General features: G+C 45.8%; 1 protein-coding gene across 2 annotated transcripts; it reads right to left on the bottom strand.

The window, feature by feature from the left end:
* Nucleotides 1-14,572: 14,572 nt before the first annotated feature.
* Nucleotides 14,573-121,153, bottom strand: GAS7 (growth arrest specific 7). 2 transcript variants are annotated; one of them, XM_075719790.1, is made up of 14 exons: nt 120,971-121,153; nt 76,345-76,465; nt 55,091-55,142; nt 53,598-53,718; nt 50,320-50,373; nt 41,486-41,575; nt 39,191-39,306; nt 33,468-33,542; nt 30,161-30,239; nt 22,769-22,897; nt 20,621-20,744; nt 18,464-18,543; nt 15,418-15,516; nt 14,573-14,686 (listed from the first exon to the last, which is right to left on the bottom strand). In XM_075719790.1, exons 1-14 carry the CDS (start codon nt 121,151-121,153, stop codon nt 14,573-14,575), a joined length of 1,437 nt encoding a protein of 478 aa, XP_075575905.1. The 2 variants fall into 2 exon arrangements, with proteins under 2 accessions (XP_075575905.1, XP_075575906.1); XM_075719791.1 differs by lacking the exon at nt 120,971-121,153 and adding an exon at nt 86,176-86,192 and having other exon boundaries at nt 76,345-76,439.
* Between the last annotated feature and the right edge of the window lie 23,026 nt (nt 121,154-144,179).

Genomic DNA, 144,179 nt, shown 5'->3' on the forward strand with positions numbered 1-144,179 from the left:
TTGTCTCTTCTTGTGTTTGTACAGTGGCCAACACAGATGCAGACAGGTCCAACAGATCACTGTCTGTCAGGCCCCTAAGTGCACCAATAGGACTTAACTGCCCTAACCTGGGGCTTCCACCCATACCCTCTGCCCATGGTTCCAGGAGCACCATTTAAGTTCAGGCCTGACCTATGTTGTAGGTGCCTAAGCTATGTTGTAGGTGCAACTATCTCCAGCTTTGCCTCTTGGATGGACCTCAGACCTTTGTTGTAGCCTTGTCTCCTAGTCCTGTGTCTGCCTCATCTCCTATTGCTCCTGACAAAATTCCATGGATGAACCTGGTTCATCACCTCAGCTTGCCTTAGGATGTTGATGCACCTCATTTCCAGCACCCTGCTTTTTCCACACTTTTCAGACCTGTGCCCCTGGTCAGTGAGGGCTCTGCCTGTGCTGTGGTCACTTAGCTCGTGGTTTGTTGTGCCCTCATGGAGTAACCCTGCCTCTTGCTGCTTCCTGACACCATTGCTCAGCACATTTTTCATCAGGAAACATGAATATTTGTGATGGTTATATGTGAAACATTAGAAGATATAAGAAGCAACTCCACTAAGGTGGTATCAGGGAAAAGAACTGTCTAGTAGAGGATTATGTGGTCCCTTTCCAAACCTGGCACCCTGTCATCCACCTGGCAGGTGGAGATGCTGGGTGCTTTGGTGCTTCCAAGATTGTAGCTCCCTGTGGTATAAAGGTTCAGCATCACTTCTTTCTAGCTGCAAGTTATGCCCTACTCCTTGAGCAAGGCATCTTGTGCTGCACCACCACTGCTCTGCCCTGGAAGAATGCTTTAAGTGCAAGGCTTTTCCCTGAAATCCCATCAAAGGTTTCAGATTAGGGTTAAGCAGTAATGCTTGAAGTAAGGTATGTAATGTGGCTATGGGTGTATTGTTGTCCTCTGCTGACCATACGTCAACATCATATACAAAGAAAATGATACAGTTAGAAATATGTCACGTGGCACATCACAGGACATGGCCTGTCATCTCCTCTTCCCTTGTATTGTTCCAAATTGGGATACATTGAGGCACTGTAGACTGACAATGAGCAAGAATGAGTCAATTATGGCAATAAAGCCAGATTTTAAAAAGCAGGTGGCTTTCACATTTGTGGCCACGGTGATGGATTTCTCTGCTGTTTGGTCTATGTCTGCACATGGTGCACCACCAGTCCTGGTAACACACCTTGCAGTTTTCAACTGACACAGCTGCACTTCTTTAAGGGCAGCCTAGTCTGAAGCCCTATAAGGCAGAAAGGGAGGTACACTGACATCTGGTGTAAAAGATTGAAACATGCACTCAAAAAAAATGCATTGTAAGATGCAGAAATGGCTTTGAACGGCAGGAGGGCAAAAGGCCACTGGCAAATAATCCTAGGGTTTCTCCTCAGGTGGCAAGTTGCTTAAAGAGAAAAAGATATAGAAAAGCTATGCCGGACATAACATCATCTGCTATATGTTAAAAATAAACACCTAGAAGCAGTTTACCTTGTGTTCAGGAGAACTTGTAGATTCTTTTTCAGTGCTATTTTTAGCAGATATTTTTATTGTGATAAATAGGTTTAATTATGCTACTGATTAGATTGCTTGTTTCTCTGTTTGTCTCAATGACTGGTCTTTTAACTATGCTTTTGTCAAGCACCTGGTGTGTTTCTTGTCTGTAACCAGAATAGAGCTGGACTCAATCTGAACTCTTCGGATCTCCAGTGTAAACCACATCAGCATGGATCAGGGATAAATGCATGTACTCATAACAAGACTGCCGAGTTCACCCATGGGGCAGAATAGTGCAGAGGCTTGCTGGGGCATGTCATGTTTTAACCACAAAATCCGAGCAAATCTGAGCCTATGAGGACCTTTGACACATTCTTGAAACTCACATTTTTTGCTGCTTTGTGTTGTCTCCAGTGGTGGAAAACCCCATACAGACAGAGAAGAGCACACAGACAAGCACACACCTGGTGCTCCTTCCCTCGAACTCCTGCCATAGTCCATACAGCTGCCAGGCCTTCTGCCACCAGAGGCTGAATCTCTGGCTCCAGCAGTGCTTGGAGTAAAATCTTTCTCCCAGCAGCCTAAACCTGGTTTAGAGTTATGCAAACTTCTGACATCCTCAGCATAAGAATTTGCAGCTTGACTGTACAGCCTGAGAGGAATTACCATCTTTTGCTCATTTTTGTGGTGAATTTAAATGCTTCTAGCAGGAGGGATTTGTGAAGAAAAGAGCTTTCCTGGCTTGTTTCAACTTCAGGTGAGGGAGGGGGACCCACAACTGCAGGGCACAAAAAGAAAAGGAGAAATACAGGCAGGTACACTTGAAAACTATTACAGGCTGGGAAAAGATGTAGAAGGCTGTTGAGAGGAAGGCTTCACACCCCTGGACTTCAGATGAGTTAGAAGCAGCAATTTAAAATGAACTTTTCGCTTGGACACAAGCCCCCATGCAAAACCCCAAACTGTGAACATGGAGAGTGGTGTTCATTTGCCAGACACAAGACTAATACAAGGTTTTCTCTTACAAATAGAAAGCAGTTAATGAAATGTTCCTTAGACCCTGTTAAGTTTTACTAACCTACTGACTACTGGGTTTTTATCAGACATGAGTTAAGAAAGAGGTACACCTCAGGAAGGCCTAGAGCGCACTTCCTTCCGTGATGGAAGTTACTGGGCACTGCAATGAGAGACAGTCTCCAGAATCCAGACGTATATAAGCACCATAGGGTGATGCTTTCTGTCTGTTAGGTAGAGCAGGCTACTGTTGATAAAAGACTAACTTCACTTTTATCACAGCAGGAGCAGTGTTGGTGCTCTAGCCACTTCCAAGACTTTCTTGTTTGGGAACTGTGGGACAGTATGAATGAGCATATGAGAAAAACTTGCAGAGATGCCATTTTGTAAGGTAGATCTACACAAACATTTCATCTTAGGTGACAATGTATTGGTTTTGTGTCAAAAAGGTCCATTCTAAACAGTTCTAACAGGTTGCAAAGGCTTTCCAGGCTCACAAGTTACATTAAATATCCACCTACAATCTATGCTGGTTGCAGGAAGTCCCTGTCTGAAATAAAAAATAAATAAAAAATTACAACATTTTCTTCAAATCAATTGATGGGGCTTTTATTGCATAGGAGGTCACTGCAGCATATGCAGTCTTACCCCTGAAACAGGGATGCCTGAAATGCTACATTTTTCCGCAAATTGCATGATAGTCCAAAGTCAATAATCAAAATACAGTATCAAAAGTTAACACTTAGCTTCAACAGCATAAGACAAATACAGGGTAGTATCTGCAGCCAACAAAGCTGATGCCTAGTCCTGGAATACTGTGTATAAAACCCTCATTCAGCCATCACTGACTGATTATGTGCCTATATAATTTGGCTGGTGAAGTGGGATGCCCCTGTGGCAGCAGTCCCCTTGCACAACAGACAGAATAAGAGAGGATCTGGCCAAGTGTGGGCGAGTGCCATTTGACACAGCACAATCTCCATTTGCTGCAGTTTTCAGGACTGTCACAAACAAAACCTATGCTGGTTAAAGCATTTTTCTTTGAGTTGCAGGGGCCAGCTCGTGTTTTCTCCAGGTTTCTGTTGAGTCTTCTTCCTGTTGACAGGGCCATCAGTTCAGAATCTGCCCGTTATGGGACTTGGGAAGGGGCTATACGCATCCTACCAGTGGCACATGCCCAGGAACAGCAGCAGCACAGGCAAGATGGTGTTTTGGCATGCCTGAACCACCCTTCACAGCTGCACCTCATCCAAAGCATTTCCAGAGCTGCACCTCTCCCAGGTTTAAACAGTCTGAAAGACTATTTCTAAGTGGCGTTACCAGTCACAAGTGCCCTTCTCAGAAAAGTCCAGCTTTTCAAAACCAGCCAAGGAATCCACACCACCTCCCACCCACCCTGCCAGGGCTTCCCAATAGGTTCAGCACTGAAAAGCAAAGCAGTAATTCATCACAGCAATCCAGCTCTTACTTTTGCAAACACTGCTCAGAACTGCACTCAAACAATTCATGCAAATCCACCCCAACATGTCCCACCCCCTCCTCAAGTGGGGGTAATTTTAACAGTTTGTTCTGCTTCTTGGGGATTTAGTATTTCTTTGCACTATTCCTCAGCAGTCCACTGCACTTCCCTGAAGCTAGAGCTGCATCAGCATCAGTGCACACACGGGCAAGGGAAAAGCATGTGGGGACCAAGGCTTGTCAGGGCAGGGCTCCAGCACTATTTTGCAGTGTGTAATCAAGAGCCTGCCTCCCACATCGGTTCTCCAATCGCTTTAACCACAGAATTGCTCCCAAATTCTTTCTTCAACAAGACTGAGTTATTCCACCCCTGAAGGCAGGGGGGACCCAGAACAAATGCAGTGCAGGTGCTGTGAGGAAAAGCATGCAGAGCAAAATGGGATCTGATCCAATCTGGTGGTGTGCACACAGCCTCTGACTTCAACTTATACTTAGTATTTGCAATAAAGTAGAAGTTAAGATACTCCTCACATACTGTCCAGTTCACCATATAGAAAACTTGTACTTATCTGGAGATTTCAAGATCATATTGCTGATCAGGGAAACAGCAGAAGATGCAGACTATTGACATAATTTTATTTATAATTAACAGGAACTTCTGAAGTATTAGTTAACATCTTGAGGCACAAAGCATGTCTACTTCCTATTCCCCAAAGCGGTCTGAAATAAAATGTCCTCACTGATGCCCTTGCAGCTTTCTTTCCACTTCTGAGGAACGTAAGAGGGTCAAAGGCTTAATTGCACGGTGGAATCCAAGTTGATTTTTTAACTATTTTGGTTGCAAAAGTCTAGCAGAGGTAATCTTATGCTGACTGGCGAAAAACCTCCTGCCCTTTTACATCTAAATGTCACAGACTGTGAGGCTGCCACCCTGCTACTTCCACGGTCCACTCTGGTCCTTTCACTGTTACATTTTTCTGATTGCTGGCACTATACCAGCATAGCATGTAAGTGTCATGGCTTGTAAGAGTAATTCCCCACCTTTCAAAGGTGTATCGAAGTCCTCTACAACTGAAAATACTTTTTGCTGGTGAGTTGCAGTTAAACGTACCACAGTACGTGGAGAATTGTTATGTATTCACCAAGCTGGTGTATAACATGCGCCAACATGTGAAACAGTGTTCTGAGATTTTTTCACAGATTTAGGCTACTTTGGGCAAGGTGCAAAGACTGCTATGAAAATCAAGCTTCCACATTTTCAGTGTCTTACCTTTCTTCTTTTCTGACAAGAGTGTGTACACCTCTGCAACTACTTATCACATCAGTGTACAAACACACCGCAGAGCTGTGGGATGCTATTCTGCAGGTGACTGCAGAAACTAAATTTTTACATTAGTTGAAAACCGGACAAATTCCTAGAAGAAAGCTCCACTGAGGCTTATGAGATGTGTGGATAATGCCATTACCTCCAAGGTCCCCAACTCACACATTGCTGGGAAGGTGGGCTCATGTTCTGCAGAGCTGCAACGCTTGCTCTGAGCTCTGCTTCTGTAGCAGTATCCTATGGTGGTCACTTTTGAAGACAGTTGTTGGATTAGATAGGATTTTGGCAAGGCTGATTTTGACTTTGTCAGAAAACCTGCCAGCATGCATATTAACTCAAATATTCAAAGTAGAACAATTTATTAACAACAACATTTTACAACAGTGTTTTCTCTTCAACTACGCTTTAAGATGCACATGGAACTTGCAGGTTCTTGCAGGAACTTGCAGACTGACTGGGTGTAGAAGACTTACAGATCATTTAAAGCATGCCCATTTTACAGCACCTGCTTTCAGACTGATCATGGTCAGCTTGCTTGCTTGTTTAAGAAACAAACCCACCTAACTACAGGTGTTTCTTAAATTGATTTCCTAATAAAAAATGAATTTTTAGGGACTGTAGTCATCTAAATATCATGCAAAGATCTGAAAAGGATAGGTACAAGTAGACTACACCCAAGTGATGTGATGCAAATTCAAGCTGCATTAAGCTGGTATCAACAAAGCAGTATATGTGCATATGGCACCCCAAGTGTTCTTTGATGATAACTGCATTCAAAAGGTGCGTGGCTTTGGTAGAAGAAAAAGCAACTGGGTAAAGACAAGTCCATGCTTAATGTGTCTCTGTACAGTTTATTTTACAGGAGATGAGATGAGCACTGTGGTGCATATAAACTTGCAGAACAATATAGGAAAATACAGTTTAACCATATGAAATTGTTTTACAGTAAGACACAAAAATTAGGTATAGGAAATGCCTTCAACACTGAAGGACAAGATCCACAGCTGACATAAAGTAGCTTCCACCGAACTCTGCCAGTTTATCCGAGCTGAAGATCTGCCCCTTAAATCTTTTCCGCATTCAACTTCTTAAGTTCAGTAAGCAATTCCTTCATGTATCCTTATGGAACAAAAGCCATCTTATAATTTGCACAATGATCCAAGATTTACTAGTTACCCAGACAGAGGCTGCATGATACATAAACTATTTAAGGGGTCTATTCAGCCAAAATTTATGGAAAGTTATAAAATTTTGGTTAAACATCTTTAAAAATAAGTCATTAGTACTGGCAAAAGACAACTTTCCTAGAAATTTAGTATTTAGTGAAAGTTACACAAAAAGGACCAAATAAGCAACTTTGTTTTAGTAGAAAACTCTGTTTTACTGTATGACTGCTGATCTCTGTCCCGCCTTTGAAACCCTGCTGTTAGAATGCCTGCAAAACTGTTTGGTGGATTTTTCACAGTCTTGGGCTGCAGAAAGAAAGGACACCATCTAAGGAGGAGAAGAAAATATTTGTCCAATACTAGTACCTGCTTTTTTCATAATGGATAGAGGTTGCTGTCCCTAACGAGTGTTTTTGACCTGCTGGAGTAGAAGAGTGGTAAATTAACATCCAAATTCCTTAGGCTATTCTGAAAATCTCAGCCATCACATCAAAAAACTCCAAAGGAACAGGAGATTTCAGGTCAAGCATTCCCAAATTCAAATGACTAAGATTGTCATGTCATGCAGATGTGAGATCCTCAAAATCACTATTCAGCTTTAGACCTCCAGTACCAGAAAATTTCTTCTCAGCAACTGCTTTAAAAAAAAGCAAAGTTTTTTTATTTTACACAATGAAGGCCTACTTAGGCCCCAAATGCCACTTACTCAACTATTTTTATGCAAAATTCCCTGCTTATTCCACTGAGAGCCCTATACTGAAGGATGCGTCAGAAGATTAGGTTAACAACGCTCCTTCAACGCAGTTACTTTTAAGTCTAACATTTCCTACTCCATTTTCAGCATTGAGAATTTAGGATGATTGTGCTGGATAGTAAATGATCAGTGAGACAAAGGCAGGTCTACTGGATGTGCGGATTTCCTAAAAGAGCACACAGTGCAGAGCAAGGAAGGAGGTTTGAGAATCCTGCACAGATCTGTGCATACTGGCTGCTCCTGAGTTTCGGAAATTCGTAGGGTGAATCTGTGCATTTTACATGCTTATAGCAGATACAATTTAAAGAGGCACTTCAAGGGGAACTAGTAGCAGAATTTTAGTTGGGTTGCGGTACAAGCCATTACTCAGTTACCTGTTAAATTAGTAGCCCTGAAAGACTGCATATATTCAAAATTTTAGTCTTCTCCACTCACGGAACTTGAATACAGCAGCTAAAAAGCTTTTGTTCTGAGTATCCACTGAGTTTGTCTCTTATGATGCACCTGAAATTATTCAACTTAATGTAAGTTGAGGGAATTAAATTTGAATGTTTCAAATTAATATTTTTTCTGTAATTATTATGTGGTTAACCTAAGACTTGTTTTTTATTGGTCTATGAAAGATTTTATCTACATACAATTCTTAAAATCAGATGCATCATTAGGCACAAAAGGTTTCTGCCTTGAGGAATGCATGGGATTAGAAATTTAAGTCAAATTGTGCTATGTATTGGTCCCTTCATAAAAAATGTCCAGGAATAAAAAACAAACTGTTACTAGGACAAAAAGGAGTCATTGCACTTCCAAACCCGGTGGCTGGTAAGAAAAATCCAAAACAAAAACCAAAATAACCCCTCCAAAACACTCTCAGAAAACACCTGAAAGCATCAAATTTGGTCAGCACATTAAAGCAACAGACACGTTCTATGAAAAGTCAAAATTAAAGAAAAGATTCTGAGAACTGGTGTATCTCAGTGATGGAGGGTTGGCTACAGTAACAGCGAAGAGGAGAAAGTAAGAATTGAAAGAGGCACATTTATATGAATAAGATCTACTATAAGACAGTCATGAATATTATTTATACAATAGTGCTTCTCAGGAAAAGACAAGGATTTGCTGACAGGAAAGACTTCATCACCATTATGCAACAGAAACACTGTGTGCTCCAAGCTCCTAGAGAATACCTGCATACCAGGCTTGACACGCCTCTGCCTGACTTATGGCCAGTTCAGTGCAAGGGTGCTGGACACCACAGTGCTGCCAAATGCCAAAAACCAGTCAGTAACCAGTGTGGCATTGCCACATACCAGTCTCCGGCTGGCACAACCAGGTGCTAGTTGGAGAGCCCTGTATCAAGTAACAGATACAAGGGAATGTTTCATCACTGATTTCCTTGTACTAAGCAGAATTTGGAGAGTGATGAGCCTGTTACTGGACCTGTCAGGGTCTGAGGGAGATGAATGCCTCATGTCGAGAAGCTCAAATGCCACTGGGGCAGCTAAATATTTTCCTGCACTATATGTCTGTTTTTAATTTGAATCTGTCTGTGACTATTGCCCACCTGGTTAAGTTAAATCCGACCAGCAGGCTCCTCTGGTAAAATGTCAGATACCTCTACTGTGCAAAGAAGGATGCCCGTCAGCCGTTCCCTACCACTGTATGAGTATGGGAGAAATACCCACACAGCAAGAACCATTCACAGCAATGCTTTGGCAACCTTTGGGACCTCATTCTCCTATTTCAACACATGCTGGGTAGCAAAAAGCCTACACTTTCCAGAAAGGTCTGTGATCAGGAAAGCTCATTATTTTGAAAACTGCCTTTTTGACACTGCCTTTTGAAGATGTAGTTCTCGTGGAAACGTAAGGGTGACCAGGACTGCCTCCAGGACACCGGACTCTGACTGCCATCTCTGGGAACAGACGCAGCAGGCTGCGCTAGTGCAAAAGAGAATACTAGCTACTATAAAATAGCAAATATGTTTTCAGTTCAGAAGGAAACAATCAACTGATCACACCAGGAAGTCACATCTACTTAATTCCTGGGGGACCTTTAAGGTGCTGGTCTGGATTTCTTAAGGTGCTTGACAGTGAAGGACCCACCTGGGTAAGCAGTGCTCTTTTTCTCCCTGTGTGTGACTGAAGAAATAGGTGAGCAGAGCTACTTTTTCACTTAATTTTGGATTTGGGTTTTTACAGCTGCATCAGAAAGTGAGCTGTAGGCCTATACTCTAGAGCTGCACTGCGACCACAGCCTGACACAGGGTCATTCGTGGAGCTGCTGGGAACTGCACATATAGCAGGTAGGTATTATATATTAAGTATCTGAGGTTCTCATTTCTTAATGTTTAGCTTTATACATGTACTCAACAACTAAGGAAAAAAGAGGCTTGTGCATTTCTATTTGTTAGCCTGATTTTCAAAGTCTCTTATCACCTACATGCTCCCTGTTGTGTTTCAAGAAACCTGAGTGCCAAGCACTTCCAAAGAGCAGGTGAAAAGAAGAGTGCACATTTCTACATAAAGAGTGTAACTTGCAGCAAGTATTTAAATAATGACATTAAAACCAGGGACAAATTTAACAAGTTTCTAGAGAAATTATGACTGCTACTGAGCACATAAAGGTTTCTTGTGAATGCATAACAGAAAATTCCTGTTAGAAAAGAATAAAAAAAAAAAACCCCAAAAAAGAGGTGATGTGAGTGCAGTTCACTGTCATAAGACAGCTACACACACTGACAGCATGGGGCTGTCAGTTAAACAAAAAGCAGCTAATTCTGCAACACAAAATTGTGCAGATGCATAAACAGTAAAGAGAACCAGGGCACAAGTTTGCATGCTGCCTGTTATGCATGAAAGGAAGAACGATTTCAGTGTTTACTGTAACTGTGCAGCACAAGGGGGAGCACAGCTACCCCACAGCAGCCCAGGTAGGGCTGCAGAAGGGGAAAAGTGTTCCAGAGATGTAACAGAGATCTCCATATGACTTTCACTGCTGTTATGGTATTTTAACATTTTAAAAAAAATTAAAGCTATCTCTAAAGATCCCAGTGTCAAATAATGAAATAACGTTCCTGTAAGCGAACAACTGAAGTCTTTCAAAAGATGTTCAACACATAAAAGTGATGAACAAATGTGAGTTACAGACGTGAGTGAATCTGGAGCAGACTGGAAATCTGAGAATTAGGTCTTTTTGGATGTTGCTCTATGACAGCAACTGGAGTCTTGCCAGTGATGGGAGAAGAGTGCACTTGGCCCACACGGTAAAGGACTCATTGCTTTCAGCTCAAACTCCAATGGGAATCAGCCAACGGCACTGAATCCAGAATGAGTTCTGTTAGGAAACAAGCTGAAAGAATACCTTGGAGAAAGACTTCCAGCAAGGACTCTCTATTGAGTAAACTGTGCCAGAAGATGGCTTTGAAGACATAGGTGGGCTGGTATGGATGATAAATAAAATGTTCCCATGCTGTAGCTGAGGTTACAGCTGGTAAGCACCTCACCAGCTCTGGCACCGGAGTCAGGACACCCAGTGGATTCAAAGCCATAGGAATTCATGAAGCCCTTGAGCTCAGACAAGGGCTAAAAGGCTCTGGCTGAAGCACAGATCGCCAGGGAGCCAGAGGCTTGACAGCACAAGACAAGTATGTGACAGCATTGCTTAGACAAAGAGGGAGCTCTGCAGGAGCAGCCGGACTCCTGACACACAGGCGGCTTCAAAAACAACCTCAGCAAACAGAGCTACCAGATAAGAAACAGAGGCAAATTCCCACTAATTGTACCTCTTCAGGTGAATGCAAACAGTACTAATCGAAAGCTCACCTTCTGCTCTGTGTCCACAGAGCCGTATGAAGATGTAAGACAGCCTTGTCACTCAACAAAAAGACTGATACCTATAGTGACTAAAATAGGAAAAACTTGCATCAAGTGTGTGAGCCCACCTGCCGGATGAAACAAGATGACCCTTAAGCTCAGTACCTATGGAGGCAAGAGACTTACTTTGCTATTCCTATTAACCAGTTACATTGCAACATCATCATGCTTTTCACATACTAGCTATTGTAACATAACACGAAGTTTGATCTTGGTCCAGAGAAGCAGCTGCTTAGGATGAGCTATTGCATGAGGAAAGACTGGGCTCAGCTGCATTTTTGCAACTCAACAGAAGATGAATAGAGCAATGCTGAAACTCCTGAAGTTACCTTGCTAGGAATGAACATGAGGGCAGGTGTCCATGCTTCCCTTCAAACATGCCACTACCTTCTTTGAAGATGCTGTCCATTCAGAAGCACAGGGGCTCCTGCACTTCCTGACTTGTAAGGAACCACACTGGATCTATCAGCCAGAGAAATGAACGAGCCAGGTAACACTGATCCCACTGTCTGCAGCATCATATCACAAGGGAATATCATCTTTTGCAGGAAGTAAGCTGGAAACTGTCTACAAGCAACTGCAAAACTTCCCTAACACTTCCACCCATTACAGATGAAAGTCATCTTGTAGAGGAAGCATCTCACCCACTGCTGAGCAGCACCACATGAGAGTTTGCTGGGCCTGGTAAAGATTAACAGTGAGGTACATGTGCTCTCCTCAGATTATTGAAGTGAAAAAGAGATACAGACTCCATCAACAGAATTACCGTTCTGTGCAGCTTACACATTCCTGCAACATTTCAAATGCACCAAAAACTAGAAGTAGTAAAACTGTCTGGAAATAAAACAAAAGGGAAAAAAAATTACCAGAAAATACAACTGCGAATTATGAGCAGCTTAAATGCACCTTAGTAAAGGAACCAAAATACATTACAGTCCTCAGAGAAACCTGTGCTAATGGACAGTATTTCCAGTCCGAAATAGATAAAATAATGAACATCTTTAAAGAAAGAGGAAAAATAAAGTGTAATTGGTAACAGATTATTTCAGATATTTATTAAGGAGAATACTGTATAAAATGCACAACTAGCTTGGTTTTGCAATCAAAACAAGAATGTTGGTGAGGTGTCATCAAGATTGTTCATTTTAATTTACAATACAGCTTAGAATACAGGTGTCAACCTGAGATGCAGCTCAGTACTCCAGTTACTTTTGGCCATTGAAGTTTTGAAAGCTCACCCTGCACCTGTGGTTTAAAAAAAAAAAAAAAAAAGTGCCTGTCCTCCAAAGTGCATGGAAAGTATACATTGGTGTGCCAAAAAAATGAATAGGACAGAGAGTGAATCAATAGGAAGACTGCAAAAGAGAGAGATCATCATGAAACTTCCCTGCTTGAGCAGCAGAAGAGGAGTCTAGGGAAGTGTATGTACTCTAACTGAGCTCAAGGACTATGCCATGCTTAGGCAAACCATGTTTCATTTGTATTGCAATGATCTTTGCAGTAACTTAGGAGAGACTCATGTAACAGTGTGCTAGATGTTTCCAACACTGAGAATAAAATAGTAGTCGCAAATTCAGCAGTGTGTAATGGAAGTGCAGTATGGGAGGTGTCAGACCAGGAACAGTGATCCGGAACATGCAGTGATCATGGCATTGCACCTGCCAATGTGCAAAGGTTTATAAAGGTTAATGATGTGGCAGAGAAGTGGGTTGTGAAGGCATTTGCAAGACAGGAACAAATCCATACTGGTGAAGAGATGGTTAAGAAGAAGGGAACAATAGGAAAATGCAACAGAATTCAATTTGAAATAACAAACCAGAAAAATAATCATTGCAGCAATATTAAAAATGTGTTTCAGATAAGACTTCTCTCTGTCTCAGTTTGTATTTGTAAAGGGGAATATTAATTCTCAATGATCTAATCACAGCACTTTGAGGCTGGTGAACAAAAACCTTGAAGAGTAGTAGAACAAAAGAAGGATGCAATTTTGGTGCTGGGGAAAAAGGATGATAACAATGAGATAAAGTGGAGCATAACTATGGATCAAATGAAATAGTACGGTTTGGGAAATTGTAGATAACAACACAGTAAACACTGAGTAAAGGCCACAATGGTGAGAATCAAGGTTTCTGCTGCATCTAAAGCAAGAATCTTAAGAATCTGGGCATTGTATGATATGCTGAAAAATACAGTAACAACAACACTGAATAATCAATCACAAATAACAGCAGGAGAAGAAAATTAATACCTTTTCAAAACCAGTCTCCAAACTATGTAACACTATAAGCCAAGAGCAGTGTTGAATTCTTGGTAGTTTGTGGTAAGGGTAACAAAGGAAAAACCTAAGGTTAAGAATCGGATGGTGCAGAAGTGCTGGGCACCTACATCTACATTTAATGCAATCTAGCATCACAGATTCATGGCACCTTTGAAAATCAGGCTCCAAAAAGATAAAACCCACAATTTAGGTGGACAAACTTGGCAATAAAGATACCTAAAGGCTGTGATCTTCACCTGAAGGAACCAACAAAGGGCAATTTAAACCTGGATCCTAAATAAAATGTTAAGAGGACTGGCTTTAAGGAGATTCTGTGAGAAAACATTTTGCATAAGCAGGAAAGGTTTTGAACATCTCATTTATTCCTTGGTGTATAACCTCTTTCTGTCATTGAGGGCACTCAGACAGCTAATGAGGTAGGTATAGCACAACCAAGTCTTTCCTGATAAATAACGGTGATGGTAACACTTTCAACCTTACTGATTGGCCTAGAACAGAAATCATGATGATAATAGGTTTATGTATCCCTGAGAGGGAGTATGAAACAGGAAGAACAGGAATCTTCTCCATAGATTTTTGGGAGAAGGGCCATCCATCACTTCACTGCCACGGTGGGAAACTGTGTTGCATGAAATAAATGTATTCGTACAACATTGCTGCGAGATATGCGAGTTTTATAGATGGGGGAGCCAGAAAAGTTAATTGACTTGCCTATGGCCATGAAAGCAGTCACTGACACACCTGGCATTCATGATTCATGATTCCTTGCCTCCTGCATCATGTTCAAACAGTTATCTACTTGCAGGCCAGAGGCTCACTGCATGGCTGTTCTAACATACTGTATAAAGATACTCATGCAAGGGATGTAGCGCAAAGTCACTGAAGAACAGAGCTCTCTCTGTACCAGAAAGCATATTTCTTCTGGAAGCTGCGTGCAACTGGGAACCTCTGCTGGGAAGCACACATCTGGTTTCTTCACCCTGGAATATCTGGTGCTTAAGGCTTAGCACAATGAGGACCATTTTAATGATTAAATGTAACAGAGATAGCCCATACAGGCATAAATTACAAGGTGTCTGGTAGTGGAACAACCTTTTCACTGTGCTCTTCTGACTGTTAAAAAACAAACATTAGTCTGGTTAATTCAGTGGACTCATCACATACAACTATAGGTCAGTCTATATTTCCATGTCCACAGGTCGGATATCTCCAGTTTTGTGTTCTTTTACCCACAGTTCCCTGTCTTTGGCAGGATCCACTTTCCGAAGCAACTGATCCACGAGCTCTACTGTCTAAACGAACAAAACAAGAATCAAAATGTCAAGGGTGCATTTCAAACAGACAGTCATTGCTCTGAAGCATAGAGCAGCTATGGGCACACCTACGTTGCATTTACAGACAAGTGAGAACTGCATGTATGCGAGACTTGGTAGACAACAGCCAGATCTGAATGTGACGCCTCTTATTGGGAAGCAGAAGAGAGGCAGACTTTTAATGTCAAGCAGAGACAGGCTTCCTATGCCAGGCATTGGCCAGTTGGTCTGATTCCTGTCCTGCAATCTGTACCTTACACCAAATACAACCATGTACTAAGGTCGGCATACATCCCCTGTATTTTAATATTTGAAAACTGAAAAGTTTTTTAATAAGAAAAAAATATCTACTCCCTCCCCCAACAGTGAAACTATTTACCATCTTCCCTGCAAGAACAGATGACCTCAAAGAGTAGCGCATCATGCTGGGAGAGCTAATAATGGCTCATGCTGGCCAAATGTAATTCAATTCATTGTGTGTCCCCCAGCAAAAAGCTGTGATCCAGCAGTATGAAATGTAACCAGGATCAGAGAGTCTTGGAGAAGCAGGACTGTAGGGTGGCAGTACAGTACTGCTGCAAACTAACAAACTGACAGCATACACTTTTCATATTTCCTTTTGATACAGGTCAGTTGGATCAGGATGGGGACCATTCTGCTCAGCTGAAGTGCAGTAAAGACTAAAGGGACCAAACAAAAAGCAGACTTACACTTTGGTTGAACATGTCTGTCTCATGCCGCAGCTGTGTATACTGGCAAAGATGCTGCCGAATCATCTCCACCCTTTCAACTTCTAGTCTCTCAAGCTCCTGGACATGAAGAAAAACAAGTCTATATTTTTCTTGGAAGCTGAGCTTGAAGGCCCGGAGAAAGGATGACACACAAAAGGTTGCCAGTCAGTGCAATACTACCCCGCGGTCATGCTTTGGAGCTCAACTCTGTGGTTGCACATCTCTTTGACTTGCAGAGAATCAGAGGCAGCAAGCAACAGAGTCACTTCAGCCTGAGCCTAACGACAGAAAAGAAGGTCAAAACCTTTCCAAAACTGAGACAACCAAGGCAGAGAGAGGAGCTACTGTCTTCAGGGACACTGCAAGCAAGAGGGAATCTGTTTCCTGCAAGAAGCTTTTCATGCTTTATTGCTAGCTCCAGAAGTTACAGTGATTCCTTGGAAAAGCAGGAGACTGCATTGGGGTATATGGCTCAGAGGGCCTGACTGCCCTCAGTCTAACCAGACACCTGTAAGAGCAGTTTCATCTGTTCACCAGATGATAAGCTGGGACAAGCCTCCACCGAACTCAGCTGGCAATAAGCAGACCCCAGCAACACTTTAGTTGAAAAGGCAAGTAATTTCTAACTTTCCTCCTGATTTTTCATGCCTCCCTCTTCTCCTGGATTCTGATATTATACCCCAAAATCTGCATTTAGTCCCTCCTTGTCCATCTAAGTTGCAGTAGTGGAAGCAGCACGCTATGAAAGTCTGCCTTTAAAGACATATACTGTAATGGACTTTGCTGTTTCTCTAGAAAGCTCTGTATTCACAGGGACATCAATGGGGCCAAATCTTAAAAAAACTGCCTTCAGAGGGGATTTCTGGTGTCCACTTACTGGGCATCATGGTGGAATGCAAACTGAGCATATACAAGCAGGCAGGCTGCTGCATTGCCTTCCCTGTGTGTCCTGGTTTCGGATGGGATAGGGTTAATTTTCTTCCTAGTAGCTGGCATAGTGCTGTGTTTTGGATTTAGTAGGAGAAGAATGTTGACAACACACTGATGGTTTAGTTGTTAAGTACTGCTTATGTTAGTCAAGGACTTTTCAGCTTCCCATGCTCTGCCAGGTGCACAAGAAACTGGGAGGGGGCACAGCTGCCCCCTCAACAGAATAGTTGATCCAAACTGACCAAAGGGCTATTCCATACCATATGACATCATGCTTAGTATATAAACTGGGTGGGGTTGGCCGGGGAGCCACAATTGCTGCTCGGGAACTGTCTGGGTATCGGTCAGCGGGTGGTGAGCAATTGCATTGTGCATCACTTGCTTTGTATATTATTATTACTACTACTACTATTATATTGTTATTATTATCATTACTATTTTACTTTATTTCAATTATTAAACTGTTCTTATCTCAACCCAGGTTTTTCTCACTCTTACTCCTCCGATTCTCTCACTCATCCCATTGGGGTAGGGGGAGTGAGCGAGCGGCTGCATGGTGCTTAGTTGCTGGCTGGGGCTAAACCACGACACTGTGCTATCTTCAACTTGTTAAATGTCTTTTAGGAAACAGATCCTTCATTACAGCACAAAAGTCTCAGGTGGCAGACTATCTGCCTGGAGAGGAAGAAGAGTAAAGGAGCTTATGGTATGGACAGGAAATAGACTAAGGTGCTATTGCTGTTGCCAGTTGATGTGCTGCCCTTATGGAAAAAAATGGCCCACTTTGAACTCAGACTCCCTTACTTAGGGCACAGATGCACAGGACTGGAATGCAGAACCCAGTGTGCTAGTGCTGGTAAGCATGTCATACACAGAACATGCATTGTATCTGCACCAGGAACTTCAGGGAGGAAGGTATGCAAGGAAACACAAATCTTCAGACTTTGACTCTCTCAACTTTGTATTGCATATGAACTAATCCATATCTGAGCTGATCAGATGCAGACTGTTTTTCAATTTAGATTTTATATTCATGTATACCAAGAATTACCTTCAAATGCTTCTCAACCTGAGTTTCACAACTGACAAACCTGCTGTGCAGCCTGCAGGCTATGACTTCCCCCTTGAGCCATCTACTAGAGCACTTCTGAGTCGTACTTCCCTAGAAGCAAAGATGCAGCTAACATATATGTGGCCGTATGTGGACATAGTGGCACTGATGGTCAGTGTCATTTGCATCAGTGAGAAACCACCAGTGAAGGTGAGAGAAAAATCAGATCCCTTATGTATAAGAACAGCCAACTTTTTCTCTTTTGTTCTGCTTTTGGAAAGATATCTGCCTCCTGGTTTTCCACTCACCCATCTGCCTTTATTTATTTACTGCCGTTTAAATATTGCACTGACACACTTCCAAATGCTGAGCAATTTATTACCCTGCTTCTTATTAGGAGTTTACAGTTTTGTGCTTGTCCAATGAGAAAAATACAGGCAAAAGACATTTTTATTTCCCACTTTTGAAAACAATTGGCTGTTGTCCCAAAGGGCTCTAAGGAATGACATGAGGGAGGAGCCCTACAGCCAAAGTACAGGTATTTCAAGGAATACAGTACATTCTGTATCTTGGCATCTTGGTGACTGACTCCAAAGGTATATGCTCTTAGGGTGAACACTGTTAGCTGTGTTAACAGAACAATAGGTAATTAAAGCATGCCTCTTCTGAGCCAGCAATACTCATGAAGAAACTGTAAAATCATGCAATACAAAAATTCATTAATGTATAAATGGATTCAGTGATTTATCACGTTTTTCCATGTCTTTCTTGTGCATTACTTGATCCTTCCTGAGGACAATTCCAGCATTCTGGTCCCTATGCAGCCCTGAACTGGTTTAATGCCTTCAGCAAAGAAACAATTATTTCTTCCTTCCCCTAATGATATGAGTTTTTCTTAGAACTGAGAACAGGAAATACAACAGGAGATTTATCACCCAGTTCTTCCCACTGCTTTGCACAGTGGCTAACTATGAGTGATGAATGTTGTACACTATTACAATTTTGCAATGTTATACATGTAAGATGCTACACAGAGTTACATACCAGAGTGGTGGTCACCATTTCCTCAAACCACTTGGACTGGGCTTGATTGTAAAGATCCACACAGCGCATCAGGTCATCTCCTGAAAAGTTCAAGATAGTAACACATTAGGCTTCTCTAGACAGTGTTACAGAGCTTAGAAGGAAATTGCAGTTCAGATTTTGTAGGCAGACACAGAGGGTTTGAAGGTCAATCCTGGTGGAGCTGAAGGCAGTTCTGTTACATGGTATTTGTTAGGGGTAACAAAACTTCAACAAAATGCATGCACTTGATGTGTGGTAAAAGGTCAGGTGATTGGGGTGAGAAAGAATGAGGGGGAAAGACAAGATTTTAAAAGGAAAATGTGAACATTAAGTAGTGTTTTACAAAATGCCCAGAACTATGAAAGCAAGTTACTTCACTTAAAAAAATCTGGAAAATAAAATAATTAAAAAGGGAAATCAATAATAATGAATTATTGAGCTGCAGGGTAGCACTCTGGAGGTGAGGCTGCATTCTAAGATCAATCTGTTTAAAACAGGAGTGAAGCATCAGGCTCAAGCTGTCTGAGATCAAGGGACACTTATTTGCAACCTCAACCTAGTTGCACACTCATGCATTCTCCAGCCTCTGAAGATGCACAGTTCCAGTGGAACTCTGGCTTCCTCCCATATTCAGGGCAGTAACACAATAAGCTGTGATTATTCCAATTTTTCCTTTGTTGCAGGACTCTGCTCTGACAGAGAGGGAAAGGTGGGTTGAAAATCTGGAAGGCATGTCTCAGACTTCATTGTTTTCCAGCTAGTAAATTCTCTTTCTTCTTTAAATGAGGCTCAGTTATACTTTCCCTAATGGTTTGATGCCTAGGTCCAGGGCTCAAATTCATCCTGTTGTTTTAGGTGCAAAAAAGTCTTTACACATAAACCAGGGGCGAATCAAGCTTTAAGAACAGAACTCCATAGACCAAACAAGTGTCAAAGAAGCAAATGCTTCTGGAAGTCTCTCATGGACTTAGAACTTGGGGTGGCAACCAAAGTCTACAAAGAAACCAGGATTCAGGGCTTAAAGCTTGGCAATAAGCTTATCCACCGAGACGGAGGATGCCTAGCCTGACATAACAAGTCTGAACTAATGGCTCTGGTCTAGAGCTCTCTAGTCCTATCGTCCACTTGCAGCAGGCCTCATTTCAAAGCTAGATCACTACATGCTGCTGTTGTGTGCATTGCAAGCACCCCAGCTGGGCTGCTGGGTAGTACCACCTGCGGGGATGGGGCAAGTCCTCCCCCGCCTCCCCATGGAGCCTCCTGTCGCTAACACTTAACTTTTGTTTCTCCTCAAATGGTTGTCTATACACATGGTCACACTGTGAAAGACTTCTCAGTCTCCTCAAAACCCAGACAGGCTATCCGGAAGTTTTAAAAGCCTCAGAACTATGAAGGACCACTCTGCCAAGGAATGGACCTATGAGGGGATGAAACATAGAAGCCCTAGTTAAAACATATTTTCAGCAAAGGTACTAACAGAGCTGCACATATCAGCTTTGCAGGTCTCAAGAAACACAGTTCCTGATGGATCCTGTAGAAGTGGTTTGAGCCTCTGTAAAACATGCATAGGTCACATCAAGTAGCTGTGTCTTCAGTACAGTATAAAACACACTACTACATCCTCAGTATCCCTTGAACAGAAATAATTTAAATTGCTGAGTAGCAGTGGAAAAAACCCAAAAGTTCACTTTCAAGGAAAAAGACAGTAAGAGGAAGCACAATACGCATCCACATAGTTGTGGGTGACTATGGTTTAGGAAAGAACCAAGGAAGGAATTATGATTTAAGGAAGAAACATCCACAGCTGAGCTTCTTTGAATCTGACTTTAAAAGTTTCACAAACATTCAGTTATCTCAGCACACTTTCACAAAACAAAAGGACAATTCACCCCCCTTTTACTGTTCTCACCCCAATTATCAAAATCATCATTTTGTGATGTCTGACTTGGAAAAACCGGGCTTGTTTCTTCAGAGGATTTAATACCAAACAGATCTGTAGCACAGTTCACTTTGACTTTGTAGCTACAATATTAAAAAACAAGAAACACGTGGGTGGATGGCAGTTGCATCCCATCTTGTTCCTGCCATCCATGGGGCTGCGCTTGTCTCTGGCCACTGACAGACACAGGTACTCACCTGCCTGAGTGGACTTCCGTCTCGCCTTCTTAATTTCCTCTTCTGTTTTGTTGCTGAGCTTCACCTCTAGCTGCTGCGTTTTCATTTCCAGATCCTTCTGTCTCTCTGTCAAGGCTTTCCGGGCCTTGAAGTAATTAGAGTCACATGTTTTACAGGAAAAGAGCTGCCAGCTGCTTTCAGCCAGCTATGACTCCTTCACACAAGTATTTGTCAGTAACAAGTCAGGGACTCTGCATAAAACTGGGTCCTAACTGGGATTCAAGTTCTTAGAACACCATGTGGTGTTCAAAGAAGTGTCCTACCACCATATAGAAGTTGTCACCAACAAATCACAAAAGCATCTGAACTTTTCATAGGTTCTTAGAAAGGCACAGTACAAAAGGCATCATCAGACTTGCATGTTTCTTAGCAACTTTCTCACTATTTCTGGAAGAAAGGGGAGCTGGAGCTTTTTCTAAACATCTTAACCAGAATCACCAAGACACCTCTTCCATTTGCTTTTCTTAGGATCTAAATTGTTGAAAGAATTTCAAGTATATTAAAAATAAATTTTGTAAGTACCTTCTGGATTCAATATACACTTATCAGAAACTCTAACAATAGGAACTTTCAGACTTACTTCGGAAAAACTAGTTCAGGTTCATGGCAACAGCAGTTCGTACTGTAGAGCCCAAGACCTGGTTACAACTGATTACTTAAATTACTTTAAAGTTCTCCAGGCTTTTAAAACCTGATTTATCAGTATCATTACTGATCATTACTACATACGTATACAGGCAAATTAGTAAAGTGTCTTAACAAATAAACATCATTACCACATATACCTGTTGTCACCTCATTTGCTGAGGTTGCCTAAATACATAAAATAAAAATAACTTGTCTTGCACGGACTTGCTATAAAATAGGTCCCATTTGTTCTTTAACCTGAACTTGGATTATTATATTTGGATTATTATAATTTGTTAGCACCTTGCAGTTTTCTACAGTCACACCAGCCTGCAAGTTACAACGCTCTTGATGCATTACTTGAATTTTTTCCATTTGCAGTTTTAAAGACCCTGTGCTTGGTTCAGCAGGTCGCAAGAGGGAGCTGTAGGAAAGCAATCTGGTGAGAAGCTGTGTGCTTCATCAGGCACACTGCAGACACAGCTTTTCCCTTTTTTTATTCCTTCTTCTCAAGGCTATTCTAATTCATTCTTTTTCAATATCCCTACTGCGGACTGTGTTTCTTTGCAGATGTGACTGTGAAGAACTTACTGTTTTGCAGAAAAATGCCTTCCCTGCATACATACAGTCTAATAAACTTGTGTATCCTGCAACAATTCTGTCCCTGGGCAAACTTTCCCATGTGCACTCTGATCTTTAATGAAGGTCCAAACAACCTTCTGAGTTGACTGAGCATGGTATTTTCCTTTCCAACTTACCCAAGAGGAAACTGCATGTGGATACCATTTGGCAAAAGTGTCTTGGCAGCCAAGGCATGGGTATCCCGTTTCCTGCCAGATGCTGGCAAGAGAGCACTTTTTGTGGGTATAACTCTCCCTAAATCACAACCTCAGCTACTACTGGATGTTCATGTTAAAACAGCCCCTGAAACACCCTAGGGTGCTTCTGATGTTTGGGTTTTTCAGGTGAGGATGTTCGCTGTGAGGCACAGAAAATGGGAACTGGGAGAGGGTTTGACTTGCCGTGCCAGGTTCGAGCTGCCTTCCTTGACCATCTGCTTTTGGCCACTGCACAAGAGGATAACTGAACCAGGCAGGCCTTTGGCCTGATGCTGCTGCTATTGTAAGGCAAAGTTCTTTAAATTTTGAGGGCAACAGACATGACTTCCAGATGCACACGAGCAAGGAGCATTTTCATCAAACGTATCAGAAATATATTGTCCCAAATTGGGAAGGGGAGGATGAAATAAAAAGCCAGTTCAGCAGTAACACATTAGCCCTGCCTGTAGCCCCCAGTTTCCCAAATCTCAGCTAAGCAGCAAACCACACCAGGGGCTCAGCAAAGCATAACTAACAGCAGAAAGCACTCAGCAGAAACCTTCGTAGTTCTTTGAGCCAGAACAGAAACTTTTCATAGGGCAGCTGCTTTTCTGTCCAAACCAGCAGTATCTCATAAAGCCTCCAGTTTGTTCTCTGCTCCCACCTTTTCAACTGCTGCATAGCGGCTGGCCAGATGCTTCCGTAAGTCTGCAATATGGTGGTCACATTTCTTCATGTCTTTCTTAAAGTTCTCTCTGAAGTTGAGCAGGGGTCTCTCTACCTCGCTCTGAAGCTGGTAATGAAAACAGAGGAAGAAATGGCAATAATGAGGAGCCGGCAGTAATTCCTGGCTCTTCTGCTGAGCAGAGCTCAGGACAGAGAGGAAACAATACACACACTGCAGCCAAAGGCAATCTCATGCAGCAACACTTCCCCAAGAGAGCTCTGAGTGAAGCTACTGTAAAACTCAGTTCTTTGCAGGTCAGCTCTGTTAAGGGAATATTTACTGAAGGGAGTGAAAGGACAGAAATCTTGTCTTCCTCTCTCCCTGCTAAATCATATCTCTCTTCTTACACATAAGATACAACTGCAGGCAATATCCAGAGCACTATTTGAGGTGCTCTGAGTCTGGCCTAACTGATGCAACTTGCTTAAAAAAAAAAAAAGGTACAAACTGAAGTCACTAACCCTGACTGCAATAAGGTGAGTCAGTGTACATGTCAGGGTGACAGGTCTGCATTTCTTGTATAGTGAAAAGAGATCCAGTAAGGACACATTTTATTTATTTCTGTTAAGTATAAGGAAGCATAAAGAGAAGCCCAAGTATTTAGTTGAAACTCTTTAAGTAGTGGCAAGAAACCACTGAAATAAACTCAGGATAGATCCATCAAGACTGCATGTGAGTGATCTCTTACAAGCAGGACTTGATAGTTGGTAATACTCAACTCTGACAGAGTTTGTATCATATTGGTCTTTGGCCTTCTGATACAGTTTTGACATCTAGAAAACGTGCTATGAAGGGATACAGATATTTCACCTCCGCAGAAGCAACCAAATACTTCTCTATTGTCCCTCTTGCAGGGATGCTAGACTCCATCAACACAGGCAAGTTGGGTCTGTAATCACTTAACATGACGCACAGTGGAGCAGTATCAAATAGTCCCTGAAAGTAAGCATTTTCAGCCTTTCTCCAGTGCTATTTTAATGGAGAAGGAAACTTCATTCAAGCTCAGTACAGCTGTTTGATGGAGAGAGGCTACAAAGACAGCCAGGACCATACAGCACATATCCTAGAGAGGTTAAACAAGCCTATAGCAGAGCTTGTTTATGTAGATGAAGACTGGCACCACGGTGATCTAGTATAGCCTACAGCTATCTGAAGGTCAGCTGCAAGGGTAACAGCCAAATTCTTCTTAGTAGGGCAAGACAATGTCACAACAGACAATCGAGCTAAGGGAGGTTCAGGTTGAATGTAATTAAAAAAAAAAAAAAAAATCAATCACCAGAATGGTAGCTGGGCACTGGAACAGGTTGACCAGAGAGGGCATGAAAACTCTGTCCTTAGAGATATTCAAGACTCTGCTAGACAAAGATGTAGCTGCCTTGATCCACTGTGGGTGACAGTCCTGTTCTGGGGGGGGCCAGACTAGAAAATTCTGGACAATATTTTTATGACAGTCTCATCAGGATGGCCCCAGTCAAGCTAATAAAGACCTGTTCACAACTCTGTGGTCCAGCACAGTTACACAAGCTCCCTCAAGAACAGAGGTACAAACCGATAGCTGTGCCAGGAGCACTGTCAATGCTCAACGAAACAAGAACTGGAACACAGAGAAGTTCAGGATGGCTTCAGTGAACACCAGAGGCAATATATTACAACTGATAGAGATTTTTGTGTCCAACTGAGTTTGAAGTAGCTAAACAGTCTGCATGTTCTTCAGACTGCTCCATTAATAAATGGATTAATCTGGGTAAACAACCCAACATGAGTCAATCATCCTCAGTGGAAGAGGTGGCAACCTGACTCATCTGATGTAAGAGGCATTACTGTGAAAACCCTTACAAAAATCCTCAGGGTCAGGGACACACCAAACAGGAGGGTATTTCACTGGTAGTTCTACTTGCCTAATAGAAAGTAAAGGTATTTGTTTATTTCACATGCTTTATAATGGCACAGGAAATTCTGAGATCCTCAAAGATGGGAAATGCATCACCAGGAGGCTCAAAATGCAAACAACGCAACTGCTTTCTCCAGTTTTGTGCTCTGGGACTCAAAGAGGTAGACTTCTCAGTGAAGGTGGTCATCTTTCTTCTAGCATCATGATCCTGCTTGAACTTCTATCTTGCAAGATGTATCATAAGCTATCAAAATAGACTCACACATGAATGACCCAGGCTTTTAAGTGTTGCATTATAGCTGGCCATATTTATACTTTTTAATTTTTTTTTTTTCCCCTGGAAGATCTACTAAAAGACTTTCAAATGCATGCAACAGATAAAAAAACCCCATGAACTACTTTCCTAAGATGAACAGATTTAAAGCACCAGCGTATACAGACAACTCTGACACTCACCTATCACTGAATGGGTGAGATGTGACAAAGGACTTGAAATCTCAATATGTTTGCTAAAAGAAGTTATCAGATATAGGACAGAAAACCTGTATCTCTGTACCAGTATGGTAGAGACTTAGGCAGACAGACAGAGGCATAGCGTATTATATGCTGGAGAAACTACACAGCTGAGCTACCAGAAACCACATGTCAAAAAGTCCTCTGATTTCACAAGTACCTACCTTTTCCTTTGCTCCATCAGCACCATTTCCAAAATCAGAGAATCATTTAGGTTGGAAAAGACCTTTAAGATCATCCAGTCCAACCATTAACCTGACATTACCAAGTCCATCACTAAACCAATTAAGGGAAGAATAATAATGTTTCCTTGCTTGGTAGCTGGAATACTTTTTAATGAAAGTAAAAACTAGGAATCATTAAGATTGGAAAGGATCTCTAAGATCATCAGTCCAATCATCAACCCAACACCACCACGCCCACTAAACCACGTCCCAAAGTGCCACATCTACCTGTTTTTTGAACACCTCCAGGGATGGTGACTCCACCACCTCTCTGGGCAGCCTGTGCCAATGCTTGACTACCTCTTCCGTGAAGAATTTTTTCCTAATATCCAATCTAAATCTCCCGTGGCGCAGCTTGAGCCCATTTCCTCTCATCCTATCACTTGTTACTTGGGAGAAGAGGCCAGCACCCACCTCACTACAACCTCCTTTCAGGTAGTTGTAGAGAGCGATAAGGTCTCCCCTCAGCCTCCTCTTCTCCAGGCTAAACAATCCCAGTTCCCTCAGCTGCTCCTCATAAGGCCTGTGCTCCAGACCCTTCACCAGCTTTGCTGCCCTTCTCTGGACACGCTCCAGCACCTCAATGTACAGGGCCCAGTACTTGGCCTTGTTAAACCTCATACAGTTGGCCTCGGCCCATCGGTCCAGCCTGTCCAGGTCCCTCTGCAGGGCCATCTTACCCTCCAGCAGATCGACACTCCCACCAAACTTGGTGTCATCTGCAAATTTACTAAGGGAACACTCAATCCCCTCATCCAGATAGTTGATAAAGATATTAAACAAGCCTGGCCCCAAAATGGAGCTCTGGGGAACACCACTCATGACCGGCCACCAACTGGACTTAACTCCATTCACCACTACTCTCTGGGCTCAGCCACCCAACCAGTTTTTTACCCAGCAAAGAGTACGCCCGTCCAAGCCATGGGCTGCCAGCTTCCCAAGGAGAATGCTATGGGAGACGGTGTCAAAGGCTTTGCTGAACTCCAGGTAGATGACATCCACAGCCTTTCCATCGTCTACCAGGTGGGTCACCACGTCATAAAAGGAGATCAGGTTGGTCAAGCAGGACCTGCCTTTCATGAACCCATGCTGGCTGGGCCCGATCCCCTGGTTGACCTGCACATGCCTGTTGAGCTCACTCAATATGAACGGCTCCATAACCTTTCCTGGCACTGAGGTCAGGCTGACAGGCCTGTAGTTCCCCGGGTCCGCCTTCCGGCCCTTCTTGTAGATGGGAGTCATATTGGCAAGCCTCCAGTCATCAGGGACCTCCCCTGTTAACCAGGTCTGCTGATAAATGATGGAAAGTCGCTCGGCAAGCTCCCCTGCCAGCTCCCTCAGTACTCCTGGGTGGATCCCATCCGGCCCCATAGACTTGTGAGCATCCAGGGGGCATAGCAGGTCATTAACTGCTTCATCCTGGATTATGAGGACTCCATTCCACTCCCTGTCCCTGTCTTCCAGCTCAGGGGGCTGAGTACCCTGGGGATGACTGGTCTGGCTATTAAAGACAGAGGCAAAGAAGGCATTAAGTACCTCAGCCTTTTCCTCATCCTTGGTGACAATGTTCCCCCCCACATCCAGCAAAGGGTGGAGATTCTCCTTGGCTCTCCTTTTATTGTTGATGTACTTATAAAAACATTTTTATTATGTTTTACAACAGTGGCCCGATTGAGTTCTAGCTGGCCTTTTGCTTTTCTAATTTCCTTCCTGCATGACCTAACAAGACCCTGTACTCTTCCTGAGCTGCCCGCCCCTTCTTCCAAAGGTGGTAAACTCTCCCTTTTTTCCCTGAGTCCCAGCAAAAGCTCCCTGTTCAGCCAGGCTGGTCGTCTTCCCCGCTGGTTTGTCTTGCAGCACATGGGGACGGCCTGCTCCTGCACCCTTAAGACTTCCTTCTTGAAAAAGGCCCAGCCTTCCTGGACCCCTTTGCCCTTCAGGACTGCCTCCCAAGGGACTTTCCCAACCAGTGTCCTGAACAGGCCAAAGTCTGCCCTCCAGAAGTCCATGGTAACAGTTTTGCTGCCCCTCCTTTTTACATCACCAAGAATTGAGAACTCTGTCATATCATGGTTGCTAAGCCCAAGACAGCCTCCAACCACGACATCTCCCACTAGTCCTTCTCTGTATGTGAACAGCAGGTCAAGTGAGGCACCTCCCCTGGTAGGCTCCCTTATCAGCTGTGTCAGGAAGTTATCCTCCACACACTCCAGGAACCTCCAAGACTGTTTCCTCTCTGCTATGTTTTATTTCCAGCAGATGACAAGGGCTAGTGATTGTGAGACTTCTGCCAGCTGCTTGTAGAACACTTCATCTATCTCTACATCCTGGTTGGGTGGTCTATAGCAGACTCCCAACAGGACATCTGCCTTGTTAGCCTTTCCCCTCATCCTTACCCATAAGCACTCAACCTTATCATCACCACTGTCGAGCTCTATACAGTCAAAACACTCCCTAACATACAGAGCCACCCCACCGCCTCTCCTTCCCTGCCTATCCCTTCTGAAGAGCTTATAGCCATCCAGTGCAGCACTCCAGTCATGACAGTCATCCCACCATGTTTCTGTGATGGTGACTAAGTCATACCTATCCTGCTACACAAGGGCTTCCAGCTCCTCCTCTTTGTTGCCCATGCTGCGTGCATTGGTGTAGATGCACTTGAGATGGGCTATCAATTTCACTCCCAGCGTTGCCATGCTGCCCCTGGGTTCCTCACTAGCAAGCCTGGTTATATCCCCTTCCACATTCGAACCTAGTTTAAAGCCCTCTCGATGAGCCCCACCAACTCATGAGCGAGAATCCTTTTCCCCTTTGGAGACAGCTGATCTCCATCAGCCGCCAGCAGGCCCAGTGCCATGTAAACCTCCCCATGATCGAAAAAAACAAAATTCCACCAATGGCACCAGCCTCTGAGCCACCTGTTAATCAGCTGGGCTTTCCTGTTCCTTCCAGCATTCTTCCCTGCCGCTGATGGGATAAAGGAAAACACTACCTGTGCTTCTGATCCTGCAACCAATCACCCCAGTGCCCTGAAGTCCCTTTTGATCGCTTTTGGACTTCTCTCCGCAACCTCATCACTGGCAACCTGCATAACCAACAGTGGGTAATAATCAGAGGGCTGTACCAGATTGGGGAGTTTCTTAGTAACATCCCTAACCCGGGCCCCAGGGAGGCAGACTTCCCTGTGGGATGGGTCTGGATGGCATATTGGGCCCTCTGTTCCCCACAGGAGGGAATCGCCTACGACAATTACCCTCCTTTTTTTCTTAACAGGGGCAGTCGTAATGCGTGGGGCTGACTGACTCGCCCTCAGGAACCCCCTGGATGAACCTCCTCACTTGCCTGGCCCTCAACTTCCAGAGCCCCATATCTGTTGTGCAAGGGCAACTGGGAAGGTAAGGGAGGCCGGGAGGGGATTCGCCTACCACCCCAGGCAGGGACCTGTTTCCATTCCCCCTGTCTCTTAGGTCCCCTCCTTCTGCCTGCTGGCAAGAGGGTAGGGGATCCTCTGCTCCTTGTGGGGCCTCCATCTGCTGCCTTGGCCCCAGGGAGGGTAGGGACTTGCTCCACCAATTTATCTCCCTCTTGCACTCCCTGATACTCCTTAGCCTTTCCACTTCCCTTTCACTGACTGGTTTTGTTGGACTGTCAATGAGAAATATAAATACTTCTAAGAATAACTTATCTGAAAGTAATAGCAATAATCAGTATGTTTAAAAACATATTATGTTAATAAAAGAAAAGCCAGAACTAGGAACTCCCAAAGCAGGCACAGGAACAGTGGAGAGAGTTCAGAGGATGCTACAGGAGTTTCCATGCAGGGCTTAAGGAAGAGTAAAATAACGAAAGAGCCCCTATACATTGCCTGCCTACATGCACACACCACTCCAGGGTACACTTTTTCCTCTTGGAAAACAATATGGGAGAACAACGGGGAGCAAAAAGTATTTAACTAATTACAGCCCTGAAGTAGAAGTTGAAAGCAGAGCAGCAGGTTACCAAGGCAGCGGTGGGTTGCCTGAGTAACCTCTGCATAATCTCTTACAAACAGTGCAGAGCTACAATTTTCCACCAGAACATGGCTGTTGTGCTGAGACATCTGCCACTGTATTGAACCTGGTCACTCACAGAGGTTAACATAATGTAACAGGATGCAAGAGTATGTCAAAAAAACAGATACATGCCATAATTTGTACAAGAACTCTCCTTGGGCATCACTTGAGAGCAGATCCAAAAATAACATAAAGTAAGTTCCCAGTGCACTTTTCAGAAAGACTAATGATATGAAGAAGTCAGAGTCCTGGTTTTCTTCCTTCCAGACAGATACACTAGATTCTTGTTGAGAAGCCAAATATTATTTTTTATTTCTTCCTCTACAGAAGTAATATGTATAAACTCTAGGCAAATTCACTTGAACAGGCTGGAACTTAGAGCTCTAGGTGAATAACATCCAGAATCAGTTTTCCTTCTTTTTTATGAAAAATTAAGGCTAGATGTGTTTTAACTTACTCATCAGGTAGATTACATAAACTATGATTTTGGCAGGAAGAATGGACAGAGTTTCAATAAGTTTGTTCACCAACTTACTAATTCTTCTAACTTTGTCCCATATGCATGTGTATTTTCCCCACTAACAAGCACTGAAGGGAGAGCCACATCAATTACAGGGCAAAAATCTTTGCAACAGGAAGAACTATTTACCTTAGAAGAAAATTTGAGATGAACCTCTGCTTCATCAGCTAGACTCTTCTTTAGCTGAGCCCAAGCCTCTCCTAGTGTGCTGAAAGAATACAGATCAACAATGATCAATGCTCTGTCTTCTGCACATCCTCCCAGCGAGATTTGTCAGATAGTGTCAGACAGATAAGGCTTTGTACCGCATCATGCTCAGCAAAATCATGGAAAAGTGATAGTAGGAATTTGAGAAGATAACTGATCTTTGTGACCAAGGCAGAATTGTATTTGCATTGTGCGCAGCAGATCTTTGAAAACACTGTTCATAACAACCTCCAGTTACAGAGATGCCACAGTCTCCGTAAGCAAGATACTTCAGTTTCTTATCCTTACTATAACAATGTTTTTCTTTTCTAATCCTTAAGATAACCTTCACTAATGCGGTTTTCCCATTGCCTCTTTTACTTTACACCCTACCTTTGATGAACAGATTATTCTACTTCTCCTCAGAGAAGCCTTTCAGTATTTGAAAATTACCAGGTCTTTTCTCCACCTTCTTTTTCCTTCAGACAAACTATTTTCTATATGACAGCAGTTTAGGTATGCTCCTCTAGACCCTCTCCAACAGCCTAGGTTCCTCTTAATGCGTCAGAACAGAACCTACACTGTCTTCCTGCAGAGGTCTTCCAGTTGCTAAACTAGTAACAGATTATTTCATATCAGACACTTTCTTCTATGTATCTCTCAGTACGATTGCTTTTTTAGACAACAGCGTTACGTTGTTGATGAATAAGCTTGTGATTCATTATAGCCAGATCCTTCTCCCACAAACTGTTATGTAACTGTATCTTTCACATCCTGTGAAAGTATAAACTTGGTACTTTGTTCTCACTGAAATGCATCTTAATTTTTTTCAGTTCACTTCTCTAGTCTAGCAAAATAATTCTGAATTGCAATCTTTTCTTCGAATTGTACACTCCTAGCTTTGTGTCATCTCTGATTACAGGAAATCCATTATTTATTCTATCATAAGTCATTAACAAAAACATTGAAAAAAATCTGGATGTGGGACGAACCTTATGGGATTCACTCCACAGCTACTTTCTGCACTTTACTTTTTAGAAGTAGCAGGTATGATTTCTTACCTAGTTTTGCCCCTTAGGCTTTATTTAGGCCACATTTCTCTTGCCTACCTACAAGAATCTCCCATTGCAAAAAGCTATACTAAATTCAGAGCTATGATGCTGACTTCTTCTGTTATTCCATCACCAGAGGAATTTAGGTTGGTTTGACGTTGTTTGTTTTGTATGCATCCACAATAATTGCTCATCATTAGTTTTCTGCTGAGTGTTTCTGGAAAGCTTGACGGTTTATTCTTATCACTTTGCACAGGTTATATAAAGCTGAACTTCCCAACTCTTTCTCTCTCTCCCCCACCCCCTTTTCAAAGATAGTCATATTTTTCCCTTCCTGGTAGCCTGAAAAATTGCCTGTCATCTGCAGTTTCAAAACAATGATCTGTAATCTCTGATGTTACTCCAATGAGTCAAGTCCTCAAGTATGGTGTCCATCACAGCTAAACAACCTGAGATTGTTTCATCTATGTAAGTGCTCCCAACTCTTCTCCTTCCCTAGTCCCACCCTGAGGTGCCCTCCCACTGTCCAGTTCTCACTGGTACTAACTATTTTATCTGATCTATTTAAGTAAAGAAGGCATTTCAGCCTGCTAAGCATCTTCTGAATTTTTTATCCAACCACAATGACTTAAATGACCATGGATTGTATCACCTCTGTGCACACGCAGCAGCACTGTACTCACAAAAACCTGGACAGAACCACCCTGATACCACAAATTGGTCCCATCTCGTCACCCTTGTGTCCCACTCACATACACGATGGTGGGTCATCTTACCACCAGAGAAGGGCAGAGGACCCTGGAGGGACAGCCCATACTTTGCGTCAATTCCATAGACCACTGGACAGCAAAACTGGAAAGTGCTCTGCAGAGTATGAAACCAGCAGTGGTAACCGGTGTGTTCACAGAGGAGTTCATGGGGTCCCTCAGATCACACCTTAGAAATGAGAGGAAGACCCCGGTGAATGTTTACTTTCAGTGTGCTAGGCTGCACTCCCACTTTTGGTTCCTTCAAATCCTCCTGTTGGCTGCTCTTCCTCCCTCACTTTTTTAAATGTAATTTTTCCCTTTCCTGGGCCTCACTGATAACCAGGATCTTCTCACTAGCCTCTTCTTGGTCCTAGCCAATTTGGCCACTGCAGCACCTTCCATTCCCTCATCTTGCCACCTCTCTAGGCAGAGCACCACCAGGCAGTGTTCCTAGCTCCCTGCACTCTGCTCTGTGTCCCCTTCAGTTTCCTACTTCAACATTTTTTTATGCTTCAGTCCTCATTCCCTCTCTTTTCATCTACTTTTCCCTAGTTTCCTTCCCCTTCACTTTTTCAGGAATTCCCCCTTCTCCTATTGGGGGTAGGAGAAAGTGGGAGGAGGATGTGGAAGAAAGAGGTTTTTGCTTTGCTAGGAGCAGGTTAACACCAGCCCCTAAAGGGGAAAGAACAGAAATCATCATCAATATAGGTGCTTAGAAAAGTAACAGCCTAGTTAGTCTCTTGCAATTTCTGTCTTTGCCTATCGGAAGCTGAGCAAACACCTCATGGAGCTTCACCGCCAGTAGAAACACACTGTGTCAGAACTAGGGCGAGGACAGTCATTTCCCACCTTGGCTTTCAGTGCTTAGAGGGTTTGTGTTGGAACAGATAGAGCTAACAACTTCTAATCCTTCAGGAGTGGTGTCTTTTCATTATTACTGAAGAATTACAATCTACTCTGAACTGCATTGCCTAAAACCTTCTTAAGAACACTTAAGAAAGTTTGAACATGCTTTTCGTGGAGGGCCAGACCCAAGATGAGAAGAGACTTCTTCCTCCCTCCTGTCTGTGCTGCTTCAATTCTACTGGCCTGACCTTATGGATCTACTATCAGCAGTATATATAGTCCATATATTCTTCCATATTGAAAGTAATTTAGTACTTAGACATGCTAATCCCTAAAGGAACTAGTGCTGGCTAGAACAAGGATAGCATAAACATATTATTGGAAATGCAAGGTTTTATGCAGATATTACTAAAAATTTACCATAAACATCTTCAAAAGAAAAATATTGCAAAGCAATTCTACTTTCCTCAACACACCCAGGATGCCAAGCTAAATAAATCTATACTCAGTGGGAGAGCTCAGGAAAAATACATGTATCTGTGTGGGAGGAATGCCTTTTATGTTAAAATTCTTATCTTCTGCAAAAGTCAGAGACACACTTACCCTTCTTCCTGAGCAGCCAAGGAATTCTGAGACAGTTTGGAGAGGTTCTTAGCATATTCCTCCTCAATCTTTATCCTACAGTCACATGCACACACAGAGAGAGAAAATAAAAAGACAGCAGTAAGTAAGCTTTAAGGCAGAAACCCACACACATAATTTAAAGACATTCTCTGCATTTTAACAGATCTTGCCACAGGAATTTTCCTTTCCATTTCCAGGGCTTGGCAGCACCAGTTTCAGGATCCATCTCTCCCCTCCATATGCTAAAACTGCAGTGGCAAGAGCAGGGATATATGCAGGACAGCAGGTGCAACAAAATTAGAAGAAAAAGCTACAGTTCTGGAGAGCAAATAACAAGGACAAAGTGTTTCTACTGTGCAACATGGACTGTCTGCAAAACTGGGCTCACTTGAGAAGCATGTGGTTCAGTCTGCTCCTGAATGTGAGGTCACACATGCTTGAAGTGAAGATGAAGAAATGCAGCGATACAGGAGAAATCCAAATAAGGTTTGGGGTTCTGTATTGCACCTTTCCTAGGGACACCAAATGCTTCCTGCTCCCCGTTACTGACAACAAAGCTGGTAAGATGTGGCAGGGGCTTCTGCCACCAACATGTGGTGGGGCAGTCCCTGCCCTTCACCCATCCCACCCACTGCCTTGTCCTCTCCATTCACTCAGCAGCACCACACCAGGAACAGCATCTGAGCTTGCCAGTGGTGGAGGTACAGAAGAAGGAAGCTGTTGGCACACAACCGCTATGGGAATGGCTGCAGGGAGAAGAACAAGCGTAGTTGTTGAGCAAGGGGACTATGCTGATTGCAGAGCAAGGAGGGAAGGAGCAGCTGCTGGTTCAGAGGTGACATGCATCATGCCTGAAACCCATCTCTGGCTCCCCTGAGTTCTCCTAGTGAAACATTTGCAAGGTATACATGATCCCAACTAGGGCAAACAACTGGCTATTCACTGGTTTTCAAACCAGTTTGCTCAATAGAGCACCTGCAAGAGAGAGCTGAGTGGCACCCAGGTGGAGCAAGTCCTGATTTTGTGCTAACTATATACAAGCAGGGGAAAAACCTGGTTTGAAATCTATCTCCTTCCAGTGAGAAGACAGAAGGTGGGATATTTTTGGCATGCCCATTTGCAGTAGCTAGTTGAGTGAGCACTGTTATGCGTGGCACATTCGAGACAAAAGGGGTCCCTTGAGCCAGCTAAGAGGGGTCTGATATTCTGGGCTGCTGAAAATATGATCTGGATGTCATTCTGTGGGATACAGCTGGCTGAGGCCCAAGGTGGTACCCAGCTCAGTATGGCACAGTACAACTACAGACCTTACCCAGCATGTGGGTGTCCTCTTCTTCCCCCTCCCGTGAGAACAAAACCGGCCAGCTCCCCACACCTGCTGTAGCAAGACCAACAAATACAGTTGTCCAGCACCAAAGGCTACACTGTGAGTAGAACCTCACTATGAAAAGGGCTTTATCCAGGCACATTTCACCTGACTTACTTTAAATACCTACTTTAGGATGAGACTAATCTTTTCTCAGAAGTAACAATTTCTATGGACTGGAAAGGGAGCATAGGTCAACTATAATGAAGATGCAAATGTCTAAACGTAGCTGAGATAAATACCTAAGTATATAGCCCAAAGCCAGTGCTCACTGCTTTTGTCTCAGTTACCAGGAGTTCCCAGCCAAAGCTCTAGTCTACATACTTCACCATGCAACTTTATTCCTGCTGGATTTTGGCTTAAGGATGCCTTTAGGCGATTTACTTGTGGGTGGTAGGTGTGCAAAGGTGCTAGCTGGTCTGCTGACTGTTCTGAACTGCCCATACAGACAGACCCACACAGAATGCATTGGTCCTTCGCCTCATGAACAGAGGAATAACTGTCTTCCATCATAAAGATTTGCCGTGAAAATAATGAATTGAAAACCCTGTGAAGTTCTTTGTTGATACTGCTATAGCTGGGGAAGTATTGAACACAACAAGACAAAAGGAAGCCTCATGATTTTCACAATCACACATAAGACATGCTATGTGTGCTGCCATTAGTGCCTGTCCTAAGCATGGCACCCTAAATGCAAAGTCACTGGCTTCAATCGAAGCGGTCCTCACTGGTCCCAGCTTTGGCCCAGGCTCTGGGATTTCAAGTGTTACCTGTACTGCAGGTGGATGGCACTACTAATAGGGCAGACTGCCTTGGCAAGGAGGAATAACAATAAAAAATAACAATAAAAAGGTGAACTGCTTATTGCTTAAGAGCCCCAATTACAAGACAGAAATCGTTCCACCCCAGCCTGGCATCCTGTCATCATCTGTAGCCAAAATACCTTGAATACCTCAAAAGAGGCTAAAAAGCAAGATGAAGATATACCTCAAAAAGGGGAAAAAAATATGCCTCCTGGCCCTGGTCAATATAAACGCCCTGCAAACTCTGGATTGTGCTGACTGTGAGACACCAACACACCAATACACAAGGACTCCTGAGCCTTGTGAGCCTACCTCCAGAGATCCCCATGGCTGTTCTGCAGTTACTCCAGTTTCACACCAAAAAACCCCTAAGTTTCTTGTTTCCACTAACTTGTTTGAAAACTTTCAGAATTTCACTCCCTGTGTATTCAGAAGCATTACAGATTATAAGTACATTTTGACCCATACTGTCTTGACTTTATTAGTTCTAGTTGCTCTTTAGACGTTTATTCCCTTCTCTCTTACACTTTTTTTTTTTTAAAAACAAAGTACATTGTGTGCCCACACTCAAATAGGTTCAGTAGTGCCATGTCCTAATGGATGAAGAAAATTTAGAGAGCTACAAATGGGGGCAAAGATGATCTGACGTGACTACTACGCAAGAAGAAACTAAATAGATTAAGACAACACAGGGAACACAGAAAAAAGTGATAGAGGGTATCTGACAGACATCTACACAACTGTCACTGCCAACTGTCACTGCATGAAGACAGTGACTATGAGTCTTTTTACACTATTTCTCCAGATTAGGAAGCAACAATGAAATTATGAGACAACATAAGCATAATTACTTTTCCTGTAGAGCATAAACTGCAGAAGTCTGCTACAAATTGTTGCAGTGGTTGAAAATATAAAAAGACTCAAAAGTATTAGACAAATAGTGGAAAATGTTTACAAGTATCTGCTGGACATGGCAGACCTAAGGCAAACTCTGGCTCTGGAAATCCCCAAAGTTCTGATTATTGGAAGCTGGAAGGACAGAGACTCTCCTACTCTTTTACACACTCAGTACTGCCATGTCAGATTACAGCCAGTGGGTTTAACAGACCTTCATCAGACTCACTACAGCCATTCTCCCGCTTGTGTTTCTTTTCATGTAGTTAAAGAATCTGCTATTTATTTTAAATTTTCTAAGCGTAGCCCAGCTCAATTAAAAAGTGAGTGGCCAAAAGCCTAAGACAGTGTTCCTTTGCTAATAAAAACACTACTTCTTATACTAGGAGAGACTGATACTATTTTGGAGTGCTTACTCAAATGCAAATGCTGGACCATATTTTCACTTTTGACTTAAAGTAATTCTTTCCTTCTTTCACACCCACATCCTTGATTTTTCATTCAGTCAATTTACCAATTATTTTCCTCTCTTTCTTGAGGTCTCTCTTATTAAAATTCAAAGTCTGTATTACAACCCTACCTTTGTCAACAAGAACTTAATGAACACATAATTGCTCACTCTTAAGATTGCTATTTACAAGTAGCTCCTCTAAAAGCATCTACTTGATAAACTAAATTTCAGTTAGTTGTTGGTTATTTGATGAAGAAATCTGGTCATCGTGTCTCATCCCAGTTTCCTATTATAAGCTATTTTTATTAGCTGCCTGAACCTCAGCCTCCAGAAGGCTGGTTGTACAGATGGAGAGAATTTTTCTGGACATGAAAACCCCTAGTTAAACATGGCCTTGTATTCCCTGAGCCACCTGATGGCTGTCAAGAAAATCTTGTCAGTACTTCTTCCCTCTCAGCTGGGAATGTAAAGATTCCCCTGATGGCCTGAGCTCTCATTTCTATGAATAATCTCTCAAGCTCAACACCATCCTCCTTTTCCACACAGAGCAATCCTGAATCATTTGTTCCAAACAGAAGAAAAATATATTAATCTTTTTATGACTCCCATCGACATCCTCTTCACACTCAATTCCAAACCTTTTTTGTTTCCAGCACACAGTCAATCCTCTCTGCCTTTTCTTCTGTAACATACCTACTTCTTCCTCTGCTGAGGACACAAACACGTCTCTTTCCAGTGTCACAGCTCCTCCCTCCTTGCTCTCTCTCATTTCATGCCAATTTTCCCTCCCTCTTGAATGCGGCTTTCTTTTGTTTCTGTCAAATTTCATTATATACTACTTCAGAGCCTCCTCTTTTCCCTGGCCACAGCTATCACAATTCTGCGTGCCTTCTACTGATCTAGCTTAGCAAGACTACTTCTCAATTGTATTCTTCCTTTGCCAGCTGGTCCTTTCTTCTACCTGCATCCTCTGGTCACACTTTTTCAAGAATCATAGAGGAGACTGTCTCTCAGACTGTCTTCATCAAAGGCATTAGGAACCACACGGTCCTGTATCAGACTGTCTTTATTGCCTGTGCTATACTTTGCATTTCTCCACTGCTGCCATATCCCCAATACTAAAAAAAAAAAAAAAAAAAAAGGCAAGAGGGAGAAAGAAAACAAACCACAAATGAAAGCAACTATCTGCAAGTTTTGCCCTATCAAACTGCCCCCCAAACGCCAACACAGGTGCCTGTTGCGCCACACTATTGTGCTGCTTCCAGCACTATTGATTTATATCAGCACAGCCACACTGTGTCCGCAGCAGTGGAGCAGGAAGGCAATACCAACTCAGCGGCAAGCACCAACATAGAGGCAATTAACAGAGGACAGCAGCTCCTTCAACTGCTGCAATTGCCCCCAGAAGAGAACATCTATCAGTGTGCTCTGCCTTCCTCCTGGGAGTAAACACTGCTTGTTCCCTATGGGCTGTTCTCAAGTTTTAAGAGTCATCCTCAAGATGTTTTACACTGGCTTGGACACATGACAAGTGATTTCAAATAATAGTGACACTACTTATGAGTAATGATGTCACATCATCTCCTGTACATGGCTGAACTGATCATCTATCAACTGCTTGTTTGGTGCTGAGTGCACTTCCTATGTCAGCAGAACAACAGACCATTAATACCATTCTGGCATTTTCTGGTAGCAACATCTGCCTTTATGACCTGGGGTTCACTCTAAATATCTGTATGTGTAATTTAGCCCCATAACTAGCTTAAGTCCCAAGTGATGTCTTTTTACATCTTCCCCTAGAAAACTGTGCCTATACTTCATGTCAACAAATTGCTTCTATATTTTTCAGACAAAATATTTCCTTTCTAAATATCGTCTCTACTTTGTTTTTTCCACCTCCATGTTTCTTCCTTGAATCTGCAGCTTAAAACCTTCTTGGTTCCCTCTATCTAAATGGACAGCCTGTGTGCAATATGACTGAGACAGGGACAGCAGGAGAGACGAGTGAGAGCTGGGGAAGACTGGAGGGTGTGAATGGACATTAAAGAAATATTAAACGTTCCTTAAGAATTGGTAGCATATCTTTTACGCAGTTTATGCTACATCATTAATGTACCAAAGGAGTATCTAAATCAGGAAAAAAAAATATTGCCATAAATAGTTAATTTGATAGCAAAGTGCTAATTACCTTTCTCGAACGAACTCTGCCATTTCTTTCTGCATTTGTTTCCCTTTAAGTTGCTTTTGAAGAAGAATTTCAAATCCCGACACTGTATTGTTCCCTTGCGAATCCTTCTTATCAGCCTGGAAGGAAAAAGGAAAGAAAAAAGAAAAAGATACGGGCATCAAAACCACAGACACACAGTTCCCAGCAGCAATTGCCCAAGCAGTCCCAGCAACAGGCAGCGATGGTGTCTGAAGAGCCCTCCTCTGATAACAGCTGATGGTTGCAGCACCTCAGCCCCTCTCAGAGGAATAGTCCAACACTTTCTCTTTTCCCCTCCTCTTATTCCTTCTTTTTTTTATTAAAAATTTTTACAGTTATCTTTAGCTAGTATAAGACTACATTGGGGCCAAAGCAGCAGTCTTGCCTTCCCTTCTGCCCATGGCCTTTCATACCCAATAATGCCCCTGGGCTGGCGCCAGCAAGCATGAGCCCTGACAGCTCAGCCCTGCAGAGAAGGGATCCTAGAGCCAGCACAAGAGAACTGCTGGGGGAGAGGGGAGGACACTGATGCTCTTTCCAGGGGTAAAGCAGCCCTAAACAACCTTTAATAGACTGTAAAGTTCGACCCTGATTTGCACTCGGAAAAATACAGCCAGTCTGCACAGATCTGCTGTAAAGCAGGGTAAACCAGCAATTTGTTCAATAGATTACTGCCATACATCCCACCTTTCCCTGTTTGTTTCCTACAGAGCCCTTTTCACCCCTTGCTCCGCTGACTTCAGGGTTGCTACAACACAGTCTTCTCTCTGATGTCTCTTTTCTCTCTCTCCTCTCTCTGCTTTCTCTTAATTCAGAATTTCATTTCCCACCCTCTTCCAACAAACAGGCCCGGAGAACACTTCCCTAAGGATTACAGGGTTTGCTCCAATACCCTGGGTCCTGCACATTTGCACAGAGAATAGTGCCACATTAATCAAAGCAGGAGACTTGTAGGACACCGTGCCAGGTACCGGGCAGCTGGGCACTACCAGCTTGAGTCAACAGGAGGAGTGGAATTCACCAAAGAAGGAGGTGAGTCATAGGCAGACCATGGATTACAAGGCTGAACAAGAGGAAAGTCCTGGGAGCAGAGCTATGGGAGGATAAAAGTTTGCAGAAGAAAGGCAGCTTTAAGTGGAGTTTCACAGAGAGCGAGATGTGACCAAACCCAAGGAGACAAGCAGTGGCCAAGCCTAAATGTAAAGAACCAAGCAGAGCAGCGACTTCTGTAAGACACATGCAAAAAATAAGACTATACACCATTTCGGATTTATTGCTCGTTGGGATCAGAAGACTGGAAGAAACTTTGATGGTTTGGTTATGTGACCCATTTGCAAGTATGTCAGTGTATTTTAGCAAGTTACTGCCATTAGTCCTCACACCAACGCTGAGCACGCATGAGGGGAAGTGCTGCTGTGCCTCCAACAGCTACATTTTTTTGGAAGTGAAACGTGCTTTTTTAAAAAAAAAAAAAAATTGAAATGCTTCAATAACTGATAACTGAAAACACATGTGAAATTCATAAAATCTTCATTGTTGAGGTAGTATTCCTCCCACCTCCCAAAAAACAGTTTTCCAGCGGAAGATTTTTTTCTGTCAACTGAAGGACTACTACATCATCTTAATGTGATTCAGGATCCTGAAAGCAGAGCTAAGCATGAGAGGGCACACACAGAAACAGCAACTGGAGATTTCTTGTGCTGAAGGCTGCATTAAAACTACTCAATTTAATAGCTACTAATAGGCCTGTCCTTCACAAACCTCATCCTTTAAAAAAATTCATTTATCATCTGTCCTCCAGAATATCCCATGGGAGTGAGTTTTGCAATTTAACACAAAGTTTGTAATATCTGCTTGTTTTAAATGTGATACCCCCAGCTTCCTTGTGCATCCCTCGCTCTCATGCTCTGGGAAACACTGAAATAATATCCCCTGTCAGCCACCTTGCTATCCCTCCTCCTGCTGCACAGCCCTTTTGGCTGAGGTATTTTGAGATGTGTAGTTTACCCTACCCCTTCCCCATTTCCTGACCAAAACCATCTCCTGACAGCTGACTGTGCCTTTCTGGACACTCTTCTGATAATCACCAACATCTGAGACCGGTTAGATGGTTTCCACCTGATCTTCACTGACATCCTCAGTCTCCCTGGTGCTGCCCTAATGCACTGCATTTCAGCCCAAATTCTCCTTTACCTTGTACCACAAATCAAGCTGTTTCTTCCACTTTTTCAGAAGCTCAGGAGCTGCAATACAGCATGTGGCTGGCTGCCTACTTACCCAGAAATAATCACAGTAGCTCCACTCCGAAGGTTTCAGCAACTGCTGCTCTGGCATTATGTCAGGGTGGGGGAAAGTCACACAGTTTATCTGTAAAAAAAAAAAAAAGGTAAAAGAGAGCTAGAAGGTAATGAAATTTAGTTGTTGATGAGAAATATGCAAATGAAAGGTTATATACACACACTTCCAATCAGAAAATCTACAGAGAATGCATGTCAATGAAGAAAAAATGGTTGTTGCATGGAAACAGCAGCTAAGTATTCCCAGAAAGCTCCTCTGAGCAAGCAGGAGTGTTGGCTCAGAGGAAAATAAACCACCCATTTCACATGAGGAACACCTGCTTGATTTGGAAAGCACCATACAGGGAGTTCTCCTAGATCCCTAACAAACTGTGGTAAAAATCCTGACATGAAGCACCCTGAGCATGCCCTGAACACAAGAAATACTGTGAGCAGCAGAGAGCACTGAAGGCACTACTGGCATATCTCATCAGAAAATCTTGGCTATGTTAGTCTCTTACAGTATTACAGAAAGAGGTGTTATTTTTTCAGTGCACAGCCCTTCCGTCTATCCCAGAGACCTTTTCAGATGAAAGTGATACTCCTTACAAAAAGGAACAGGGGTCTCTAAAGTCAGCTAGCCTTCAGTGCACAAAAACCACAGCAATTTGTGAGATGGGGCTCATCACACAGTCATTAAACAAAGGCATAAAAAAGTACAAGCGCTCGTTAAGTTATCACAGTAGAAAATGTGGCCTGATAAAATCACAGTGGAAGTGAAAAGCATGACAGCTACTGCAGAACATGCTGCAGAATAACTCTGGACACAGTTAAGTCCTTCAGATGAAGCATCATCAAGAGTCAGAGCTCACTGCCAGTATAAAAAGCCCCCCTAAAATTTCTGCTGGTCAGGTACGCTAAAAGTAGTCCCTCTTATTGCACCCACAGGTTCACTGGACACTAAGAGTACTTGTGTATTAATCAAGGAACCAACAGAAGTTGGGGATGGAAGACTCATAAATGTAACTGTATGGGTTTGGGGTTGGTTTTTTTTTTTTTTTCTGATGAGTTAGCATTCACAGGAAATCCAAACCCAAAGCTGTAGGAAGGGTTAGCACAGCTGCACAGGCAGACCAAAAGGCAGTGCTTACTCGCAGTGAATCTGCCTTTGGGCTATTCAGAGAGGATCAAAAAGGACGTGGCAACATGCTGCAAAGTGCTGACAGTGTAAACCCACTACATGCTAGAGCAATGCAGACAAAGCCTTTAGCTGATACGACGCTGTTCCTACAAATCCACATTGGCTCTGCTGCTGTCTGCCCATGCTGAAGTTTCAGTGGCTGTCCTGTATGTAATGCAGGAGCTTTCTCCACCCACCTTCTCTGTCCAGAGCTTGCCAAATCCATTTCAAACCAGGCTGAGGACCCTGTACCTACAGTGTCTTTGGCTATCATCTCAGCTAGATCCTAGACCATGCGTCTCCCCTTCCAGCTTCCTTCCAGCTCCCATTGGGCTCCAATCTGACCTGCAGGAGGCTGGAGACCAGGGTTTCACTTCACCATCAGTTTGCAGGCAACAGCTGTGCACTGGTGAGCCTGCATCTCCAGCCAGAGCCAGCCTCCACTGGCCACATGGTCCCAACAACAGACATCAGGAGCTGCTGAAAACACCTCCCCATTCTTTCATACTCCCCCATCAGAAGTGCCACGCATCAGGAGTTATAAAACATCAGCTCAGTTCAGTGCGGGACGGCTGCACAACAGAGGTGCTGGTGCTCACCCTTGCCTGGGCACCCCACACCCCTGTGGTGCCAGGGGACATGCCAGTGTAGTCACACTCAGCTTGCCAATGTAGTCACACTCAGCTGGGCTTGTCTGTGCAGCGATGGGCCGCTGTGTTATCCCAGGCTGACCTCTGTCACCACCACAGCTTCCAGCACAAAGCCCCTCCATGAGGGACGTTTCACTGAGGACACCTTCTGTCTCTCAAAGTTTTCCTGCCTCTTCCTAACTCCCTAACTCCATCAGCTCAGTTATCTCAGGACAGCGCTGCGAGCCCATCTTGCCCTGTTTTTATGGTTAGGTAGGTTGGGTTACCTTCCTTTCTCCATTCAGGGATCACCAGATCTAAAAGCCTGCGAGCAGATCCCATCAACTGCTGGAAGCAGCCCAGCCACAAAAGAGGAGCTGGCACCTCTCCTCTGGGTGCAGCCAGCGCAAGCAGGGGTGTGCAGAACTGCTCAAAGGCACTGCAAAGCTCCAGCATGAGGGGCTGCCAGTGTGCACTGCCTCGACACGCTGTTAGCAGACTCCTCTCACCCCCACCAGGAAGCTTCACAAGTGATCAGCCCAAATGTCTTAAAAATACCGGCTAGAAACCTTAAGCCAAATTGCTACTTTCAGATAGTGTCTGATAAGCTCCAACCTGGACCAATGCTGGACCGACGCACGAAGGCAGACAGAGAGAAAAGGCTCCACTTCGCTTCACAGATCACCAAATTCCATGCCATTGCTAATCACAGGCTGCACTGGTACCTGGGCATGCCTCTACGCTGTCACAGCCACACACTATTTCTCAAATAACACAATATATTGTAGTTTCACCTTAAAAAAATGAGATGGCCTCAGAACCCACATACATTTGCTCTGCCACATATCATAGGGGGCCAACTGCTTCCCATGAGTGAGCAACGCTGCAGCTCATCCTCCCGGAGCAGGGAAAATACAGGAGCAGGGGAAATACAGGAAACAAAGTATTGTTATAGGTAACCATGTGAAGGTATGCGGTGTCAAAACAGGTTTAAACAGCTTCTGGCTTTGAGGATTTCTGGCTTTGATGCTGAATTTCATACCCACTGAATAAAAATTTGGGTGACAGCCACAGGTCACTTGGATGCCAGCCCTTCCAGCCTCTACAGCATCTCCAACCTGCCAGCAATTCCAACCCCTCCAGCCTCTCCACCCCCCGAAATCCCTCCAGCCTGAACGAAACACTGTCCTGTGCACAGCTACCGTGTGTGCTTACACAACACACCTCATGGGTGTCCAGGACAAGGTGCTACCTCTTGAGAGCAGACTGCCAAGCTACAGGAACTCGGGATTTAGCTCAAGTTAAAAATAGTTAGCAGCAGAAGGCAAAAGAGGTAAAGAGACTTCATGGAAGTTTTAGGGACGTTGGAAATGATTCACATCTCCACATTTGCAGCCCCTACCAGAAGACAGGGCATTATCGCACTGCACACCAGGGCAACAGAGGTGACGTGCAGCAGGGAGCATGTACAGTGGCGCACAAATTGTTCCCTGCAACTTAAAAATCTGCAAAGGGAACTGCAAGGGAAATTCATATTCCCTGCTAAAAACAGCACCTGCTTCACAAAAACTAAATCTGTGTCAGTTGGAAGCTGCTTATTAACTTTAAGACTCTCTGTTACATCACTAATGTCCTAAAGAAATAAACACAGATCCACTGGAAATGCCCATGCTCAGACTGGTGAGGGTGTCCCACTGTGATGGACCAAACACACCGCACCATGTCCACATACGCAGCAGGAAGAGGAACAGTGAGTACACATGTCAACAGGTGATGAGAGTAGGGTTAATTCATGTGTTTCTCAAAGAGTAACATCAGACTCAAAGTTTTATGAATAAATCAAACATTCTTCACTTCTAAGAAGCTTATACTTAATTGTCTAGAAACAATGCTGAATTGTCTGGAAAAAGTCATGAGGCCAGAGGCCATTTGGGTCTAGTATCACATTTAAAAGGAAACTGGTGTCAGAATTAAAAACATAAAATGCAGAGACTTTTGCAATCTTTAAAAAAAAAAAAAAAAAAGGATTATTTGTGTAGTAAACAGAACTTAACAGAACCTAAAGTTTTCTACACAAAGTCCCAGAGAGGACATTATATACAACTGTGTAGGAAATTTTGTGACTCTTTCTTTCCTTTCATCACCACAGATTTCTTATATTTAAAAAAGATCTCTTGGATCTGTATTTCCAAATATTTCTAAAACCTCTCAGGGCTTCCCAGCAGGGAGGGGAACACTGGGCTGGCACTGAGCAGGACATGGCCACACACCAGTAGTGGAATGCCCGCATCTCGCTCCCCCCACAATCCTCCCTCTGAAATGCTCCTTTTCTTGTTTCAAAAATCAAAGATAGCTGAAAAAAAGCACTCTGGTTCACCAGCTTAGTCCCACTGATGCTAAAGAGAGCCAAAGCATCTCACGATGACATCCTGGTGTTTAACAGCATTAAATAGCACTACCAGTCCCACAGACGGTGATGCTCCCTGCCTGCGTGAGGGACCACTGCTCTCACTAATTGCATCCCTCACAGCCAGTCAGACTATGTGCAAAGTCCAAATTCAAACAACAGGATAGACCATCACAGTGCTAATCTCTTTCAACAACGCTGACTAGCCAACAAGGCCTGAACAAAAGCATGCAGAAGCTGACTATTACAGCTGTAATTGCCAGTAAGAAACAAAACAAATTAAAACACAGATCTCAGCTAATGATGGACTCACAGAACTTTAAGAGAAAACAAGGCGTTATGACCTGCATTACATTTGCACAGGCTCCACTGGGACAGCCAAAGTGATAATCAGCCTCACCATGATACAAGTCCTCATCCAGCCTCTTCACTAATAAACCTAATGGCTGTTGTCAGCTTGCAACAAAGCAACATTAATGACAAGACGCCAGCAAGGCATACTCCAAGCATAAGCTAAGCAAACATGCCAGAGGACAGCAGCCTGTCCTTCCAGCTGCCACTGCACCATAAAACCTGTGTGAGAGAGCCACTGGATCACTGAGGCTAGAAGAAGGCACAGTCAGAGAAGACATGCTGTGAAAAACATGGTGACAACAAAGCTGGGGGAGGAGGGAGGAGAGAAAACCAGACAAGCAACAAATACCGATGCATTTCTCTTGACAAGCCTGCTGTGTACCAAACTCAATAAATAGATTAAAATACTTTTGCCTGTACACTGATCATGAGCAAAGGCAATTATACTCTTAGCAGCTAAATATTCCAGCTCATATTTCACATGAGTACATTGTCAGTGATGGCAAAATGAGCTGTTTATGTTGTAGGTGACTCTTGATTCGGTCTACAATGCAAAAGGGAAGAAGAAGAAAAGTCACAGGGAAGCAGGTGAGCGCACAGGATTTGCACAGTAACAGTGTGCACCGGAGCAAGAAACTTTGTTGTGTTGGACATGAAAATGAATGTCATTTCATGGATTTCAAAGTCCTCTGGAGGCTTTTAAGTTGGTATCAGCACTCACCAGTAAATGAGACATTGCCAAGCAACATAAATAAAACAAGAATAATTTGATCAAGGCTTAGATAATCAACTAGATGTTTATTACATAAGACACTGTATAAATAAATGAGCAGACAGTGGGTGAGCTTACTGTGCTGTGCTAAAGTGACTAAAGTGGGGCAACATTCTTGCTCATTTCTTCAACTTAAAAATGCAGATTATTTTTCCTGATTTCTGCACATTCACAGCACGTTAAACACAGCACAGCTGTGCCAGATTGCCTAACTTCAGTATCTGCTTTACAATTTCAGCTGAAACCCAAAAAGTACAATGGCCAACTCCACTGGATGTAATGAGTTCACCTGCCAAATGGGACAAACAGCCAAATGCAAAGGCTGGAGGAGATCTCAGAAGAGCTTAGGCGCAGATGAAGGCTTGAGCAGTTTTAACTCTACCCAGACAGGGAAACTCAGGAATGCCTAGACTGTGTCTAGATAGCTTCAACACAATGAGTTTGCATGTGGTTTTAGTGCTGGCAGGGTGATGCTGCAGCTACAGTACAACAGAAGGGGAGAACTGACAACTAAGTCCTGAACATTAACAAAGTCAATTGATATGCTTCCTATGTCAAAGGGAAGATTCTGCCAAAAGTGTTTAGGAGCCTTCTTGATTTGGTCTATCTGTAGAAAAGTCCAGAGATTATCTGGTCAGTGCCTGCCAAAGCAGCGGATTTCTGACAGTTTCTGCCAAGCAGTCAGCCCCAGGGCAGATGGGAGAACGGTGCTGAACGTGCAGCCTCATACTGTATTCATCACATTGTGTCAGACACAGAGCACAGCAGCAGAAAATACCAAGTTACTGCATGTAGGCTGCCCCTCCTCCCATTTGCAGTGCATGTTCATTTATGTGTCCAACATACGCAATACTAATGCCAGCATTTTCCAAGTCATGCAGTATCTTGACAAGGTGCTAGAGCATTCTTCAGAAAAAAAAAAAAAACCATTCAGAAATACCGTATCATCAGATAGGTTTCTTGCTCTTCAAGTGAGACATAGCTCTGTTCTTGAGTCAATATGCCCCTGTACCTTCTCCATTTAACTCTGCCTCACCTGTGGTAAAGGAACTTCAGCTTCCACAGGAACTCACAGCCAGAGACACAGCTCTTCAGGAATCAGACAGCAAACCATCCAGCCTAAAACTAATGAGTGCACCTTGAAACTCACTGCAAAATCAAAGCAGACCATAGACCTGCACTTCTGCTTCCTAAGTGAGCATCAATAATTTGTGCAAGCAGTGGTTTCGTAACAGCCTCTGATATAACCCAGCAGGGGTTTCCCTTCCAAAGAAAACAGAACACAGTGTTGGTAACATTCATTTACCAAAGAGAAAACACCATAGTCGTCTTCTTGTTGGGTGCATATAGATGAGAAATACTCCATCTCCCACCTGCCTTCAGGATTTCCAGAAGCTGTGCTCCTATATGGCTATTTGGATGTAGGGGAGGCAGATGCATTCCTAGGAAGATGGGAACGAATTCCCACCCCTCTGCTGAAAGTGGTGAAAGAGAGACAGCTAGGCTGCAGCCACTGGTCAGGTTGGACATCACATGATGTCCGCAGTTTGCGTATCACAGGATTTCAGTTTGGGGGGAGGTTTGCTGGACTGAGAGCCCCAAAGTTAATCACAAAATTCTCCACTGCAAGAAGAGGTTCTGACTGAGCACTGCTACAGACCAAGAAAAAACATCTGACAGCAAGCTAAGGATGTGCCCTGCACCTCTGTTACCCAGAACATCCCAACGTCAGCTTGAGTGGCACTGAACAAATATAACCTCCTACGAGACAGGGAGAAAATTTACATTTACAGTTTACACTCCATATGAGAATATTCTTTTTCACAATGCTTCCTTGATGCAGGCAATGGCTTGGAGCAAACAGCTGTTACAATCAGCTTGGTTTTGTCTGTCTGATACATCGTACTTGAAAACTTTGGACTTCTGCTGGAGAAATGCACACCCAGTGGCCCTGACATAACACATAACACCTTCTTGCTTTGCAGATGCTACCAGATAGCACATGGGCCAGCAAATATGACAATGAAAACCACCCTCAGTGAACAGCCTGAGTCCTCACCCCTGTAAGCAGCAAGTATTTCAGAACACAAGCGCTGTCATCCTTGTGCTGTGCCCTGCAACCCAGTGCAACCCACCCCGGGACCATGTCTAGTCCCTCTGGACACGACATTCAGCCTATGGTTTGCTCCTGCCCCTCCGGCCCAGGTGGGCAGGGGGCTGCATTAGGTGGCTCAGACACGTTTCCAGCCCCAGCCACTGCCCTGGACATTTGCAAATCTGCCCAAACCAACAGATTTATAGGTACTTCATGACATACCACTCTCTCAATACACTAGTTAACAGTAACAACACATTTTTTCATTTGTAACCATTGCTTTTGATAACCAAGTAAACTGCTGAAGATTGTTTTTCCCCCCTGAGAAAAATGTACCTATGTGGCAATGACTGACCTACACTGCAGAAACACCTGTACATGGTGCTCCTTTTGAACCCTCGTCCCTGTCACCAGAAACTCAGGGAATTGTGCCCACCAACAGATAAATCAATAGACTGCATGTGATAATGTAGACAACAACCTCCTCCTTGTAGTAACAGTTAACAATGATGTATAACATCAAATTATTCCTTTTGTTCTTGTGGATTTTATAACCTGCCAATGCTTGCAGCTGTAAGCATGTTGATAGCCTCTCCTTTATCATTGCAATTTATTTATCTGCTCATTTATCCCTTTTATTATTTCTTTTTAAATAAACCTTTCTATTCCCAGCCACTTTCATTACTCTTTTTATTTCCTTCCTGTTTCTAAGCATCTGTCCTGCACTGAGGAGTCCAGAAGTGCAAACTGTGTTCCAGATGAGGTCACCAGGCATACAAAAGATATTAATGTCTGTAAACATGATACCAAGATCGTAATTGAGTCAGCTATATTTAATTACCAATATTAAAAGCAAATGTAAGATTAACTTCATACTGAAACCTAAAATCTTTGCCTATACTTCCCATCAGAAATCTTCACTTGGGCACTCTGGCACATAAAAATACCTTCTGACACCTCTTTGAGAAAAAAAGAAAGATTCTGCCCTGGCAGAATCTCTTCAGTTTGTGTTTCTCCAACCTTTCAGTGCTTCTCCAAAAAGAGGCTGTTAGAGGGGGATGGTTGCCAGATGAAGAAGTTTTTTCACGGCACCTGGTTCACAGCCAGCATATCTGGAGCACGCGTGTTCCCCTTCCTCGGTCTGTCCTTACCTCCTGCTCATCCCAAAACCACCAGAATCAAAGAGAAAATGATACTGGAATTCTGCCCAGCCCGGAGATCCCAAAGCCTCCCCGGGCCCCTGACTTATCAGTGTTTAAACACCAAAACTACTCGAGATGGAGGCTCTGCCCGGCCGCCTCCCCAGCCCCACTGGCCGGGCGCCCGAAAGTGCCCAGCACGGAGCCCCCGCCGCCTCCCGGCGGGCACCCCCGCCCTGCCCGGCCCCGCCGGACTCACCGTCAGGCTGCTCTCCTTGCTCTGCCGCCGTGGCGCCGCCGGGGACCCCGGGGTCTGTGGAGACAAGCGGGGAGCATCGTCACGGCCGCTCTCGGAGCCCAGCATGGCGGCCGCGGGGGGCGGGCGCTAGGCGGACCCCATGGCCAGGCGGCGCGGCGCGGCGCGGCGCGGCGCGGCTCGGCTCGGCTCGGCTCGGCACGTCTTTCTTGGTTCGGCTCGGCACGTCTTGGTTCGGCGCGACTCGGGGAGGAGCTGCAGGCGGCGCCGCTGTGCGGCAGGGCCGCCCCTCCTCGCCGCCGCCAGCACGCGCGGCCAATGGCGGGCCGGGGCGGGCAGCGGAGCCCACTCCCAGCCGGGCGAGCCCTCGGGGCGGCACTGGCCCGGCGCTCCGCCTCTCGCCTCCGCCGCGCCGGGCTGTGAGGGGTGGGCGGGGCCGAGCCGTGTTGCCGGGGAGGTGCGGGGCGCCGCGGCCCTGGTCCGGCCCGGCCCCGGCCCCGGCCCCGGCCCCGGCCCCGGCCCCGTTCCGGTCCTGCCCCAGCCGCCCACGGCCTGCCGCTCGTAGGCAGCGGGAGCTGACACGCAGCGTGCGAGTCCGCTCCTGGCAGCAGTCGCTGGGTTGTGCCGTGGACTCCAGTCTCGTGTCCCCCTACCCTGTCACCGCGTCCACAGCAGCCGCCGCGGAGACGAGCAGGGCGGACGCGTGGGGTGGTGGGAGCACACCCTGGCTGGGCAGTGTTCGTGCAGCGCCCCAGAACAGAGCGCCCCGTTTGGGCTACAACCTGAAATTCGACGTCCAGCTGAAGTCACATCAGCAGCAATGTGCCCAGGGCTGAACGGGTCTGATTTCACACGGGCCTGCTGCTGGTCTGCAGGACACTGGTCGGCCGGGCTGTGCTGCTGCTCCCTTTGTGGAAGTTGTGACAACCTGAACAGGCAGCATTTAGCTGCTTTCTAGGAAGCTGTAAACAAGGCCTGGCCCTGCACCCAGCACAGTACAGCTCCGTGTTGTTCTCAGTTGTGGCTTTTTCCCCCTTGACCTGTTTCCAAGAAACGTGGCTGAGCTTGCCTGAGGGATCTTGCCAGCATTTGTTTGCATGATGGCTGCTACCCAGGTCTAAGAAAGAGAATGCCTGGAAGCTGCTCTGCAGCAGGGGACAGCCTGTGCCAAGAACAGACAAGGAGGCAGTCAAGGCAAACCAGCTTAGGATAGCCCAAGATGGGCAAGTAGGAGAGGGACTGGCCAAAGTATATGAGAGTTTGAGGGTGTAGAGAACAGCTGCTTGCAACCAACAGCTTATGGTCAGATGTTTCCCTTACTAAGGACTCTTCTGCAAAAGCAGCCACAGCTCCCTCCCAGGAAAAGCAGGCTCCCAAGCAGGCGTGGACACAAGCTGGTCTTAGAATTTATCGCACCAGCAGCTAGTTACAGATTCAAAACTAGTTAAAGATTCAAAGCAGGACTGAAGCCAGGACTTCAATTTGGAAAAAAACATGTAATAAAGGAACAATGGAAAGAAAGTATCATGGAGGTTGTTGAAGTGAATGAGAAAAGTCATGAAAGGGATTTTTGTCAGTCTGATGGTTGAGTCAGCTGAGCAAACCAGTGCATAGCAATGGACTCCCTGTGCATCTCAGATATGAATTTGACCAAAAAGGTGGCTATAAATTCGAGTCAGACCCAGCACTGTAAAAATAGAAAATGGCAAATGTTGTTACAAAGGAAGTTCTGGGGGAGTCAGTTAATCTGACTTGTGTACCAAGCCAACTGCAAAAACATTATGAATCAGATACCTTGAGAAATGAGATTTGTTGCACAAGGATTAGCATAGCTTTTTTTAAAGCAAGTCACAGCCTGCAAGTTTATTTGGGTTCTCTGGGGGCAGGGTGACACAGGGGCTTGGTGTCCATGGCACAGCCCAGTGACTGCTGCCAGGAGCGGACTCACAGACTGCAGATCAGCTCCTGGGACTCACAGCAGACGTGTGGATGGGGGTGTCTGGTAATGCACTACATCAGTTTCTAAAATGCTTTTGAACTAGTTTAGATGCCCACATGCTCTGCCTCCAGCCTGTGCAAACAGCTCAGAGAAGCAGCAGCACGGGACAGTTAAGTGCAAGATGCTTGATGTGGATGTGGAAGGTACAGGGAGTCCAAAGCGCTGGACTGTATCATGGGAGATGCCATGAATCCACTGATGGACAAGCAAAACCAGAAATGCTGACTTTGCTGAAACAGCAGACGTGAGGGCAAGGCTGAAGGCCATTACCTAGGAGGCAGTGGGCAAGAAAGGGGTTGAGGCAAAGAGGGACAGTCGGCAGACAACACAAAATTTAGACCAAGAAATAGGGAACATCAGAGGGATGCTGAGAGCAACAGTTAACCCAGGTCAGCATGGTAGCAGCACACAAATCAAACATGCATTTCACTGGGGGTATTTAAGTAGTTGCACTGCAGAAAAACCTAGCAGTTAATACAGAAATGAAACAGAGAACAGAAAAAATGCCAGCGGGCAGGGAAGCACAACCCAATGGGAGTGCAGCACACCTGCTATTCAACTGTTGCTGTTTTGGCAGGGAGTGAAGAGTTTCATGGGAGGAGCTGGAAGAGGGCCCTGTGCTCCATCTGCAGACCTGCAGGGAAGACTCTCCCAGGGACATAAAGTGGTGCAAGAAAAAGTGCAGGGATATTTATTGAAAATTTGGACAAACAGGCAGGGCAGAACGGCTGTCCACGAGTCAGTGTCTTGAACACTACCCCAGGGTGATGAGATGGGTGAGGCATGGGCTGTATAAAGCACAGAGGAGGGCCTGTAAAAAGACATGCAGGAATGGATGAAGTAACTGAGAAAAAAGCTTTGGACAAATTCTTTGTGAATACTGTATTTGGGAGGGAAGGCTGGAGCTGCAAGAAAATACAATGAGATACAGACATGGGCAGATGTGCAAGTCTAGAGAGAGGACTGTGCTGGAGACAGGCCCAGACTTCAAGCTGGAGTGGCAGGAAAATTTGTAGGGTTGTTAATAGTGACTGAAGGGGCCTTGTGGATTTTTCAGAAAGCAGTGATAGGACAAAAAAATCCAAAGTATCTTGGCATTTTGTAATGTTTTACCAGTTGGACACAAAACCTAACTATTCTAGATGCAACAAATCTGTCTGATCTGACAGTTTCTAAAAGAAAGTGCCTCTTGATCTCCTGCTCTGGGCAAATTCCTAAACTACTTAAGTGGAGACCCATTTATTCTTAGATACCACTGTTTGGCTTTTTCCCCAGAACTTACCTGGGGGTCCCCACTGGCTTTTCGGAGACTCATATGACCAGAGTCAAGCTGGTGTACTGGGGTCCCAGAGATGTGGTAGCCATTCACTGTAAAAACAGATGGAGAGTTAGCAGGCTTGCTGCTGATAGCAAACGAATAATTGCACATTTTAAAAACTAATCACGTAATTGAATATACAGGTGTAAATCATGGTGCCTTCTTTGAGTCAAAAAAGAAAGAAACTTTTAAGAAACTATGGATACTTTTCCCCATCCCAACAGGCTGGCAATGTGATGTGTTAGTTCCAACCCAGAAAGACCCCAGAACTGGACTCTACAGAAGCTCAGCCCATGGGCCCACTCCACCCTTAAGATCCTGCAGCAGGCTCTTACCAGGAGTTATGACAGGAGTTACTGAGCTGGAAAGAGCCAAGAAAAAGAGACCCCCAAACTCAAAACAGTTCCCATAGTGCTGTTTGGTAAAATTATGTGTTTGAAGAAGTAGGGTATGTAAAAAGCACTTGCTTAATGGAGATGGGCTTTTCATGTCAGGAAAGCCTTGTAAGATATTTATGGTTCATGTATACAGCTGTAGGGTGCTTTATTTTTGGAATATACTGAGCAAAGAATAATGCTTAAAGTAGGGTTAAAACAAGATACACTACTACATCACAAATCCTTTGGAAATTTTTGGAATATACTGAGCAAAGCATAATGCTTAAAGTAAGGTTAAAACAAGATACACAACTACATCACAAATCCTTTGGTCATAGCAAAATGCGCAATCTTCAAGCATACTTCCCACTCAGCTCTGCCAATAAAGGGGCATCAGTTTGAAAAAATTCTGCAAAAAATATCCTCCATACTGCATTATTTACAGTCACCTGGCAGCAATGGCCTTTACATTTAACACTTTTTATTCTAGAATAATTTTTGCTTTGCTTTGTCTTTCTGCAGTACCCAAAGCTTTTCAGTACACTTATGCAGCTGATTCTCTGTTACTTGATTCCCTGCAACTTCAAGTCAGGACAGAGGTGAAGTGGTCAACCCTGTAGCTACCACTTGCTAAACGCTTCATTGTGCACATGTGCTCTGCATGGAAGAGCTTTAGCCAGCCCAAGTTCTTCTGCAACTTTTTGCTTCCCCTGCCCTTGCAGAAAGTGGGACTGGGAAAGGTAGCCTGTCCTTCCCTCACAGAGCTGGCAGCCCTGCTGACTCACTGGGCCACCATCTGCCTCCATGCTTCAAGGAAGAAGCCATCTCAGCTCTGAGCAGACACTTGAGACAACCAGCCAGAAGATGCATCAGTAAAGAAACAGCAGGTGAGATGTATGTATCAGAAGGGAAAGCCCCACCACGTTTACTCTGCTACACTCACATGACTGTGTACTTTAAATATACATCCCATGTAATTGCAGAGTTTTCCTATGCTCTGTTGAGTGGTAGAGAAGCAGATTCACCCAATGCAGTGGCCAGGCACAGCATCAAACAGTACCTGCAGAATTCTTCTGTGACACAGGGCTCTTTGGAGTCCCAGGCACACTGCTTGGCCGCTCCCAGGTTGTTTCTGTTGAAGGGAAACGTCAATGTAAGGGTGATGGAGGCCTTGCACACACATCAGAGTTACGTCTATTACACACGTACAAATGGATCTGACCCTCAGTGTTCTCTGAACCAGGTTCTCACCCTGTGAGGAAGGTGCCTGCACCTCCCTGCACTCCCCATCTCCCATCTCTTTCTGCTGTTGCTTCCCAGCCCCCCGCTCTCTTGGCAGCCAGCTGGGATGGGTAGAAATAGAGCAGACTGGGAGCTGCATCACCGGTTCTTCCACTGCAGGTCTGCCCCAGGGCCGTGCTCAAGAAAGCAGGGATACAGCTGTACACATGGGTGACTGCCTGTAAGCTGCTGCATGATCTGCGCAGACAGCATTTCCAGGTGCAGTTAAATCAAGCCCAGCATGGGGTCCCACCTGCTGCCGCTATGGACATGGAGCAGCAGCACAGCCAGTCATGGCCCTTACCCTGGGAACAAGGACCAAGTGGTGGCAGTGCCTTTGCCCCTGCTCTCTGCATGAGAGGCAGCTGTGAATGACTCAAAGATGTGGTTTTAGTGACATATACACAGACCATAGCATTTTTTCCCTCAAAAATACTATTTCACTGGCAAATTTCCTTTTTTACACTTGGATCCCTTAGCAGCTGGGATATGCACATGTATGTCACACCAGTTTTGATACTCAGAAGACTGCTGCTGCTTTTCCCCGCTCAGTTTCCTCTGTAGTTTAACCATTCTGCTCATTTTCTCAGCAAATGGAAAGTTATTTTTGACCACATGCCAAATACAGAAGATTTAATTGCAAAACTTTGTAAAAGTTGCAAACAGCAGGCAGGGGAGTTAGAACAGCAATTTCTGGGAAGTCTAGCTAGAAAGCTCAAGCCACCATTCCTCTTGAATAAACATGCTGGTACCAAACCAAATAAATAATACTGCCTGCCTGCCAATATCAAATAAGAAAATAAGCAAGTTAGTGTAATCAAGTCAAAGGACTACTTCGGCCACTTCCTTTGAAACTGTCATTCCTAAAATATCAACCAACAGCCATCTAAGCCTGCCAAAACCTGAAGTCCTGCATCTCTCTCTATTCTGGATGAACATGGTCAAGCAATAATGGGGCAGGAGAGGCTGAGAAAGCCCTTGGGCGTAACAGTTTAGGGGCTGACAGTCAGCACTTCCATTGAGGCACATAAGGCCTCCTATCCTGGGTGAGTGCTTATTTGAGCAACAAACAGGATGCTTCAAGAACAAAAAAAAAAGGCCTACTGGGTAAAGAAGGGAGTACTGTTTTTTCTGTCTTTATATATACATTCACGCACATATATATACATACAGATGTCCTCAAGGGTTGTGTTAGGTTCCTTATTTCAGGAAAGGACTCAGGATTACAGGATCCCAAATGGGGGCTGTCCCCCACACCTGTGATGCCCAAATCCTTGAGACACGTGCCCTGCTTCCTGCTTCCCCTCTCTCCCCTTCTCAGGCCACAGCACACGTTTGTTTGCAAAGAAAAATACTTTGAGCTTTTTCTTCCTTGCAAGTGCAAAATCTTGTGGACTAGAAGCTTTGATGAATCATGGGGAAATATTTAAATTTTACTCAGCTTTTTGTGCATTCAGTAGTAAGTTAATAAATTCCATGCTAGGTCAATGAGGAAGAATTGGAATGTGTTTTAACTAAACTGAAGGAAAATCAAATGCTAAGAGTTGTCTTTTATGAGTCAGTTTGTCTTAGCTTAAAATACACAAGTGCCTGGTTAAATAAAGACAAATTCTTATTTACATTTCTTGTAATGCAAAGGGAAACAATAGAATATGCTACCCACATTTCTGGTACATTTTTTTCTAATGTAATTTGTTGATTAATGAATAATATAAGTGAGTTGACTTGAAGACAAGTGTTTTAAAGAATGGCTTTTGGAGATCTGTGTGGAGGGGTTGTGCTGTCCATTCTTGCTACGCCCAAGCACAATCAGTGGGGTAACATGTTTTTGTCAGAACTGACTTTGACATTAGCAGTAAAGACAGTTACCTTCATATTTGCCTTGGGTTTTTTATTCAAGCATCTCTGTCTACAATATTTTTGCATTTTTGAGATCGTACAGAGGAATGTACCTAAAAACCTAACAAATATATTTGAAATACAATTAATTGGTTAAAATTACCAGCTGCTTCTTGTAACTGGTCTCTGCTTTGCCTGCTAGCTACTGTGGAGCTGGTGTGAAGTACCTAATTCTTCCCCTGTGCCATACAGAAAGCCCAGATGCATTAATTTGAGGGCAGAAATTTTATACATGGAAGAGCTGTGGCCAGTGGTGAGCATATTTGTGATTACAATCCAAAACTGTCAGTGTCTTGACAGATTTTCTAAAATAAAGTGATTGTGGAGTTAATGCACACTGGAAAATAAAGAAAAAAACACTATAAAATGTATAAAATAGAAATAACATCTTTTATTGGATAGGAATTGAAAAGAACAAGAATGTTTTTAACCCCATTTATTTTGAGTGCTAGGAGAAAAAAAAAGAAAACCACTTCTGTGTACAGAGTAACAGATTATTCTGGCAGCCCAAGCAGTGATAGGAACTAACCTCGATCAGGACTGCACTGCTGTAATGCCATCTATTGGAAGCAACTAAACTTACCAAGATAGTACTGTAACGTTACAATTTCTGTGCAGCTTAGTCCTGATTAGAAATGAAAAATTAATTGGGGTGTGTGTGTGTGTGTGTGTGTGTGTGTGTGTGTGAAGGGGGCCTGATTTTTTCCACAACTATAAAAAACTAGAAAAGAGAGATAATGCCCTGTTTGACATAGCCAAGACAGAGTCTTGTCTTGTAGTACCAAATGCAGCCTTTGATCCTGGTGCTCGGAAAATCTGAAGACTACTTGTAACCCTGTGGTAAAACAATGATCACTGCTGCTAGGGAACAGATTCAATATCGGGCAAGACTTTATATCCCACCCAATTTTCCAGAGAGGATGTTGGAGACAAGCTAAAACCTCTCACTCTGTGAGACTTTAATTTAGCAACACTGACAAGTTCTGCCCTCCCTTATCAGCCACATGTTAATTATTCTATTTAGCCAGTGAGGGGAAGGAATAATCAGTAGTTTCCCTGTCACACCCTGGACTGTGAAGGAGGTCTGTGAATAGAAAGAAGTCCTGCAGCCCTGGGAGATACCTGGAAGTTAGTTACTAAACAGCAAGGCAGTAGAAAGCCATTTGTTCAAACTGATATGATGTAGTGAGAGGCAAAATAGTTACAAGACCCAAGCGATATGTGCCAACAGAACCGAAGAGGGTTTTCACAGATGTGGTCACACATTTCCTCTCAAAGGAAAGCGGAAACCTGTGGTATTTGGGGGAAGGAAGTTCACTTTACATCTGTTTGGCAAAATGAGAAATTACATGATGTGTCAGGCCTTCAAAGAGCCACACACTCTGGGACCTCATGTTAGTCAAGAAACACAGCTTCTGAGCAGGTCCTGATGCAGACAATTTTTGTGATCAAAGTGTAGCAGCTGAAGAGAGAATTTTGTGTCCCTTCTCTGTGAATCCAAGAATGCTCTGAGGTCAATGCAGCTGCTTTCCAGTCTGAACATACAACATCAGTCAAACATCAAGGCTTTAAGGTCTAGCATAATCCCTCCTGAGTGTGCTTATTGCTTTCAGGAATGGATTTAGTACCTCTGCATAGTGTCCTTTGTAGTGCTGTTTTAGGAGCTAAATGCTCCATAGATTCATTGGCCAAATTACGAGAACAGGGCAGAGCAAGTCAGAGGACCTCTGGGTCTGCTTACTGTGCAGAAACTTTCCCTGGTCTTAAGGATCTGTAGCAGCTACAATGTGTCACCCAACTGCTGGTGCTATCTCACACCTTTATAAATAGGTGTGGAGCGTTTTTTGGTTTTAACAGCAATAAATCTGTAATGCTGAGCAGCTCGAAACCCAGTTTCTGCCCTGAATAACATGAAGCTGTGCAGACTGCACAGGTCACTGACATGGATGAAGAACAGCAACAGAACAGATCCCTCCTCAATGACACAAGAAGAAACCCTGCAAGCTTCTCTTAAATTTTTCCTGAAAACATGCAGAATTAGAAATTATATTCACAGTAGGGTAGAACAGGCCCCACAGTCTTACCTCATCTTTTTGGGATTCACTTTGCTCTTGCCAGTGGCATGTAGGAATCACCTGTATGTGCAGACAGTTTGCAAACCTGCTAGCAAACTTTCTTTGCTGCTCCACTGCATCTTCATAGACTTTCAGCAAGGTTTGCTGCCTGTCTGTGGCTCCTCAAAGTGCAAAGATTGGTTGGACCTGTGAGTCAAAGGGAGTGCAAACAGCCCTGCTTTGGAAACAGGTTTCCTTTAGCAGTGCAGTACTGCACTCCCTAGTCCAAACCTCCAGGCTGCTTGAAGCCACCACACTCCAACTGGCTTTGCTGGAAGCAAACCTCACCTCGTCAGCTGAAAACAAAGTGCTGTCAGTGCTCTCACACCTTATCTCCTGTTTCTTACTAAGATCTTCCCCACATTTGTGATGAATCACAAAGGGTTTCATGGCACGTCATTTCTTGATATTGTGTGTGGGAGAAAACAGCCCAAACGAAAGGCAAGGGGAGTGTGTGGGTTTGTGCACGTAAGGAGGGGAAACCACTTGCAATGCCCTGAGACTGGAGTAAACCATTCAAAACTTCAGAAGCAGAAGGAGTGGGTGAATGAGAATACAATTAAAATGTTTTCCTCCTGTTCCGTAGAGGATGTGTAGCACAAGGAGATTTTGTTTCACTGGAATGAGGAGGTCTCACCTCTGCGTCAGTTCACAAAACTGACTCCAGGCCAGGAAGAACTGTCCTGGCTTTCCCCTCCTGACCTCCTGCAGACCAGAGTCTGGGGACTCTCCTGATTCAGCACAGCAGTTCTTTTGTCTTTGTGCTCCAATGTTTTGGTCCAGTGAGCCCTGCAGTACTGAACCTAATATGGGTCACCTATAGCAACATCAGCTCAAAAGGTCCAAACAAGCAGCCCATGCACGAGCCTCTGAACTGCAACATGGTCCTGTACACAGTGTCTTCTTGCATTGTGAGGTCACACTCCTCCATGGGCCTCCCAGGGCCCTGACCTAAATTCACTTCCATCCTCATACCTAATGAAAAGAGACATGAAAAGCAGGCAGAAGTGACAGATGCAAATCCCTCTGCACCTGCATGAAACATGAGATTCAATCTCGCAAGTGCTGAAAGCAGAGCACCATGTAGTGCATGAACAAGTTCAGCAGGAGTTGCAGTGTCAGAACTGAACTCCAGCTCCATCCCACAGGCAGTTCAATAAAATAGAGACTGAGGCTGCCACACAACTTTTATCCTCAGTCCTGAAAAAGCGCCATGGAGACAGGCACCATCCAAGAGTTCTTAGAATCATAGAATCGTTTAGGTTGGAAAAGACCTTTAAGATCATCCAGTCCAACCATTAACCTAACGTTACCAAGTCCACACTAAACCAATTAAGGGCAGACTAGACAAAACCATGTCCCAAAATGCCACGTCTACTCGTTTTTTGAACACCTCCAGGGATGGTGACTCCACCACCTCTCTGGGCAGCCTGTTCCAATGCTTGACTACTCTTTCCGTGAAGAAATTTTTCCTAATATCCTATCTAAACCTCCCCTGATGCAGCTTTAGCCCATTTCCTCTTGTCCTATCGCTAGCTTGAAAACTTGAAAACTTCTGTCCATGTGTTGAGGGTAGAGGTGCTTGTTGCTACCTTAACAGCATGGGAAAAGCTGCTGACAATAGTCCTTACCTGATCTTTCAAAATGAGCACTGGGACCTGTACCGTGCCCCTCCTTTTGCAAACACCTTGCTACAAAAGCAAGCCCTTCATTGCAGGCTTAGTAGTGATAATAATGGTATTTCCAGCACTTTTCTGAGACACACTTTGTTCTTCTAGGTTTTAGGCCACTTTACCAGGGCACGTTTCTATACCACCCTTTAGCTAGGGCATCCAGTATCAGAGGGAAACTGTCACTAAATAGTTTTATCTGTATGAGAAAAAACATGTCATAAAAATGCTTGACATCTCTTTGGTGTCTCCACAGATGACTTACTATTTCAGCTGCAGTTCATAAGTTTAGCTGGAGTAGGTGTTGACTGTAGCTGGTGAGATAAGGAAGAAAAACCTCAACCCACAGATTAAATCCTTCTAAGCTCCCTAACTAACAGAGAGATGGAAAAATATTAGGCAGAGGAAGTACTAGAGTAGGTCGTGGTTATATTCCTTCCATCCACTGATCTCTCACTTCGGGTCTAGCCAGTACTTTGGAAGAGGCAAGAATTGTCTGCACGTGGTGAACTTCCTTATTGCTTTCCAGCATCACAGTACTGGTTGTCTTCAAGAAGAGACCCTCTTTAATGCATCTGGCTTTGCTGAGCCCCAGGCTGACACGCGCACCCTGGCTCTCAGGGATGTGACAAGGTGTGCTGGGCAGGAGCTCCAGGAACATGCCGGTCTAGCTGAACTACTGGGTCATCTCTCTCAAAGAAATGGCATGCTTTCAGCTCACTTTGAGGTTGCTTTGTAACAAATAAAAGATAAAATAAGTCTTGTTTATTCTCTGCAAAAAAAGAATTCAAGATTTGGTAAAGGTTGGAGGTAAAGTTACAAAATGACCAATTGTTATTAAAAGCCTTAGTGCCACCCTTAACCAGATTCATTCCAGGCTGTGCTTGGGCTGCCAAGATAGATCTCGTATGCATTTCCTCTGGGGAACTGGCCACTCTGTATTCACCCAGTTCTCTTCCCCACTGTCGTGGTTTAGCCCCAGCCAGCAACTAAGCACCATGCAGCGGCTTACTCACTCCCCCTGCCCCGATGGGATGGGGGAGAGAATTGGAGGAGTAAGAGTGAGAAACACTCCTGGGTTGAGATAAGAACAGTTTAATAATTGAAGTAAAGTAAAATAGTAATGCTAATAATAACAATATAATAATGATAATAATAACAATATACAAAGCAAGTGATGCACAATGCAATTGCTCACCACCTGCTGACCGATACCCAGACAGTTCCTGAGCAGCTATCACTGCTCCCTGGCCAGCTCCCCCCAGTTTATATACTGAGCATCATGCCATATGGTATGGAATAGCCCTGTGGTCAGTTTGGATCAACTATTCTGGCTGTGCCCCCTCCCCGTTTCTTGTGCACCTGGCAGAGCATGGGAAGCTGAAAAGTCCTTGACTAGCATAAGCAGTACTTAGCAACAACTAAAAACATCAGTGTGTTGTCAACATTCTTCTCCTACTAAATCCAAAACACAGCACTATGCCAGCTACTAGGAAGAAAATTAACTCTATCCCAGCCAAAACCAGAACACCCACTCACAACAGCATCAGTGAAAATGCAAATAGCACTGTGTGATCGCAGGGTAGAAAATTCTCCTACTTAGTTTGTTGTCACCCTCCAATTACTCAGTGAAATGCAGCATTATTAAAATTGCTTTCATATTCTTGATTAAGGTCTAGCTTACGATGGTGCAGTAGGGTGGTTTCCTTTGCATCTGATGCTTCTTAATTTAATCTTTTCTATGAGCTTACAACACTTTAAAATTATATGTCTTAGGAAAGAATAGTCGAGCCGCAACATACTAATGTTACAGTGCTCTCAACTCTGGAATTGCATAGAAGCTACAAGACATAAATGTAGTGAATGATATATTTTAGGATGCAGAACCTCAAAACACGCAGAAGTCCCTTTAAGCTTCTGTGGGTATTCTCTGACCCAGTGAGTGTCCTAATGACAAAGGTGTCGCATACAAGGTGACCACAACCACTGTTACCATCTCTTATCTGCCCATGTGGTGCCAGGCACTGTTCATGCCAACAGCCTATGGACAAGGCACAAGGATTGGTGGAGTTTCCAGCTGTGGATTCCAATAGGGCTTAGATATGTCAGTGCTTAACCACTCAGACCGGGATGTTTTAGTAGATGCTGGTTTGGTGCCCTGGGAAATTTACTTGCAAGACAAAGACAGGACCATGCTGGATGGAAAGAACCCAGCTGCTCACTAGCCATAGGATGTTTAAGGTCCCTAAGCACTATGTTTGCAAGGGAAATGCAATGTGTTTATGGCACTGAGTTTTCAGCTATTGTTTGGGCGTTGGCTAGAAAAGCACTATCTGTTGTTTCTGCTCTTTCTGGGGTCAGTAGGCAGGCTGCAGGTTGCAGCGGTTGCACAGCTGGATCAGAGATTTGCTTGGAGGTAGGAGCTTCAGAGGAAGAAAGGTGAACGGTAAATAAAGAAAAACAGGAAAGGGTATGCAGGAGGACAGAAACAGAAAAGCTGGCTGGTGGTACCGGGAGGATACTAAGTAATACATATTTTTTCACGCAGATCAAGAAAATTTTCCCAAAACTCTGAAGTGCTGGACTTGAGGTTCCTTTCAAGGAAACAACCACTTGCAGCTGCACATTTCAGGACTGCCTGAAAGTCCATGCTCCAAAACTTGCTGTTGCAGGTGGCATTTTCCTAATGATGTTTGTGACACTGAGAAGATAATGGACCTTAGTTAGGATCAAGATAACGTGAAAGTGGAATTCCTGCCTTCCAAGAGACAGAAAGATGTTTAGTAAATGGGAAGTACATAACACCACAGAGAAGAAAAGCCTGGAAATAAGGACACACCATGTAAGGATGACCTCAGCTGAGCATGCAAGATGGCAGAAAGCCACTTGTGTAATAAGTATATAAGACATTAATGTGATGGACAAGGTAGCTAGAGTGCTATTGTTTGACTAATGCAAGAGGTATTACAGCTGCAGCACATCAGAGAATTTCTTCAACATAGTCAAATATTTTCCTGCTGAATCTACCACCCACACACAGTTGTAAACCACTCCCAAAGACACTGAGCAACTGTATGGTTAACCACATAGTAGCTGTGCATTTTGGGCACATGGTACTTTTGAACTCGGCATGGCAGTGTGATCCTAGGGCTCCTCTTTCAGAAAACACACCAAGACCACCCCTGCTGAACAGCCTGGAAACTTTTCCATGTTCTCTTACAGTCCAGGTTATGTGCAGTATCATCTGCTCTGCCAGTACCATTCAGGCTTACAACAGTCTCACATCTGAAAAGAGGATTAATGGGATGTCAAAGCAGAGGAGGTTGCTTACCCCAGTTTTCTTAAAGATGGATAAGTATTGTCCATGCACAGAAGATGGTTTTAAGAGACTATGTGAAGCACACAATTCTTTACACCTTTCAGAGACTGGATAGCATCTCCACCCTACCACCCTGACTGCTTCTCACCTTCTCTGCCCCTTTCATTGACTCATCCTACCCTATGTCTTTACATCCTTCCCCACCACTTGTGCCTGGACTCATATCTCCTCTCATTTGCAATCACAACACAGAACTACAATTATTATTTATAACAAAATGTTATACTAGGGAGTTGCTTCAGAAATATACATTTGATGCCAGTGTAGCCCTGGGAAAGGGGTGAGGCTCAGCCCTAGTAAGCTGCATGAAGTTGCCAGCAGTCCTGACACTGCCTGAGCCGAATACGAAGCATTGTAAAGAAATGCAAGCAGGGGAGAGCAGTGCTATTTTCTTGTTTTGTGCTCTGAAAATGCCAGCTAGAAGCCTGCTGCCAACCCCCCCAGAACAGCAGCAAATAAATAAACATAGTTATTTCACAGGGACTGTCAGGTAGGAGATATCCAGGGCAGAAATGATTTCACCTTACCTGTACCTGCCTGCAAATGACCCACAGGTTGTCCAGATGTGCTCAGGGTTGAATGTAAATGTGAGCACTCTGTCTGTTTACCCTCTCTCCCAGACAGGGTTTCTTCCTATTTACAGTCTTTTTACAGTCTTATTACAGCTCATATATGTGAAAGCTTTTGAAAGCTTTGCAAACAGTGATTTTGGAACCCAGACCAGCCTGGGGACATTTATTTCTTGAAATTCCAGCAGAACAACAGAGCTTCTTGCTGACTGGCTGCAATGGTACCTGTCTTGGGAAGGGAACGGACAGGGACACCCCTGTACACAGCCAGGTCCAGGCAATCTCAGCTGAATGGTGAAATGGACATGGGCCCTGAGGGACCAACAAGAGGTCTACAGCACTTCACATAAACAGTTACTGGCTTTCCTTCAGTAAGACCACACACAACAACCCCCGACCTGAGTCACAGACAGAGATGGAGGAGTGTGCATAAAGTACTGGGATATTTATCAAGCTGGGACTTGAGCCAGCTCACTTGAAATATGAAGGCCAGAAGATAACTGGTGGTTACTGGAGACCTCATTTCATGTTTCTCCAAACAGGTCACCACTGGAGCTGACCTGTGAGCCCAAGGAGAGTGCAGATGGACAGCTAGCCTCGAGCGATGGAGCCCACCACTGTTTGCTGAGGTAAAACCAACAAAAAGGCGAGCGCAGTTCTGGTGAGGAAGAAATAACAAAAAACTTGTGTTCTTATTTTTTCTGAAGCAAATAAGGGAAGTCAATGGGCAGCCAGGTTGGTTCAGAAGAAGCATGGAAGCTGTGCACGAGGGTGTTTTATACTCTCTCCAGTCCTATCCTTTTTTCTCCCCTTGCCTGCAAACAGGACCCCTAAACGCATCCATCTTGGGATGTACAGACACCCTTCTCCCTCAGTCCATCAGCTGTCATCACCCCCAGCTGCCAACACCCTTCCCCATCCCTGGGAAGCAGAAGCAGCCATCCCTACAAAACCCTCTTGGTCACTGGTAAGAATCAGGACAGAGAGGGGTGGGTTGCACACCATGCTCTCCCCATCCAGAGTCACAAACACCATTGCTACAGCCCAGACGTCCTCGGCAGGGCAGCAGCATCTTCAGGAGATGGGGACAGGAGGTTTGGGCTACTTACACACTTCAAACAGCCAGTTCCTCTTCCCTTGGCACACACAGTGGGCTGGGACAACATGGACTGAGCACACATCCTAGAGGGCTTGTGGTAGTGCGAGGGCTGTGTGCCTGTGGGTAGCAATGCTGAGGCTGGAGAAACTGGGGAAGCATGGGCTATCCAAAGTTTGGCTATCCAAACACTAGCTAGGAGGTTAACATCTAAAGCTTGATGGGTAAAAAAATCCAAGGCAGAGTAGTATTGATCAAGGGCACAGGGACAGACTGCTGAGGAACAGCCAATACTGCAGGTCTGGGAAGGACCTTCTCACCCTTAATGAGTTACTTCTCAGAGTAACTACTGGTCTCCCATGCAATGCTCCAACAGCAGAAAAGTATTTCCCCTCCATCTGCTGAATCAAACTTATGAGTACTGCAGACATAAATGCAGGTTTTTTCATCTCAGACCTAGTAATTTCTAGCATGTAGAAAAGATTTCTGTGGGGCTTACAGCTGTAATACTGGGTGCTGCTCTAAGCCATATGCTGTGGCTACCTTGAATGAGGCGAAGTGTACTATGGGGAAGGTGTTCTCCATCCCTGAAGCTGTACTTGCAGAGCCTGCCTTTCCTTTCCACTGCCTTCCAGCCAGCCCCCATGTGGTCTCCTAGGTTCTTCTTAGTATTTGTGCAATGAAGGTATCTAAAGACATATTTCTTTCCTCAACCATTGCTATGCCAACAGGTCATATTTCTGATATTTCCTAAACCTGCCAAGGCTTCCTGCCCCTGAATAAATATTTTTGCCCTGGTCTGATTTGCAGAGCTGTTGGCCTGGCCTTCCAGCTCCTGTTATTCAAATAACCCCCAGGAATACTGCAGCTTTTCAGACACTGAATCTCCCCCAAAGTGCTGTCCCTCTGAAGTGTGAGTACACATGCAGGTGTGTGTTTATGTGCATGTGTGAACACGCCTGGGTATTTGCAACAGCTGTAGGAACTAAGTGTAGAAATGGGGTGCGGCATTTTATAGATGTCCTATGCATCCTACGCACTGTTGTGGAAGAAAGCCAGGGTGGATATTTTGGGTGTGAAGGGAGGTGTGCTCACCATATGACCTGACAGGAAGAGACTGTTTCACTGTGCAGCCCTCTCTGTGCCTGCTGATGGCTGCATTCTGCTATGGGAGTAGTAAGGGGCAGTAATCCCATGCAAGGAAACTGAGGACTTTTTTTAAGTTCCCTGGTGAGATTCACTACAGCCAGCTTTATCTGTCTGTGGAGTTGGTATTGTCACCAAAGCTCTCCTTAGAGTCAATGAAGAGAGACTGGCACTACAGGGTGTAGCTCACATTAGCTATTTTAAACACCTACATCAGGAAGACAATTGAGAGGTAAAGGTAATTATTTCTTTGCATGGATAAGTGGTGACACTGGAAGATCCCATTAAAATGGAGTGGTCTACCCTGCAGATCGTACCTTGTCAGGTGAATCAGACTCTGCTCTGCTCAGATGGCGATAGGGATGGCAAAATCTAAGGGCACAGGATTGAGCATCCTTAGAGGCCAGTCAGTGCTGCGGACTCTGATGGGCAGCAGCCTGACAGCCATGAGCTCTTTTGTGCACACTTCTTTCCAGTTTATCATCCCTACTCACTGGTGTCCTGATTCTAAACAGAGAGTGCAAGCATGCACTTAACCCTCCAAATCCCAGGAAAGGTATCCTGACTGTCCTTCCAGACAGCACAGGACTCTTTGCATAGTTAATGATGCAAAATAAGGACCATGACTGCTACAGAGAAGGGTCTTCCAGGCATTTTAGAGTGGCTTGCCATCTTTCTTATGTTTTGACATCACAGGCTTGTATGTCTCCAGATGTTGCGCAAGATAGATGCCAGGCATCCTGACTGTAATGTAATTGATGCAGACTCAACCTTCCTACAGCAGGCCATACTGTGAAAACAAATTTTAGGTATTTTGAAATTCTCTTGGGATTCATTCTGCAGACCTCTTATGGGTCAGAGGCCTTTAAGATGGTTTCAGGATTGAGTCCAACCAGTTTCAAAGGATGATAAATGTGTTTATCTCGTTGGGCCATCAAGTGGATATAGACACGAATGTGCTGTCTTTGTCGGCTGGCTCATTTACCTGTGCAAATCTGGTTTTGTTCCACACACTCACCCCAATTCTTTCATTAAAGATTTTTGCAACATCTTTTTTCCACATGAGAACACTGTCTCATAAATTCTATTTCTTTCCAGTTAAGAACCAATTTCCTTGTGTTTTTCATGTAAAGACAATGAAAATTAGATCACACAACAACACGCATGGGGGAAATACTATTATGGTCAGATAAGATGTGTGGATAGCACAGGCAAATAATCACAATGTGGAAGGACACTAACCACTGGAAACAGCTGACAATAATATTAATGACTCACAAGGGGGTGGGTTCTGCTGTATTTTGAAGGCTCAGAAGAATCAAGATGTTATGTGCCCCTAAACTCCCATTTCCCCTCCCCAGGAATGGGAATGCATACTTGAGTTCCCATCTCTGAATAGCTCAAGCACCAAAAGCAAAAAACATATTTAATCCAAAAAAAGGCTTCTGCACCGTGTGAGGAAGGAAGCAAATGGTTGCTTGGTGAAGCAGAGATGGTGCAGTGCCAGGCATGTTCACAAAGGCAATTTGTTGGATGGACTGGTCACCCAACACCTCCTGTTTTCAGGAGGAGGGAGCAGAACTACACAAGGGATTCAGCTGGGGAGCAGCACAGAACCCCACTGCACCAAAACTTGTATAGCTTTTGCATGCTAACCTTCTTCAAAGGCTGTGTCCCCGCCCTGCTCCCAGCTGTGCACCCATCCCAGCAGATTGACAGCATAGTGCAGAGCCCACCAGCTGCTGCCGCCCTGCAAACTGCTTGCTAAACCTGCCTTTCCTTGGGAAGCAGGAGGGCAGGACTGTCCAGGGAGGAGCAGGATCTGTTCCAAAGCAGAGTGGGAATATTCAGCACAGGTGCATTTGGGTAAACATGAAACGAAGCACAGCAAATGTTCCTCTGAACTCATATTAAGATTCTTTGACTTAGACAACCAGAAAAAGCAAACCAGCAGCTGAGTGACAACAGCCTAGTTAGATGTGACATATGTAAAAATTGGGGAAACACAAAGATACCAAATAAAGAACAACTCTCATGTGAGTCCCAGGCATTTGTCATCCTCTACATTGATAAATATTTTTCATATAGGATAGGTTTTACAGACTGAAAAAACAGGCCTGAAAAGGATTTCAGGAAGTCGTGTTGTCCCTGCTGTGTCCCAAAGCAAGGCCAACATGATTTTTCACGGTTTTGAGTAACCTGCTCTTAGAGACCTCCAGTGATACAGACTCCCAGGCAATTCCCTACTCCCACACTTTACTAATTCAGAGAGCTAGGAAGAGTTAGAGTTGTCCTTGTTGCAACTGAGGTCTGTTACTGTGTCTTACTGTTAGTCACAACAGGCATTGCAAACAGTCTTCTCCGCATTTTATGTGCTTGAAGCCTACTTTCATGTCCCCATCCGCATCTTTGCTTTCTTAGGGCAGACAGACCCAATCTCTTAACATTTGCCCACAGGCCATGTTTGCCACATCTGCCATCATTCTTGCTAATCTCTTCTGGGCTTTATCCAACTGGCTCACATCTTTCCTGAAGTGTGGAGCCCAAACAAGATAAAATATTCCAGCTGAGGTTTTATAATTTCCTTGTAAAGTGGAGGCTTACTTCATGCCTCACAGGCAACATTCCTATTTATACAATGGAAAATGCTGGCTGTTTTTGTACTAGCACAACACTGCTGGCTCACACTCAGTTCTAGATCCTCCAGAACCCCTATGTCTTTGTCTGTAAACTGCTCCATTGCCTGTCTTTGTCACTTAATTATTTCTGATGAAATCTCCAATCTTAAGTGCATCTTTACTGAACAGCATCCTACTCTTCCTGTGTGTGCCCTCAGCTGCAGGATGATTGTGAATTCTGAGCCTGTTTTGTGCAGCACACCATGTTCTCTCCCAGCTTCAGTTAAAGTTAACATTTGAATAAGTACTCTCAATGTCAACATGCCATTCATTACTGAAAATACTGACTAGAATGAAGCCTCGGGCAGATCCCTGCAGGATTTCCTTTGGTGCAAATTTCATTTTGTCAAGGGACCATTGATCACCATGCTTTGAGTATGATCTGCCAAACAGTTTTGCACAATCTTATTGTAATTCAGCTATGATCCCCTTTCCCTTTAGTTTGCTTTCCCTTTAGTTTGCTTTCCCTCCAGACAGCTTTCTAACTGCTTTGCTGCTTTTACGACCTGTCTTCCTGTAAATGAGCTGCCTTTCCTCTATGTGGGGTCTCTGCTCACAGACCTGCCCTGCCTGGAGGCTGCATAGATGTTTAGCCATACTCTTACCACATGAGAGGGCATGTACTTTGTCTGACCACTGCTTGTCAATGATGGAAGTGCTAAAACTGCCATGAGCCTGCCAAGAAAGATTGGTCTTGCTAGCACCCACCTTCAGAAAAGCAGTGCTTCTCCCTGCAGCCCCAGAGCAGAGTGCAGGGATGCTCTGTTGTGCTCTTACCCAAGCCAGGGCTCAGCCACAGCCCTGAGCTTGGTAAATACCCCAACCCCACTCTGCGATATGCCTCCCACTGACTGACAGGGCAACTGGTTGGGCATGCAGGACAGCTGGAGTGCTGCAAGAGAAAGACATGCCACTCAGAGGATGTCCAAATACAACATTTAAAAGAACAGTGAACCCAATGCCTGGAGCTTCCGCATATGCTTAGCATACGGCTGAGATAAGTGACTGTCTTCTACCTCATACATGAGAGACATATGATGGAAGGAACAACCAAAGTGAGAATACATGATAGCAATGCCTAAGTGATGTGTTACATGTATAAAAAGAAAGCGAGAGCATGGATTTGCAGGAGACCTTGCAGAGTGCTGTGCAACCAAAACTGCAGTGCTACATTTGCTACCTAACATCAGCCTGGAAGGAAAAACCGCAATGTAGCACTATATCCATTAGCTGAGCTTAATAGCAGGCCTCTGCACTCTAGAAAAGGTGGGGGGATCAGAGACAGTTCAGGCCATGGTTGAGATACAGAAATCCCTTCTTGGATTAAAAAATTTCAAGAAAAAAAAAGCTACATAAAGTACAAGCCACTGTAACAAAGCTGAAGCTGTACAGTCCCTTTAGACAATTTGGTACGTCAGCACCTGGAAAAGACACCCTTGATTTGGCATGGTGGTTCTGATCCAGGTCCAGATTTTGCACCTGGAAATGGAAGGAAACTCCACAGAGCACTTCAGAGGAGGCTGGGAGGGAACCTACCTTTGGTCGATGACAGATAGCAACCACAGAGCCTTTCCAGGACAATTTCATGTTTCCTCCTGTTGAACAGGAAGTTTTGTAGATCCTGATAATAGGAGACATGATACATACACAGGAACACGCCTAAACTGCTCTGAAGTCAGAGCCTCCTTCCACGTTGGGACTGAAAACTGAAGTCATCTCTGACAGAAGGCTCCAAATGGAGGAGAAGAAAAACTCATTTTTCAGTGTAGCCCAGTGTAACAAGGTCCCTGGAAACCCTTATAGTCCAACTATCTGTCCCAGTGTTTTGCTGCATGTCAGAGGGTCCACCCCTCTGGTGCCAGCTGTCCACCTACTCCATGCAGCAGAAGGCCCGGGGAGTAGACAGTGTACTGGCTGAGGTCCCCCAACTGAAACATCTACCATGAGCTTCAGTGAACAGTGCCTTGCTGTTACCCAAGTTGCCTTAAACTCACATTTCAGTGCAGCTATGTTAATGTACAATTCTAATAAAACACTTTATTCACAACATCTAGTTTCAGCAATGTAATTACAGATGCTTGTGAAAGACAGAAGTGAAAAAAAGAAGAAAACCACAATTAAACCACTTAGACTAAAAATAACCAGAAAGTTCTTTCTCATTCCCTTATCGCTCTGAAGTGCTACCCTTTCCTGACAGGGTGCTACACAGAGCTTCCTTCTCCAAGCATACCTTATGTCTTGTTGCATCTGTTGAGTAGAGCCCTCCATGAGAAAGTCTGCATCACAATGTACAGGCATTGGACAGCTCTGGGAAGCTCCTTGGCTCCAGGAAGGCTCCTTCCCAAGCCCTTTGGAGGGGGTTCAGACAGATCTAATCTTGCACTCTGAATCTCACAGTACTTATTCCTTGTCCAGGAGATAGTTTGACCATTTGTCTTCATTAAAATAAGGACTGCTTCACTCCCTTGTAGATGCAAATATTTCTTCCTCAGATGGGTGGAACTACTTTGTTTGACTGACTGGTTAACACTCTGTTGCCTCAAGAAGTTCCCTTTTCTTCCGTCTAGTGACTCACTGGCATGTTTGACTATGAAATGTATCTTACACACAGTCTTGTATTTTGTAATAGTCTGAATAGTAACAAGCATACTTGTTGCACCCATCTATATAGGATTAATACATGTACAACATTGCTGGCATTTGGCTGAGACCAGACACAACAGTAGTTGGGTGGGTAATCTCTAACGTCTTTCTCTCATAGGTAGACTCAACATCCAGATTCTGCTGGGCTGCATGGACAGATCCCAGAGCTGTTACTTCCCAAGCTATGCTATATTCTGAAAGAGCCAACATTTCATCAGCCCTGCTGAAGCTGGACCTCTGTCCAGCAAGAATTTACGAGTATGTTTTGTCAGGATGTGCAGTGTCCTAGCAAGAGAAGTGTTCATGCCCTTCCTGGGAGGCACTACTGCCATCAGCACCCAAAGCAGTATTCCCTGACCCCTCACAGTCTCCTGCTGCATGTGTGAGGCATGAGAAAAAGCATAATTTCAGACCATCTCAGCTGTGGAATCAGAGGGGAAAGACCATGGAAAGCAATGTGCACAGGGTGTACAGTGTTTCCTGATGGGTTAGCAATGTCCCTTCTCTTTCAGATGAAAACAGATGTACATTCTAGCAATGGCTGTCACCCCCACAGTGGTTTTACAGCAAGTCAATATGCAGTCAGCCAGCCACTTTGTGAGTCACTGTGTGAAAGCTGCTGAACACCCAGACTTCCCCGTGGTAGAAAAAAAAAATGTCAGAATTTGTGAAGAGTGTGGAGGAGGTCTTGAAACACTTTCTGATCATCCATCTCAGTAAAGAGATGACTGGTCCCTGGGAGATCTGAGAAATGTTTATGACCTTACAGACGAAGAGTTCTGCATCAACTGCTGTTGGTGGGTAATGGTGGGCAGAAGACCTTTAACTACATGGATCAGACTGAAGGCCAACCAGCTAGCTTCCACTGACCTCTGAGTTACCACACTTGTGCACTAAACAGTGATATCTCTCTCAAACACTCTAGCGTGCTTTCATCATCTGGTGATAGCTATGATAAAGAGAGGGCAATCTAGGAATACAGCTACACAAATAAGACCTTGAAGGAAAAGAGAGCTAGGTCCTGCTAATGAAACAATGGTGGTATGGAGGCAAAGCAGGAAGCAGGCCCATGAAACCCTGTGACATAGATGTATGCTGGCACCGTGCTCCCATGACAAACACTGCCAGTATTTATCTTGATACTCCCAGCAGCAGCTACAGCAATGACAGGACAAATACGCAGTTAAAACAAGTCAGCAGGTGCAGTCAGTGAGCTGTCCAGTCTATGAGACTTGCGATAAACATTACCACGCCAATGCAGCTCTATCATAGGAAAGCTGGGGACTGCAGTTTTATAGCATATTGTCTTTGACTTATCATATGGCTCAAAGTCAAAGAATACTTCCTGAGTGTCAAGGAAGTGTCACTGTCAGACAGCAAGCCTTGCATGCCAAATGTGACTTTATGGTGACTGCATGGCTCAGCAGGTCCAGCTTTGCAGCACAGTCAAGGAAGAAAGTGCATATCCAACATGAGACTGGACAATCTGCCTGTGGATAGTCCTGCACTACCAGTTTTACAGGGGCAAAGGTCAGAGCCGATTAGTCAGATTAAATCAAAACAGTGTCCAGACAGATGCTCATGCCAGGGCTGGATGAGGCTTCATCACACACTTCAACAGAAAGGCCTGGAGGTTGCATTCAGCTTCTGCTTTGTCTGAGGCCTAGATGACACCACAGGTGATGCTTTTTTGGTACATAATGCACTTTGAGGAAGCACAGGCATTTGGGATGTGAATCTGATAGTGCAATACAGCCCAACTAGAGCAAAAATACTCGCAAGCAATATCATCAAACTGATAAACTAGCAAAAAGCAGTACCTACACAGCTAGAAGAATTTCAGGCAGCAGCATATTCTAACTGAGCAGGCTGAGAGCAACTGAGCTTGCCAGGGACACCAGCTAAGCTGGAGGAGTGGAGGGGCCAGAATGCCCCTGTACCTGCTGCAGGAGAATCCTGTTGTGTCACAAAAGGCTACAGCCCTCATGGAAGGTGTGGGAGGCTTAGAAATGCATGATTATTGAGTCCAGCACAAGAAACGAGCAGCCTGACTTCAAAGCTAGCTGGGCTTAGGACTACTCTGGTGAGGAGCTTTCTCATCTAAACAGAACTTGAATAAGTGCTCCCTAAAGCAAGGACCAGAACACAGAAATCCCACTTCTACCCTCTCTTTTATTCTCTGTTATTCTGAGAACCATATTTCTTGCTGCATAGCAATCCTATTGCAGTAGCTGAGAGCACAACCATAGGTAGTTTGGGCATTCTTCCAAAAAGGACTGGTTGGAAGTGACCTCTGGAAGTCCCCAGCCCAGCTATTCACTCCGAGTAGGATCACTGCTAACAACAGACCAGGCCAGCCACAGATTTGTCTAGCCAGGTTCTGAGATCTCCCAAAGATGGATATTTCACCACCTCCCTGGTCAGCCTGGGCCAGGGCTATCCTGCCTTCCTAGAGAAAATAATTTTCCTGATTTCTAACCTGGACCTACCAAGCAGGATGTGGCCCTTGGCCACATATTGTTGCATATTGTCTGTAACTTGTGTGAGGAAAGTAAAAAGCTGCCTGACATTATGGAGAAACTGAGTCCAGGACATTTACCTTTCTGGGGTAGGGTTCCTGTGATAAGAGCTTTTATCACATAAAACCCAAGCTCTGCCTCTTACTGGTTTTATCTGACCTCAACCCAGTACATGTGAGTAAGGGTCCATCACCATGATGGCTCAGGACTGAGTTTAATCACCTCCTCAGCCACCCCTGAATTGCAGTGGGGACAGGGTATCTAACTCCTACTGATCTCCCTAGCCATGCAGGGGATGCTGCCCATGAGACAGAGCAGACTATGCTTGAAAATGAAGGCAGTGTTTAATGGTAATGTGCCTTCTGGAGGGTCCTATGAGATGTCAGTGCATAAAACTCAGGTAAATAATGACTTGGCCAAGTTCTAGGCCAAAGGCTTCTGAAATAAAACACATCGGTCCCTGAATGGACCGTGAGGCACACCGTGACAGCCCAAAGCTCTCCTTGCACTCACAGTGAGTCAGAAAGAACACCAGTGGTCATTCCTGGTGGCTTTGACTCCATTGTGAACAAGATTAACTCCTGCTGTCCTTTCCTCCCCTGTCATTCTGGTATTCTTTCTGCTAAAGAAATCTGGTTTTGCTGGTCACAAATCTCTGTTTTGCAGTGCTGTTCTGAGCTCATGACAAGAAAAGCAGGTGGACACAGAGTCTTAGGTAAGCCAGGGGTGGTACCAGTTTGACAGGTCTTGAGCAGCTGATAAGATCGTGAGTTAAGTCTGCTTCTCCACTAGCATGACAGGGAATAAAACACACAAATATAGACCGAAAATTCTGTCTTTGATGTCCTATTACATGTGTTTTGCTTCTCTTGTCTCCATAGGCAAGCTGACTCTGACTTGAGCAACTTTTCAATTAACTATTTCTGTTTTCCCCTAACAGTGCTTTAGTGATACCTGACATTCTATCAAACTACCTTACTATATGTACATATATAGACATAAATATCTGCAGGTAAAGGGAAAGAAAATATGGAATGTGATAAAAATTATATCCTTAACAGTGGTTTATATGTGAAAACATTTATGGCAGGGGTGTTTCTGCTTTACATTCTCTGTCTTTTGTAAAAGCTTCAGATGTCTTCTAAAGGTCAGAATTAAGATGACAGAAGATGAGAAGACTAAATCTTCTTATAATTATTTTCTTTCATATGGTGGCAGAGTCAGTAATTCCTTTGACTCTGGGCCTACTTTGTCATCAAAATCAACTTGAGAGACAATTTCCTGCAACAGATCGGTACTGCGAAGGTGACGCACTTACTAGAGCCCCCACTCCCACTTACCATTTGTCAAGGTATTCACATAGTACCTTCGGCCCTGGGGAGACATATAGCTCTGCCAGCCGGTGGGAAGATGGCTGTTCAAGGTATCTTCTCCTGTCTGAGGAGTTGTCTTTCTGGGTTTCTGCTGAGAAAAGAAAAAAAAAAACCCAACCTATTAAGTCAATATCTAGATAATGTAAAGTCTAACCAGACAGACATCTGGAAAGGGACCATGTGGTTTGGCATTCTAGAGATTGCAATACATCCAAAGACTTTCAGTCCATTTCTCCCCTCATCTGTCCTAGCTTCATCCAGAATATGAAGTAAACTTTCCTTGGAGCACTGGCTACACAGAACGTCCTTTGGGAGTGGAATGAAACCTCTCTGTAGTTCATGTTCCATGAGCACCTGGACCTCTCCAAGAAAGTGACTCTCATTAGTCATTAAAATGCAAAGCATAAAATAATCTAGTGCCTGAGAAAGAAAAGCATGCATCTGGCACTCATTTACTTTCATGTGGATATACTGGTGGGTCAAAGCACTGGTCATGGAGGTGCTGCCCCAATTTAATTTACAGGGGAACCATCACCTTCAGCCATTTTCAAGCAGAAACACTGCAGAGCCATGTTGCCTATAGGAGTAGTGCACTGAAGTAAATTTATCAGTATGCTGATTATACACTAATAATGCATGTAATCCGCAATGCATACATTACTGATCTAGATGTCATCTGGATCCATATCATCCAGACACAGGATCATTAGGATCCAGATTAGTAGGAGTGATCCAGATTATTAGGAACAGCAGGAACATGAGCATCATGCTGTCACCTGCTCACCAGGCACATACAGAACGGCCATCAGGGTTCAGGTGCTACCTCAGCTGTACATCTCTTCACCAACTCATTTGCAAGCCTCAGGGCAGGTTCAGGGTGCAAGGAAAAAAAAAGAGAGGTGAAGCTGAAGTGTAAGTAATTGTCTGCACTACATTGCATCACCTGGACTATTTCCCTCTTCCAGGTAGCTCTGGTCATTCCTTGGTAGTTCGGGATTTACAGCCGCTGCTTGATGTGACACTGGCAAAGAGGGCTTCATGCCAAAGGAGGCATGAACCCTGTGTGGTCCCTTCAACCAGGAACACTGAATAAGGCAAAGGCAGAGAGATAAGATGCATGGCCAAAGAGTGCCAACTGCAGCCCTACAGGGCTGCAACTATGAACCCAACAGCCTCCTCCTGGCTCACATCCAGAGAGCTCCACTTTGCCTTTCCACATTCCCTAAGGCAAACCAGGCATGTAATGTACTCATATTTTGTCTGTTTGTTTGCATTGCCTTCAAAGGAAGAAATACAAAAGAACAAGAAGAAATGTGTGAAATGGAATTATTTATCCCATGGAAGCTAATCTCTATCCAGGAAATGCCTTCTGACACAGTGGGGGACAGGTCTAAAGTGACTGCACTTGATTCACAAGCAGCCACATCCAGGGGACAGGCAGAGTTTCAGCATATGGCTGAATATAATGTTCAAACATTGACAGACATATGAACAGTACCGTCAGGAAGAAACATGTGATGTGTCCTTCTCCTACACATTCAATCTCTGAGTGAAATTCCAATTCTGTTCCAACCAGAATAAAAGGAACTTTTAATGATTTTGGAGCCAAAAGTCTATTTTTTTGTTTCTTTTCAGTTTCAGAAAACTCTGATTACAATGGCTTTCAAGAGGCACTGAACTTGAGAATGATCTTGTGTTCGTGCCTCATCAAGCATACTTGCACAGACAGGTCAAAGGCTGCAAGGCAGCCATAGGGACCCAAGGCCAGTATGAGACAAATACTGTCTCACCACTACAGCACAGATGGAGCCTATGCTGGTTCAGATTTCAGCTCCTCTCCTTGAGCAGAGATACAGCCTGGGAGACTCAGGCTGGCCCAACACGAATTTAACAAGTTAGCTCGGGAGATACTAAGGGACTCTGCCAGGTTTATGACTCAAATCCCATGCTCTGTGTGCCTATGGCTAGCAGTGTGGTATGAAGAATTAATCTGCATCATCTATTCCTATCCCCTGTGTTTCTGCTCTCTAAGGTTTAATCAAATCAATTTACAGTTCCACTCGCCTTGCTGTACATGTGAGAAAGCAGAAGCTTTCACAGTTTATGTTACTATTTGATTTTTCTTTTGGCTGATCTCAGCTTAGGATGCAAGTGAAAACCTCTCTTACACATTAGCCTGCCCAAAGGTGCATGTTCTCATTATTGTTAGTATTATACTATTGCCTAGAAATGCACTAAATGAAATTCTTGTCTTAGTGAAGCTAGCACAGCCATTCCTGTTCTGTGATCACAGGGGCAGGACCCCTCCATACATGCCACTCAAACACCTCTCTGTTTCATATAGCTTTCTGCAAAAGCTCTGAATCCTACTAATGAAAACATTAAAACTCATGAATATGACAGAAAAATTAAGCTATCCCAGTTTTACCTCTGTGTTATCTGAGTTCTTTTCCAACATGATATATGTGTTTATGGAAGTGCCTTGTTTCACTATGCAATGCCACTGCTAACATGGCTCCAACAACAATGTACTTATTTCCAATTCTTTACAGCCACATACTGGCACCACCAGAAACTCGCTCACACAGCCCTGACACCTGCAGTAGGGCCCTAAAATCCAGCATCATCCTTCTGTTTGGTTTTGCTCTCACTCAAGACTGAAAATAACTCACTGCAGGCTTCCCAGGCATGACGTCTCTGGAAGCATCACATTGCTTGCACAGGTGATGCATACCAGTGGACAGGTTGTCATGGTTTAGCCCCAGCCAGCAACTAAGCACCACGCAGCTGCTCGCTCACTCCCCCTACCCTGATGGGGTGAGGGAGAGAATTGGAGGAGTAAGAGTGAGAAAAACTCCTGGGTTGAGATAAGAACAGTTTAATAATTGAAATAAAGTAAAATAGTAATAATAGTAATAATAATAACAATAATAATAATATACAAAGCAAGTGATGCACAATGCAATTGCTCACCACCCGCCGACTGATACCCAGACAGTTCCTGAGCAGCGATTGCTGCTCCCCGGCCAACCCCCCCCCCAGTTTATATACTGAGCATCATGCCATATAGTATGGAATAGCCCTTTGGTCAGTTTGGATCAACTATTCTGGCTGTGCCCCCTCCCAGTTTCTTGTGTGCATGGCAGAGCATGGGAAGCTGAAAAGTCCTTGACTAGCATAAGCAGTACTTAGCAACAACTAAAAACATCAGTGTGTTATCAGCATTCTTCTCCTACTAAATCCAAAACACAGCACTATGGCAGCTACTAGGAAGAAAATTAACTCTATCCCAGCCGAAACCAGGACACAGGTGTATGGCACTGACATGTACTTTTATCACATGAACCTTAAAAACAAAAGCTGTTTTGTACAAGCTTCCTCTTGGTCCTGTTCAGCTCCTTTAACCTGACGGACCTGCAGGGGAGCTTTTCCATCTCACATCTCTCTCAGACACATCCCTAATGTAATGAAACACTGGGAAGAAAAAAGAACTCTTGGAAAGAGAATGTCTGACCAGCGCAGTCATGCCAGTAATTGCAATAACAGTTAAGAAGGTGGCTGTTTGATTTCTGTCTCCAGGACTACTTCCTCAGGGGCTGTCCTTGCACCTTACCTATACCCAGTCCTTCTCCAAAACGCAGGTAGGTCTGGTGAGAAAGCCAGGGATAAAAGGCATTCAAAGATTCAGGATCAAGTAACATATGCAGAGAAGGTCAGTCAGATCAGAAAGGAAAGCATGGTCGCCCCAAGCTATTTTTTGAACCACAAAACCAGTCTCTCTCCCAGCACATTCCAAGGGATAGCACAGAGTGCTGGGACAAATTCTGGGACAGCTCCCAAACTCTCCATCACAGGGTTAATGCCCCCCCCGTTATTGTTTGCAAAAGCACACTGAAGAAAAATGAAATTCTGCAGTGTAGGAGTGTACCAGCTCATGAAGAATTTGGCAGCAGGTTGGGTCCCTTAGATTCACTGCACAGATCTCTGGCCTTGAAGATAACAAAGTTACACCAGACTATCTCTGCTGTGCATGATCATCCCATAAAGAGGAATCTGGGATAATCCAACCCTGGGTTCTGTTCCAGAATCTAGAATTGTAGAATCATTTAGGTTGGAAAGGACCTTTAAGATCATCGAGTCCAACCGTTCAAGAAGGTACAGAATTTCACACATTTTTACTGTACGCTCACCATTTCTGTCCTTAACACCTTCTTTCCCTTCCAGAACTGAAGTCCTATCCATTCCCACTACCCCTCTTTCTTAGTATGGCCCTACTGTGATCCCATGTACCAACTGGGTCAAGACTAGGTTCAGCTCACTTTAGGGGCCCATGGTATTACTTCATTTCACATGGTCAACACCAGTACCCTGCAAAGACAGATACCGCTGGTTTGCTTAAGGGAAGCTCTGCAATTGCCCCAAAATCCTTTGAGTCGCTTTTTCAGTATTGCTTCAGGTCTCCTTGATGGTCTGCAGGAAAAGCAGAGGTCTTTTACAGACGGGTGCCATGGTTGTACTGTTAAACAGAGGCTATGCCAAGAGACAGATGTGGACAATATAGAGTGGACACCAGCAAACATTGGATGGAAATAGTATAAAGACCAAAGTTAAGCCAATGTTTTAGCTGTAGTCCCTGCCAAAATGTGTATCACTTCAAAAAAGCATATAAGCATTATGTTTTGCAGTTGCTAATTCTATTTTTGAGTGTCCTGGTTTCGGCTGGGATAGAGTTAATTTTCTTCCTAGTAGCTGCCATAGTGCTGTGTTTTGGATTTAGTAGGAGAAGAATGTTGACAACACACTGATGTTTTTAGTTGTTGCTAAGTACTGCTTATGCTAGTCAAGGACTTTTCAGCTTCCCATGCTCTGCCAGGTGCACAAGAAACTGGGAGGGGGCACAGCCAGAATAGTTGATCCAAACTGACCACAGGGCTATTCCATACCATATGGCATGATGCTCAGTATATAAACTGGGGGGGGGGTTGGCCGGGGAGCAGCGATCGCTGCTCAGGAACTGTCTGGGTATCGGTCAGCAGGTGGTGAGCAATTGCATTGTGCATCACTTGCTTTGTATATTGTTATTATTATCATTATTATATTGTTATTATTAGCATTACTATTTTACTTTACTTCAATTATTAAACTGTTCTTATCTCAACCCAGGAGTGTTTCTCACTCTTACTCCTCCAATTCTCTCCCCCATCCCATCGGGGTAGGGGGAGTGAGCGAGCGGCTGCATGGTGCTTAGTTGCTGGCTGGGGCTAAACAATGACATTGAGTTACTAATATTTCTACCTTTGCTTCTGATTTTGCCAATAAAGAAGTGTTGTGAGCACAGTAGTCCCTATCAATGATGGCCAAAAGGACTGAATACAAGGGAAACCCCAGCACTGCCAAATGCAGGAGTTCTTGTAAACAATGGGGCAATGGTTTGCTTGGATGTGTGTGGAGTACAGATGTGTGGATCCTGTTGTTTTGGAGAGTAATGTGATCCTAAACAGCAGCTCACTATTGGGCAGGACTTTATCCCCTCCACAGGCACTGCAAAGGAAGATACTCTGCATGCTGGGACCACTTCTCTGTTAGAGCCCCTAACTGGTCCCGGTGCAATCCCCTCACACACACACTTGAGCTCCCACTCCCATAGCAGCTCTGCTCCAAAGTGATACTCTGTGGGGGAAAGGGGAACTGAAAATGACATAGGGAAGGAATCAAAGATGAAATGAAATTTGGCTTCATGCTCTACTGCTCACCATCCTACACCCATTGAAGTAGAGATACCAGGAGGCTCTGGGGTAGATGGTGTGGGGCAGTAGCATATGGGGCTGGGCTCTAAATGCATCACAGATTAAGTACCTCATAATTTTGGCACACTCAGCAGCGCATCCTTTCAGAAATGTGAGTGCCACGGAGGCCATGGTGGCAGCACAATGACCCTTCTCTGTCAAAACAGGAGATCTGAGTAACAGGAGAGACCTTCTTGCTCTGTTTTTCTCAGCAGACACAACCCTGCCCTAGCCTGACCCTCTGCAGTCCCTTCTAGCATCAGCACAGTTAAACTGGAACCATGTTCGCACAGCTGTATGGGAGAAGTTTGGGCTAACCATGGCATGTAATGATAGGCAATCCTGCTGCCATTCCACTGAGACAAGACAGAGACAGGGGCCAGAAGACAGCACAGAGATGGGAAGCGACAGGCAGATGGTGTTGAAGAGCCCAGCTCCACAGCTGGCACAGCACCACCAGACAGGCTTCAAACCTCTCCCCAAACTCAGCTCTTACAGGGACACACCCTGTGCCCAGCCACATGTCACAAGAAAAGTGAGGCACTTCTGCTTGCACACGTATTCTTTAGATAGCTTGGCAAGACTGTGCTATTACTTTGATCACTTGTTCCTATTTTTAGGAGAATTATTGCCAGGATAATTTATGAGAATGGTAAATTACAACAGAGGACTGTCTATATGGAGAGGAGGTTTCAGTATCAGCAGAGAACCAGCAAAAACAGAACAGCAGACAGTGACTGGAAGTTGAAACTAGACAGGCTCAGATTGAAAAGAATCTGCCAATCATGAGGATAAGTATAGACTGGAATGGCTTACCAAGGGCCTGTGCACTTCTTGTAGTTCCTCCATCAAGATTAAGTGCCTCTTTTTAGAAGATCTGCTCTTTTCCAATCAGAGAAAAAGATAGGACCCCGAAGATCCTGACCCAGCTGTGCAGAAGCTCAGGCTGGGTGGGGTAGCAATCCCTTCTGCCTTCCAAATCTTGCAGCTCCTGCAGTGCCTTTGGGCTGAGAGAAACACTTATGCCACTCCCCTCACTGTCACTTCTGGGAGCGTCACCAGCCGCTGCATGGCGGCAGACAGGCAGATCTGGACCTGAAAAGGATGTCTGCAACACACCGTTGAGGAAACAGGAAATTTGAACAATGTAGGCAGAGCAGAGAACACATGACCCCAGTGAAATCCTCCTGCATCTGTATTTGCTGCCTGGAAAAGGGACCAAAGTGTGTCTTAAAACATTCAAAATGAAGAAAACAAGCACTTCCTTCCTACAAGATTTCCTAGGATCAGAAGTCCATATAGCAGGGGTACATGCAGGGGTAGCCAGCCACCCACAGGCCTCATTCTCCATGGTAAGTGATGGCTTTCATTTGCTGTCTGCAGAAACACAGGGATGGGATTCTCCTGATACATGCACAACAGAAAAAAACCAGCAAATGCAAAAGGCATCTCAAAGCAGAGGGGGCACTGGAGCTTTTCAGCAGCAAACCACGTGCCAGAGAGCTAGCAAAGGCAAGCATATGAAATAAGAGATCCATGGGGTTAACCTGCCTGGTCCAGGACACCAGCACTGACAAGAGGCAGAAGGATGTCCTTTTTAGGGCAGAGCACATAAACCTGACCATTACCTGTGGCCCATTCCCCCTGCATCCACAGGCATTGGGTTAGGGATGTCAGGGAGAGGAGGACAACCAGTGCAGGCAGGATGGCCAACCCACAACATCACAACCTACCCAGAGGTGACACTCTTGACCAGGGAACTGCGTTTCATCTGTGCACTGTTAAGGACAGATTGTCTAGAAGCATGTCTGAAGAGAATGACAATGGGTCAGACATCCTGGATGCTCCATGCAAAAAGGAGCACCAGCTATGGCCTGCATGTTGAAGTGCTGGAACTTGCTGTCTAGCTGAGCCAGCTCAGAACAGGGCAGCATGTCCAGCAGGGAGGCAGTGGAGGTGCCTCTCCCACTCCATCTCTTCTGACTTTCTGACTATTTTGTTTTTCTTTTCTTTCTTGCTCTTCTTGATCAAGTTAGCAGCAGTCCAACTCATCCTGTTCCTTTGGAAGACAACCTGCTAATGTGATCCCCTCCCAATGGCAAAAAAAAAAAGCAAGCCAAAAGGGTTTTTACGCAACTGAGGCAACAGGGAGTGTTGGGCCCGCACGCAGCAGTCTGTCCCATGCCGACTGACCCCCTGAGAGAAGTTCAGCCTTGCTCAATAGAAGAAAATCACTTCCCATTTTCAAACTGCAGGAAGTCCCCATTCCCCTTCAAAGAGGGATCCTAGGGAGGAAACATCTGTGTACTTAAAAGCCTGAGATCCCTGAAGATGTGTTAGCTCGCATTGCACTCCAGCAGAGTGCAGCCCAGAGGCTCTCCTGAATGCAACAAGTGAAGGTAAAGCAAAACAATCCCAAAACCACAAATGCAGGCTCTGAGCAACCTGATCTAACTCTGAATAGGAGGTTGGACCAGAGACCTCCAGAAGTCCCTTCCAATTTAAATTCTTCTACGATTTTATGATCCTACTCCAACAGAGCATCCAGCCTTGGAGAAAATGACAAGGATGCCTCTAGCTGTGGGAAAGGTTTGAATTGAATGCAGTGTCAGGACACTTATCTGCTGTTGCCACTTGCTCAGAGTCACACTGCATTTCTGCTGAGACCCAACAGCACAAAGAAGGGCTACAGAATCCAGCTAAGCAGCTCCGCTGCAGTGTCCTGCCCAGTGCTGGAGGATCACTGGGGACAGAAAGCTGGACAAAACGTGCAGGGGAAACTCCCTGCAAGAAGCAATGCAAGGACACAGCAGGGAAAAACTGCCACAACAAGAACCTGCACCAGAACAGCCCTCTGTTCTGTGGGGAAAAGCATGCTCTGTACTGATATTACTGAGCTTATGTTTCTGCCTAACTGCAGTTTTCTTAAATACCTTACTTGGCAAACGTGTGTGTCAACCCAAAAGTATGAAGCAGAAATAAGGCAGACATAGTGCAGTCAAAGAAGTGGGGTCTGTGTGTGAACACAGCTGACGCTGCAAACAGGATTTGCTAGTGAGAAGCCCACAGAAGACCCTTGGTGGCAGGGATGCATACACCAACACTCGTGTCCATCACAAGTTTGGCATGAAGATCCCAGCACTGAGAAGTGCCCTGGAAACCCTCCCCAGTCTTGGCACAGGCATGCCTGCACTCACATGTGACCTAGCAAAGGGGAATGCCTGGGGCAGCTCTGAACCCCTCCAGCATTACCCGCAGTCTCTCTCGCCATAGTACTTTGAGTGATTCTGGATTTTGTTCATTTTTATGCAATGTTTCTTCCTCAACATTTGGTTTCCATGGAGTCACATACACTGTGTGAAACAGATTTATATTTAGAAAGTGGAGCTGGTCATGTGACCTGCCCCAGTTGTCATAGCAACCAGCACAGCTCCCATTTGGCTGAATCTGGTGGTACATGGCTGTTGGCGACAAGTAGCCCTCCATGGGTGGCCCGGCGGGCACCGCTTCTGCAGCAGAAACACAGCAAGACACTGCCAATGCAAACATGGCCACTGCCCCTCCAGCCCCCACAGCCTTCCTTGGGCACCATGCCTCATCACTGGCCACCTTCTGTAACACCAGCCCTCTTCTTCGAAGAGAAAAAGTCCTTTTGCCTGTGCCAAGTGTTAGGGCATCTCAGAGCACTGCTTGTACTGCCAGGCTGGAGTCGTGGGCTGAGCTATGCCCAGCACATACCCCACATGCCAGTCTAGCAGGACAGCTCTCATTTTTCCCAGTCTTAAAAATCTCCCTGCCCTAATAAGCCTCCTCTGTGCCACGCCAAGGTCTTCTTCCCCCCTTCCTCCTCCTAAATAACTTCAGCATCTCTGTGCAGCTGCCGTTTCCTTGGATGCAATCTCTGCTACTATAACTCAATCTGGCCACTGTTGTAAGAGATAACAAAAAATGTTTTTACAAGTATATCAACAATAAAAAGAGAGCCAAGGAGAAGCTCCATCCTTTGCTGGATGGGGGGGGGGGGAACATTGTCACCAAGGATGAGGAAAAGGCTGAGGTACTTAATGCCTTCTTGGCCTCTGTCTTTAATAGCCAGACCAGTTATCCCCAGGGTATTCAGCCCCCTGAGCTGGAAGACAGGGACGGGGAGCAGAATGAAGCCCCCATAATCCAGGACAAAGCAGTTAATGACCTGCAACACCACCTGGATGCTCACAAGTCTGTGGTGCCAGATGGGATCCACCCGAGAGTACTGAGGGAGCTGGCAGAGGAGCTTGCCAAGCCACTCTCCATTATCCATCAGCAGACCTGGTTAACAGGGGAGGTCCCTGATGACTGGAGGCTTGCCAATGTGATGCCCATCTACAGGAAGGGCCGGAAGGAGGATCCAGGGAACTACAGGCCTGTCAACCTGACCTCGGTGCCTGGGAAAATTATGGAGTGGTTCACATTGAGTGTGCTCAACAGGCATGTGCAGACCAACTAGGGGATCGGGCCCAGCCAGCACAGGTGCATGAAAGGCAGGTCCTGCTTGACCAACCTGATCTCCTTCTATGACCTGGTGACCCACCTACCCAGTGGATAAAAGAAAGGCTGTGGACATCATCTACCAGGACTTCAGCAAAGCCTTTGACACCATCTCCCACAGCATTCTCCTTGGGAAGCTGGCAGCCCATGGCTTGGACAGGCATACTCTTCGCTGGGTAAAGAAGTGGCTGGGTGGCCGAGCCCAGAGAGCAGTGGTGAATGGTGTTAAGTCCAGTTGGCGACCGGTCATGAGCGGTGTTGCCCAGGGCTCTGTTTTGGGGCCAGGCTGGTTTAATATCTATCAATGATCTGGATGAAGGGATTGAGTGCGCCCTCAGCAAGTTTGCAGATGACACCAAAATGGGTGGGAGGGTCGATCTGCTCGAAGGTAGGAAGGCCCTGCAGAGGGATCTGGACAGGCTGGATCGATGGGCCAAGGCCAACTGTATGAGGTTCAACAGGGCCAAGTGCCAGGTCCTGCACTTCAGTCACATCAACCCCATGCAACCCTACAGGCTTGGGGAAGAGTGGCTGGAAAGCTGCTTGCCAGAAAAGGACCTGGGAGTGTTGGTTGACAGGCGGCTGAACATGAGCCAGCAGTGTGCCCAGGTGGCCAAGAAGGCCAACAGCATCCTGGCTTGTGTCAGGAATAGTGTGGCCAGCAGGAGCAGGGAAGTGATTATCCCCCTGTACTCGGCACTGTTGAGGCCACACCTGGAATACTGTGTCCAGTTTTGGGCCCCTCAGTGCAAGAAGGACATTGAGGTGCTGGAGTGTGTCCAGAGAAGGGCACGGAAGCTGGTGAAGGGTCTGGAGCATAAGTCTTATGAGGAGCAGCTGAGGGAACTGGGATTGTTTAAGCCTAGAGAAGAGGAGGCTGAGGGGAGACCTTATCGCTCTCTACAACTACCTGAAAGGAGGTTGTAGTGAGGTGGGTGTTGGTCTCTTCTCCCACGTAGTTAGCGACAGGATGAGAGGAAATGGGCTAAAGCTGTGTCAGGGGAGGTTTTGATTGGATATTAGGAAAAATTTCTTTACGGAAAGGGTAGTCAAGCATTGGAACAGGCTGCCCAGAGAGGTGGTGGAGTCACCATCCCTGGAAGTGTTCAAAAAACGGGTAGATGTGGCACTTTGGGACATGGTTTAGTGGGCATGGTGGTGTTGGGTTGATGATTAGACTGATGATCTTAGAGATCCTTTCCAGTCTTAATGATTCCTAGTTTTTACTTTCATTAAAAATAATCCAGCCACCAAGCCAGGAAATATGAAATTGCTACTCTATCCTTAATTGGTTTAGTGGTGGACTTGGTCAGGTTAATGGTTGGACTGGATGATCTTAAAGGTCTTTTCCAACCTAAATGATTCTATAAGTTCTACCAACCCACTGCAGCTGTGACCAGGAGGAGGACCAGGTGGCCCTTGTGCATGGGTCTCTGCTCTGTGGCCAACTCTCCCGTAGCTCCACACCCCTCTATTTCCCATTTGGCTCTGAAATGCAGTGTGCATGCTTCCCACCTAGCTCTACCTTCCCCGCTGAGGGCCTGCTCTCCCAGCCAGATCCACAGCTGCCAAAATCCTCCCTACCTCCCCACCCAGGTCCCTGGTTGCAGTGCAGGCATGTGCCCAGGACTTTGCTTTAAGTTAATATCCATGAATAGCACCGTGTTTGCAGAGAATTAGCCTTCTGGGTCTGGTATACTTTTCTCTGCCAGTACCCTAAACTAGGGAATAACAAACTGTTTCTGAAGGATACATGACCCAGGGTGACAGACTGGGTGCTGTTTTCTGGCTCAGTGCTGTGTGAGAGACAAAAATGGATGTGAAGCCTTCAAAACAGGGGCTGTTGAGCCAGAGGTGAAAAATCCAAGTAACTCCAGTGTAGCTCAGTCCTCTCCCTTCCCAGTGTGTTCTGGTGCACAAAGCCACATAAGGGGCTAGACTGGGAGAAGCCACAGCACTGAGCTGCAGCTGAGCCTGTCCCCTATGGCAGGTCTCATGAGACTTGTGGCACGCGGTCTGGTCCAGATCCTGCCACAGACAATGCTCACTCTGCAAAGCAGCAGTTCAGGGAGGTGCTTGGCAATGGCTATAGACTTTTTTGGCTGAGGAGAGGGAAGCTGGGCAGGTGTAAGAAGTAGGAAGGATAAGAAAGATGGGGGGGTAGATTCAATGTGGGGAAAGAGCATGGGAGTGGGGCCCTGATTTGGGGAGGGTCGTTGCAAGAAAGAGAATAAAAAGCATATGAAAGCTCCCGATTTGGGGAGCAACAGGTGTGCCAGGAGGGTGAATGCAGTTTGCAGAGGAGGACAGCCCAGCCCCTGGCTTTCTCACTTCTTGCTCTGCCTGAGCTCTTGGCACGCTCCCAAGCGATTTAATCACTTTCCTATGCTCCCTTTCAGTGTGCTCACAGCTGGTGTGAGTGCTACCCTGTGACAGTATTCAGCACTATCTGGCAAGGGTGTAGAGTTCTGGCACTGAATTAGCATCCAAGAAAGGGGAAACAAAGTACCACCCTCAGGGCAGGCGCCGAAGACCCTGAACAGCCAGATGGGAGAGCTGTCTGCTCTGAGTAAGAAAGCCTGTCTAGAACATGGTGACCATAGCTACATCCCACAAGTATAATGCATATATACCCACAGGGAGCTCAAGAATCACCCCCTAGGAAAATACACGGTTGTTCTTCCTTTCTGTGCTAATGGATAAAAAGTCATTTAATAGACAAATCTGTCCCATTTCCTTTGAGCAGCTCATCCTGGCTACTGTTATCCAGCTAAGCTATGTGTGGAGAGGTGGTGGCCAGAGTAAGACTGGATGGGAAAGAAGATGCAGGTGGTCACATTGGGCAGCAGCAAGGAGCTGGCAGTGCTAGGTGGAGCTTCTCCAGTGTGGCCTGGGAAGGCCAAATGTGCACTTGGCCAAGGAGGGGTCAACCAGGCAGATTGCTGTGATGAAGGGATCAGCTCCACACAGAGATCCGTTCACAGCAACACAGAGGGAAAATGATGGGTGGAGAACCGAGATAACCTAATCCCACAAACAGAGCACCCTGTCTGGAGCCTCCCCTGTGCATGAGAGCAATCAGCCCCATTGTCTGTGAAAACCATCACAATGAGTCAAGGGAAAGGCTCTCTAGATCATCTTACAGATTGATACTGCCTCTAGGGGTATGCGACTCATTATGGGATGCAGGTAAAGAGCATCTTGGGATTATACAAGACAAGAGGTGGTTAGGAGAAGAAACAAAGGTGGGGAAGGGAAGAAATCAGTGTGGGAAAACAGAGGGGTAAAGGGATGAAAGGAGCTAGTCGCATGCAAATTTACACATTTGTCTGTCCATGCTGAGTCTGATCACTGCAGTCTGTCCTGTCTTATTAAAATCCATGTTGAACTGTTTTCTTGGGTAAGGGCCTCTCCATTCAGTATGCATGTGCATGCATGGAGATTTAATTAGTGCCAGCAACTGGAGTGGGGACCACAAGTCATAGGGGCTGGTGTGTTTGCAGTGCCAGGAACTGGAGATGCTGGAGTACTGGTATATCATGTAGGTGCATATCAAGCTGGACTAGCCAGGTATCAAAACAGCCATAAGTCTTGGCCAGATACTGGAGAGACCAGAGGGTCTTTGAGCTGCTACTGGAGGGACCAGAAGATCCAAGCCAACTACCATAGGGACCATAAGTTCTGGTTGTTGGCTGAGACCCATTTGTTTATGTGTGTTTGTGTGTGTCAGGTGAAAGGATCCATGGCTCAGCTGCCAGGTAGATGGGGGGTATCTGTGTCCAGTTACTGGAATGATCTTCATTGTGTGTCTGTGTATGTGCTGGTGTGTGCAAGGAGTCTGTGAACCAGCAGTTGGAGTGGGGCTATGGTCTCAGGGGCTGCATGACCAGGGCCAGCAACTGGGGAGACTAGGATCCAGGGCCAGCTCCTGGACAGACTGTCTCAGGCCAGTGACTGGAGGGCTCCACATTGTATATATGTATGCATTTCCCACTAACAGACCTTTAACTTTTTTCAGCCAGAAAGGGGAACAGGATGAGGCTGTTGCTGCTGTTTCTGAGAGTTCTGAGTGTTTCTGTCTGTGTTGATCTGTGTGGCTGGCCATGTGTATACTTATAGAAGAACCATGCATGTGGGTCTGTGTTGTATGCCTACTGGGAATACATGTTTAGCCTCATTGCCGTCTGCACCTGGGGATATGAAGCTGTGGCAGCCTTGCCACTAGAAGACTACCCAATTCAGCAGCCCCTAACACAGTGCACATGCACTTCCCAGACCTTGGTATTTGTCTTGCCAGGTGCTGATGTTGAGGACAGTTTGCTGAGGTGGAATAATCCCAGTCCAAAACAAAGTTAAGCAATGATGAAGAGAGATACCTCACATGTGCCTGTTCCCTGTTATAGCTCCGGGGAAATGGGGGAGCATTGCAGTGTATCTCTGTGTTCATGCCTTCATGCAGAAGCTCTTCTCTGCAGCACCAGACCTTCACACACTATGTCTGCCTAAACTCTAAGGCACGGGGTACTGAAAAGAGGCAGATCTCAGCATCAACATGTGGCCTTGGAGACCCTCATGGGAAGTCAGCATATATATACCATACAGAAATTGAAAGGCAAGTGCAAGAATGCCCGGAAGGACCAGGCTGGCATCTCTCACCTGTTCCCAAGCACACTATGTCCAACCACTTCCCTCAAGCACAGAGCAATCCCTCACAGCAGTCCATTTTCCTGTAGCAGTCAAGAAGTTTCTCTGAAATATCTGTAGTCCTTTTCTTCTTCCCAAAGAGAAATAAAGAAGTTAGCACTCTCTTATTCCTCTTGTTTTCCTTTCAGCACCATTGCTTCTTGCTGTACAGAGAGTTAACATTTGGCATCTAATTTGCTGACTAGCAGAGGTGATATGGGCTGTGGTGGTCTGGGAATGGTTCATCTGCCAGTATACAGCCAGCTTGGGTCACCAACAAGCAGCACACTGAGTGCTGTGCCCTGCTACCTTTCTGTTATTAGGAAATGAAGCCACCGTGTCTTCCTACCATGATGTCTCGAAATAACAAGATGTGGCCAGCTGGGACAAAGCTGATTTCTCAAGAGATCCAGAGCTGACACCGTCAGCACAGTTTCATGTTTCTATACCCAAGCTCTGCATGCTGCCACATACACTTGGCTCAATAGGATATGACAAAGTTTGACATGAGCTACTTGAGTCACAGCCCCATCCCCTCAATAGGAATTGAGACCTGGAGCTCTGCCATAGGCTGCCATGAGCTGTCTTTCCTGGATCCTAAGACTTACCCGGGCAGGAGTTACTACACCATGGCTTGGTAGGGTGGGAATGGGCAGAAGAAGATAAAAGCCTGGGGATGAGGCAGCACCAGCACTCCAAGAGCTCTGGACTGGATGTGCCCTGTGCCAGGGCAGCCTGGAAGGAGGCAGGAGCCCTCCTCCCCTCACTCTGCTCAGGAGGGATGTGCTGCTCTGTCTCTGACATCAGCATCTGGTACAAGGCAGAGCACCAGGGCCAAGCGCTCTGAAGGGCTTTGTTGTCCTGGGCAGCCAGGGACAACAGGGCCATTGTTGAGCAAACCTTGTACTGTAACAGTCACCCCCATATGCCCAGAGAGTCACAAGGCCAGGTCAGGCCAGCTGCAGCATTACTGCTTGTCTCGAGTTTGAAATGACACGCTGTGGGGACAGATCCCCTTCTGAGTGACTGCAGAGCATGGCACACCAGCAAGATGGTCAGAGGCCCAAGAGGCAGCCAGGAAGCCAGGGGCATGCTGCTTGCTCCAGGTGCTCTGTACTGGAAAGGTGACTGGAAGCACTTAAAAAAAGAAACTTCCCACAGCCACCTAAATTCGCAATCTGACCCCTCTCTCCTGGCTGCTGCATGGAAAAGGGAGGCAGAGAATTCACCCATAGCAGCTGATTTTGGAGAAATTAAACATCTGGGAATAATACCAAATATTTTTATATGGGGCCTCCAGCCTGTACGCTGCAGGAAAGCTCAGCCTGGCTAAGCGCTCTCTGCTATACGCGCTCACACAACACACTCTTACCAGCCTGGGGCAAAGCCCTAAGCCTACCCGTGTTCACCTGCATGTGGAAACGTGTCCCCTCTCTCTAGCCAGGGCCAAGAAGCACTGATGACTTCGTGGGATTAGATGCAGTGTCAGGGTTGGATAATTCACAAGATGTTGCAGTGAGCTGCAAAATGTATGCACAAAGAATTGGAAGGAAGCCCCAAACCACTCTGGTCTTCATGGAGATGTGCCATACACCCTCCTGCCATGACCATCCCCAAACAATGCCACAGGGTTTTATCTGAAGATAAATGTGAAGAAGTAACTTCTTAAATAGGAAAAAAATTGAACAGAAACCTAGCAGAAATAAGAAGAGGTGGTAAAGAAACCTGTGCTTTGCCCACTGTGTGGCTCTTTAAGGTCTGCTCTTGATCTCATGCATGGACTTTCTGCATTGCACCACACTTTGCACTGCCCTCCTGGTGACTCGAACAAAATCCCTCCTGGAGGCACGGGCAGGGAGCCCTCGGCCCCCTGTGGGCTCCTGTGGGCTGCCCGGCCATTTGCTGACCCCTCTACCAGCCCTCCTGCACCCGGCAGCCTGGCAGCCCATCTGCCTTGAGTGTGCTCCACAGCTCCCAGGAATTACAAGCATCCTGTCTTCCAGCAGTATCACCTGACTCAGAGCACATCAGCCAGGTAAACAAACCCCAGTGTCAGCCACAGCAGTAACACAATAAAAAAGCTGCCCCCAGTAGCAAAATACTCCGGCTCCAAGTCAGATTGCAGGCATCCAGTGTTTCACCTGGGGAAAATGTGAACGTGGTGCCATCGCAAGAGCTATTAGTGACAGGCTCACTTGCTTTTGTGGTTTACATGGAACTGGGACATTTTTCCACTCCAGCAAAGCACAAAGTGCAAAAAGAAGTTATGAGTAAAAATACAATAATGAAAAATATACCAATCACTATGAAAGAAAATCTTTCTCTCAAGACTACAATGTACCTATGCAACGTACCTTCATAAGCATACACCACTTACAAGAGCGCTGTGCCAGGGCATGCCTTTACTTGCCTCATTCCTCATACATCACTACGCTTTTTTTAACAAGCATGATTTCACTGCTGTGTTCTGCAGTTTCCCCAGACACAATAAAATCACTTCATAACAACTAATAATTAGTGTCTGTTCTTTTAGGAAGGAACGGATTCTCCCTTAAATTATATAGACTCTCTCCCACGTGCACACACAAGCATGCGCAGCAAAGCTAAGGCATGGCAACATCCATCTCTGCTGCAGTCATCTGCCAAAAACGGCTATTTACAAAACCAATTTGAGCAAGTGAGTAAGCAAGTTAGAAAAGCAAGTAAAAGAATTATAGGAGAGTTTCTGGTCAGACCTCCATTGCTTGTGTATTCTACTTCTCAAGAGAAGTTAATGAAAGGATATTCTGAGATTGTCCAAAGAATAATGCAGGTTAGCTCTCTGTATTTATCTTTAATTACTTTTTTAAAGACTTTAAATATCCTCTCTCTTTTAGGAAGAATGTTGGCACCAGGTTCCTGAGAACCGTATGGTAATGATCTGCATTTCTAATAAGATATTTTTATTATAAATATTATCTCTAAATCTGTGGAATTAAAATAAAATTGGAATAATTAATTCAGATTCTGTTCCTGGCCCCAGGCCCTAAGCAAAGCTATTAAGGTTTTAGCATATTGCAGCTACATTTTCCTGCACTTTAAAATGAAATTTGCTTCCCCCTGTTGCTGTGGTAGGACAGGATCCCCAAATAAAACTCCTAGCTACTTTTGCAGGCAATCTGGATGGGGACTTTTTATTTACAACCATTGTCAATTTTTCTTGAATGGTGTTTCCCTGCAGAGAAAATCTGTTATGCAGCCCCAACCTGATATTCCCTGGATTAAATGGCCCTCCATGACCAAAATTTCAGGAACCTCAGATACAGAGAAAACAATGAAATGGCCAAGATACAAAGTGCTGCCAGATGCACATTCCTGCAACCCTCCCTCATAATCATCTCTCTCAGGCACAGGGAATGTAACTGTTGTTGCCTGTAGCTCTGTAGTAAAGCACACTCAGACAGACACACGATATTTAGGGGGTTTTTTTGCTGCTGCTACAATTCTTAATAAATGAGCAAACGAAAAAAAAAGCAAGGGAAGAAGGCTGTTCCCACAGCTTGCCAAGGCTGAGCGAGGCTGCCGGAGCCCCAGCCAGAGCCTCCGCACAGAGCCGTGGCTTGCCCTGGACCCCTGCCTGCCTGCTGCTGTGGCCAGACAGATGGACAGGCAGCCACTGCCTGAACATGGGTGGGCGCTGGTCTGGGAGTGGGGCTGGTGTGACAGCAAGAGTGAGGCCATGTGCCCACCCCTGCTGGGGAAAGAAGGTGGCAAGGAGAGGACTGGGGACTTTGGGACTCTATGGTGCAGTGCAAAATACTTGCTGCCCCGTTGCAGCTGGGATATAGGTCTCCTGCCAGGCTCAGTGGGAACATCCTGCAGGGAGATCCCTGCTGACATGAGTGCTTGCTGCATTTGCAGCATATTTCCAGGGATCCCTTCTCTAAAAATGCAAAGTGTGGGACTGCCTTTGTACCCTGACAGAGGACTGAGATGTCACAAAAGCAAAATCCTCCTTCTCTGCCAGGCTCAATGACTCAGGTAAGACATGCTGAGCACAACCACAAGCATGTCTGCTTGGTTGCCTAGACTCCCTTCCCACAGGAAGGTCTGGACAAGTGTGGCAGAGTTGCCTGCTGGCACCAGAAGCTATATTCATGTACAAGCTTCTTCCCACTACAGGAATGGAAAAAAGTGCAAATGTAACATACAGGTAATGCAGCACCATCAGCTGCTTCTGAAGATGACCCTTGGTGGGCAGAGCAGCAGAGGATCGCCACGCTGTGTGAGCCACGTGCTCTCCTCTACCTGCTGCAGCTTCTGCCGCTCCTGGCAAGGACCAAGCTGGTTTGCATTAATCCTGGCAGCACGAAGTGCTCTCTGTAGAGCTGTTGTCCCCTCTCTGGAGGCTCCTGTACAGAGGCTCTGCTCCTTCTTCCAGCCTTCTGTCTCCTACATGCCACCTACCCAGGCCTGTAAAGTGAGCCGTCATTTCAACAGACCGGACAGTCCTTGGTAATGTGGATGCATCTTACCTCTGACATACCACCGCTGACATGGAAGAGTCTGTTCATGTTTACTTTCTAATTAGCAGCATACCTTTTAATATTTGAAAAACCTCAGTTTCTTGTCCTTGGAGATACTGCTCCCAGCCCTCTGCATGCTAAAGGGAGCTCAGATCTCATTTGCCCAGTTTATCTCTTTTTAATGAAACTCCACAGTACCAGCATTTCATCTGAGAAGAAGAATATTGAGGTCACCACATTTGTGCAGTGAAATTCATTTAGTGTTGGGATGGCCCATATACAAGAACAACACTTAAGGCAGCACGCTGCAGACAGTGGGAAGGGCTGCCAAGAAAAGGGATGACAAAGGCAGACCTCAAGAAAAGTGCAGGGAAACAATGCAGCTGAGCAGGTCCAGGACAGGGAGATTCATCAGTCAGAGGCGATCAGCTGCAGCCGGGACACACGCATGCAGCAAAGTGGAGTGGACAGAAACATAGACAGGAAGTATCAAGATGATATTCAGCTTGGAAAAAAAGCAAGTACAAGAAAACAGCCCAAAAAACAGCCAGTGGGAGGGAAATCCCTGGAAACAGTTACTGATGAATTTTAATTCTCCCCACCCAGTAACTGAACATCCTCAGAAGAACACAGCGAGTGTCACTGGATCACCTCCCCCCTGTTCTCTTTGCCCAGTCACTCCCCTGTCCCGCTAACACTGGTTTAGAAGAAATGAATAAACTGCCCATTTAAAAACTGCCACATTTACCTTCTAGACCCTCCATTCTCTTTGGACTTTACCAGAATTCAAGCCCCCAATGTCTATAAAGATGCATTTTTGCTTCACATTGGATTTGTTTATGCAGCAAAAAGGATGGAGGAAGTTCTTAGAAAAAAGGCCAATGTTAAAGTATGGTTATGCCAATGGTCAACCAGGACTTGGGTGATATGCGTAGGAAATTTAGAAGTTTTGCTAGGAGGTGGTAGTTGCTCCTGGCAGGACTTCCATGGGCCCTGGGAAGAGCAGGCCAGGTTATAAACTGCAATGTTGACACACCACCAGAGGTTCCCTTTCTTTCTCAAGCCCAGCTATTCTGTTGGTGAACTGCTAGTCAGTGACATGCACCACTGATGAAATATGTGACTACACTAGAACCCTTTGACATGGGATGAAACACAGAAGTACAGAATTCAGCACTGAATTCACCCCCAAATATCTTTATTTCTGTGCAGTTCACAACTTTTGCTGTTCCAAGAGAAGTAAGCTTCACCCTGAGGGTGCTATCTACAGAATGAGCAAGCACAGAAATTGCCTATTACCACAACAACAAAGTTTAAATATAATTTTGGCTTTGAGTTACTGCAACTATACAAAGGGAGACAGAGGCACCAAGCCTGTATGATTTAATTGCCATTACAGACAACGCTCATCGCAGAGCTGAGAAGTGAATGTACTCATTTGGAGGAAGGTTGGCCCCCTAATCCCTGGGACTATCCTGCAATGTGGATGCATTTCCAACATGGTCCAGACACTGCAACCTGCTCAAGATTCATCGTCAAGCCACATTGCCTCTCAAAGCAGATACAGAAAATCTATCTGCTTGGTTGTTCTACATCTAGCAAGTTAATCTTGTTTATGAAATTCAGCATTTCAATATACATCTTACCTCTTACAGCTGCAGTGAATTTTAATAATTATGGAAACATCAGAAGTCATTGGGACTGTGAACCCTTTGTGCCTGGTGCTATGCATGTAAAGAAAGGAACCTTTTAGATTGCTTTTAAATGAAAAATAAGCCGCCAGTTACTCTTACAGTACAGAAGTGTAGGCAGTAGATAAAATCAGCAGAAAAGCATTAACAGTAACAGGAAATGTTCAGTAACTGCAGTAGTATTAAGAGGAAGACCAAGTAAAGGAACCAGTTGCGGCTTTGCAGAGAGGGAATGCTACCCATGGTTGATCATGTTCAGTATCTTCAACAAGAAGTCATCTGTGAATAAAAAAGTCATCCAAGATCATGTGGCTGTCACAGTTAATACTAGCAACAAAGGGTTAAGACCTCAGCCTGCAATAGGGAAGGAATAAGTTGGAGAACACTGAGACTGATTAATTCATCCTAAGACTTTTGAAGAACTGGCTTATAAATCTCAGAGCCATTGCTAATCTTCTCTGAGATTTCATGGAAAATCAGGGAGGGAGAGTTCTGGCAACACAGAAAAGGCAAAACATAGTGCTTAGCTTGGAAAAATGGGAAAAGAAGGAGATGGAGTCATGGAATAGCCAGTTGAACTCCAGTTCCTAGAAAAATAATTGAATAAACTATTTAACAATTTTTAAGGACCCTGAGAAGACAACAAGGATATAATTAAAAGCCTACACCATTTTGTCATGGATAGATCTGTTGAACCAATCTGATCACCTGCATGTGATTGAACACAAGCGCCAAGGTGGACGTGGGGCTGTAGAGGTGTCAGCAGTGGCACACTCTCCTAGAGAGACAAACATCATACTGGGAAGCAAAACAAGAGAGCAGCCGGAGAGATATGGACCCGGTAAGACCTCAACTGGAGCTATGTTTCAAGTTTGGAGCTTCAGTCTTTAAGATATGAACAAACTGGCTAGTCCAGAAAAGAATAAAAACCAGAGAAAAAATAACCTGAAAGGAAAGAGTAAAAGTTGTTTAATACAGACCAGAAACGAGTGAGAGAGGAGTGTCTCAGATACGTCACAAAGCTGCTGAAAAGAAAAGAAGAATGGTTTACTTTCCCATCCACCAAAGGTGGGATAAAAATGAATTTAAATTGCAGGAAGGAAGGTTCAGGATGGAGGTGATAATGAAGCCATGGTATAGCTTGGACTTCCTTATGAAAAGACCAGATAACTGTGTATAAGAAATGATGTAGGTATTATCAAGCCTTTCTTGGAGCAGAGGAGTGACCCTATGACTATAGTATGAGATACACATATGTACCCTGGGCAGCTGTTTTCAAAGATCACACTATGCTGACATTCCCTGAGGTGGCTTGGAATAATGCATTTAATAAGAAAATGAAAATATTATTTAAAGTATTATATCATGTATTAAAAAGAAAACAAAATCTAATCTAAGAAAATACTATATAGAAAAGGTCAACACTTGGAGCTGAAAGTTAAGAATTGGGGTGGGGACTATGAAATCTTTCTGATGGCATTCACAATGCAATCTTGAATAACATCATCACAAATCATTTTCTTCCACAGGCCTCTGATGCTTGAGTTATGTGATTACTGAGAAACTGCTTAACTCTACTTCATTTCTGGCCTCTGGTGGGAAGTTTATTACAAGGGTAATGGACTTAGCTGTAAGACCAACAATTTAGACTGACAGCAACTGGAATAAGGCCCTGGAGACCACCATGATGTGAATTTTACCTCTCCTTTATCCTTATATTTAAGAACAAATACGAGTCATTTAACTACCACCAACCAAACCAGTAACATCTCCCTGCAGACACCCAAACCAGGCCATTTTCAAAGGGGTGTGGAAGGCCTAGGTTCAGTTTTATTCATCAATCATTTATCAGGTCAATCATGTTCCCCTTGCATTCAGACAATTCTCCGTCCATAAACCAAATGCAAGAGACTTTTCCAACCCAGTCTGAATCACCAAGCCAGACATGCTTCTGGACTGATCCAGCAGGACTTTAAAAACATTAGTAAAAAATGAATACGCTTGAAAAACAGAGACATTGTTTTTGAAAAGACATGGTAAAAACTCAGAGGTTGATGTGATCGCAGATCCAAGCCTGTGCTGTACTATTCAAAGGATTCTGGAGATCAGTACAAAGTACGTTGGGCAGAGTGGTCTCTGCCAAAGCCCTTAGGCACTGCAGCTCACACGTGCTTGCAACATCTGAGGGTTTCTGCAAGAGGCTGAAATATGGAGCTGCCTGTTTTCCCCTCCGGCCCAGCACCCCAGTGAAGGCGCCATCCTGCAGTCCTGCGCTCTCACATCACCCTGTTCTTCTCAGCATGTGGCACTACCTCTGGTCTCATGTATAATTACCTGGACGTCATTACCTCAAAGACGCACAAAGAAGTAATTCCTAGACTATAAACCCTCTCCACATGGACCGCTGTGAACTTTTGCATGTGAACCACAGCAGTATTTGCAGTTGAGGTATTCTGAAGCCTGTGACTGCAAAAAAACCTGAACCTAGGCAAAGCAAGAAAGTTCTGACGAGTCTGTGTGGAGTAATTGCTGGAGGTGACTTAGACATTAGACTTAGATGTACGATTTCAAGAAAAACGCAGCATTGAAGAAGCTGCCCAGGTGGTATGCAGCTGGAATTGATTCCACAGGAAGTTCCCTAAGCCTGTAATCTTGGATGTCGCAACCCAGGGGAGCCTGGTGTGCTGATTCTAAGAGGAACTGCCCCGGGGGTGGAGTGGTGTGGAGACATCACGGCCAAGCCCTGCAATAAGGGAACTCGGAGGGGCACCACGGCACTGATAAGCTGCATAAGTGATACCCTGAGTCAACAAACTGTCATGATGTTGACAAAATGCTGTCCTTTTGGCAAACTTTGCTCATTATAATATCATTATAATACCAAAACACACCTCCATCCCAAAACCTACCCGCCTCTAAGGTGAGACCACTCCTTACTGAGCCTGCGCTCTGAATTTTTCTTAGCCTATACCTTTGAAACGAAGCGAGAAAGTTTTACACCAATTGTAACAAAGTATGTATGACTAGAGTCCCTCAAGCTCCACCTGAAAAGTAAAAAATAGTATAAATTAGCCTGAGAGAGAGGGGATGTTAGGGAAGATACCATCGTGTACTACTCTGACCTCTGGGATCAGTCGACGGGATGAGCCTCTCTTCCCCCGCATCGGGACGTCTTTGGGTAAAAATCTAACACTTGGTTATACCAAGTGCCTCCCCGGGAAACTTAGAAACCTCTATAGAGTCGCTGTTATGTCTTTTGATGCATCTGTGTTATCCAAAGCTTTGGTATTTGCATGTGCCTTGCAGTCAGTGAATTTATCACCGGTAATCCAAGGAACCTGTGTGTCTGTTGCTTTAATAAATTGCTTTGATTTATTGGTCTAGCCGTGATAGTGGTCATTGAACGTGACCAGATGCCTTAAGTGTGGCCGTGATAGTTCATGCAGCAAGACTAGACAAAAGGTGCCTACGTTATTTGTGAATCCCTAATTGTGATAGTTCAGTGTACTGAACGCGACCGGACTTATAACGATAAATTGGGTACTTTCCAAAGCCTCTCCTGATGCAACAGTCTGCCAATTATATCCCACTGCTTTAGATGGGATTTTTAAAGACATGGGATTTTTAATTCATGTGTTGTGGTGAAAAAGGTAGAATTCTATTTTTAAGCTAGATGACGTAAAAATAAAAGGTCAGAAATTTACTGATAACAAGTTGCTACCCTGTGGAAAGCAGAAAAAACAGAGGACAATTACAGCACAACTTTCGGTACAGCTAATCCAGGAGTCAGGAAACACCCTCTTGAAAATATCCAAAAACCCAAGCTCCTGAGAGGTAACCTCTGTCAGGAGCTTGCCCTGCTCAGGGTACCTCACTGTCTGTACCACTTCCCTCCTGAAACTTCCCATGAAGTCCACAGGCCAACCGCTGTGTGACATCTGTGGGGCCACACCCAGCTGCCTGAATACTTGTGTGGCTCAGAGAGACATGGGAAAAGAAAGCATTTAGGTTCTAGGAAAATTGTTTTAATTCAAAACCAAGAGCCACTTTCTGGCTTGTAAAAACTGTATTTGCACCTTCCTGTTCTGCTGCAACAGCCCGGTTTATGGAGGAAGGAATCAGGAGCTCTAGCACAGCCTTGTATTTGCAGGCAGGTCCCACCTCCTCCTGGACACCAAACACCAGTCTTGGCCTCACGCCTAGGAAAGAAGCAGGACAACGCAGAACAGATGCTGAATTCAAACTACAGATTGAGAATAACACCCCCAGGCTCCTGCTCTCTTCAGTTAGCAATAGGAAGAACAGTTTGGCAAGACATGAAAACTACACTTCAGTGGAACTCCTTGTGGAGCTGTTTTGAGCACAGGGACATCTATATGCAGAGCTGTTCAATGGTCCTGCCTCCATTCAGCACTGCAGACTTCACCTGAGCAAACGAATGCAGATGCCCACAGCCGGGCCAGTCGGGCTGGTGCTCTCTGATAACCAGGGAGAAACAGAGGACCCAGCTTCTTCAGCCTGGACATCTGAAGAAGCATCGGGAGAGTTTGACTTCAGATGTACCTCTTCCTCAGTTGGCTATAAAGGAATCTGAGTGACTGTTTTGTCTCTCTAAAGTAAAGATGAACTTGTTCTTCGCTGTCTGCATGTTGAACTGAGAAGTTTCTGCTCCAGGACTGCTCGCTTGTCCACATTGGACCACCACAGCAGAAACAATCCTGGAAGCTTATGAGAAACCTGCCATCCCCCGGACTCCCTGTGCTTGCTCTCCTGCCCGCAGACTGCCCACAGGCAGCCTCCCCAGGGGCAGGAGGACACTCACTGCACAGCCTGGCAGCTAACGTGTTCCCTGAGGAACGGAGAAGTATGTGCTTGGGTCCACACAGAGTAAGTGGAAGCTGATGCCACATCTCCCACTTTCTGGGCTCGAGCTGCTTGCCTGCTCAGAAGGTTGGTGGTTAATGGCCTCCTGTCCTCCCAGCTTTTAACGAGACAGTGGACATCAGATGCATACAGCCCTCCTGAACAGCCCCACAACAGACACTGCAGCTGCCAGGAGGCGTTCTCACTCACACCACCCCCAGGACTCGGCCTTTCCCACTGGTGAGCTTTGGGCAGCTCCTGCTAAACATAAACCAACACTCAGTCCCCTTTGAAAACAGCAGCATCTCTCGTATTGTCTGTACAAAAGGGCTGGATGCCTGCCTCAGACAGTGGAGATAACCTGCTTGAGCAGAACACCTACATGTTAGTGACCAGGTGGAGGTGTGGCCCTGGTGCCATTTGTAACACCTTGCGATCTGTGTGCTCAGACTACTTCACCCCTTACCACCCCAGTCCCAGAGAGGCAAGGGACATGTTCAGCATCCCTGGAGACCTGGCTGCTGCAACCACAGGGTAAAATACCAGGGGAGGCATTGAGCTGCCTCACAGCAGGGTCTTGCTCCCGTCCCCACTCTCAACGTTCACTTTGAACAGGCTCTGATGCTCAGTGGCCCTGCAAGCTCACCCAGCAGAGAAGCCACCCCAGGAAAACAGGAAGTGGCCTGCTGCTGAGAGGTGGACCGGTTTGTGGAGGGAGGTTCAACAGGGTCATCACAGGACTTCTGCTAAATGCAGATGGGATTAAAGAGACAGGGGCGGATTGAAGGGGATGCTAGACCAGGTCAACTCTCCACCCTCGCCATAGGTCTTCACCTGTCATAGCCTAAATGTCCTTCACATTGCTCCAAATATTGCTGTGCCCGTTGCTGAACTGAGACAGCGAAAGCTTACAGACAACCCAGGATCAGCAGGATCTGTGTGCTTGTGACATCTGTATACATGCTGCCTTCCTGTGCAGCCCCCACAGACAAGAGTCTGTCTGCCCCAGTAGTGTCAGTAGTGCAGTGGTGCTCCTACCACAGCAGCTCTGTGTTGTCCATCCCAAGTTCCTGTAATTGACTGGATTAAGGGAGAAAAGTTGGTCTGATTATAGAAGGAATTTCCCTGGTGAACCCTGCACAGCTGCAGGATCTCACCATGTGAAGAAAAACAAAACCTGCTTTATTTTAGGGAAATCTGGGAGGTTATCCTGGGTTTGGCCTGACTCTAGTAGTTGTCTTCCACACTTAAATGTATTGAATCTGTGTCTAATTAATCATACGCTACTACCCCATGGCAACACAATATTATTGTTCTTCAGAATAATTTTAAAACTATAGAGAACTGCAATTTTGCTGTAAGTTGTGGTTGTTGTTCCTCAGACTGTGCTCCTGAAAGAGGAAATCTCTGGAGCTGAAAGCCGTTCTCTCAGCATGCTCTGAGCAAAAATAATGAATATGACATTTCATGATCTCCACTGAAAGACAAAAGTCTTTAGACAGGAAACACGGCTGAGATCAAAATTAGTGTTAGAGGAACAGCTTTCAGATCTGGCTTGCTCTTTTCTGGGGTGATATATTTAACTCCTTCTGAAGAAATCTTCATAACTGAAGAAATTGCCTTCCTACTTCTGAAGCTGAAGTCTAGCAGACAGAGGAGAACATGGGCCAACACTGAAGAATTTATAAATTTATATCTTTTATTTATTTATAAATAAATTTCTCACCTTGAGAATAAAATGTGGAAGCTGTCAAGGAAGACAACATCATAAATAAAGGAAAAACCTTGAAACAGAGGAAAAAATTGTGTCCTATGTTGTAATGATCAGTGATTCAATGCTACTCCTTGAAAATATTCTGATAAGCCGAGGCAGCTGCATGTTACATGACAGAGAAAATTGCTGTTCCCCGTGGAGCAGAACAAGACATCTTAGGTGTACAGGCTCTATCAGAGGCCAAGCTGTAACCTTTTAAAATAAACCTATTAAAATAAAAGTAAGTATTTTTAATGATTTTAGCTGTACTGCATTTCAAGCTGTAAGAAGCTGGAGGATGTCTGCTCTTCAAGATACATGCCAGCTGAACAAAGAGACAATGACAAACCATGACCTACAAACATTTGCTACATGCTGTCCCTGGCAGGCAGAATCATTCATGACAGTTATCTGTTGCATCCAAGCCAAACAGTCTTGACGATACTAATGCTGCATTTCTCCACAGGAGTACAAGTGTGCACCCCAGGCAGGCACCACCAAGAGGTGCTGGGAGCTGCACTGTAAAAATAAGCAATGCAAAAACCCACAAGGCCTCCATCACACAAAGCAAGGCAGAGGTCACCATACTTGTTATTTTCAAACAAAAGGACTAGGTGATGTGTGTGAGAGAGGATGAAGGTGCATGGCAGTTAAAGCACAAATCCTCTGAGATGAGAAAAAAACAGCAGAAGACTGCATAAGGCTCTCACTTGGTGGTGAGGAGAAAATATCCCATCCCAGCACAAGGAGGGAAAGGCCTGAGAACAGCAATTCAAATCAACCTCTCAGAAACACTTCTCTCCCATGGGGAGGGGAAAAAGGGCTTTCAAGCTCTCTTCCCTCTAACCACAGGCAAACAACAGATCCTCCAGCACTGAAAGCAAAAGCAAATTCCATACCACAGAAATGAACGTTGAGATTAGTTAGCTCCAGGGGCTGACACTGGGGCTGGAAACAGAGTGGAGTTCCTGAGCTGCTCTTCACTGGCTGCCCGCACAGATACCCTGACCCCAGCAGTGGCACCTGAGCTCCGGAGCAGTCTTACCCACAGAACACAGCAGGACAGGGAAGGGAGGAGGGGGCTCAGGCATGTGGCTCTTACAGCATTGCATAAATCAGGAAGACACACACAGAGCACTAACCAGTGCTAACACAGGAACTACAGGCATTCCTGCTTGCATATTTCTGATCCTAGAGTCACAAAAGAGCCATTTCGAGAGATCCACATCTTGTCCAGCAAAAAGCCACTCCATTTAGTGCAGCCAGCTTAATTCCCTGTGTTACAAAAATCACTGTCTTTCAGCTGTAAGTGCAGGGTCCAATTACTGCTGCTTTGCACAAGACCCAGTGCACGGCACTCAGCTGGTCCCCTCTGATCAGCCCTGCTCGTCAACACCAGGACCAGCACCTCCCCCTGTCCTGCCGAAATGCTGAAAGACTTAAGAACAAGCCTATTCATAGCTCAGAGCAAAGGACAAGACCCATTGGCTGCAGAGACTCTGAGCCTAATGCAAAGTCCACTGGGGTCAACTGAGAGAAAAATGGTGAAGCAGAAGAGTCCTTCCCAAGAAGAGGTCTGTGCAATCGAGGCTGTCACAGCAGCTGGCTACCGTCTCCTCCAGCCTGGCTCCTTGTGCAACCTATCTGCAGGCAAACCAGAAGCCTGCCAGCCCAGGAGTGCCAAGATGTGGGCAGCTTCCCATGTGACATCCATGCAGATGATAGAACGAGGTGATCTGTGTATCTGAAATTATGTGCATTTGGTTGCAAACTAGCAGCCTCTCAGCCCAGAAGATATGGGTGGAGCAGCTCTTGGCCTGGAGATGGGAGCCTAGGGAACACTGGGCCACGGTCATGGTCACAAGGGAGGTGGCAGTCCCCATACCCCCCAGATGAGACTGGAGAGGTCCTCCCTTGGATGCACAGAAGGAGTAGTGTATCGGTGCAAGCCTATAGGGCTGTGATATAAACAACTTGCTGGGCATCACTGGGTGGAGCTCTGTGATCAAGTTCTCTAACCTACTTGAGTGAAAAATGCAGCTGGAGTTCTAGCATTCAGTTCTGCTGATTCACACTAAGGGCAGCAGCCCTCAGCTTCTTTCCCCTTCAATGTGTTGCTTGGGGCTGGTGGTTCTGTGGGTACCCTGTCCATGGGGATCCAACATGGCCAGAAGACCTCCTGCCCTGCTTCATCAGAGAGTCCCACCTCTGAGATCTGGCAGGTCCCACCTCAAAACTGACAAGATGCCAAAGCAAGGAATCATTAATCAGTGATATGCTGGAGGATGCCCTGTTCTATCCTACCTCCTACAGTGATGAGGCAGGCAGCATCCTGCTTGGTGCACACTGGACAGCACAGAGCACCAGCCACAGTGATCACAATATGCTGCAAATAGTGATTTGCACCATCTCTCCTCCCTGCCACTTCCAGCACAGCCAGCAAGATGCACATCAGAAGAATTTGCCATGGTCCCACCTCTGAGCTGAATTAGAGCCCAGGATCACACCTCTGGCCAGCACTGAGAGAAAGCTTTGTCCCTCACCAAAGATCCATATTCAAACTTGGTAAACTGTGCTGGCCAAGAGCAGAGGAGGGAGCAGGAGTAAGTGAGTCCAGCAAACCCGGGGGCAATGCAGCTGAGATAGGAGCTGGGCACCGGGGCTTACTGAGTTTCATTTCAAAATTATTTTCCAAAAGGGACCACCAATAATTTAAGCATGATTTCTTTTTGGAAATACCTGAAGTATTATTCTTTATCCCATAACAGACTGAGGTTCAATTTCAGACTTCATTTGCTGCCAGTTGTCACTGTGATAATCAGCAGTTCACAGCACAATGAGACAAGTCATAGGCTCTCCTCTAAACCTTTCTATTGAGAGTGATTACTTGGCCTTGGGTAATGAATTAGTCCTATTATACAGCAGCTGGCAGAGGAGAAGCAAATCTGCTGCTCAGGCAGCTCATTACATGGGCAGGGCTGGAACTGCTCAGCCATGTGCTACACACACAACCCTCAGCAGGATTTTTAAACTGAATTCTGCAGACAGTACACACATTTCTCCGGGACTGCAAAATATACTACATTCATCAATCCAGTTTCTGGCTATTCCTTTCTGAGTTAAGCATTTGCCCACCCCTTGGAAATAAAATTCCTCTTCTGTGCAATTTCTGCATGGCACTTTGCCGTATCAGTATCAAATTAAAACTGTGTTAATTCTTCAGTCTCTGCCACCCCTTGCAAACTGTCACTCCAAATCTCCATTTTTCTCCTCCAGACTTCTCCATACTAATTATTCCTTCTCCCCCACTACCAAAAACATGCCAGCTCTTGATGCTGTCTCTTCTGCGACGAAGCATCACTTCTGCAGCAACTGAAACTGCTCATCATGCACTAGCTTGTCACTGTAGGTCTAGCTTTGTGGCTTTGTGGCACGTCACTCAAGGAGGAGCACATGGGCACACAGCAACTGTAGGGTTTTGTTTTGGAAACATGAATAAAGCACTAAATAAGTGAATTAGAAAGGATCAGGAAGACAAAGCAGGTCCAGCCAGCCAATTTTAAAGAACATTCTGAAAGTGCTTATAGATTACCAGAGGAAAAAAAAGCGGAATGACAGAATACACTCAATAGAAATGTTATAGCCATGATGGCATAAGCATATGTATTAGGTACTCTTGGGAGTGCTGATATCTTCTGTTAGACCAACTATCACCAGGATGCTTGTGAAAACATAAACTCCTTTCTGTGAAGACTTTCTGAAGAAAAAAAGCAGTCAAGGGGTAAGAAAAACACTGGGCAAAATAAAAAATTGATAAGCCAGAGAACAAGGAGCAGAAACAAAAAGAGTTAGTCTTCTTCAACTCAAAAGTCAACCACAAAGGCCTGATGATGCCACTCACTTCTCAAGCAATTCAAGAAGAATAAGTGTTGTAAATATGTGCAAGTTACACATAATTTTTTACGTGAGGCAAAATCCTGAAGAGCTTCAGTAAATCTTCAATGAACAGGTAACATCACAGCAAACAAATTATACTAGTGATAAATGCAATATATTACATCCATATGTAATATTGGAATATTGGAATATTGGAATCCAAGTAATAACTGGAATCCTACATGTATCTTTCATTCCTAAATGATGTCCACCAGCATAAAGATCCTTGCTCTTTCCCTCTGTCTTCCACAAAGGCTGGTCCTTTGGCAGCTTAGGGAGCTCTCAGGAGATGCTTCATTTTAACCCCTTCCATGCTCCCCATTCAGCTGCTGTATTTTTCTTCAACAGTCACAGGATTGCTTGACCATGCCTCTGAGAAGGCTAACAGAGGCCATGAGCAATGCTGAAATGCCAGAATGCACACTGCAGGTCCAGTAAGAGATCAGATTTAACTCTGAGCTAACAGATCTGCCTCTGAAAATTAAGGAAGATTTTAGAGGGGTTTCAAGTAAAAGATAGGGGCAAATATGGGAACATAAAATGAGCAGCTTGGGACTTTTAATTATGTTGTGATGTGCCTCTGTTCCCTCCTCACTCTCACACCTTTCTCTCTTTTACCCATTCCTGGTCTCACTGAGCGTGAGAGGGCATTTCAAAGACTAAGATTCAGTGCTAATGGGACAACCTGACAATTACAGGCTCCTTACCTAGCCCAGAGCGAGCTCCTGCTTTCTGTGTAACATGTGCCTTGCAGCATTGCCTCTGCTCTGGCAGCTCCACCAGCAATGCTGCCCAGCTCTGGATCTGGCATTGCAGCAGCAAGCAGCATCGCAGCTGTGCTGGGCAGACTGTCTGCAGCTTTCAAGTCAGCTGTGTGCCTGCCTTGCTTCAGAGCACTCTGTAGGACAGCCACAGAAAACTCACTCACATGCCTTCCTTATGGCCTGATCCATCCTATGATACAAACATCCCAGGTCTTCACAAGACATTTTATTTTTAATTACCTGTTACTGAGCTTTTTCTCATCCATGGAAAACTAACTGACAGGGCAGAAGAGAGAGGCACAGAACTGATCAATACAGGCACACAAAGTGATAGCAGATGAAACAGTTGATGTTGAAATTATTTTGTTCCTAGCATACACTCTGGAGAGTGCAGTAGCAGAGGTGCAGACGGCTATCGCAAGCTGCCACAGAGCTGGGAAAGCCCTAAGAGATCTGTTCATTAAACAAGCTTGGTGCTCAGACCAACACTGGAAGACCACAGTGATTTTGCTGCCAGCATCACAGTGGAAATATCTGTGGCTCAAGAACAGTCTGCACAGTCTACTCTTACCAACTATGAATGTAGGAAGAAGTGCCAGACAGATCTCAAACTATGTCAAAGAAAGATTTTCGAGCTTTGGGTCTGCACTTGTCTAGGGTTCAAAGATCAGTGACCGAAGTCAGCTGTCAGTCAGCCTAAATTCACTCCAAAGTGGTCCGTACCAACAACTGAGTACTGAGGGGACTGCTCACAAATGCTGAAAAAGGTCTATGTTAAAAGACACTGGCCTGTTCCACTGCTAGATGTGTTCTTCTACAAAATGCAGAGTGATAGCTCCAGAGTAGCCCGTGGCATCTCTCTCCTGGAATTTGCCAGCTAAAAAGCAAACCACAAGTGTGCTAAGCTAATACAAAAGCTAATATGGAAAACTGAATTACTAGTATGAGCAAAAAAACTTGCTCTGCTGTTACATACACCTGTAAAAGGAGTGCTTCCCAGGATGGTCACCACAGCGTGAACAGAGGAAGTACCACAGCAGGCAGAGTTAGTACCAGCAAGTCTATAGCCCATGGAGTAGAGCCTGCTCTACCCCTCAACCAAAGTGCATATTTGCTGGTATGGCAGGTATGTGATGGGCTCTTGCTGGCCCAGCCGTCTCCCATGCCTAACCCCCATGCTGCATAGGCTCAGCTTTTCTGCCTGCACTGCAGATACAGTGCAAATTTGTAGAGCTGATAGCCCAGGTTTCCTGCCACATACCAACCCTTTACATGAGCTCCTCTTAATAGGTAATGTTTTACACGGTGGGGTGACATAAAAAATCCCAACTACACTAAAGCATACTTACATTTTTCAAGACAAATACTTGTTGAAGCACTCTGTTCTTGAAAAACAGTGGCTGAACAAACTGTTGGCCTTGATTTTACGCTGCTCTGCACTCTAAGTGGATCATACCAATAAAAGGGAGTGTGACATGTAATTAAATACGGCCAATGACACTTTAAAGTGACATAAACTGATGACAGTGTACACAGCAGAGTGGAGACCATTAAGTCCATTATGCTTCTTTCAGATTTCCCCAGGTCCTCCTTCCCTGTCTGCAAATGCAGAGCCATGCAACAGTTACTGGAAATGTGCACAGCAGGAAGCAGCCATTGCAACACAGCGCAAGCCCTTGGGAGCCTTCCAGCAAATCTGTCATATGTGCATAGTAAACGAGGCACATGCCATAAGCGCTGGATTCTGAAAAAGCTGCACAGAAGAAATGCTCCCTGGAATGCCAGAAATCAAAGACAGAAACATTAGTGCCTTAAGTCAAATATTTCAAGACACAAGTTAGCAGTGCTGCCTGACTGCCACAGTCAGCCGGCTGGCTCCCTGTGCTCTGCCGATGGTGTGAACAGGATGAATACATGCAACATGAGAAATACCACTCTTGCTACCCTCAGTTGTAGCACGGCCACAGCAAAAACAACTGCAACAGTCCCAAATATTTCAAAACACAGTTACTATCTGCAATGCTGCAGCACCACATACTTGCTCCTGTGGCACTTCTCCAAAATAGAAGAATGTCCTATCTTTGGGATTGCACTTGGTGTCAGTAGTCAGTGAAATGAAAACAAGTCCTGAGTGCATACTCAGACATTTAAGATTCTGGTAACACAGAACCAGGCTGCATTACTGACAATAATGTGCTCGATGGGGCATAAGCAACCATGGAGGACAAGGAATCATGGAAAATAAAACGAAGGTTTAATCTGGTTATTTAAATGACCAGTTAATTCTAGCATCCCAGAGTCCTGAGGGAATTGGCTGATGTAGTTGCCAAGCCACTCTCCATGATATTTGAAAAGTCATGGCAGTCAGGTGATGTCCCTGGGGACCAGAAGAAGGTGAATATGTTGTGCCCATTTTTCAAAAAGGGAAGAAAGAAGTACCCTGGGAACTCCTGACCTGTAAGCCTCACCTCTGTGCCTGGGAAGATCATGGAACAGATCCTCCTAGAAACTATGCTAAAACACATGGAAGACAGGGAGGTGATTTGAGACAGTCAGAATGGCTTCACCAAGGGCAAGTCCTGCCTGACCAACCTAGTGGCTTTCTATGAAGGAATGACTGCATCAGTGGACAAGGGAAAAGCAATGGATGTCATCTATCTGGACTTCTGTAAAGCCTTCAACACAGTCCCCCACAACATCCTTCTCTCTAAATTGGGGAGATATGGATTTGATGGGTGGACTGTTTGGTGGATAAGGAATTGGCTAGATGGTCATATCTAGAGGGTCGTGGTCAATGGCTTGATGTCCACATGGAGACTGGTGACCAGTGGAGTCCCTTAGGGGTCCGAACTGGGACCAGTGCTGTTTAATATCTTCATCAATGACATAGACAGTGGGATCGAGTGCACCCTCAGCAAGTTTGCAGGCAACACCAAGCTGAGTGGTGCAGTTGATATGCCAGAAAGACGAGATGTCATCCAAAGGGACCTGGACAAGCTGGAGAGGTGGGCCTGTGTGAACCTCATGAGGTTCAACAAGGCCAAGTGCAAGGTCTTGCACCTGGGACGGGGCAACCCCTAGTATCAGTACAGGTTGGGGGATGAAGGGAATGAGAGCAGCCCTGCGGAGAAGGACTTGGGGATACTGGTGGATGAAAGGCTGGACATGAGCCAACAATGTGCGCTTGCAGCCCAGAAAGCCAACCATATCCTGGGCTGCATCAAAGAAAGCGTGGCCAGCAGGTTGAGGCAGGTGATTCTGCCCCTCTACTCTGCTCTGGTGAGACCTCATCTGGAGTACTGTGTCCAGCTGTGGATCCCTCAGCACAAGAAGGACATGGAACTGCTGGAGTGGGTCCAGAGGAGGGCCACAAAAATGATCCAAGGGCTGGAGCCCCTCTTACGAGGACAGGCTGAGAGAGTTGGGGTTGTTCAGCCTGGAGAAGAGAAGGCTGCGGGGAGACCTTTCAGTACTTAAAGGGGGCCTATGGGAAAGATGGGGACAATGTTTTTAGCAAGGCCTGTTGTGACAGGACAGGGAGTAATGGTTTTAAACTAAAGGAGGGTAGATTGAGACTGGGTATAAGGAAGAAATTTTTTACAATGAGGGTGGTGAAGCACTGGAACAGGTTTCCCAGAGCGGTAGTGGAGGCCCCATCCCTAGGAACATTCAAGGTCACGTTGGATGGGTCTCTGAGCAACATGATCTAGTTAAAGATGTCCCTGCTCAGTGCAGGGGGGTTGCGCTAGATGATCTCTAAAGGTCCCTCCCAACCCAAAGCATTCTATGATTCTATGGTCATTTATTATCACACAGGTAAAGTGAAATATGTAGAGAAAACCAAACCACACCAAATCTGCCAGAATCTTCTGGTCTTGGTTTCAGAGTTATATTTTCCAGTTTGGACACCAAAATAAAGCAGTGTTTTAGAAAATACTGAGTATCTGCCATCTTCTCATTATTCTTGCTGTGTTTTTTTAAACTACACTCAGTATAAAGTAGCATGTAATACATTCAGCACATGTTGTTTGCAGTGCAACACTCAAGACATTGAAGGTGCTTTTTAGCACCCAAGTTGGAAAGTGAGACTAGAGTACCCCATGCCTTCCACTGCAGAAATCACTCCTATGTTTGTCTATAGGATGCATGCCCCATTCAGAACACAGAATGGATGGGGAATTCTTTAGGGAACTAAGTGATCTTCAAGTGAGTCTTTAAATGATCCACATTTTTCATCTTCGCTGTATATCCACCCTTAACGTGCAGATGCATGGCAACTCATTTAATCTTTAAGGCAGACATCTCCAGGGAGACTCTTTTTAGACTCTCTTTGTAATCCATGGACAGAAAGAGATCCTTCCAGATTAAGCCTCCCATGACATCTTTTCATCTTTCAGCTAAGGATAAAGAAAAACTTCTTCAAAAATTCTGTTCTGTGCAATTTTCTGCAAGGCCACTGATGTGATTGTTCTCACCTGCTACAGGTGCAGCATCCATAAGCCCAGCTTCTGCAACACCCCAACTTGTACAGAGGACAGAAAAGCTCATAAAAAATGCCACACACATCAGTAAAACCCTTCCTTTTACAAATTTTGGGTATTCATGGTACTATTAAGTTTTTAAATTCTATCTATAACTTCAACAGTCCAAGACAATTATCACCAGATGCACAATAGATGTCATCTTGTAGCATCAGAAGCTGAACATGTACAGGTTTCCTAAGCACAATGCCATGTTCAGTCCCTAGCTGCTTAAAAACCACAAAAGGATTCAGCATCCACAGCCTTATCACACTGGGTTAAAGCCCAGATTCCTCTCTCATCACACAAGACTGCATAATTGGAGCATTTCTTGTTCCACGGAGCATCCTTAGAAAAAAACAGTGGTAGCAGCCGCATTTGTACCCAAGATCATCACAGATCCCCTCAGTCCTTGTTGCTCTCCATAACTTTTTATGTTGAGCTGATTTTTGAGTGGGGAGATGGAGAAATGGGAGAATGTGAGATCACAAACTCCAAGGATGTACAAAAGCCTGCTAAGAAAGCAAAATACCACTGCTGCATGCAGGAGGTACTGACACCACATACAAAGAGCCCAGGCCTCAGGTACTCACAGCCAGCCAGGTACCTTCCATACACAACCTTATTCTTTGTACGGTCATCAGGAAAAGTTCTGTTGCAATAAGTACCAACATCTCCTCTCTTCCAAGTGTATCGTCCACATTATATAGCTCCCATGGTAGCAGAGAGCAGTTCCAGCAGCTGCTTGTGCCAGTCCTTGCTGTGGCAGCACACAGCACAGCTGTCACGTTATAGCACTGGCTACAGTAATGCTCATTTCTAGGACTGGATAGAAATCTTCTGACAAAATGGTTTGGGGTTTGTCTTTGCCAAAATACACTCCATCACTAACATGAAGAAAGAGAAATATACACCATATTTTTTTTCTCTCTAAAAATAGGGTTTTCATCACAATACTGTTACACATAAACATTCAGAAGTTGAATTCTGTCATGAAATGGAATTCTCCTTGTTAATCAGCTGGCAGGTTCTAGTTTCTCATTAAGCACACTGTCTCCTTGGATCGTATCAGCTTACAACAAGGTACAGCTTGGCACAGAAATCCTCTACACATTCCCTGCTATTACAAAATAAATTAGAGGCATTATAATTTCTATGAATTCCTTTCATCCTTTTTCTCTGTGACTACCCGGGCACAAAGAATGAAGCAGTTCATGCTATTCCATGCCTCTTGCAGCTGAATGTACCAAAATCTCCAGGCTCAACTGTTTGCACATTTCAGTGTTCATGTGGCAGATGTCACAGGTTGGGTTAGGTGAGATGTTACCCCCCAAATATTACACAGCAGTGGGAGTAATGTATAATACTGTCTGATGCCTGCATATGCACCATACATCAGGGAGAAGCGCACGATTCTTTCCTTCCAAAGTGCCTCACAGTTCCAGTAAATCAAGCTGTGAAAGTGCAGACAAGATGATTGGCAGGTCTCAGTCCTACTCAGTCCAGCTCACCCAGTCAGATTTCAGAACCACCTCCATCCATGCTGGAAGCACACACTGTGCCTCATACAAAGACTTACATCTGTGGGACGACTGAAGCTATAAAAAGTGCTGACAATTTTCAGCAAATTTGCATATGTTGCTACTGCTGCTGCTTATGTAAGTGGTTTCTAGCTAACCACAAATACAAAAAGCAATGCCCAAAATAGAATTTAAAACAAACCTTTTGCAAATGTGACTGAATGACACATCTCCCCACCCCTCTGAAAATCACTTCTCTAGAAAAGGCAGACACAACAGCCAGTGTTTCCCCAGAGGGTCCTGTGCAAAAGCGCCTCCTGGAGTACATACCCCAGAGGTCTAACACCACCTCACCTTCTTGACATCTATGCTGTCCTGCACCAATAAAGCTTGTGACAAAGGGGGACACACCTGAGACTTGTCCTAGGTTGTTCTCAGGTCTGGAGCTGTACAGATCTTTCTACACACATCATCATCCCAAGCATCTCTGATGCAGGTGGAGTGAGGAGGCAGTCAGCCTCTGGGTAGAAAACATTTTGTTGCCTTCAGCTGTTAAGAAATCCCTCACTGTATCACACACCACATTCCAACTGCTCTATACCTGTGTTCACTGTGGCAGTGCTGGCTTGAAGGACTGCTCATTGCCTGTATCTACACAGATTCCTCTTTGCACCAGGCTGGGAAGGACAATTGCTTCACCTGGGACTGCAACAGTCTGGTACAGAGGATCCCTGCATGACTCTGCTCAAATGGGCAAAAGGTCAGGCAAAAATATAAAAGTATGCATAAGGGTCCTCTGACCTTCTGAAATGGTCAGAAGATGTAGTTGCTAGTCCCTGACTTTCAGGTCTCATGGCTGACAGCTATAAATCACCAAAGGAGGGATGAAGGTTGAAGCTTATGGTGTATGTACTCAAAGGGATATGGATCACAAGCAACAACATCCCTTCTTCCCCAAGCTCCTGAGTTTGCACAAGAGTGTTGCTTGCTTACAGGTCAAGCTCAGTCAAAGCAAAACCATATGAATTTGGCAGCACTCTTCTGGATTCCTCTGGTGTCAATGGATTCCTATGTTCAGGAAATATTGGTGGGGGGTTGTTTCTCCATTAACCTACTATCTGCAAGAGCACAACAGTGTAAGAAACAGTACTTGGCTTCCCAGCACAAGGAAGACAAGGACATACTGGAGAGAGTCCAGCAATGGGCCACAATGATGATTAAGGGATTGAAGCATCTGTCATACAAGAAAAGACTGAAAGAACTGGGACTGTTTAGCATCAAGACAAGAAGCCTTGAGAGGGATGTTATCAATGTGTATAAAAATCGGGGGGGGGGGGGGGGTGTGACAGTAAAAAAAGCAGAGACAGACTGTTCTCAATGATACCCAGTGAAAGGATGAGACACAATGGGCACAAATTAAAACACAGGAAATCCCTTTTAAACATAACAAAAAACTGTGAGGGTAGTCAAACACTGGAACAGATTTCCCAGAAAGGTTGTGGAGTCTCCATGCTTGCACATATTCAAAACCTGACCAGACATGGCCAAGGAGGCTGGAGTAGCTGATCCAGAGGTCCCTTCTAACTCAGCAATTCTGTGAACAAGACCACAGCAGCCTCCTCCACTGCTGCCAACCAGCCAGACCTCGAGGAACCCATCTGAAACCCCATCACAGAGCTAATACACTCCCTTGCTCACTTTGCTCTCTGCTTTTGATAGTGTTTCGGTTTATGCTACCCCTTTTGCTCTATGACAACTGTATCCTCTCCAGAGCTCACAGAAACATCTTGTTTCTGGCTTATCCCTATCACACACTCCTCCAGTCCTCCTTCAGCTCTCATTGTTTCCATTATTGCCATGAGCAGGAACCTCCAGCCATCATTGTTTTCTTCTAACCCACCACGGTGGGCTTGCAGGAACCAAAGGGTGCCAAACATCTTTACCTCTTTACCTCCCTGTGTCTCTCTTGCCCCACATACTATAGCTTTGGTGCTTTCCTTGATATTCTGTGATGAATTAATTGAAAACACATTTTTCCTAGCAAAAGAACTCAGGAGGCAAAGGCAGCAGCCCCTCAGGAATGCCCCGCTCTAGCACAGGAGTTTGTTTCCCACAAGCAACCTTCATGGTTTTCTCAGTGCTGTCCACCTTCACATTTGCCATTAAAACCAGTTCTGGTCAACCACCAAGCCATGGATACCTATTTTTCTTTGCAAGAGCCAAGAGTTACCACTCAGTGTGAGTGCACATGAGGAGGAAGAGCCTGCCCTACCCTCAGCTCCTGGATAAGCCAACTAGAGCCACGTAGCAGCATGCAGATGATCAGCACTGGCAGCTCCACAGTCGGGCTGCCTGTGAAGAGATGCAGGTGCTGTTGGTGCTACACGGTTCCTCCCAAGTCAGAGATAGCATCAGGAACAGTCATTTCTCCTCTTTCATCCAGCAGGAACCAGCATGCTGCAGACTGGCTGCTATACTAACCACTCAAGGGAGCAGACTCCCCTCTCAGCTGCTGTCCTTCATACCTTTCTCGCTTCCATCTTTCAGCTCAGGACCAAAACTCAGTGCAGACTTTAGAGCAGCACTGTCAGAGGAGATTTCAGTGTTGGTAAACATGAAGTCGTATGAATGAGAAAATCCAGCCTGCCTGTCTATACACAGTGGCAGGCTTAAAGTTACAAAGGATTCAGAAGGCGGCCATCTCCTTTTGGTAGCACCCAGCCACCTCACAGGCTTTGCTGTGAGAAGTAAGGGTGTGTGCCATGCAGGGCAAACGCTGCCAGCCCTGGCATGCCTTAGACAATGCCACAAGCCACGTTCATTCACTGCTGTGGCAGAAAATGCAGCCAGCTGTCCTTTGGGACAATGAGTTACAGAGCGCCAGAAAGAGGAGCACAGGTGTCTGCTGGAGTGATCTGGGCATGGGAAAGTGAGGGCAGGACAGAGAGTGGGAATAAATAACATCTTCCTCTTTCAACAACAGCGTGTGGTTAAGTTCAGCTCAGAACATAACACTAACCCTTATCGAAAGCTGCAGGGCCAGGGCCACCCAAAGCCAACTAAGTGCTGGTTGGTACTGAAAGGAGAATCATGTTCATGGCCCCATCTGGCTACGCATTGTCATCACCTCCCTGACACCAGCTCCACTGTCAATGTGGTTGGACAGGGGCTTGGATCAGAGAGCAGAGAAGGAGAGTATTTCTATCGTGGTGTCTTTCAGTTAGATCAGGTCCCTGAGCAAGCTAGCTGCATACCTGCACACAAGGGAAAGACTACCTGCAGAGACACAGATCTGTCGTCTTCTCACACATCTACTCCACTGTAATGTTTTCCAAGTACCTGTGGTCCCATAGATTTGGTTAATTAGCTCTTATTTGACATATTTATGAACTCTGGCTTGTAGTCCTTATTAGGCACTCTGGATAAAAGGAAAGCCTGCCAGAGTGAACATCACTCAGCACCTGCCGTCTTTCTAACCTTCTTTCTGAAGGTTTGCTCAAGAGAAAGGAAGCTGGGCTGTGTGGACAGTTGGTCTGCAGCAAAGTTTTAGTGCTACATGAGCCAAGGGTCAGAAGGGCACATCTGTGGGTCTGCAGGCACTGATCTGAGCACAGTGCAACTTGGTCAGACTTAAGTAGGAAAATAGGAGTTTCCAAGAGGGATATGATAGGAAAGCAAAGTTACTGTGTACACAGAACTGATTTCCTACTGCCTTTGAGTAGAGTTTGTCTCAGCTCGTGATACATTTTGCCTCAATTCCTAAATTCCTGGTTAGATGTGAAAATATTTAGCAATTTGTGAAACCACAAACATTCACATATCTCAGTAAATGATCTTGTAGGTGGCAAAAGACAAACAAAAGGACTCCCACATTCTTAAACTAACAAAAAAATCCCAAGTGCTTCAGTGGCACAAAAAAGTCCCTGGCCTCAGTCTTGTAGCACTGAGAGGGGAAATTTTGCTTCTACTTTCCTGTCTTTCCAGGTAAGAATAAGAAACAGAAACTCAATGGAAATATCCAAGATTTTTTAATTCATTTGGACTAGAGAAACCAAAAGGCAATGCCAGATCTATAGGCAAAATGTCCTTTTGCACAGAACCTTTTGCTCACAGGACATTGCTCTTGCATGCATCTTGTGGGCCCAGTTCTGCTCAGGGCTGTGCTTCCTGTCACTCTGGATTCCCCAAAGGGTGTGCATGGAAAACCTGGGGTCGTAGTGCCTGCCTTGCATGTAAGCAAAGCAGGCTCTCTGATTCCTGTCCTGGTTTCGGCTGGGATAGAGTTAATTTTCTTCCTAGTAGCTGGCATAGTGCTGTGTTTTGGGTTTAGTAGAAGAATGCTGATAACACGCTGATGTTTTTAGTTGTTGCTAAGTACTGCTTATGCTAGTCAAGGACTTTTCAGCTTCCCATGCTCTGCCATGCACACAAGAAACTGGGAAGGGGCACAGCCAGGGTAGTTAATCCAAACTGACCAAAGGGCTATTCCATACCATATGACATCATGCTCAGTATAGAAACTGGGGGGGGTTGGCCGGGGAGCAGCAATCGCTGCTCGAGAACTGTCTGGGTATCGGTTGGCAGGTGGTGAGCAATCGCATTGTGCATCACTTGCTTTGTATATTGTTATTATTATTATCATTATTATATTGTTATTATTATTTTTTACCTTATTTCAATTATTAAACTGTTCTTATCTCAACCCAGGAGTGGTTTTTTTCACTCTTACTCCTCCAATTGTCTCTCCCATCCCATCGGGGTAAGGGGAGTGAGCGAGCAGCTGCGTGGTGCTTAGTTGCTGGCTGGGGCTAAACCACAACAGTCCTCCTTAGAAACCTGGAGGACAAATGGAGGCTGACCTGAGAAATGTTGTGCTGCTAACCACTTCAGCCCAGTCACCGCATGGACACTGCTTCAGGAGACCATTTCCATACCCACATCCTAGGTTAAGTTCCAAATGAAAACAGGACATGGTCAGTGAGGGAAGGACTGATGGGCTTACGACAGGTTCTTGCTTTGGTGCACAAGGTGTTTCAGATTTCACTTTCAGAAATGCAGAGGTTGTGAAAGCACTCTTCGTGGTCGTATATTTTGCGCTCTCATTGTGTCTTGTTTGCATAGGAGAGAAAGTAATAAACAAGTTCAGACATGAGCATGTCTGAGGTGGGAATACAACTGTTGCCCTAGCTGTCAGGGTCCTGAAAACAACTGAAGCTAACAGAGCTTCTCGGCATCCTGATGCAAAGTCCAAGACCTTTGAGTCTGGGCAACCGACTAACTCTGCTAGGGCCCTCTGGGGCAATGCCACACATACAGCAGCAAGGTATCCACCCAGCTGGGGAACTGTTGCAACAAAAGGGACGTATCTGAATTACATCTTCCACAACATAAAGCCAAGAGATGTTCACCGAAAGGAAATCAGAGGGAGAAGGAAGGGGAGAGGGAGAGAGAGAGGAGGGATAGGAACTTGCCCAGCATCTGTCCCACATGGAGCTGTATCACCTCAGCCACTGACTTTTGCTGCTGTTTAGTAATTGTGAAAACACAAGTATCCAGAGGAGCCTGCAACTCGCCATGGACCCTGAACCCTTCCACTCCATGGATATGACTGAAGGTACTAAAGGCTTTGGCTGCCGGAGCGGAGCCGTGCAGGCTGCTCCTTCTCCGAGTGCTGCATGCTCCTACCAGCACCCAGCACATTCCAGTCCTGGGGCGGCCGGGGCACCTGCCCTGCCCTCGGCGCAGGGCAGAGCGATGTCGAGGTGGCTCCCCGACAGCAATGCCGGTGTGCAGCCTCGCGTTCCCCCTCAGCACTGCTGGCATCCCCCTGACAGCAGAGCTGGCGGCTGGGGCACCCGGCCAGCGGGACAACCCCGAGTCGTACCCGGCGAGGCGAGCGCGGGGCGCTCTGGGACGGCTCCTTCTCCCGGCCCGGCACGGCCCGGCCCGGCACGGCCGCCGAGCGGCTCCCGCCCGCTGCCTCCCGCCCGGCTCGCCCGCGCCGCTCCCGCCGCCCGCTCGGCGCGGCCCCGGCCCCGCTCCTACCTCCAGGAGCTGTACGTAACTGGCCGGGAACCAGCCGCGCAGCCCGTCCTCCTTCTGCCCTTCCCACCAGCCGCCGTCCGGCACCTGCAGCACCGTGATCAGCTCCCCGGCGGCGAAGCGGAGCCCCTGCCGGTGCCGCTCTCCGGAGAAGGGGTAGAGCGTCTGGCAGCGCGAGCCCGACATCCTGCCGGGGACGCCGCCGCGCTCCGCCCGCAGCCGCGCCGGCGTCGGCCGCCGCTCCGCGCCCGCCCGCGGCGCCGCTGCCCGCCCTGCGGCGCGCAGGGCTGCGGGAGGGCCCGCGCTTGGCCGCGCCCCTCGCCCGCCCCGCTCCGCTCCCGGGGCACGGCGGGCGCCGAGCGTAGTCGGCAGCGGGAACGGGTCAGCCCCGCGCCGGGCGCCCACGGGCACCGTCGGCTCGGGGCGGGGTGGGGGAGAGGCGGGACAGGGAGAGAGGAGGGGGCGGGGGAGGGAGAAGAGGGGGAAGGGGAGGCAGAGAGGAGAGGCCACTCGGGTGCGTAGCCCGCTCCTCGCGTGTGACAGTCTTGGCGGGGCAGCGTGTGCGTGTGAGAGGGATAGAGAGACACCGTGTGCGTGTCTGACCCTGAGAGACATTGCGTGTATGTTCGTGACAGACAAGGGGGGAGGGGAGAGACACCGTGTGTGCGAGTGCATGGGAAACACGCGCGTGTGTGTGATAGACACTATGTGTCCGAGAGACATTGTGTGTGACACCTGTGTGCTCGACACCCCTGTGTGAGTGTGAGAGAGACACTGCGTGTGGCACTGTGTGACCACATGTGTGAATCTGTGATACCCACGTGTGTGTTTGTGAGGCACCCATGTGTAGGAGAGTCATCATGTCTGTGACACCAAGACACCTGTGTGTGTCTGTGAAAGGCACCACGTGAGACACAGTGTCTGATGTGTATGAGACACTGTGTCTGACACGTGTGTGTGCGGCACCTGTGTGTCTCTGAGAGATGGTGTATGAGACACTGTGTGTCTCCAACACCCGCATGTATGATGCAGTGTGTCCGAGACACCATGTGTGCATATGGAGGCACTTGTGTCTGTGTGAGTGTGAGACATCTCTGTATGTCTGAGTCACCGAATGTGTATGTGACACACACCCAAGTGTCTGAAATTCATTTTGCCTGAAAGACATTATGTGACACACCCAAACATGTATGAAACATGCAAGTGGGTGTGACAACCCCAAGTGTGTGTGTGTCTACAACACTCAGCTGAGTGCATAACTTGCTCCACGTGTGCATGTCTGCAGCACGTGTGTGAATTGTACATGTGTGCATCATCTCCGTGTATGTGACACCCTGGTCTGTGTGACACCTGTGTGTATGTGAGAGACGTGCCGTGTGTGTGACACCCTCATCTGTGTGACACTCGTATGTATGTGTGACACACCACCGTGTGTGTATTTTGTTTATGAACACGCACTCCATGTGCACAACTTGCTCTGGGTGTACATGTCTGACTCACTTGGCAGCATGTGTGACTCCTCTGTCTGTGTGTGTTCAAGAGACACCTGTCTTTGTGCATGCAGGTGTGTGTGAACATGTGTGTCTGTGTCCAGGTATGCACACCTGACTCACTGCACACATGTAATATGTACCTGCCTGTACATGTATGAGCAATGGTATGGATGTGTGTATGAAGCCCAGGCATACACGTATGTGCAACATGCTGCAGGGTGGGCTGCCTGACCCACTCAGTGTGTGTGTATGTGTGTGTGGGGGGTGGTGGTGAGAGGATGTGTACGTATGAGACTTGTCCGCATGGCTCTTGAGATCTCCACATGTGCATGGGTGTACCTGAGAGGCAGGGCATGCATACCTGAGTGACTCTGTAGTACATCTTGTGTGTTGTTTATGGGATACATATGTTTGTGTTTGTGTATAAGACTGTCCCACAACTGTGTGTGAGAGACTCAATCTTGTATGAAACTCAACTGTGTATGAAGGTGCATGTATGTTTGCTTGTGCAGGAGACACCTGTGTGCATGTGCAAGGTTCACCTGTGAGTGTGACTTACTGGGGTGTGTGTTAGCATGCACCTTTGAGCCTGACCTGTGTGTGAGTCACACCCCTGTGTTTGTGTGTATGGCTCTGCCTGAATGGGCAAGACTCACGCATACAAGAGACTGACCTGTCTGTGTGCTTATGGGACAACCATGTGATACCCAGCTGCATGTGTGTGACTTTATGTGTGTAAGCTGCCTCTGTTTATGCCTGTGTACACCTGTGCAAGAGAGACTCACTCCAGAGTGCCTGTAAATCTGTGACTGGTGTGACTCATTGCACCACAGGCATGTACGAGGGTCTCATCCATGTTTGCGCAAATTGCTGCATGGCGATCTGCACATGTGGTACCCATCAGTAGTATGTGTGGCATGTGGAGTAGAGGGAGAGGCTCACTTCTGTGTGTGCAAGATTCATGCCAGCATGTGTGTGGAAGGGATGAGGCAAAAGGAGTTGGATCTGCCTGACAAGCGCCCCACAAATGTATCCAAGCCTGCCACCCAGCATCCTCTTGTAGTCAGTTGGTGGAGAGGGGAAAGGAGGGCACAAACCTCCTGCTGTATTTAGACATCAGTGAGATGAGTGGGTCCTTCTCCCCACTGACTGATGGGAGCCAGTCATGCCCAGCAGACATGTGCACGTCTCCTCTGATGTTCACCCTGTGGATTGCCTCCCAGGTACTGCATGCCTGTGGGTGAGCAGGAAACCACATATCTACTTCTTGTGTATTTGTGAGACCCTTAAGTGTGTGCAAGTGTGTGAGCACTGAACTCAGTGTGCATATGTTTGAGAACCTTGTTGGTCCACAAGAGAGGCTTGCTGCAGTACAGGGGTGTGTGACTGACTCCGGAATACACACGCACACATGTAAGACTGCACTTGTCTATGTGTGTACACATAATTTATTTCAATGTGTGTGTGACAGTCCACTGTGAATGTGGCAAAGACTCACAATATGTGCAAAACTTGAGATGTGTGATTTGACTCAGCCCAGTGTGTCTATGTCTCAACAGCAGTAGGCATACACTGCATTTCTCTGTGGTTTGGTGAGATCCTCCACTTAGGGAGGTTTGAGACATAGTGTGCACCTATATAAGCCACAGTGTATTCATGCATGATACTCTGGAGAGCATGAGATCTGTGTCAGTGTGTGTGATTCCCCCTGTGTGTTTTACAAATCTATTTCCATATTCCAGTATGTCATGAACTCTGCTGGACTTATGATTCCTCTTGCACAAGTCAGCTTATGTGCACAAGTCAATTGTGTGTCCCATTCTGCTATATGAGAATGCCTACATGTATGCTGCACATTTGGGCATGCAGGTGTTCATGTGACTGCAACCTGTGTGTGATGCTCCTTGCCTATTTGTAACTCCCCTGACTTAAGTGTGTACATGACCTACTACTGTGCATGCAAGTCAGGCGTTCCACCTGTCTGTGGTCCTCTGTGTGTATGCACAGCCACATGCTTGTGCAACTCATTTCAGGGAGCAGGTGCTGGTGTGGGTCCTGCACTTCAAAGCACATGCTTCAATTAAACAATTAAACAAGGCCAGCATTGTTTAATATCTTTATCAATGATCTGGATGAGGGGATTGAGTGCACCCTCTGTAAGTCTGCAGATGACACCAAGTTGGGTGGGAGTGTTGATCTGCTCGAGGGTAGGATGGCCCTGCAGAGGGATCTGGACAGGTTGGACCAATGGGCCAAGGCCAACTGTATGAGGTTTAACAAGGCCAAGTGCTGGGTCCTGCACTTGGGTCACAACAACCCCTTGCAACCCTACAGGCTTGGGGAATAGTGGCTGGAAAGCTGCTTGCCAGAAAAGGACCTGGGGGTGTTGGTTGACAGGCGGCTGAACATGAGCCAGCAGTGTGCCCAGGTGGCCAAGAGGGTCAACAGCATCCTGGCTTGTGTCAGGAATAGTGTGGCCAGCAGGAACAGGGAGGTGATCATCCCCCTGTACTCGGCACTGGTGAGGCCGCACCTGGAATACTGTGTCCAGTTTTGGGCCCCTCAACACAAGAAGGACATTGAGGTGCTGGAGCGTGTTCAGAGGCGGGCAGGGAAGCTGGTGAAGGGTCTGGAGCACAGGCCTTATGAGGAGCGGCTGAGGGAACTGGGATTGTTTAGCCTGGAGAAGAGGAGGCTGAGGGGAGACCTTATCGCTCTCTACAACTACCTGAAAGGAGGTTGTAGTGAGGTGGGTGTTGGTCTCTTCTCCCAAGTAGTTAGCAATAGGATGAGAGGAAATGGGCTAAAGCTGTGTCAGGGGAGGTTTAGGTTGGATATTAGGAGAAATTTCTTCACGGAAGGGGTAGTCAAGCATTGGAACAGACTGCCCAGAGAGGTGGTGGAGTCACCATCCCTGGAGGTATTCAAAAAATGGGTAGATGTGGCACTTTGGGACATGGTTTAGTCTAGTCTACCCTTGATTGGTTTAGTGTGGACTTGGTAGTGTAGGTTAATGTAGGTTAATGTTTGGACTGGATGATCTTAAAGGTCTTTTCCAACCTAAACGATTCTATGATTCTAATTTCTGTTCCAGTGGGAAGGATGCAGGTGCTTCTGTGAGTGTCTCCAAGTTTTGCACAATTTGTGGTGTTTTGCTGTGAGCTCAGTCCTTTTCACAGACCCCATCTGACCACTGACTCCTGTATGGCCTGTCTTGTTTCTAAGATTAAGACTCCTTTCTATTCCATCTTTTTTTCATGGAGGAAGAGCCTCCCATTTCTCCTTTTGATTTGTTCTTGTTTTGCAATCAGTAGTGAGGAGCAAGTTCAGAACAACTACCACCTTTTGTGCCCATAATGTACAATCATGTGTGTGTCTCCTGGCCTGGGGCTGCACAGGCTTTTTATTTGTGTGACACTTTATTAGAGTATTTTTCTATCTCTCTTTTCCTGGAGTTTTACAAATTTGCAATACTTTTTCTTTAAAGTGAATATTCAGTTAGCCTGACTCTAGCCTTTCTCCTGAACATTTCAGAAGGTGGCTTTCAATGTAGCTGTCCATTTTTTTTTTAGGATTCTTTCAACAACTTTTGGACTACTACTTTCCACAGTTCTATTTTTGATTCTCTGAATTTGTGGTAAATTGCTCAAAATCATCCCCTTTTGATAAGCATTCAAGCTGATAACTATTGAACTATGATCCATTATGTGTTATTGTCACATCAGCTGTGCCTTCCTTCGCAAAAAGCAACAGACCTGATATCATGGCACACATCCAGGTACATCTATCAGCAGTGTTCTCTAACAATGCCATTTATAGATGGCAAGAACTGAAATTGAACCAAAAACCCCATCTTTTTCTTCAGCATTGTTGTGGTTTAGCCCCAGCGAGCAACTAAGCACCATGCAGCCGCTACCTAACTCCCCCTACCCCGATGGGATGGGGGAGAGAATCAGAGGAGTAAGAGTGAGAAACACTCCTGGGTTGAGATAAGAACAGTTTAATAATTGAAATAAAATAAAGTAAAATAATAATAACAATATAATAATAATAGTAATAATAATATACAAAGCAAGTGATGCACAATGCAATTGCTCACCACCCGCCAACCGATACCCAGACAGTTCCTGAGCAGTGATCGCTGCTCCCCGGCCAACCCCCCCCAGTTTATATACTGAGCATGACGTCATATGGTATGGAATAGCCCTTTGGTCAGTTTGGATCAACTACCCTGGCTGTGCCCCCTCCCAGTTTCTTGTGTACCTGGCAGAGCATGGGAAGCTGAAAAGTCCTTGACTAGCATAAGCAGTACTCAGCAACAACTAAAAACATCAGTGTGTTATCAACATTCTTCTCCTACTAAATCCAAAACACAGCACTATGCCTGCTACTAGGAAGAAAATTAACTCTATCCCAGCCGAAACCAGGACAAGCATATACAACCCCAGCTTTGCCTATGTTGAAACACAGATCCAAATAGTTTAGAGCTTTCATGTACAACAATGAATTTTGGCCTAAATTTTACTTTCCTTATGTTTAATGTTGCCAGAATACTTTTTTTTTTTTTTCTCTGATATTTTTTTCCTCTGCTATTTTTATACTTCCAACTTGTTCTCCTTTCTTTTTATCTCCCTTTCCCGTATTTTTGCAGGCTTCTGTCCTTCTTTGCATGAACTTTCTCAATTAGAAAGCTTCTAGCAAGGTTTTAGTCCTAGGGTTGTCCACTTCCTGAAGCAATTACAGCTTCAACTTTTCAGCAGTCAAGTCCAAATGTAAACACTAACTTCATTCGTATTTTGCATTTCCTTTCTAAACATGTTATTACAACTTCACCTTGGCTTGTGTATGAATGTCCAGTCTGTAAATAGAAGGGCTCCATTCATGTCAGAGGATCCCTTTCAGTTGCTGGAGGTACGTATCTCTTGAACAGGTCCCATAAATAATCCTAATTTCATTGTGCAGATGACATGGTTAGTTTCTCTTGAGATACGTCTGATCCTTCTCCTCAACTTATAAAATGGCTTTACTTCTTGCACAGAGAGCAGCTTTAACCAAAGGCTTAGATGTATGTTTGCTTCTGCATTGTGTATTGTCTTTATCATGAAAGATGTTAAAGGGGGACATGTTTACTGTCTATGAGGAAAACTCTTTTGAGCATAGAAAGCTTTTTTATCTAGCATAAGATTTCACAGCCAGAGTCACTAGATGGAAGATATAGAAGCCATCCCAGAAACATGCAGATTTGCAACGTCAAGAGTGCCAGGCATTGGAATGAATTGGTCAGCTTTCAGTCTCAGCCTTGTTTTCCATCATCTGTTAGAGCTCAGCTAAAGCATCTTGGCTGGATGCAGGTGTTGTCTGGCCAGTACTCAACGGGTCTGACTGAATGATCAAAACAATCCCTCTGGCTCTAAGTTATCTCCAAATTTATTTCCTGATCCATCACAACTGTCATACTCACTCTGTCATCTGTTCTAGGATGGTATTTGTGCTGGTTTTGGCTGGGGTAGAGTGAATTTTCTTCTTAGTAGCCAGTATGAGGCTATGTTTTGGATTTGTGCTGGAAACAGTGTTGGTAGTACAGAGATGTATTAATTATTGCTGAGCAGTGCTTACACAGTCAAGGCCTTTTCTGCCTCTCACACCACCCCACCAGCAAGCAAGTCTGGAGGTGCACAAGAAGTTGGGAGGGGACACAGCTGGGACAGCTGACCCCTGGCATATTCTGACCAAAGGCATATTCTACATCATATAATGTCATGCTTAGTGTATAAAGCTGGGGAAAGAAGAAGGAAAGGGGGGGGCATTTGGAGTTACGTCATTTGTTTTCCCAAGTAATCATTAATGTGATGGAGCCCTGCTTTCCTGGAGATGACTGAACACCTGCCTGCCAATGGGAAGTAGTGAATGAATTCTTTGTTTTGCTTTGCTTGCGTGTGCGGCTTTTGCTTTACTCATTAAACTGTCTTTATCTCAACCCATGAGTTTTCTCACTTTTACTCTTCCAATTCTATCCCCCATCCCACCAAGGGGAGTGAGCAAGAGGCTGTGTGGTGCTTAGTTGTGGGCTGGGGTTAAACCATGACAGTATTCCACATAGCAATGAGAAACCAATTCTAAAATTAGTGTCACATGAAGATATTCTGTGTTAGGGTGTTAGACGAATCTCACCTTGAAAGGACCTTTTTCTCCATGTCTGCTACCAAAGAGTCTAGGGTGAAGACCTCAGTCTTAGACATCTAACTTTTTAACAAACCTTAGTGTCACTGAAATGCTATCTATGAATAAAAAAGAGCCACCTTCATGTAACACTGCAGAGAGCCTCAGTTATGATTATCCAGTCAGAGAGAATCTATTCCATGGTTTTACAGATTGTACCTGGAGCTTAAAATGACACCACTAAAATAAGCCCTATACAGATGGGCAGATTCCTTGAAGGGGGACCTAAGAACATCTTGGGAGTAGCAGAAGAAAGTTCACATCTGACAGCTGTAGAAGCAGCATGGTCAATGTTTTGCTTGTTTAAAGCAACATCTGACAATCTGTCTAGCCCATGGAAAAGAGGTAAATTACTCCTGCTGCTTTCATGGAAAAGCTCCTGCAGAGCTCAGAATGAGAAAGGATTGGTGCAGGTGCATGGGAGAGTTTTTCAGTCATGAGGGACTGGAGATTCACATGAATAACTGATTGACCATACCTGTTTGCAAGACATAGCAACACCAGGAGATCTCCTGAGGCCAAAAACCAGGAAAGAAAGAGACTAAAAAGAAACCACATGTAGCACTGGATCTTTAAATGACCTTTGAAGTCTAAATCACTAGCAGAAATTAGTTCTGTTGCTGGAGAGGAAATGTTCTGAGCCTGTACACAAAAGATACTTATAGTTGTTAAAATGCATAAAAGCTATAGCTTTTGATGGAAGGGACCATTCTCAATGCTTTGAACAGCAAAGACGTAAGAACAGATACAGGAGCTCAGAACAACATTTTGTCTAGTCTACAGTCTTCTTTCTGACAGCAATTCAAAGAGGGTGGAGTGAAACAGCAGGACAACACATAGCAGTGCTTCTCTTGAACACTCTCCCATCGTCCACCAAACTGCAGTTTAGAGATTTCCTAAGCCAGATATTCTTGAGCATCACACTTGGAAATTTAGGCATCCAGGACCTCAAACGTTCCAAGGAGAGGAGTCAGAGTTATGAGTCATGTTCATATGACCACATATGTGATTCCAACATGATTTAAAAAATGCACTTAATGATACAGAAGATTTCTGCCTTTAGCAGTGTTTCTTGTGGCTCTGCTGACCTTGGAACTCACCTTGTACAAGGTCAATTCTCAAAATAAGATCAGATGTGCAGTGCCCTGCCTGGCTGTGGCCATTGTGAAACTTAATGATGTTTCAGGGCAGGTTTAGTCATCTTTGTCGTAACAGTGCCCAGTGCTGTACCTACTATTTTGGAGTCAGACATAAACAAACATAGTCTCTATCTATAAATGGACAGTGATATTACATGAACAAACAGCTTGTGGTGATTCACCTGAGACTAAACTGGATTTGCCTGCCAGGATAATTCACCTGGAAAGCTGACTGCTTCCATTCAGCTCCTTTCTTGGAAGTAGGCTGAGAATAACAAACTGTTCCGCTAACATCAGCCTGCTTCCAGTCAACATATTTCCTATTGAGAGACAGGGCAGGTCCCACCCTGTTACATGACAGACACATATTTGGTCATATAAATGTGACTCATAACTCTGACTCTTTGCCTTAGAGTTATGTTTCAACAGCAGTCAGTTGTCACAAGCCCCTTGTTTGAAATGGTGATGCCGTGCCTTCTCTCCAGTTCAGTGTTCATCTCTCTCTTCCTGGGGCTCTGGAAAGCCTAAATCAGTAAAACATAAGACAAATAGATCTGGGTCAGACCAGAGGTTTGTCTGGCTTATTATCCTGTTTCCAGCAGTACTATTAGCAGAAGTCTAGGGAAAAGGACAGGTGCAGAGAGATATTTCTGCAGAACATCCTCTTGATTTCCAGCAAGTGATAGCTCAGGTCTTCCCCAGTCAGAGGTGGTATCTTGTATTGAATAACTCGTTTCCATTATTTAGGGCAGTTATTTTTTGAGCTGGTGCAAACTTTTGGCATCCATAAAATTCTGTAGCAAGGATTTCCAGTGCAGGCACTATATTTTGGAACCTGTCCCTTGCCTGTTTCATCTGAGGCAGTGCTGGTCCGCAATCATAAGCACAACCCGCCCACAGTGACTTTTATACTGTTACAGTTGCACTGATGTCCAAACTTGAACCACTGAACTGGAAGTTACCTGCATGTGGAGATGTGGGCATGAACCTACATGAATCACCTACTTTAAGGGTCTTAAGGGAGTGGTCCAAGATCACATGGAGAGGCACTGGAAAAGCAGGAAAACATCCCAAAGGGATTCTGATGAAAGCACCTAAACCTTCCTTCAAACCTCCTTCTCTCTGGCTTAGTATCAGTCTTAGTGGTGTGATCTGGACTTGCCAGATCATCTACAACAGCTTGCTGGGTCCCAGAGCATCTGATCTTTTCTTTTGATCCAATGGAGAACTGGGCTTCTGGCCAGCTAAGAAGAGCAATCCAGCTAGGCAGTCCTCCAGCCAAACTCCCTCTGGGTGTGCTAGTCTGGACATTGATATTTCACTGACACTAAGCTTCCCTCTTCAGTATGAATTGCTTATTACTTGAATTCCATCAGGAATTTCTTATGCCGTGAAAGAGCAGAGGTTCTGCCTGAACACACTGAGCAGGACTGACTGCTTTCTGTGGATAAAGTTGTTGATCCATGTATATGTGTATGTCTGTATCTGCAGGACATAGATGTTTCAGTGTTTTCCTCTCAATGGTGTCTCTGTTCTGCAACCATCTGTGTATAAAGCTGCTATTCTCTTGTGAACAATGACTCATACAGGAAAGTCTCTAAGAATCAGGCAAGAGCTATGTTCATCCTGAGTCGTATTGAAGATGAGGATTCGATCCCACAAACTCTTGGAAACTCAGCATTAGTTTTCCCTTGACAGCTTTAATCTTTAAAATCTGCTGTTGCTGACATGCCATGTCCAGACAGCTTTCGAATATCTCCAAGGACAGAGATTACAAATCTATGCTGTAAAAATATCATAGGAAAAAGAGGTTGGCACTTTATCCCTGGAATCATCACTTTGAGGACTCACAGTCTGAAGGAGGTGATTTGATGGCTCACTTGGATGGTATCTGAGACAGAAGCCTCATTCCCATGCTATCCTTTCCCAACCATCACCCTTCCTGCTAGCTGCATGCTCCTGACCTTCCTGTGGCTGGTCCCAGTTCTGCCTTCCTCAGCCTTTTCAGTGAATTGATCAGTCTTCAAACAGCAAAACGCAACTTTCTTCCTGCTGGATTAGTGAGTTCAACAGAATCAGTGAAAAATGTAGATAGGAAGGCATATCAGAGGTCTTTAGTCCAATCTCCTACTCAAAGCAGGGCTAATTTCAAAGCTAGATGAAGTTGCTCAGGGCCTTGTCCACATGTATCCTGGAAATCCCCAAGGATGGAGATTCCACAACCTCTCTGGACAGCCTGTCCCAGGGCTACACCACTCTCACGGTAAATAATGTGTTCCTTTTGTTGAAAAAGAATTTCCCTGGTTTGCAACATAAGACCATTGCCTCTAGTCCTTTAAGTGCACACTTGCAGGAAAAGTTCGGATGCATCTTAATTTGCAACCCCCTTTTCAGTAGTGTTAGTCTGCAATTAGATCCCCCGCTAACCTTCTCTTCTCCAGGCCAATTGAACCTAATTCCCTTCATATGTCCTTATATGGCATGTGCTTGGACTGACTGATACTAGGGGCTTTTGTTGGATCCTCTCCAGTATGTCAACTTCTCCCATATAATGGGGGGGTGGGTATTCCCAAAACTGAACACAGTATTGCAGATGCAGCCTCACTGGTGCCAGGCAGAGGGGAATAAACACATCGCTCCACCTGCTGGCTACTTGCTGGCTACTTACTAATACAGTCCCATGACCAGTTAGCATTACTGCAGGAGAGCACTGCTGACACAGGTCCAACTTGTTTTCCACCAGAATCCCAAGGCCTCTCCTGCAGGGCTGCACCATAGCAGTCAATCTCCAGTCTGCACTGATGCATGGAGTTGTGTTGTCCTAGGTTGAAAATATAAAGAGGTTTTATTATTTCATAGAATTAGAACAAATGTATGAGGTGAATTAGACCAAATTTATCATGTGATTAAAAAGGGTCAAACTCTGAGTCCTCTTGTGGTTAGTCTGTCTGCTAATACAAGTAAGGAGCAATGGTGGCACATGGGAGCCCAGTTTTATAGCTGAGAATTCTGAGTTTTCTGAAAAACATTTTTAGAGCTGTACAAGGTCTGATGTCAGTCTCAGACATAAGCAAAGGAGCTGTAACTCTCAGGACAATTTACCCTTTTCCTAACAAAAGGCCCTGCAGGCTTGAAAGAGAATCTTGTAGGCCACTGGAATGAATCCCACTTCCATCTGTTCCCCCAGGACCTCAAACAAGGAGCAGGCACCAAGCCTAGAAGGGATGAGCTTTGTATGTGCATGGTGTGTTTTTAAATCAGCATTTTAATCCTCCTTCTGACTTCACAGATAGGCAAACTAGTAAAGAGTATACATTAGTATACACTGAGGTATGAGGTATGACAAAGATCCAGCTCTCTTAATAAGCTGATTTTTTACTGTTCTAAAGTAAAGAGTCTGTACTTGTTTTTTCCCTAAGTATATCTCACGCTACCTCTGGTTCAACTAAATGAAAAATAGTACATTTCTTGTTCTGAAAGAAATAAATAAAGTTTATTTTGAAAACCTAGCAGTTATCCTATTTCAGTTTCCTTCCAGCTTTCTGGGCTTTTTTTTTGGGGGGGGGGGGGGGGGGGAAGATTTTTTTTTGTCCCCTCAGTCCCTCTTCTATTTTCCAGAAACTGTCTGCTTCTCTTCAGAATGCTAATATGCACCTGCATATCTTACAAATTTAGTGGCAAGAACTAAGCAGAGAGATACAGAAATACAAAAATCTCTGAGCTGGGAATAGTCTGGAGTTGCCCACTGGAACTGCTTAGCACAGACCTGTGTTCAAGTTCTTACCAGTCTCTGGAGGCTCAATGCCTCTCTCCTGTCTTCTCAGCCTCTCTCTGTGTGGAGATAGCTGAACAGCGAGCAATTTTTGAGAAGCAGATGACATGGATGTTTTCTGTCATTTTCACATTTATAGCTAAGTTAAAGGCATGACCTGTCTGTGGGTTTTTTGTTTTGTTTTTTTCCTAAGCCTAAGAGCAATTCAAGCCTTTGGCCTGAGCATTGTTCAAACCATCAGCTTGGACAGTGCACTCTACCCCTGTGCAGAGGTGGCAAGTAGCATAGACTTGGACTGAATCTTCAACCTTCACCCTATCTCTTCTGCCTCTCTCCCAGAGCTGTCTTCAGTGAGCAAGGTGACATGTTCTGTGGTCACAGAAGGAAGCCAGTGATGCCAATCTATGGCCTAAACACCTAACAGGCTGGTTTACTGAAATACTCCCGTGAACAGACAGGTGATCACACAAAATGATACTTCCTACTACTGGCCAAGAAAAAGCCAGTGCTGGCTCATGGGTAATACACATACATCTGGTCATTCCATTACCTCTCCCTTCCTGGTATACTGGGACAAGCAAAAGACTCAGAGAGCTCTATAGATCTCCTGGCCCCCCTCCGGGAGGAGGCTGCTGGCCCGGGTCGGGCGGCCCTGAACACCGAGGCCTGGCCGAGCGTTCAGCGGGGACCGCTCTGGCACTTCAAGCCGCCGCCGCCGCCCACCCGCGCCTCGGGCCCCGCGGCGCCCAGGGGAGGGCGCACTCCGCCCGCCGCCGTCCCCGCCGCGGCGCGGCAGCGCCCCCTGCCGCCGCGCCCGGGCGCAGGCACGATTCCCGCTGGCAGGGCTCCCGCGCCCTGGACGGGGCCCCGCCCCGAGCGCTGCCTACGAGGAACCCCCGCTGCCTCCCTGCGGCTCCGCGGGGCCGGGGGGCTTCCCTGTGCAGCCGAGGGGCTCCGAGGGGCGGCGGACGGGCAGAGGCGCCAGCGCGATCCTGCGCCGCAGCCTGCGGGGCTTAGCAGATTCACCTCCCTCCCCACATGGAGCAGAGCCCCCTCCCTCCCCACCCCCGAACTCTGCATGGACCAGATCCTTCCCCCACCGCCCCTCATGGAGCACCACACACACACGCACACGCACACACTCTCTCTCTCTCTCTCCCCCCCCCCCCCCCCCCCATGAAGCAGCTCCACCCACCAGACCCCCCCCCCCCCGCCCCCCCGTACACACACTTCGTGGAGCAGATCCACCCTCCCCCTGCCGCACACACTGCGTGGAGCAGAGCCACCGTCTCGTCTCCCGTCCCCCACTGTATGGAGCAGATTCCCCACACACAATGCATGGAGCGGGTGCCCTCCTTTTCCCTTCCTTCCACAAACACAAAAACATCCCACAGCACGCGTGTACGCATGCACACACACAGTGTAGGTGCTGATCTCCCCCATTCCTTCCACTCGTGGTAGATCCCCGCACACATGCACTGTCTGGAGGAGATGCTCTCCCAGTCCCCACAGAGTTGGCAGTCACCGAGGCGAAGGGCTCCGGAGCGGACGCTCGTGCCGGGGCACCCTTGCTGAGGCGGCAAAAACAAAGCGCGAAGGGCAGGAGCGGGCAGCCCAGCCCCCCTCCCAGAGCGGGAAAGAGCGGGAAAGGGCGAGCTGCTGACGTGCGGCAGCTCTGACGCGGCGTGGGCGGGGCCAGGAGTGACGGCGGGCAAACCCCCCCCACCTATAAAAGCAGCCCCCAGGGAGCGCGGCGAACAGGACGGGCAAACAGGGCGTGGCGCGTCAGGAGGGCGTGGCGCGTCAGGAGGGCGTGGCGCGTCAGTTTGCGCGGCGCGTCAGTTTGCGCGGCGCGTCAGTTTGCGCGGTCAGGGCGCGCAGGAAAGGCTGAGTGTCCCCCCCTCCAAGTTCCAAAGGGGAACCCAGGCAGTGGTCACCGTCCTCCCAGGAGAACACCTGGCAGCCATGGTCACCACCCGCCCGAAAGCCGCCGCCAAAAGGAATGCGGCGACCCAGACGGAGCTCCCGCACAGACACGCGGCCGTCCAGGTCACTGGCTGCAGGGAGTGCCTGGGCCTGTCGCTTGTGCCAGACGGCAGCGGGGACGACAAATGTCTTCGGTGTGAGCAGGTGGATGATCTGCTCAGCCTGGTGGCAGAGCTGAAGGAGGAGGTGGAAAGGCTGAGGAGCATCAGGGAGTGCGAGCAGGAGATAGACTGGTGGAGCCGCACCCTGCCGTCCCTGGGGCCAGGGCAGCAGGCGGAGGCCCCACAAGGAGCAGAGGATCCCCTACCCTCTTGCTGGCAAGCAGAAGGAGGGGATCCAGGAGACGGGGGGGAATGGAAACAGGTCCCTGCCCGGGGAGGCAGGCGAATCCCCTCCCGGCCTCCCTCACCTCCCCAGCTGCCCCTACACAACAGATACGGGGCTCTGGAGGTTGAGGGCCAGGCAAGCGGGGAGGGAGGTGAAGGGGAAGGTCCAGCCAGGGGGTTGCCGAGGGTCAGTCAGTCACCCCCACGGATTACGACTGCCCCTGTTAAGAAAAAAAGGAGGGTGATTGTGGTGGGGGATTCCCTCCTGCGGGGAACTGAGGGCCCGATCTGCCGCCCGGACCCATCCCACAGGGAAGTCTGCTGCCTCCCTGGGGCCCGGGTTAGGGACATTACGAGGAAACTGCCTGACCTCGTGAGGCCCTCCAATTATTACCCACTGCTGGTTATACAGGTGGGCAGTGACGAGATTGCAGAGAGAAGTCCTAGGCCAATGAAGAGGGACTTCAGGGCACTGGGGCGATTGCTCGCAGGATCGGGAGCACAGGTTGTGTTTTCCTCTATCCCGTCAGTGGCAGCAAGGAACACTGAAAGGAATGGGAAAACTCACCTGATTAACAGGTGGCTCAGAGGCTGGTGCCATCGCTGGAATTTTGGGTTCTTCGATCACAGGGAGGTCTACACGGCACCGGGCCTGCTGGCGGCTGATGGAGATCGGCTGTCTCCAAGGGGGAAAAGGATTCTCGCCCAAGAGTTGGTGGGACTCATTGAGAGGGCTTTAAACTAGGTTTGAAGGGGGAAGGGGATATAAACAGGCCCGCTAGTAAGGAGCCCAGGGGCGGCATGGCAACATTGGGGGCAAAATCGACAGCCCAGCTTAAGTGCATGTACAGCAATGCACGTAGCATGGGCAACAAACAGGAGGAGCTGGAGGCCCTTGTGCAGCAGGATGGCTATGACATAGTCGCCATCACGGAAACGTGGTGGGACGACTCTCATGACTGGAGTGCTGCACTGGAGGGCTATAAGCTCTTCAGAAGGGATAGGCAGGGTAGGAAAGGCGGTGGGGTGGCTCTGTATGTTAGGGAGTGTTTCGACTGCATAGAGCTTGACAGTGGTGATGACAAGGTGGAATGCTTATGGGTAAGGATGAGGGGGAAGGCTGGAAAGGCGGATGTCCTGTTGGGAGTCTGCTATAGACCACCCAACCAGGAGGTAGAGGTAGATGAGGCATTCTATAAGCGGCTGGCAGAAGTGTCGCAATCGCTAGCCCTTGTTCTCATGGGGGACTTCAACTTGCCAGACATCTGCTGGAAATACCACACAGCAGAGAGGCAGCAGTCTTGGAAGTTCCTAGAGCATGTGGGGGATAACTTTCTAATGCAGCTGGTAAGCGAGCCTACCAGGGGAGGTGCCCCGCTTGACCTGCTGTTTACCAACAGAGAAGGGCTTGTGGGAAATGTCGAGGTCGGAGGCCGTCTCGGGCTTAGCAACCACGACATGATAAAGTTCTCAATTTTGGGTGATGCTAAGCGGAGGGGCACCAAAACTATTACCATGGACTTCCGGAGGGCAGACTTTGCCCTCTTCAGGACCCTGGTTGGGAAAGTCCCTTGGGAGGCGGTCCTGAAGGGCAAAGGGGTCCAGGAAGGCTGGGCCCTCTTCAAGAAGGAAGTCTTAAGGGCGCAGGAGCGGGCTGTCCCCGTGTGTCGTAAGACCAACCGGAGGGGAAATCGACCGGCCTGGCTGAATAGGGAGCTTTTGCGGGGACTCAGGGAAAACAGGAGAGTCTACCGCCTTTGGCAGAAGGGGCGGGCAGCTCAGGAGGAGTACAGGGATCTTGTTAGGTCCTGCAGGGAGGAAATTAGAAAGGCAAGAGCCCAGCTAGAACTCAATCTGGCCAGTGCTGTAAAAGACAATAAAAAATGCTTTTATAAGTACATCATCAATAAAAGGAGAGCCAAGGAGGATCTCCATTCTTTGCTGGATGTGGGGGGGAACATTGTCACCGAGGACAAGGAAAAGGCTGAAGTACTTAACGCCTTCTTTGCCTCTGTGTTCAACAGCCAGACCGGTCATCCCCAGGGTACTCAGGCCCTTGAGCAAGAGGATAGGGATAGGGACCAGAATGGAGCCCTCATAGTCCAGGAGGAAGCAGTTAATGACCTGCTATGCCACCTGGACGCTCACAAGTCTATGGGGCCGGATGGGATCCACCCAAGAGTACTGAGGGAGCTGGCAGAGGAGCTTGCCAAGCCACTTTCCATCATCTATCAACAGTCCTGGTTAACAGGGGAGGTCCCTGATGACTGGAGGCTTGCCAATGTGACGCCCATCTACAAGAAGGGCCGGAAGGAGGACCCGGGGAACTACAGGCCTGTCAGCCTGACCTCGGTGCCGGGGAAGATTATGGAGAGGTTCATCTTGAGCGAACTCCACAGGCAAGTACAGGTCAACCAGGGGATCAGGCCCAGCCAGCATGGGTTCACAAAAGGCAGGTCCTGCTTGACCAACCTGATCTCCTTCTATGACCTGGTGACCCGCCTGGTAGATGATGGAAAGGCTGTGGATGTCATCTACCTCGACTTTAGCAAAGCTTTTGACACCGTCTCGCATAATATCCTCCTCGGGAAGCTGGTAGCTCACGGCTTAGACAGGCATACTCTTCGCTGGGTAAAGAACTGGTTGGGTGGCCGAGCCCAGAGAGTAGTGATAAATGGTGTTAAGTCCAGTTGGCGGCCGGTCACGAGCGGTGTTCCCCAGGGCTCTGTTTTAGGGCCAGTCTTGTTCAATATCTTTATCAATGATCTGGATGAGGGGATCGAGTGCACCCTCAGTAAGTTTGCAGACGACACCAAATTGGGTGGGAGTGTCGATCTGCTCGAGGGTAGGATGGCCCTGCAGAGGGACCTGGACAGACTGGATCGATGGGCCGTGGCCAACTGTATGAGGTTCAACAAGGCCAAGTGCCGGGTCCTGCACTTCGGTCACAACAACCCCATGCAACGCTACAGGCTTGGGGAGGAGTGGCTGGAAAGCTGCCTGGCCGAAAAGGACCTGGGGGTGTTAGTAGATAGCCGGCTGAACATGAGCCAGCAGTGTGCCCAGGTGGCCAAGAAGGCCAACAGCATCCTGGCTTGTATCAGGAATGCTGTGGCCAGCAGGAGCAGGGAGGTGATTGTCCCCCTGTACTCGGCGCTGGTGAGGCCGCACCTGGAATACTGTGTCCAGTTTTGGGCCCCTCACTACAAGAAAGACATTGAGGTGCTGGAGCGTGTTCAGAGGCGGGCAACGAAGCTGGTGAAGGGTCTGGAGAACAAGTCTTATGAGGAGCGGCTGAGGGAACTGGGGTTGTTTAGCCTGGAAAAGAGGAGGCTGAGGGGAGACCTTATCGCTCTCTACAACTACCTGAAAGGAGGTTGTAGTGAGGTGGGTGTTGGTCTCTTCTCCCAAGTAGCTAGCGATAGGACAAGAGGAAATGGGCTTAAGCTGCGCCAGGGGAGGTTTAGACTGGAAATTAGGAAAAATTTCTTTACGGAAAGGGTGGTCAGGCATTGGAACAGGCTGCCCAGAGAGGTGGTGGAGTCACCATCCCTGGAGGCGTTTAAAAAACGGGTAGATGTGGCACTTCGGGATATGGTTTAGTCTGGTCTACCCTTGATTAGTCTAGAGTGGGCTTGGTAGTGTAGGTTAATGGTTGGACTGGATGATCTTAAAGGTCTTTTCCAACCTAGATGATTCTATGATTCTATGATTCTATGAGTTATGCCATGGACTGCAAAGGCAGAAGAACAGAGCATGTTCAAGTCACAGCCTTACGGAGAGATCTTTTCTGTTTTTTTTTCTATTTAACTGTTAGCTTCTCTCAAGCATGAAAGTTGAAACTGTGGAGAAAAACTGAGGAGTGTGTTCCCATTGCCCTGGGAATCCTCTTCCTTGCATAGGACATAACCTGTACTTTGGGAACTGCTGCTGTACCTGATACATCCATTCACAAACACTCACTGTCAGTCTCATAACAAACTGATAGTCCTTACAGTTACCAAAGCATCACCCAGGTTTATTTTTATTTCTCACAGCTTCTACTTAGGGTTGGCTAAATATGACCAGGTCAAAGGTCAGTTACATGCACACCTAGTTACTTGAAGCAAGTAATGAGTATCTCTGTTGGATGCACAAGGTCAATATTGTAAGGAAGCCTGCTGGAGGTCTGGTCAGGGACATCATTCCTCTGATTTCTAAATATTAAAAAAGGAAGATAATGTAGAGGTTATTGGAGCAATTGAATTATTTGTGGGGTTGCTTCAGGTCTGTGGCTATTGCATATGTTCTGCCATATTACTGGCAAAGAACCAGTATTTCTCAATTCTGCTGAAAGACCAGGATTCTTAGAGTTGATCAGATCTAGTCTGTCTTTTGGCAGGCATGAAAAGGACTTTCAAAACCCACTGGTTTTGAATAAGTGCCAATTTCTGGCCGCCTTTTACGAGGACACTCCACGAGTGGAAGGAATGCAGCTGTGACTGCCAGGTGTTTGGGCAGAGATCTTTGTGGCACTTAGTGCATAGGAGCAGTCCTTCTCTGCAGCCCTCCAACTCACCACCTCCACTCACAACCAGTAGTGTAACTGGTTTCTGTTTTATTTTCATATACCTTTCCTAGATAGTCCTAAGATTTGTTTCTTCTGATGCTGTGGAACTGTGGCCTTGTTTAAATGAAACATATCTATTCTCTCTTTTTATTTCTTACATGTCTAGCATTTGTGTAGAAGCATGTATGATTTTAGTCTTAATTTCTGCTTTTCTGTGCTGTGTCTAAACAGGACTTGTTTCAGACTACTCTTTTCCTATTACAGTTTTGCCACTATCTGTTCTATCCTATCTATTACATTTATCATGGTAGCACAAGTGAATGTGGGTGTGGAGAAGGGGAGGCAGGATGCCTCTTCAGTACAGACTGCTAGCAGAACATGAGTAGAGGACCTAGACTGAACGGGTCTTCTGTGGCAAGCACTAGGGCAGAGGCTGTGTGAGACGCATGTGGGAGGGACTGTGTGTCACTGATATTTTCTGTTCCTGTGTTGAAGAGCTGGTTCTCCTCCACCTGACTGCTGCTTTTCTAAAGTGTAAAAGTGACTGCAGTAGTATAAAATTTAAGAGAAGCAAGCAAGAGGACTCACATCTGTGATTGCTTTCTTTGCTTTCTCCTCTGTATTTCTGGCTTCCTGAATGCTGTCTTCGACTTCATTCTGTAAATGACTAATGCCCACTTCCAGTCTTCTCCTGGTGTTGAGGAGGCTTGCGTTCTGTTGGGACAGTCCGAAGAGAGGTCATTCCCACCCCATTTCATGCCACTCCCCCATGCGTATTGTAGGGAGATACCAAATACCTGTGCGTGGAGAAGCTGCGCTCGCTCACTGGCATCCATCAGCGCCTGCTCAGAAACTTTCCGGGCTCGCTCTGTCTGCTCCATAGCAGCTCGCATCTCCTCCATTTCCGTTGTCATCAGATTGTTCCTATGCTCTACCATAGCAAGCTGCTCCTTCAGCTCATCATTCTCTCTCAAAGCATCATCCAAATGGAGCTGGGAATCCTTTGAAGGTGAAAGCACCATGAGACTCAGAGGCAAGCAGAGTGAGTGGCAAGGACCTGTAGGACAGTAGCCCTTGTGTTCCCTACCTTGAGTTGCCCTTGCACGGCTTTGAGGTGCTTCTGTGTCTCTGCTACCTGACAGTTGGCATGGCTCAGCTGTATTTCCATGTCATTCAGATCTACCTCCATCTTCTTTTTCAGCCTCAAAGCATCATTTCTGCTTCTGATCTCAGTATCCAGCATGGTCTGCATAGACTCTAGTACCCTCTGGTGATTCCTCTTCAGCTGTTGAATTTCCTCATCTTTCTCTGCACTCCTTCTATCAACACCTGACTTCACCTGGTTCAGCTCCAGCTGAAGATGCAAGATTTTTCCCTTTTCATGTTCTAAAGAGCCCTGGCAGAGTTGAAATAATACAATTTGTCTCTCTAGTGTCCATTACTGGGAAATGCCCATGCAGAATTTTGACACTTTGCAGCCAGTAACACAGATATATTTGCCTTACTGTGGACCTTTAGAAAAGGCCTAGCACTGAAAAAGCTGACTGTTGTTCCCATACACAAGAGGCATTATACCTCAGCTCGATATTAATCAGTAATCTAGGAATAAGACTCCTTAGAACAATGCCTCCAATACCACAAGGTCTGGGCAGTTAGGGCTATGTTGACACTGCAGAGATAACACAACATGTGAAAACATAAGACCTCCAGAGATGCTTTCCAACCTAAGTTAATTCTGTGTCTGTGTTTGAGCTATGCCCTAGGTATACCATGGGCAGCTCCATGAAATGATCTCAAAGACATTTTGTGGAGAATCGGATATAGTCATACAGAAGTAATAAAAGCTTTTCCAAGAGACAGTCAGGGCAGATAGGGAACAAAAGGCAGAGCCCAGACAAGAGGGAACTGAAGGAGCTGCAATCTGGCATGGATTGGGAAAAAAAGTAAGATTTAAAGTTATGAAGAGCTGAGGGATAGCCAAAGACAGTAAGGAAGACTGAGAAATCATGGATTTGTGGGACCTGGTATGCAGCCTGTGTTGACAAAATGTCAGTGTACCAGTGGCACCTCCAAGATTCAGCTGATCCCCAGCAACCTCTCCATGTTCATCAGAACCCACATCCTGTGAACTGACTCCTCTTTGAATGTCTTACTGACTCCCATTCATTGAAAGTGGAGGAACTGAAGAAATATCATCTTAATTCTCTTCAAAATTCAGCTTTCTTTGAACAGGAGGTGACATTGAAAAGGCTTTTAAGTATGGATTAGACCTGCTCTGAAAACATCCTTGATTAATTTGACTAGAAAACAAAAGTCAGAGTTTTGAAATACAAATGACCTTTCTTTAGTCTTTCACAGGAGCAAATTCAAACAGGTGGTGCAAAATGACCTCAATTTTAGTCTGGGACTGAGCTTTTTGTGCATGATAGCACAGCAAGGAATGCCACATTGGTACGGGAGAGGAGTAGTCCCTATGCTATTTGGTCTGCTTGTGCTCTCATACTGCAGCTTTGTGACAGTATCAGGATAAAAAGGAACATATAATATCCAAATGTTCTCCATTCATGATCGCTCTAAAAACAAGCCCCCTTAATGAGGACACTTGCCTCTGCTTCTTCTAGTGCTGCTTGAAGGTCACGATTTTCTCGCTCAGTTTGCTTCTTTGCTTTCTCCAGTCCATGATTAGCTTTTCCAGTTTCAGCAATGTGTTCAGTCAGATCAGAAATTTCCTCTGCAAGACAGAAAACACACCCTCAACTCATCTTAGATAATGTTGTCAATGGCACCTGCAATTGCTGTTTGGCAATGGGAGTGACAGAAGAGATAATGATATAATGTGATGCAGCAGTGAGGAGAAATAATAGGTCTTGTCTTGTGTGCAATCTTTATTTCTGATTACCAGCTATTTCCAGTTCAGTGTGCAATTTGAAAATGAGAGGGACCAACTGGAGTGAGCTCAGAGAATGATGTCAACTTCCTCTGCACAGTGAAATTACATCTCCAGAGACAGTCCTGTTTGAATGCTTTCTTTATCCTCAGATACTCCCCAGGAATCATTCAGCTCACAAAAAGGAACTGAGTTGTGTTTCCTTCATACAGTTAGTTTGCTTATTAAATGCCAATCCATTGTGCCACAGCTGAATGGTCCTCTAGTAATCAGCAGATAGACAATATCCCTCCAGATTTTTTCTAATGGCAGTGACTGAAGTAATCTGAAAAAAATGAGTATCTGGTTTCATCATCATTTCTGTCCATCCAGTTAATTTGGTCCCTATTCATGAATGGGATTATGATGGTGTGAAAGAGAGGGAATACTATGAGGAAGTAGGATGCTGTAATAAGCTGTAGGCATGTGCTTACAGGTGACTTTGTGATCAGCTGTACAGGAAAGAAAGTCACCTAACCTGAGCTTTGTGGGAAAATCGTAAAGAACAAAACCCTGGGAAGAGGCAGAGCTCTGGTAACCCAGAAACATGGAAGCATCTTAGGACTCACGGTGGATCCCAGCTGATAGAGATCTGAACTTACACTGGAGATTCTTGTTCTCCCGGCTGACAGTCTCAGCCTGGTCAAGCATTTCTTCATAGGCATTCTTCATCTGGAAGATCTCAGTGCTAAGAGAGCGAGACTCCTTCTGGGCTGCTTCCAGCTCAGCCTGACTCTCCTGGTACTTCTGCTTCCATTCAGCCAGGACCTGGAGTGACAGGAGCATATGAATGACCCATTCT

The sequence above is a fragment of the Pelecanus crispus genome, chromosome 12 (assembly GCF_030463565.1).
Source record: "Pelecanus crispus isolate bPelCri1 chromosome 12, bPelCri1.pri, whole genome shotgun sequence".
NCBI lineage: Eukaryota > Metazoa > Chordata > Aves > Pelecaniformes > Pelecanidae > Pelecanus > Pelecanus crispus.

What these genes read in the sequence shown, in the direction of transcription:
- GAS7 (XM_075719790.1), bottom strand. Translation starts at nt 121,153, where the DNA reads ATGTCGGGCTCGCGCTGCCAGACGCTCTACCCCTTCTCCGGAGAGCGG. An exon ending in GCTACTGTGATTATTTCTGG is followed by an intron (nt 39,307 to 41,485) that starts GTAAGTAGGCAG and finishes TTTTCCTTCCAG; the next exon opens with GCTGATAAGAAGGATTCGCA. An exon ending in ATCTCAAATTTTCTTCTAAG is followed by an intron (nt 22,898 to 30,160) that starts GTAAATAGTTCT and finishes TTTCATTACCAG; the next exon opens with CTTCAGAGCGAGGTAGAGAG.